Raw genomic sequence first — 144,179 nt, forward strand, 5'->3', positions numbered from 1 at the left:
ATGGAAATGAATAAACCTAAGGAAGTGGGATCGATGGTGAAATAAAGTTAACGATTTGCCATTTACAATTTAATCATACCAGTGTCGTTAAAGAATAGCGCGTTCCCGCAAATGTACTTAACTTTAACAATGCCAGTTTTAAAAACCGAAGAAACTATATCGTAAGAGTGATGTTATAAATTAAACAGTGCTCCGCTGCTTCTTTAATGACAGTCTAATTTGTGTAATTAGCTTAACTGCATTTGTGACTCGTACCATAGAAAGATTGAAAGTTAAGGGAACTCTGATACCTGCTGTAGGTTGAAAGCCGCGCAGTTTGGCATTATGAACAATGCATGTTACCAACTTTAGAACAGTAGTTCACAAACTCCTCACTCATTGTACTGTTTAGTATTTCGCGTTGGAGCATTAGGCGGCTGCTGTGAGACGCAGTGGGTGACAAACAACCGGTGCGTTTTTAGTTGAAATGTTTTACTTTTAGAAGGTCATAACTGCGTGCTGTAGGAATCAAAGCCCAAATTTTGGCGCGGGATTGATTGCTGGGGCTGATATCTTGCAGAGCCTGCCTTTTGTTTGTCAAATCTTTCATGGTTTAAATTTATTTAGCTTATATTTGAAAAGTAAAAGGTCAAAACCTGTCTTCCTTTGCGATAAACAATAAACCTTCACTACCAAAAATGTTTTAAGCGTATCGATTTTGAAATGGGACGCATGTGTCCCATGAACGTACATGGATCCATGTTTTCATGTAAACATATGAATTTCAGAGATAAATGTCTGATTTTATCAGGATGTCAGTAATGGAAAGCTATAACAAAGTACCAAAACACATTTGTCCTCCTGACAATGAAAAAGATGTAATATCGCTCACAAGCTTTCAACATAACATTTAAAAATGGCTTTGAGATACCAAACACTAATGTTTTCCACACTCTATGAAGGTTTCTGGCGCATGTATGTCCCACTACACACAAATTATGTACTGTACAAGCCAGGTATGTAGTAACGTTTCAAACCAAAGTGTATGATGTATAAGAAAATACAATTAGCTACTTAATACATCCTTTGAATGGAGAAAACGGTGATCTGATATGATTTTCTTGAAACGGACACGTTATAAACACACGCCACCCCATTTGATCGCTCACAGTCCTCTACATATTCACCCCATGGTCCGTAGCAAGGTTCGAAAGCATCTCGTTACATGCTAACACAGGACAGATACGAGATGCAGACATTCACATGCTCAAAACTGCATATCACTTTAGTGAGACATATAAATTACATGAACAAGAGAGGGTTAAAATATCAGATCATGCTGTTGATGTTACCTTGTAAGAGAAAAATTTATGCGAGTAGTAGCGAAAAGGGGCACAACAATGTGCACATAGCGCTCTCAACCACTACAAATCGAGACCAAGCGGAATGCGAGATTGAAGATCTAACAATGACTGACTCGGATGGGGTATCTCGTGCCTGCCAAATATCTGTGGAAAATCGTAAAGGCAAAAAGAAAATAAATAATCTGGGGATTGTAGGGTCACTTACAGACAAGGTAAAAATGTGAGGAAAAAGAGGCGAGGGATAATGTCTGTCCATAATCCACACACAGTTATAATAAGAACAGGAACAATAAGTATAGACACAGAAACTGAAAATAATGAAGTCACGACCTTAAAGGCAATAATGACTTACAGAAATTATATAATTTGTGCATTAAATAAAATTTAAATTAACATGTCTCCAGCATTTTTATACGCGTTCGGAATCGATATAACCTTACTGCAAGAAGTTGATTCTAACAAACTGTATGAAATTGCAGGATACAGTGCAGCTGAAAGGACATCTGTAAGTAGAGGTAGGGCTATATTAACAAAAGACTGCATTCAAGTGGCACGAACTGGAAAACTTATAAGCGATGGAGCATTATCAGTAAATACAGAAGATAAAGTGTTTGTAAACGTGTTTGGTCCTTAGGGAAGCAGTCGTAGAGGGCACAGGACCGAGTTTTTAAAACAGGACATTACGTGTGTTTCGCCAACGACAACGCGCAAAGTCGTATCTAAACTGGGAATACTGGTCACAAATTAAAGTACGACTGACTCGTTGTACGTGACATACGCAGACTCATTACTATACATATACGTTCAGCGAACAGAATTAATCGTGTTTACATCTCATAAGACTTATTACGTAGTTTCACTATGTCAGAAACGGGCCTGTAAATTTCTGCTATAATTGTGTTTTAATATCAGAGTCTTCACTGGATGTCTGAAACCGACGCCAACAGACAAGCTCTACCATCTTACTGGGATTGCACCTCCTGCAGTGCAAAGAGAAGCTGCAGCCTATAGTGAAAGAGCGAGGGCTGATATGGCAGAGAGCCACCTCCTCCACAAAACTCAGTCAGCCACCAAACGCTTGAAATCTAGATGCAGTTTTCTCAGAGCAACCGAAGATTTTAGCAACCAACCTGGATCTATGGTGGAGAGATGGAAGCGGTCGGGAGAAGGGCACTGGATGACACCAAAGGAAGATTTGTCACCAGGTTACGATGAGGACTGGGTGGTCTGGAGATCACTAAACAGGCTACGCACCAACACTGCACGGTCAAGAGATAACCTTCTGAAGTGGGGGTATTCTACTACATCTAATCTCTGCGACTGTGGAGAGGTGCAGACGACCCAGCACATGTATAACTGCCCTGAATGTCCTTCACACTGCACTTTAGAGGATCTGACGTTGGCAACCCCAAAAGCTGTCGACGTAGCCCGCTTATGAGCCAAATGCCTATAACATTTTGTTTCTGTGCACACATATTTGTATATACACTCCTAGAAATTGAAATAAGAACACCGTGAATTCATTGTCAAAGGAAGGGGAAACTCTATAGACACATTCCTGGGGTCAGATACATCACATAATCACACTGACAGAACCACAGGCACATAGACACAGGCAACAGAGCATACACAATGTCGGCACTTGTACAGTGTATATCCACCTTTCGCAGCAATGCAGGCTGCTATTCTCCCACCGGATGTGTTCTTTTTTCCATTTCCAGGAGTGTATATTTATATATATTTTCATATGCCTGTAATTAAATTTTCTGTGTGCTATTCATTTTTTTTATATTCCTGTATCCATCGAGCTTCTGACACGAATAAAAAAAATACCAGAGTCAATTTACAGAAGTAAGCGACTTATTGGAAGTTGAATGCTACCTTAATTATAAATTAAGAATTTTGGTGCTGGAGACACGGAAGGCGTGTGTCACTAGCGTAAGAAAATAATCCAGTATATTAAACTGGAGTTTGGAGCAGGCGAAACCAAACTAAAGTCGAGTTGGGTTGATTTGGGGAAAGAGACCAAACTGCGAGGTCATCGGTCTCATCGGATTATGGAAAGAGGGGGAAGGAAGTCGGCCGTGCCCTTTCAAAGGAACCATCCCGGCATTTGGCTGAAGCGATTTAGGAAAATCACGGAAAACCTAAATCAGGATCAGAGGTAACATTTTCACAACATAAATGACAGGCAGAAGAAGTACTGAAAAAAAAATTTATTTCGCTTGTCTCTGAGACGTGTACCAAAATACTATTCTGCAATGTCTATGAGAACGCCACAGCAACAATAATTTTCTCCGTCTGCGGGAATCACAGCAGCCTTGCGAGTGCTCTACGTGGACATAGAGTGAAATATGGGAGTTTGGGTCAGCTGACGCTCAGATAGCCGCATAGGTTAAGGCAACTGCTCGCATGAAGCGGGAACTCCGGATTAGAATCCCAGTCTGGCACAGCTTTTCATATATTACTAGTAAATCAGATAGCTCTTGTATAATTATTTTCGTAATCTTCGAATAAATTTCATAATGTTACACAGTTGTCAATCGTCAGCAGTGATCGTAACTTCAGAATACATTCGAGTCCGAACGAACATTACATCGAACTACACAGACACGGTAAAATTCAGACACGGTCCTACTGTGACTCTCAGGTCAGTTGGCCTGAAGTATGGAAGAACGTTCATAACAACCAGCTTATATCAGATGTTGGGATAGTATGGTATAGATTTCTCAGCGAAATTATTCCAGGGCGCACACCGCTGTATTCTATCTGGCTTACGGATTCGCCAAGTGTAATAAAGGGGATACACTTCTGCAGCGATTCACATGTGAGCACGCACGCTGAATCTGGTAAAGAACGGAACAAAAACTTTCATCGCCACTGAGGACAGCAGCGCAATATGTCACAATACAAGAAGTTGTGATACCAGACCAAATTCGGTACCCCAGCTACGAAAACAATACGGTTCTCTGGCTGTCGGGACAATTCTTACACTACGTGACAACTACAGAAATACCGAGTTTATCGGAATTTAAGTGTATACATACAACATGAATTGCATAGAAAACGGTCAAAACAATAATGAACATTTCACAAGAGCGTGATGTCAGTGCGTCCCAGATAATACCAGTGTATAGATTGCCTACACGTTTATTCTCTATATAAGATTAATACTTTCAACCGCTACGTTACTTGTATTTCAGACACAACTTCTCGGAGTAGGACAAAGGTAGAAATAAGAAAAAATTACTACAGCGAAGGAATGGTTCAAATGGCTCTGAGCACTATGGGATATAACATCTGAGGTCATCAGTCCCCTAGAACTTAGAACTACTTAAACCTTACTAACCTAAGGACATCACACACATCCATGCCCGAGGCAGGATTCGAACCTGCACTCGTAACGGTCGGGCGGTTCCAGACTGTAGCGCCTAGAACCGCTCGGCCATTCCGGCCGGCACAGCGAAGGAGAAGGAGGAAAAGGAGATTAACGTCCCGTTTACATCGAGGTCATTGGAGCACAAGCTCGGATTATGGAAGGATGGGGAAGGAGATCGCCGTGCCCTTTCACAGGAACCATCCCGGTATTTGCCTGAAGCGATTTAGGGAAATCTAGGAAAACCTAAATCAAGATGCCCGGACGCGGTTTGAACCTCCCGAATTCGAGTCCAATAACAGCGAAGGAGAAGATTTTCATTTATTTTATATTATCCTTAACAAGAAACAAGAACAGTTTCTGTAGATGACCAAGTGACTGTATTTAAATAAAACATCAGAATTCTTTGCACTGATAAAGAAACAAAACTTTCTTTTTTAGAACAAAGAGGGACAGAAAGAATTTCAAAAGAAACGGGAAATCCTTCTACATTTCAATAATGAAGGAATTGTTGGTCATCAAAGTGGACTTTTCTGTATTGTTACTTTTTCAGTTCCTTGAAATATAAGAATTTCCTTATTACTCAGTTTACAAATAAGAAGACATTTATTTTAAATTGGTGATGAGCTGTCTACGATGCTTTTGAACTCCGTTCTTTAAAAAATCATTAGCATCCTTCGAAAGAGAATGAGGGAACCGACTAAAGCCGGATTATGATTGGAACTACATCCAAGTGAATACGGTAGGCCGTTTAGCTTTTGTTTGCGACATTGCCATTCTGTCAATCGACACATAAACTGCTAGGATTCTAGCCGAACTATTGAAGGAAAGCATCGAACAAAGTAAGCAGCAGATATAGTTTGAAAGAAACAGAAATAATGACTAACAACAAATATGGCCACCAAAAGAGCGGACGGTATCAGCACAGCAGAGAAACTGAAGTACCTGAATGATAACATTATGAGAAACTGACTTGACAAGAAAGAACGCAACGAACCAATGCATGAAATGGTCTACCAAACGCTGCCTATGGTCTAAAAAAAATGAGTCTCACAAAGCACTAAAGTGCAACAGTACGAAATTCTCTGAAGCCAGTAGGTATAAGCAGGAAAGACCGAAACCCTAAATGCAAATAACAGCTTCCTTTAATAAATGGCGAATCATTAGGGAAAGCAAGGGGTTCACTTATCAGAATGGCATCTACAAAAGAAAGATACAAAAAGCAAGTCTATGGAATAATAGAAAATTACTAACTCAATCTGCAAAAGAGATGTACGATTTTACGGTCTTTATCGATGGCACCTTAAATGATGGTAAATATCAAGATATTCTTGGAAGACGATCTTCCAGTATTGCTTACAGATCTTCCCTTGGATTTGCGTAAAACAACGTGGATTCAACACGAGCAGCACGTGATTTATTAGAACACACGTACAATAGTTGGCGCATCGAAAGAGACGTTCCCGTGCTTTAGAATCTGAATCCGTTTTCACTATTTTTCCACTATACTGTCTCAAAAATATGTAAAGGTTTTAACTACCGCTACCAGTTGTAAGGTGTGAGGCAAATCTCACACCTTCCATGAAATCCCTGACATGATAAGTAAATCCAGTAGTATGTCACATAGCTCCGAATAAATCGTGACATTAAATCAACCAAAGTAATATGAATAACGAGTGAGCAAATGGAATACCACAGACTAACAAAGAATGCCTAAATGCATGTCATACCTTCCCACCGTGAGACCGACGCAGTTCCGAGGGGAGAAACGAGAACAGAAGCCGAGAGCAGAACTGTGTTAAGCTGAAAGGCCTTACGATAACGGACGGACTGGACACCCACGCCGCCAGCTAACCACTAGCACAACGCCAGCTGCAAGTTTTAGAGTGAGACTTTTTCGCGTCTCTGTTACGTTGCAAACTTTAAAAACTTTGCCCCACCACGAAAAGTATATCGTTTCTCATTGGATAGACAGAATTTTTGTAGGAGGAGCTTAAGGTTAACACTAAGACCCTGATTGATCAGATCAAAACACAGCCAGATAGTGTTTTTTAAACCAACTTCGGTAAATTGTTGTAAGGAGAAGTTAGGAGAGAGTTAGTTATGCGATGGCGAGGTCAGCGGAGCTGCACCGGCCGCTCTCCCCCTGAAGCTGCCTAACCAACGACAAGGTAATGAACGCACGCGATGCCGCTTAACAGCGCATAAAGCTTCACTCAGAACTGCAGAAGTCTAATCTTTTACACCCCCTTTTTGCGTAATACTAGTGTCGATCGCAAATTAAAGCTCATGGTGTTCACATTTGCCACTTGAAGTAAAAATCTGAAACGCGATGGTTTTCTGTTACATAGTTATTGAGAAGCCACATCACCCACTGTAATGTACGACAAGTTAGATAAGTAATTAAAGATAATTGAGGGTAACTGTAGACCTTTTTGATAGTTTTCTCTTTTGTGAAACTTAATTTAAACCTAGATTATAGATGTGATATGGCATAGGTCATCCTTCGATCCATTGTAGAACTTGGAAACCCATTCAGGGAATATTCGTTCACATTTTTGTTGGACGCAGTTGGTTTTTACCATCCTGTATTAAAACATTTCCTTTTATCAATAGTGCAATTTATAAACAATGTTTTGTGAGTAGAATAAAATTTCCAATGGTAAACTTAACTGCTTTTTCTACGTTATTTTATTAGCTAACTAAAAATAGGAAAGCCTTGAACCCTTTCCACTAAATTTAGTTATTATTAAGATTCTTTTACAGGGAGTGTAGTGTAGCTGACGCAGAAATAATTAAGTATTTGATTATATCATCGCTAGTCTCACTGAACCCTTCTGAATTCTACATGTCATGTGTGGTCTGGAGTCTCCTTACCAGCAACAGGTCCCAGGTTCAAACTAATCAATTCCCTAAAAAACACGCTCAGAGCGTCTTTTTGCGAAAGTGGTAGGGAGACGCGGTATAGAACAAACAGACACCACCCAGAATGTTAGACAGTCACAAATTTTGTTAACTAGTGTATTATTTATTTAATGTGCAACATGTTTCGAGGGGATACCTCATCATGAGGCTATATGGCATTACAAAAACAATTTCACGTTAGGATCATTGAGATGTTAAACAGTCTTTTCATAAATGCCGTGCTTATCTTCCTTCTTATGGCGTTAGTAGCGGTAGTTAAAAAACCTTTACATACCCGTGTCTTAGCCTGTAAAATCGCCAGATCTTACTTAGCCTGATTGTTGTTTGTGGGGTTACTTGCAGAGTGAAGTTTGTATTGAAGGGCCAACAAGGCGCAATACCTAATAACAATCAGTATATATTACCAATGCATGTCAGCAGATAAAATCGGATACAGTTTTCACTTGAGTTGAATCTTTCCATGTGCATCGAAGTGGGTGCAGACGTTTTTGATTACTTGCCGTGAATTAATTAAAAAAAAAAAAACACCCCGTTGGTTAGAGGTGAGGTGGCACACCTCAAACGAACACCTCGTTGGCGAGTGGTCTGGTTTTCTTATTTTGACGCAATGCATTTTTCTTGAGATAATACGGTTGTTTAACCCAATTACGTTATCTGTCGATTACAGTTCCATTAATCGCTCAACGACAAAAGTGTTACATAACAAACTTAGGTATTTTTACCCATAGAATCCGAATCTACTATATAAACAAGACGTTCCGATCCAAGATTTCAAATTTGCCCCCATGCTCCGTCACCTGGCAATAGTGCAGGTTGGGTGTCAATATTGGTATCGCCAGAGAGCATTTTTCAAAATAATGAAGACATATTTTTCCGTTTTCCAATCTGATGCGCAGTTTTATGAGATATATTGTTGATCAAGATAAAAAACTCACCCCGTATTCATCGAATACCTACACCGACTGCATGAGGGCACATGCTGATAACTAGGAGTTCGTTTATTAAAATGTTGTGGGGTCATTAGCTGAAATACCGAATACTGTGTCAGGTGGGCACCGGCCATGGGCTCGTGAATTACTTTGTCACGAGTTATTTAGGGAGAAACTGAAGAGGGATAGACTGGATAATGGTATACAGTGGCAAACAGTCTGTAGTAGTAGCAGTTCTCGAATGCTCAGTTAATTCCGTAAAACTACATGAACTTACTGGATAGTTCGCACGGTTAACAGAAATCTACTGAAGGGTGTCAGGGATATGCTTAAAGAGATGGTTCAAATGGCCCTGAGCACTATGGGACTTAACATCTGAGGTCATCAGTCCCCTTGAGCTTAGAACTACTTAAACATAACTAACCTAAGGACATCACACACATCCATGCCCGAGGCAGGATTCGAACCTGTGACTGTAGCGGTCGCGCGGTTGAAGAGAGATCGCTTCTCTGCACGCAAACTGTGTGAAACGAACTGATATGACGATTGTTTGTTCTGCAAACTGCGAAAGTCACGGGTAACATAACTTAAGCAGCGGTGCATCGAGGATGCAGAGCATAGGAGACGTGGAAAATGGAGTGGGCGTAGAGGGCTGCTCTTGTTGTAAACTTTTTTTGTGTTAACGCAGTGATGTGACGCACAGTAGCAGGTGATAAAAAAATCTGCCGTAACCATCAGGACACAGAAGTAATTATTTACCACTGTGGTGTCATTTATAAATAAGATTAAAACTAAGTACACGGGTCATTTGTGGTTATATAGCGTATTGTCTTTTTTTTTTTCTTTTTTTGCTTCGGGGAAGCTGTGTTAGACTATGTGGTTGTATGGAGTTATTGAATTGTGACTGCTCTGAACGTGTGCATCAGAGTCTGCTGATACCAGGACGCATTAGAGATAACGAGGGTAACTACAAATTAAATGTAGTTCTAACTTAATATCATATTGAAGTTTATAATGATCATATTAAAATAGATCAGTAACATATTATGCAGCATTTGACATCGGAACAGGAACTGTATGATGATTTTATGGTATACGTTTCTTTTTTACGTAATAGTTAATACTTTTTGCCACAGTGACTGGACGGCAAACTTTACGTTTTATGTGGTGGAAAGTAAATAATAACAATTTCTGTATAAATTTGATGAATTTTACTGCTGACTGGACAAATTGCATTAGTTCGCCTGAGGAAGTGAGTATACCTAAAGAACACAATAAAAACGTTATTTATAACGGTGTCGCCTGTGTGTTTGTTTACTGAAATCAAGCCGCGAGGCGGCAGCGCCTCGTTATTTGATGTTCTTCCGGAAGTGTGAAGATTCCGCCAGCTCCGGGCGAGTTGTTCCTCTGGTGAGCGTGTAAACAAGAGTCGACCGGCGGCTGTTAACAGCTCCGCCGCCGCCGCCCCCACAGCCTCCGCCCCCGCCGCCACCGCCGCAGCCGCCGGCTGCCTAAGTTAAAAAATCGGGAGCCGCCCGGCGGCTGCTACGTAATCCCCGGGGCACACTCATTAAGCCGGTGAAATACGGCGGGGCCGGGCGGGCTTCTTACAGTTTGTTGCGGAAACACGGCCTTCATTAGCTGCCGGTCCGGAGGCCGGCTCCCGCTAAGTCTCTCCGGCGAGTCACCGGCGCGACTCTCCGGCGCCCGCTTCTTGTTCGCCGAGGCTCCCACCCCACTCCTCCCACGCACAAATATTGGCCGAGTGTGACCCGACGCCTCCCTACTGGACTAGCGCGTCCCGTCCTCACAACAGGTGAGCATTAACGCACCACAGTTTACACAGCCATCGATATGTACTACCAACAAAGACATTCTTTACTTTGATTCACTTGTGTTGAGAAATTATAAGGATAGATGTTTTACTTGGTAAGAACTTTCTAAAACCAAGTTTCAACTTTCACTTGCAACGTATTGAGATCATTGCACCCGAGCAACCTACGGGCTTTGCTAGCATGTTCATTTACAGTGATCAGCCAGAACATTATGACCTCCGACCTACTATCGATATAAACCGGTCTAGGCTATAGCAGCGTCACCTGGCAAGGACAACTATCCAAGGATTTTCACCCAATAATATTCAAACAGCAGACTCTGTACACAATTGCCAGTACTAAACTATTTTAAATAACAACAAATTCATGTAACTGACAGGACTTAACAAATGATTAAAAGAAAGCGCTTGCCACCATAAAATCAAAGAACCTTTTACAATAGTACTTTTAGAGTTTATCCAAAAGACAAAATACAGTAATATATAAACTTGGTATTACAATTTAAAATGATTTATATAAAAAAATTTTGAGAAAGATGATGGCGCTTGGCACCATACAATGAAAGAAGCGCAACACACAATCAATAAATGTAATAACAAAGTAATAATTTGATACAACCAATGGGCGAGGGCAACTCCCAACGCAATCACAGACGAGCGAGCTCTCAACACTTGGGAGCCTTCCCACTACAAACGGTCCCCGAAATAAACCGCTGAGAGCTCCCCGACATGCCTCCCACAACTGCCCATCACTTACGCACCTTGGTTATGTTCTGCAACACACGACAGATAATATCAACACAAGATAAAATTCAAAAATACAGTATAACATCCCGACAGCACATGACAACCACGGCACCGTTAACTCGGGCGCTCTTAATAAGTGCCAGAAGCCAACACACACAAATCTCAATAAACAATTCTCGCTTCTTAAAACGAAACAATAAAAGCCAACCGCACTGAATAGTCAAACCACAGTCTTAGAAGTACCTTAACGACACCAAACGCGGCTATTCCACACAGTTAATAATAACACAGTGAGAAGTAGAAAAATACTTAACATACCACTAAATGCTATTACACAACCATATTGACGAAATTGTGTTGTCCAGATCCCAGAAGACCACATATACCAAGCAGCAGTAACTCACTATGTGTATACTGTACAAAATCGCCCTTCTTAGGCAGTCTTAATCTAACACATCGTCATGGACTGTGTCGCTGGTCCCAGCGGAGATTCAAGTCCTCCCTCGGACATAGGTGTGTGTGTTGGTCCTTACGTTAATTTAGGTTAAGTAGTGTCTAAGCTTGGGGACTGATGACCTTAGCAGTTACGTCCCATAAGATTTCACACACATTTGAACACTTTTTCTAACACATCGAATGCCAAACATACCATACATGAACGCAACTCCCGGCAGGACTCCAGTTGAGCAAATAAATTAGTACCAACAAATATCGTAATGAGCCACACACACATAGCAAGAAGTTCCAACAACTCCGTCCCATGTCAGAATGAAGTTCAGAAACCGCTGCTGCAGCTTCCGGGGGAAAATCTGACTAGGCAACCGAGCCCACACCCTAACCTGGCAGACGACTCCTAAATTCAGCAACTAATTGTCTCCGGACCAGAGTATCACATGACCTCACATCAGACAGGCAGGCAGAACAAGTACGCCGACTCCAGTTAATCACCACCGCATGGCCAGCACAGCTGTGAGTCGCCTCCGCCCCAGACCACTCTGCTCATATTGCGAGGCACAACAACCTTAGCGCTAGTCACTAACAGGTCAGGCAGAGCGAAATTCACGTCCCGTGCAATACCCGGAAAACCAACAACCCTCTCGCCTTCCGCCGGCCACCGCAAACACCCGCCAGCGACGTTGTAGCAAATCGCCACCGGAGCGCCACCTGCACCAGGACAGCGAACTATTACAGTGCCCGCTGTGAACAAGATCACAGGATAGCGTCGCGCGCCATGTCAATGATGATGATGATATTTGGATTGTAGGGCGCTCTACTGCGTGGTTACCAGCGCCCGCACAAATTCCGAACCTTTGCGTGGTTACCAGCGCCCGTACAAACTCCGAACCTTTGCTCAGCCCAATCTCGCCACTTTCATGAATGATGATGAAATGATGAGGACAACAGAAACACCCAATCACATCGAGGCAGGTGAAAATCACTGACCCCATCGGGAATCGAAATCGGGACTCTGTGCTCGGGGAGCAAGAACGCGACCGCGAGAGCACGAACTGGGGACGACTCCTAGGGAGACACACTCACCGTGCATTAGTACCAGTGAGCGTGCTGTTGATGTGAAGATCGTGATGGCTCCGAAGCTCGGAACGAGCACTCCGGCAACTGGACAACTGGTGTTCGATGAATGCCTTGGTGAGTGTCCCACATCCAGACGTCGTAGGGTTGGTGGGTCATCCCTCAATACAAACATAGCACGTCGTAGGCTGGACAGACCGGTAACACAGGACAGGCGGTGAACTGTGGCAGAACTAACATCAGACTTCGATTCTGGGAGGAAGACAAGCGTGTCTGTCCTGATGGTTAAGGCAGATTATTTTATCTAAAATTGCTCTGAGCACTATGGGACTTAATTTCTGAGGTCATCAGTCCCCTACAACATAGAACTACTTAAACATAACTAACCTAAGGACATCACACACATCCATGCCCGAGGAAGGATTCCAACCTGCGACGGTAGCGGTCGTGCGGTTTCAGGCTGCAGCGCCTAGAATCGGTCGGCCACTTCGGCCGGCGATTATTTGTATCAACTGCTACTTTGCGTCACATCACTGCAGCAGACTACCCATGCATGTTCCAATGTTAATACCACGACATCGGCAACTACGACTGAAATGAGCAGACGACCGTCAGCACTGGACGGTGGGGCAGTGGCATGAAACCTAACACCGTTTTCATCACGAAGATGCGAGGGCGCGAATCCGCCATCTTTAAAGGGAACAGTTCCTCGATCCCTGTACTACCGGACGGGGATAAGATGGTGGCGGCTGTATTGTACACTGAGGAACTGTAACGTGGGCGTCAATGAGTCCAGTGGTGCTCGTACAAGGCATCATGTCGACCAAGGAGAGTCGTATACTGGTTGCAGACTACGTACACTCCGTACTGCAGTCGCAAATTGATAATGCGCCTTGCCACAAAGTCAGGAGTGTGATGGACTGGTTCTAGGAACACAGTGACGAGTTCCAATTGATGTGCTGGCCTACCAACTCTCCATATCTGAACGCGATCGATCTGGGATGTGATCGAATGTGGCGTCAGAGCTCATCGCCCTCTCGCTGGAATTTATGGGAGTTAGGTGGCTTGTGTTTGGAGATGTGACGCCAACTCCCTCCAGTGACATACCAAGTTCCTACGGCTTCCAGGCCGCGATGTGTCACCTCTGTTATCAGCGCCAAATGTGGACATACCGGCTAAAAATAGGTAGATGGTCATAATGATCTGGCTGATCAGTGTATATCCACCTTCAACAGGGATATACTTTACTTGAATTCTCTCACGGTGAGAAATCAGAAGGAGCCATCTGTTTTACTTGCCAAAAACTTTCAAAAGCCAAGAATGAACTTGCATTGGCAATACTTGCAACGCACTGAGGACATTGCGCAGGACTACAATAAAGAAGGTGAATGGACTACAATAGTGCGTTATGTTCTAGTTGTAACATTTTCTGTCTCTGTCAGCGGAGTGTGAATAATGTCTTAGTAATAAATTTCTAAAGGCTATAACACATAAATATTTGGAAAGAGTGTGTTGTTATCTTCAAGTCTTAAAATATTTTTTTTTTCATTTTCACCCCAAATTGTCATGTTAGTAAGTAAAAAGTAGTACATTATACAAAGATTTGCCATTAATAAAACATTGAAAATCAAAAAGCACATTATGCACGTGGCCATGTCCATATATGTAGCGCTCACAGATGATTGTTTCGTCGTAAAAATCACAGTACACAGTACACATTACCACATCTGTTTACGTTGCAGAGATGTGTACTAATCAATGAAGGTCAACCTTAGAGGCAGTAAGGCACTATATATTTTATTGTGCACTGTGATTTTTGCGACGTAACTGCTATCTGCAAACGCATCATACATGGACGTCCCCATGTGCACAAGGTGCTTTTTGATTTTAAATGTTACATTTATGAGAATCTTTTGTACAATATGCTACTTTTTATTAACTGATGTGATAACTCAAAATGACACGTTTTGTAACATAATAGGACGAAGATCACAGTAAAGTCTGTCGAAAATGGTTGATGTAAATAAAGAAATAATACTTGTGTGATCTTGGTTTTGCAAATTTACTACCGAGACATTCTACACACTCCGTTTACATGTAAGATTCAAAACGTACACTGGCAGAAATGGAAACTGTTACAACACGAACGTAGTCCACCAGTATAGTCGATTCACCTTCATTTTTTGTTCATTTCCTTACGCTAACATGCAATAGCGCCCAAAACGAGAGTACGATCTGATATCTTTTCTGCTGCCCTCCATGACTGCGCAATGTTGTCTGTTGCAGCTTTAAAACATACATTACCATCTTGTGCTTGTTGTCTTAGGCCTGTAGTTCAACACTGTTCGTCATTACGTCGCTTTGTTTCTCCGAATAATTTCTATACTTTACAACTTTTATTCGAAAATGTTTATTCCTAGAGCTTCCCTTATTTACTCTCTTAAAATTTTATCTGAAAAATACATCCTTCAAGCATTCTTACGAATCTCATTTCGGCGGGATGCATCATGCTTTTATCAGCTTTAATCAACGCTCATGTTTCATATCCATAGGGAAAGGCTGACACAGTCATTACTTCGTAGAACTTCATTCATTTTTCTTTTATGGTTTTTGTTTCTAGGTCTCTACTTATACTGAGACTACAAAAGACATCGAATAGCGATACGGCAGTATCACGTAGACAAAATATGAAAGGGCACTCCATTGGTGGAGCAGTCATTTGTAATTTGGTGATACACGTGAAAAGGTTTCCAGCGGGGTTATCGCCCCACGACGGAAACTAACAAACTTCGAACGCGGAATGGTAGTTGGAGCTAACATATAGGACATTCCATTTGGTAAATCGTTAGAGAATTCAATATTCCGAGAGGCACAGTGTCAAGCGCGTGCAGAAAATACCAAATGTTAGCTATTACCTCTCACCACAGGCAACGCCGTGGCCGACGGCCTTTACTTAACGACCGAGAGCAGCAGCGTTTCGGTGGAGTTGTCATCGCTAACAGGCAAGCAATACCTCAGAAATCAATGTAGGACATACGGCGAACGTATCCATAAAGACAGTGAGGCAGAATTTGGTGTTAATGGGCTATGGCAGCAGATGACGTACGCCAGTGCCTTTGCTAACAGCACGACATCGATTGCAGCGCATCTCTTGGGCTCATGACCATATCGCTTGGACTCTAGACGACTGGAAAACCTTGCCCTGGTCAGAAGAATCTACATTTCAGCTGTTGGGAGCTGATGGTAGAGTTCGAGTGTGGCGCTCCCGAAGCCATGGGCCAAAGTTGTAAACAAGGCACTGTTCAACCTGGTGGTGAGTCCACAATGGTGTGGGCTTTGTTCACATGGACTGGACTGAACCAAATGAGATCATTTTCTGCAATAAGAGGACTGTTTTTGTCGTGTGACTGGGGCCTCCTGTCGGGTAGACCCTTCGCCGGGTGCAAGACTTTCGATCTGACGCCACTTCGGTGACTTACGCGTCAATGGGGATGAAATTATGACGATTAGAACGACACAACACCCAGTCCCTGAGTGGAGAAAATCTCCGAGCCAGCCGGGAGTCGAACCCGGGCCCTTAGTACCGACATTCTCTCGCGCTGACCACTCTGCTACCGGGGGCGGACATTCGTGGACTTGATGTTCCCGGACAACGATGAAAATTTAATGAATGACATTGCGCCGTAACCAGCCTCAAATGTTTGCGTATTGGTTTGAACAACATTCTATACATCTCGATCGAATAATTTTGCCACCTAGATCACCAGACATGAATGCCATCGAACATTTATGGGACTTAATCGAGAGGTCGGCGCCAACACTTTCGCAGTTATGGTCGGCTTTAAAAATAGCATGCCTCAATATGTCTGCAGTTGACTTCCAAAGACTTGTTGAGTCCGTGCCACGTCGAGTTGCTGAACTACACCGAGCAGAAGGAGGGTCCAGCTCAGTATCAGGAAGTATCTCAGTGTGTTACCGATGTTTTCTGGGGTAGAGGTAATTTGCGTTTAAAATTATTCCCATGTTTATGAATAATGAAAACACGTCTCTTGTTCTAATATAGTGTCACAAAAAAATGCTTCAAATGGCTCTGAGCACTATGGGACTTAACTTCTTTGGTCACCAGTCCCCTACAACTTAGAACTACTTAAACCTAAGGACTTAACAAACATACATGCCCGAGGCAGGATCAGAACCTGCGACCGTAGCGGTCACGCGGTTCCAGACTGTAGCGCCTAGAACTGCTCGGATACTCCAGCCGGCTTTGTATCACAGATCACAATTTATTTTATTTCCATCAGCATGCGTAACTTTCACAGCACTATTTTTGTCTCTTTAGGGCAATTTAAAAATGGTAATTTACACATAATGTCTGTAACGTATATAATCTTTTTTGCAGATCGTCCTAACTTCTGAAAAAAAAATGGTTCAAACGGCACAGAGCACTATGGGACTTAACTTCTGAGGTCATCAGTCTCCTAGATATAGAACTAATCAAACCTAACTCACCTAAGGACATCACACACATCCATGCCCGAGACAGGATTCGAACCTGCGACCGTAGCAGTCGCGCGGTTCCGAACTGAAGCGCCTAGAACCGTTTGGCCACCGCGGCCTCATTTATGATATGTGGATATATTTATTTTTCGTCAACACAATGTGATTCGTGGCGGCCAAGAAATAAGGACACGCACATTCCTGTCGCGTCTTTTATGGGCGGAAATGGTAGTTTCGTGTGGAAATTTCAGACTGTGACCAGAAACTGTCGGTTGGTGGCGTATTAACTCAACATAAATCAGTGAAATAAATATTACAGTTAAAATGAATTTCTCTGATGTATATATGCAGACTGAAGCGACGAATGACAAATTGTACCAAGGCTGGAATTCTAACCTAGATCTCTATTCACTAGGCGCACTCGCTAACCACCACAACACACTGGCGCAATGGCTTTGCACAACTTCACAGACTAGCATCCCTCCTTCCTCAACCCAAATTCCCATTAACGCCTCAGCCGTCTTGAAATTCCCCCAAAACTCGAACACCGTCGCAGAGGCTCTCCAACTGTATTGGAATAGCACCTCATCATCGAGCCAAATTAGTAATACGGCATGAAAGCCAGGCATAGGTGCTTTAATCAGATGAAAGTGTATGGTTCTACAGAACTTCACAACTCTCAAAGATTTGTGTGTATGCGGGAATAAACGATGAATGAAAATTTGTAACAAGACCGGGATTTGAACGCATATTTCCTGCACAATTGACAGATGTTATCCTGCCACACTAAATTTTTTCAGCTTCACGGACTACCCTAGCACACGAGCCAAGAAAAATATTTCTAGTGGAAGTGTAGTTACAGACAATTAAAAATTGTTGTGAAATCATTGTTGATTGCGAGTATCTAGTGATTTAATGTAATACGTTTGATCATTGTCTCTGATTTACATGTGGTGGCCACAATTATGGAACACTAAGAGAAATGTTCATTCGAACATAAATGCAAGCGCTGCCTTACTGACCACAAACAGTTTCTGTGCAACGTCCTCAATACGCTACTAACGTCGATCGTGGTCAGAATGGTGTTTGGTGTAGTTGTGAGAACATTATGTCGGAGCTCAGTGCATTCGAACGTGGGTACATTATTGGTGCTCGTCTGCTTGTTGCTTCCGTAACAAAGGTTTCCAAAGCGTTCGGTGTTGCAAGAGACGCCGTACTGAGGATTTAAATCACGTGCAAGGGAAGCGGAAGAAAATCATCCGTTAAGTCCCAACGCGAATCTAAGTGTGTATCGAGTGGTAGTGTCGGACGTTCATTCCGGAGGATTGTCACGAAGAATAAGAGGACGACAGCTGCAAAAGTCACTGGAGAACAATGTCGCACTCGCCGACCCTGTCAACCCCAAAAGAACACGAAGGGAACTCCATAAGCGGGAAACTGCAGGGGGAGCAGGAATTCCAAAACCACTCATCAATGGTTCCAATGCCTGTAACAGGATGGCATGGTGCCGAAGCCATTAGACCTGGACTATGGAGCAACGGAAGAAAATCATGTGGTCGGATGAGTTTTGTTTGATACTGCTTCCAACTTATCGCCAAGTTTACGTCCTATTAGTGACAGATGGGGGGCTCGATGATGATTTCGCAGTCTTACTGTTTTACATCTACATCTACATCTACATCCACACTCCGCAAGCCACCTGACGGTGTGTGGCGGAGGGTACCCTGAGTACCTCTATCGGTTCTCCCTTCTATTCCAGTCTCGTATTGTACGTGGAAAGAAGGATTGTCGGTATGCTTCTATGTGGGCTCTAATCTCTCTGCTTTATCCTCATGGTCTCTTCGCGAGATATACTTAAGAGGGAGCAATAAACTGCTTGACTCTTCGGTGAAGGTATGTTCTCGAAACTTTAAGAAAAGCACGTACCGAGCTACTGAGCGTCTCTCCTGCAGAGTCTTCCACTGGAGTTTATCTATTATCTCCGTAACGCTTTCGCGATTACTAAATGATCCTGTAACGAAGCGCGCTGCTCTCCGTTGGATCTTCTCTATCTCTTCTATCAACCCTATCTGGTAAGGATCCCACACTGCTGAGCAGTATTCAAGCAGTGGGCGAACAAGCGTACTGTACCTACTTCCTTTGTTGTCGGATTGCATTTCCTTAGGATTCTTCCAATGAATCTCAGTCTGGCATCTGCTTTACCGACGATCAACTTTATATGATCATTCCATTTTAAATCACTCCTAATGCGTACTCCCAGATAATTTATGGAATTAACTGCTTCCAGTTGCTGACCTGGTATTTTGTAGCTAAATGATAAGGGACCTATCTTTCTATGTATTCGCATCACATTACACTTGTCTACATTGAGATTCAATTGCCATTCCGTGCACCATGCGTCAATTCGCTGCAAATTCTCCTGCATTTCAGTACAATTTTCCATTGTTGCAACCTCTCCATACACCACAGCATCATCTGCAAAAAGCCTCAGTGAACTTCCGATGTCATCCACCAGGTCATCCACCAGGTCATGTCATCCACCAGGTCATTTTTATACCATGTTACTCTGCAAGTTACCATTACTGCCAAGAATTGTATGATCGTTTTGGCTGATGTGGTTCCTTCCTCTGTAAAATATTTGTTCCCCAAGGTGACGCTGTGTTCCAAGACGTCAGGCCCTGTTCATGCAGTTTGCATCGTCCACGACTGGTTTCGTAAGCACGAGGATGAACTGTCGCATCTCCCACTGGCCATCGTACTCGTCATAGATCAATATTACTTGGTCTTTGAGGTCTACTTTGGAGAGAAGGGTGTATGATCGCCATCTAACTCCATCACTGTTAGGTGCATGTGGCACTATTGTGGTAGAAGAACGGTATAAGGCTCGTTTGAAAACCAAACAGCACAAGTATTTATGCCGGGCGGATGGCCGAGCAGTTCTAGGAGCTGCAGTCTGGAACCACGCGGAAGCTACGGTCGCATGATCGAATCCTGCGTCTGGCATGGATGTGTGTGATGTCCTTAGCTTAGTTCTAGGGGACTGATGATCACAAAAGTTAAGTCCCATAGTGCTAAGAGCCAAGTATTTATAAGTTCTATTCCATCGTCTCCAATGCCCACGGATTTCCTTTACCGAGTCAGACATGACAATGTGCTATGTTTTTGTTCTTGCCACACTTTTAAAGAAAATGTACTGTGTAAGAAGTAACTCAGCACTGGGGTTTTCAGTTGAATTTACGCTTGCTTATAATTTGTATTATGCTGTTGAAGTATACAGTGCACGAAGTTGTGCAGAACTGCAATTCAGGACATACTTTCTATTATTCTCTAGCAGACATTACTTCAGAATTAATTGGGTACCTACTAGACAGGGAAAATTAAAGAGATGAATATGTTATTACATTGTGGCAGAGCTCAGTTTCCCTTCTCGTGAATGAGAGGTCTTTCGACTTCATTAGGAAACAAATGAGAGAATAACGCTCTTTTCCACAAGGCTTGTAAATTATCGATGCAACTGCAGTAAATCACTTTCCAATCAAAAACTTCTTTTCGTATTACTGACTAAAGCCGCAAACAAAAATGGATTTATTTTATTTACTCAACCATGACGTATAATCAAATATGGCCCAGAGCCGAGTAACGAATCTGACTCTGGTCTCGCACTATAATCAGATGCTATTCCTCCAGTGAAAGACAAGAGCTGTATTTACTCGCATTACTTATTCTTTCTTCCTACTGGAGCTGTCACTGAGCGCGATGTGCAGTGATCAGCCAAAACATTATAACCTCATACCCCTGTCCCTTAAGGGCGCACGAATCAGCAATGATGAGCTGTAGGAGGACGTACAAGGCAGTGGAAATAACTGCATTAAAGACACAAAACATGTATCCACAGGACTGCGAAGGAACCGTGGATAACAGAATATGAACGAAAGAGGGAAATACAAAACTGTTCAGGGAAATTCATGAATACAGAGATACAAGTTACTTAGGAATGAAATAAATATGAAGAGCAGTGAAGCGAAGGCGAAATGGGAGCATGAAAAATATGAAGACTCCAATGGGAGTTCAGAGGACAGAGCGAATAGGTGGAAGGGGTACAATGAAGGCCTACACGAGGGTGAAGACTCGTCTTTGGACGACTTAAGATCAAATAAAACAAAAGGGATAAATAACGTTCCATCGGAATTTCTGAAATCACTGGGGAAAGTGGCAACAAAACGACTACTCACGTTGGTGTGTAGAATGTATGAGACTGTCGATATATCTACAAGGTTACGAAGATAGCAAGAGCCGTTAAGTGCGTAATTTATCACATAATCTGCTTAAGAGCTGCTGCATCCAAGTTGCTGACAAGAATGATATATATAGAAGAAACGAAATGAAATTTGTGGGTCTGTTAGATGACGATCAGTTTGCCTTTAAGAAAGGTAAAGGCACCACAAACGCGGTTCTAACGTTGTGGTTGACAATGGAAGCAACCTGAAGAAAAATCAAGACACGTTCACTGGATGTATCGTCATGGAAAATGCATCCAGCCATATATAAAATGGTGCAAGATGTTCGAAGTTCTGGGAAAAATAGGGATAAGCTACAGGGAAAGACTGGTGATACATAGTATGCACAAGAACCAAAAGGGAACAATAAGACAGGAAGACCAAAACGAAGTACACAGATTAAGAAGGGTGTAATGCAGCGGTATATTCTTTCGTCCCTGGTGTTCGATCTATACACCGAAGAAGAAATGATGGATATGAAAGACAGGTTCAAGAGTGGGATTCAAATTCAGAGCGAAAGGGTATTGATAGTTCTGATGCTCTGATGACATTATTATACTCAGTTAATATGAAGAACTACTGGATGTGATAAATAGTGTAATCAGTACAGGATCTGAACTGAGAGTAAATCGAAGAAAGATGAAAATAATAAGAAGTAACAGTAGGCGACGAACGTAGCTTCAGAAATGGGGATACTCTAGAAGGACAGAGCAAGGACGATATAAAAAGTAGACTAGCATTGGCAGAAAGGGTGTTCCTGGTCAAGAGTAGTTTGGTAGTTTCAAATGTAGATCTCACCTTGAGGTAGAAATTTGTGAGAATGCACTTTAGGAGCACAGTGTAGTAGGGTAATATGAAATGGACGATGGAAAAATCGGAATAGAAGAGAATCGAAATATTTGAGATGGGGGCTGCAGACGAATGGTGAAAATTAGTTGAACTGATACGGTAAGGAAAACGGAGCTTCTCCACAGAATCTGCCAGGGAAGGAACATGTGAAAAGCACTGACAAGAAGAAGGGAGAGAACGATAGCGCTTCTGTTAAGACATCAGAGAATAACTTCCATGGTACTAGAGGGAGCCGTAGACATACAAACTGTAGGGGAAGACAAAGGGAAGAGACTAAGAAAATAATTGAGGCGCAGGTTCCAAGTGCTGCTCTGCGAAGAAAAGTTCGGCACAGGAGAGGAATTCATGGTGAGCCGCACCTAACAAGTCAAAATACTGATAAGTCAAGCTCGAACTAATCTATAATTCGTTATCACTTGGGTTACTTCAGATTGCCAGATTTGTTCATCAACGCGAAACCCTTAGCAGGACGTATTAATAATGGAAGATATAATTGTCACACAACCTATCTCTAACGGACATTCCCTACAAAATTCGGGAGGACGACGGTTCAATTCCGCGTCCGGCCATTCTGATTTAGGTTTTTCGTGATTTCCCTAAATCTCTCCAGGCAAATGCCAGGATGGTTCCTGAGAAAGGGCACGACCGACTTCCCACCCCGTCCTTCCCGAATCCTATTAGACCGATGACCTCGCAATTTGGTCTCTTCCCCCCAAAAACCCCTCCCCCAACTCCCTACAAAATTAGGCATTCAGGAGATCTGTGTTATTGTTTTTCCAAGGACCAATTTTACTGTGAAGATGGGAAAACCAGTCCAGGTTTTACAGATCTATATGTTCGACCAACTATTGCATTAAGTCGTGAAATTGAGAGATGGTCAGTAATCCTGTGCATACACTATGTGATCAAAAGTATCCGGACACCTGGCTGAAATGACTTACAAGTTCGTGGCGCCGTCCATCAGTTCTCTGAATTCTCTCGATATTATTTTCGCGAAAAAAGAATATCGTCGCCTCTAGAATGATTCCCTCTTGAGATCACAAAGCATCCACGAAGCACGCGCCTGTTGATCGAACCTACCTCTCATAAATCCTACTTTATGGCCTTATTTGACTGATTTAGAGAGTGTTTTCTACAAAGTTAGTCTGAGTGCCTAAAGTGTACCTTACAGTATTTTCAGATTTTGTCAAGTAAAATTTTATGCTACCAAATCGTTTACAAAATACAGGCTGCAGCGACGTTACGAAGCGCAAAGTAACATGAAATTTATGATAATAAGGTTATTATTATCAAGCTGTGTAACTGAAATGAATATCGAGGATATAAGCCGCTCCTGCCTCCTAGAAGATAACATTTTCATTGTTCTCCTGCAATTGCAGAGCGATGTAATGAGTAATATTATAATATGTTTCTACAGCTCTAATTTTACTCTGCTGCAGCACGCTTTAGCTGGTGGCGTAAAGCCATCGTAAGCTCCGCTTCCAGCACTCACAGGTGTCTACAGCGCATAGGCGTACGGGGTATCCTCCATTAGCCCTCTAGATTTAAGGATCCTGGAGCAACGTCTGTATTTTCTAGGTGCTGCCTCTTGGGACCAAAGAGTGGTAGTACACCACGGACAGAGTCCACTGCCGGCAGTCTGTTCTCCAGCTAGATGCTTCATCAGCACCAGACTGCGGAGCGCTATATGTTGTTTCGGGTACTTTGCAGTCATTGGAATACTTTCTGGGTAGTGCCTGTTTAACCGTGGAACATTAATAAGGAGGGGGGATTTTACATTGTTACTAAACCGTCGTAAATTTTACTGCTCCATATTTGATTCAAAGGAGGTCATCATTTATATTTTACGCAATAGTTAACTGCACTTATAAGGTCTCCATTGGTATATCACATATAAAATAAGTACAAAATTCCCTGGTTTCCAACTAATACTGGTAATACCAGACTGGCGGAAACTGTGAACTGGTACCAAATGCAATCGTAAATTTTACGAAAGTTTAGTAAACTAGGCTTCATACTGTTGGAGTTTTCATTCGCTTCATGACTTCTGTGAATTAAAACTTACCTTCAGTTATATCAATGTTTTACAAGCTAGCATTAACTTCTTCCCGCCGTCTAATCGTTGCATTCTGTTTTGGACTCATTACGGTGCTTCACGTAATTTCCTAATAGCCTCGGTTTATGACTTTGTTAGAAAATACCGTGATTACTAGTTTTAATTACCCTAAGTAAATTACGTTAAGAAATGTCTTCCATGATCATCTACGTCCGCCTGGCGTCTAGAAGTTAGCTGCACAACTAACCGAAAGATAAGTTTACTTTATTCCACTTTAAGTGTATTGTAGTGCTCTTTAATTTACTGTAAGAGTAGCGTGATGTGTGACAAATGTGGACGATGCCACGCTTTAAGTTGTGTGGGAGAAACATATAAGGATCGTGTGTTGTTATTTTACTGGCGTGAATGCAACGGAAGCACATAACGAGTCAGATGAGCCTCTTCCACACTGCTGCAGATTATGAGGTAGAGCCAACAAAATCGTGAAACAGAGAAAAATGATTGTGCCCTTCTGTTAGATTTATACTGAAGCGCCAGAGAAACTGATATAGGCAGGCGTATTCAAATACAGAGATACGTAAACAGGCAGAATACGGCGCTGCCATCGACAAACCCTATATAAGACAACAAGTGTCTGACACAGTTGTTAGAGCATTTACTGCTGCTACAATGGCATGTTATCAAGATTTCAGTGAGTCTTAACGTGGTATTATAGTCGGAGCACGAGCGATGGGACACAGCATCTCCAACGTAACGATGAAATGAGGATTTACCCGTACGACAGTTTCACAAGTCTGCAGTTAATATCAGGAACCCGTTAAAACATCAAATCTCTGACATCACTGCGGCCGGAAAATGTTCCTGACACAGAGGGACCAACGACGATTGAAGAAATTCGTTCAACGTGAGAGACGTGCAAACTTTCCGCAAACTGCTACAGATTTCAATGCTGGGCCATCAACGAGTGTGAACCATTCAAAGCAACATCATGGATATGGGCTTTCGGAACTGAAGGTCAACTCTTGTACTCTTGATGAGTGTACGACACAAAACTTTTCGCCTCGCCTAGTCCCGTCAACACCGACATTGGACTGTTGATGACTCTAAACGTGTTGCCCGGTCGGACGAGTCTCGTTTCAAACTGTAACGAGTGGATGCACGTGTACGGGTATGGAATTTATGGGCCCTGTATGTCAGCATGGGACTGTTCAAGTTCGCGGACGCTCCGTAATGGTATATGGCGTGTGCATTTGTAGCGATATGGGATCCCTGATAAGTCTGGATACGACTCTGACCGGTGACACTTAAGTAAGCGTCCTGTCTGATCACCTGCATCCATTCATGTCCATTCTACATTCCGACGGATTTGGAAATTCCGTCAGGACAATGCGACAACGAACATTTCCAGTATTACTACAGATTAGCTCCAGGAACACTCTTCTGACTTTAAACATTTCCGTTGGCCACCACTTTCCTCCAGACATGATTATTATTGAGCTTATCTGGTATGCCTGGTAACCTGCTTGTCAGAAATCTTCAGCCCCTCGTCCTCTTAGGGATTTATGAACAGCCTTGCCTGATTTATAGTCTCAGTTCCTTCCAGCACTACTTCAGACATTAGGGATTCCATTTCATGTCGTGTAGCGGCACTTCTGCGTGCTCGCGGTGTCCCTACACGATATTAGGCAGTTTGTTTGGCTCTTCAGTGTAGAAATGGAGTGTTCTGAATTACATAGGCTATAGGGGGACGAGACAGTGGAAGCTCGGAGGAATTGTCAAGTAATAGGCAAAAGGTGAAAAACCCAGAAATCTCTTTTGCAACGCCAGTTAGTAATCAGTTTGGCTTCTTATCCAAAGTACGAAATGATCCCCAACCAATTGTTAAGCTATGTAGAATGACGCAGACTCATACGAACGACCTTAAGACCATGTCGACACAAAAGGCAAGCAGAAAAGAGGCTTGCTGCTAGGTAGCAGTCATGCAAGAGGTGTAGCCCAATGTCTACAGGTAAAGCTAGGTGTAGAGCACCAGATCTCAAGCATCCTGAAACATGGCGCCAAACTTAGCCAGGTGCCAGAGGGCGTAGAAGCCCATTAAGCCGCAGAGAATTTGGTGGACAGGAGAAGGTACATGGCGGAGGAGCAGGAAACAGCCTGACTAGGAACTCAGAGTATAGGATCGAAGGTGACCAGCAGGAAATTGAACAGCAACAACATGCTCACATGTGGGGTTCGTGAAAATTTTGCAGCGGCACTACCAACTCTGGATTAACATGCCTGTTAGCCATCTTATCATAAGAGCTAAAAGATTGCTTTTCACTGAAATAACATCTGTGCCGGTCCTGTTTTCATAGATGGGGGTACAAAAATCTTGGCCTGTGCATGAATAGGAAGGGGAAGGCAAGATTAACAGAGTATATTCTAGAATTAAGATGGTCACAAGCACACAAGACAAATCCTGCGATGATCAATGGGATACATTTTTTAGGTCAGAGTCATGTTACAGGCAGACTGCATTGAAAGAAGTCAGAGCAGAAGATAACCAGAATGCAAAAGTTCCCAGAAAAATATAATCAGTTTCATCAAAACGTTAGAGACCAGCAAAACAAGGTATTATGTTACTTGTATACCTATAAGTTGTGGAAAATGCTGAAGTGACAGATGTTCTGTACGTCTCTGAACACAATGTAACAATAGTAAATCTGCAGTTAAATATCAGTGATAGTAGGCAAGGATCGTTTTCTTATAGAATCAACACGGGAAAAGGAGGAGTTGCAACAAGTGTAAAGCTTGGACACAAACTCAGAACTATTGAAACAAACAAGGTTTGTGTTGATAGGGACATAGAAGCATGTTCTTGTGAGTAGTTACTGCAGAGTATTTCTCTGATATTTGTAACAGTCTACAGACCCCCAACAGGAAACTTCTAGTTAATGAGAAATCTAGATTAATTATTGAGTTGCCTGTCAGACAAGAAGAAACAGTTAGCATTTTTTGGCGATTTCAAAGTAGATTTCTTAAAAATATGAAAAGCAAAAATAAACTAGAATCATTATTTTGGTTGTTCAGTCTAATTTCAGGGTTCAGTTTTTCATCTTGTATGTAGCCAGATTACAAGACACTCACAAAATTTTTTGATAGACAATTCTCAGACTGAAACAATTAATGGGTTCACATTAATCAATGGACTATCTAATCACGGTGCACAAGCAATGAAAAGCATGGCACATTGCAGCTCTGAGGCAGGTTCATAAAAACCTGTGAGGCTTATTAATGAGAACAGGATACTATGTTTCAAGAGTAAGTTAAGTGTTGTTGTCTGCGATTAAGTATACGTAGAATTAGTTCCTAATTATAAATTCCATAATAAAAAAGTTACTTTCCTAAAAAGTTATACAGTACATGCACTGGAAAACAAGTAAGCCATGAATAAGTAAGGGAACTAGAATCTCATGTTAAAGGTTGACCGCAGTACATGTAAACGCTAAAGTGAAACAAGATACAACTTTAAAAAATTAATATAACGCGCTCCGAGACCTTCCGCTACGATCCTAATCAATCAGTACAGCCCTTATAAAAGGATAAAATAATTTGTTTGGAGAATTCAAACGAGGATCGTTGGAAGAAATGCTGTAATCGAGACAGTTTGCTAGACCACTATGCTGCTGCCACCGTATAGCTCGTGAAAGGACAGGAGAATAAGTCAAGAGAAGTTAAAGTGCAGCATCTAAACACTTATTTTACATCACTAAATATGCTAATGGAATACGACAAAAAATCAATAATACTATTTTCCGCCTGCTGTCCTATAAAACTCTTTCCACTTTGGCCAGACCATATTTACCTTCGTCATCTATTCTCTTAATAAGATTACTCCAATATCATATGATCTAATTCGACTACACTCAGTTACCCTGGCTTTTCATGTACTGGTGTTCATGTTTCAACATACCATTCATTATCTTCAAACAGTCTTCCATGTATTTTATCATCAATGACCGAATGACAATTCATGAACAAAACTTAAAAATTTTATTTTCTCCCTGAATTAGGCGTGAAATTCCCTTCACCGTTTGCCTTACGTAAAGACTGAATACATTAACCGTTTTCTGTTCAAATACTGCCTCCGATTCGGATCCCTCCATTCTCAAAACTCCAGAATGATTTCAATGAAAGAGGTGGAAAAATTTTCGCTGCATTTATTTTATCAGTGGTAGCATTAATTCAACTAGTCTAGTCTAAATTGTCAAATAGCGTTTGTTTTCTGATTTTCAGGTGCTACAAAGCATGGTTTAGGTTTCTTAAATCCGTACAGTATGTAATAAGGTCGGCTTTGCTTCGCATTTTCCTAAATTTGTTTAGAATCATAAATGAACGTCCGACACATAGTGTTGTGAAACCACGGTGACAGTTAGTTAATACTCGCACTCATAATCACCAGCCTTCCTTGATACTGTTTTTATTAAATTTATCTTGAAGTACTGGAATCTTTTGGACTTCTCAGAATTTATTTACAGCAAACCAGATGAAATAATTTTGTTATAATTTGTTTTGCCTGCAATCTTTATGATCATAGGGGAAATTTATCTACTCCAGGTAGGGTGCCGTAGCAGAATAATAACGCTAGGGTAAGTTCGTTACTATATACCAGACGGAAATTGAGTCTTTCCGTTGGTCGTAGCGCCAAGTGTAGATAATGAATTCCATCAGATATAATCTTTACTGACATTCTTATATTTAAAATGCTGCAGACTTCTTTCATTAATATTGTGGTTCTAAACAAGTCATGTCAGGTACAAGAGATATTGTTCAACCATACTTTGTATTCACATGAATAAAGTTCAGTTTAACACGTGCGTTCTTTGCTCTTCGGGCAAAGTTTACCTTTCTGTTTCCTCGGGGTTCCTACTGCTCGACGCTCTATTCCAGAAGTTTAAACGCAAATGATTCTTTCTTCCAAATAACTTTTTGTGAGATGTTTGCCAATATACGACTAGAGATCCTCTTTTATTTCCCAAATGCTACACTCCCCAGATACTGCGATGGTTCTACCGAGGAGGTCGCTTCCGGCATTCCAGTCCCCATCGCTCCCTCTCCTTCCAATCTCCATTCTTTATGCCGCTCTCCAGAGTTTGTTTTGAAGATATCGATGGCTGCATTTTTTGTTCTTTGTATTGAGACAAGCACTGAAGCCCTTTTTAGTGAAAAGATCCCTACATACTCACCACATCTCCGTAATGCCGTAGCCACGTTTTTTTCTGATCTCTCGGTTACAGTTTATTTCATATTACATTCCTTGTCTTGGTTTTTCATTCCTACTTTCTTGGCAACATTGATACCTGACATGTTTACTTGAGAAATTAGATTTCCGCCGCTCTACGTTGCCCCTTCTCCAGTGGTCCACTGTCACCATCTCCCTGCTTCACAGGTGCTAGCCGAGCTTAAAGTTACTCTGGATAATTTATCTTCCTTGATGAAAGCATGACGATGATCAAGGAACTTTGCTACTTGTCACCATAGTGTTGAGCACCCAATGGTCCAGTGCCAGGAGTTGAGATTCTGGACTCATTTCCTCTTTTATTTGAAGTATTTTATATATCCCTTATACATTCAGTGATACGACATAAACCTGCCAAAGTACTCAGATTCCTGAAGAGTGACAGATAAAAATTACATGCCCTTTTAAGCACATCTTCACAAACGTTTCGCAAATATAGTTCGACTTTTGTTATTCACAACATTCACACATTATCATCAGCGCATACACATATTTCGTCTGTTTCACTACCTCAGCCACTATTTAATCATCAAATTGGCGACACTGGTTTGATATGCGCTGTACCTAAAATGCCCTCTGCTGGCATTAGTCTCTTGTATAATCGTATGTACGACCGCTATACGTGGCTATGAACATTTTATAATTTTATCGTTTATGTATCACCAAGACTGGTTAGCGTTAACTTATTGAACCTGTCGCTTACGAAATATTTATCTTTATAACAGCTCTGAGGATGGCAGTATACCGAAACCGTTAATAAAGAGTAAGAAATCTGTGTGATGAAGACGGACTTGTGAAAATAAAGTGCAAAGGAATAATGGAATGATTGCGGACTCATTTACAGGCTTTATGTCTTCAGTTAATATCTTTAAAATACTATTTAGGATTTGTTCCCAACCTTCATATAACTTAATGCCTTACTACTTGGATATAATTTCCCTGTGCTTCGAATAAATCTACATGTTTACCTGTTCATAAACTGTTTTTGTATTTGTTACTCCGCGTTTTTACTGAAACTGTTTTCACGTCTAAACCTGGCGTTTTCAGAGGTTGGGAAACGATTCGTCACCAGTTCAATCATGTGGTGCTTGCTATTGATGAACACATGTCCTAGATTTTTTCTCGGATATCCAGCGCCTTATCATCAGTTTTTTGTCCATAACAACACGTGTTCTCTAAATTCTAATTCTTCTTCTCCAACTGTTTCCAACTTATTATTGAAGTTTAGGCTTTATTTAAATTTTGAAGTATTTTATCGAGCGCAGTTGATGTTTGCATGAAAGAAGTTCAATTGATAACATGTTACCTTAACTAATGGAACTGGACCAGAGCGTCGGGCTAGATTTTTACGTTTCAGGCGCCTGTAAGAGGTACGTTAACACAGATTCAACCTGAGAAAAAGGCCGAATGGGTGTGTCTTGTCAACGTGGTAAAAGAATTTATTTCAGCATCCAGATGGACACACAGCTATTATCCGTTAAAATCTTTCACGAGAATTTAAGCTTCTGAAAATAATGAAAGTTGCAGGTTAGAAAAATTGGAAGGTTGTGCATAAGCCATTCTTTCATAGGAGCACTACATTTTTATCGAAGATGGAATATGTTATAAAAGGGATGTACAGGTTGTTTCAAAGGTATGCCATAATTTAGGCATATTATATCACCTAAATTAATTGAGGTTGATTCTAAGCACTATGGGACTTAACATCTGACGTCATCAGTCCCCTACACTTAGAACTACTTAAACCTAACGGCATCACAAACATCCAGGATTCGAACCTGCGACCTTAGCAGCAGCGCGGTTCCGGACTGAAGCGCCTAGAGCCACTCGGCCCACAACCGCCGGTACTAATTAATGCATTCACACGATGTTTCGCTTACGTGACATACAAACTCACGAGGTTCTGTTTGTTTTCCACACCGTCGTGATGAAGCATAATGACAACGATTCACCAAACGTCTTAAGATATAGGGAGTACCTCAACCCTCCAGCGGACCTCTATAGTCCGGTGGTACAGGAATTATACGCAGATCGGTAGCTTTGATATGGAACATCATAGTGGACGATCCGGAACAAGTGAAAACGACGCAAAACGGATGCGGATGGCTTTTCAGCGCTCATTACAAATGTTTGTTCAAAGGGCATCGCAGGAGCTGCAAATCCCTATAGCCACCGTGCACCGGTACTTCGGGAGCATTTTCAGATGCATCCATACTGCAACTATTTCACACGTTGAAACCATACAAGGCACAACGTGCACAAGTCAGTGTGGAGGTTCTTAACTGTTTAGAGGACGGAAATTTTCTAAACACCCTTGCATTTCTTTGACGAAGCAACATTCTAAGTTTAGAGAAAGACAATGCTCGCATTAGGGGCACAAAACAGTCCTTATGCTGCGACGGAAGAGGTACGAAACAGAGAGTAAGTGAACGTGTCGTATTGTTTGATGGTTGATCGCATTGTGGGGTAATTTTCTTCTCAGAAAAAAAAGTTGATACCAACAGTTACCTTGATATGCTGTAGCTTTTATCCCTACCACAACTGGCTGACGGCCTAGATGCAGTCGTTTGCCAATATGATGGTTTATCACCACATTGGGCTCAGACCGTGTGAGATGTCCTAGACCGGTTGTCTCCAGTTGCCAGGGTGGTCCAACTCCTTGGCCTCATAGATCGCCTTGCATTACACCGATGGTCTCGTTTTTATGGGGGTATGTTACGGAGAGAGTCTATCAAACGCCTGTAAACCGTGTAAATGGTTTAAAGAACCCAATTCTCGCTGTTATTTGCCACAGCCAATATGGATATGTTGCGCCGACTGTGGACAAAGCTCGAATGCTGACTCTATGTTGTTTGCGTTACCAAAGGCGCCCATGTTTAAACCGGTCGAATGGCACACAAAGTTCGTGAGATACTGTATCACATAAACGAATCATCGCATGACACATTAGACTTGATGCTATAAGGCATTAAAGTCATGCTGTGTCATTTGAGACATGTTGTACTGGTAGACAGAATTAGTGGATATGTGAAAGATGCGTAGGTAGTTGAAGACTATATAATAAAGAAATGTATAACCTCAGGTCACTGATGAAAATGCAGCGTGCTTTCATACTAAAGTACCCAACCCTACCATGCTGTAGTACATGGCAACCGTGACAATACTAATTTCATACAACAAAGAGTAAATTAATGACGATCCATTCATTTAAGGCTTCACTCTGGTCATGGATGAACTATAATCCTGCGTTGTTAGTAATACTTGTAGCTTAATATGCGTCTCTCCTACCACTTACACCTGATAAACCGTCTGCTAAAGTGACGTATGCCTCGTGTTGATTTCTAAGTAGCTAACTGACTACCATACATAAAGAAAAATTCATATAAAAATTATAGCTTATGTGAAAAAAATATTACATACCAATGTTGAATCGTAGTGGCACTGGAACAAACTGCCTTCAAGGTTACTGCACAAAAATTACAAGCGAAATCGGTTTCCATTTGTAAACAAAGAAGAATAACAAAAACAGACGAATATTAGCGTCCCTTCATGTGTACGTTCAACATTACTTGCTACGTATTGCGCGCACTTAAGTAATATTCTAGGATGTTTCGCATGACTGCTTTTAAGCAGTATCCATTTCTGAACATTTAAAGCAAGTTTTCAATCTTTATACCACTCCAAAATATTGTGAAGATCCGACTGAACATTGTGTGCAGCTCTTTTCGACAAGTACTTCGTGATAGATAACGGCATCATCCGCGAGATGTTTCAGGTTGCTAATAATGTTTTCTGCAACTAAACACCCAGACAAAGTAGCAGATTTCACTTTTTTTTATTCAGTCGATGATTAGTTTCGGGTGGGCACCCATTTTCGAATCATCGTAACAGATAGTCAAATTGGTATTTCTGAAAATGTAAAAATTATGTTAAAAATGTGGAGACGAACAGTTTACAGCACACACACGATCTGTAACACTCAACTGTTCTTTTAAAATTTTCGGAGATACAAATATGACTACTGTTACGATGATTTGAAAATTGCTCAGCGCCCAAAACTAGACACCGATTGAATAAAATGTGAAATTTGCAAACTTCATCTCGGTTTTTCCTTGTATTGATCAAAAGAAGTTGCTGACGTAGAATTATTTCAGTATGCTGGAAGTTCGTGTCAGTAATGTTGTACGCAAAGGTCACTAATATACAGCAAGACAAGCAAGGGTCTTACCAAACCTTCCTTGGAGCACACCTGAACTTAATTGTACGTCTGTCGATGTACCTCTGTCTAGGATAACGTGCTTCGTTCTCCTCAATCCACTCACAAGTTTCGCTTGATATGACATACGCTCCTACATTTCACACACTACTGGCCATTAAAATAGCTACACCAAGAACAAATGCTGATGATAAACGGGTATTGATTGGACAGATATAATATACTAGAGCTGACATGTGATTATATTTTCACTCAATCTGAGTGCATAGATCCTGAGAAATCAGTACACAGAACAACCACCTCTGGGCGTAATAACGGCCTTGATACGCCTGGACATTGAGTCAAACAGAGCTTAGATGGCTTGTACAGGAACAGCTGCCCATGTGGCTTCAACACGATACCACAGTTCATCAAGACTAGTGACTGGCGTATTGTGACGAGGCAGTTGCTCGGCCACCATTTACCAGACGTTTTCATTTGGTGAGAGATCTGCATAATGTGCTGGCCAGGGCAGCAGTCGAACATTTTCTGTATCCAGAAAGGCCCGTACAAGACATGCAACGTGCAGTCGTGCATTATCGTGCTGAAATGTAGGATTTCCCAGAGATCGAATGATGGGCATCATCACAGGTCGTAACAAGTTTGAAATGAAACGTCCACTGTTCGATATCGCCAAACACGGACGCGACCATCATGATGCTGTAAACAGAACCTTGATTCATCCGAAAAGATGACGTTTTGCCATTCGTGCACCCAGGTTCGTCGTTAAGTACACCATCTCAGGCGCTCCTGTCTGTGATACAGCGTCAAGGGTAACCGCAGCCGTGGTCTCCGAGCTGATAGTCCATGCTGCTGCAAACGTCGTCGAACTGCTCTTGCAGATGGTTGTTGTCTTGCAAACGTTTCCATGTGTTGACTCAGGGATCGAGACGTGGCTGCACGATCCGTTACAGCCATGCGGGTAAGATGCCTGTCATCTCAACTACTGGTGATACGAGGCCGTTGAGATCCAGCACTGCGTTCCGTATTACCCTCCTGAACCCACCGATTCCATATTCTGCTAACAGGCATTGAATTCTGACAAACACGAGCAGCAATGTCGCGATACGATAAAGCGCAATCGCGATAGGCTACCATCCGACCTTTATCAAAGTCGGAAACGTGGTGGTAGGCATTTCTCCTCCTTACACGAGGCATCACAACAGCGTTTCACCAGGCACCTCCGGTCAACTGCTGTTTGTGTATTCGAAATCGGTTGGAAATTTTCCTCATGTCAGCACGTTGTAGGTGTCGCCATCGACGCCACCCTTGTGTGAATGCTCTGAAAAGCTAATCATTTGCATATCACCGCATCTTCTTCCTGTCGGTTAAATTTCGCGTCTGTAGCACGTCATCTTCGTGGTGTAGCAATTTTAATGGCCAGTAGTGGATTAAGGGTTAGTGTGCAACTGAATCACAAGCTTAAAGCTTAAAAATCAGGCGGTCATAGTATAGTTGTTCTACAGTTTGTACTTTTCTCGTTATCTCTCCGTGCTATGGACGTTTCCCGGTGTAATCTCGATATACTGAGGGATTCACAGTGAAAGCCCAGGCAGTGGGATCCTGGCGCTGAGGTACTCATCGCCCCTGAGAGCTGCTACCCCACCGCCCACGACGGCCGCTAACGCGATATTTTATTCATAAACCGACGGCCGTCGAGTCGGATGTCTGACGCCGCCGCCCCCACCCGGCACCCCCTGGCCATTAGCAGGGCCGGCACGTATCGCTCATGGATTTCTCACGTAAGGCCTTTTTAATTTCCGGATCCCTTCCCGTCTGCGCAGATGGAGACGCGACGCGCCGGCCGACGGCGCCTTAAGGTGTCCGGAAGGGTGGGGGGTGGGGGGGGGGGGGGGAGCGGAGACAGAGGGGGAGGGAGCGAGCCCTTAATGGCGCCCTCAACAGCTCCATCGCACCGCCTCGACTGAAAATGAGGAATCCCGGTCCACTGGCACATTCTATTTCTTCCCTTGGGAAATCTCCCAGGGATAAATCTGAATTGAAATGTGACTTTTCAGTCAAAAAAGACGAGAATAATTTTTACGGTGTCTTCCACGCGGAACCTTCAAGAGTGAGTCTTCTTGTGTGGGAAGAATACATTCGCAGGCCCTCTGGCGATTCATTATAATTTGAAAGTCGTGGCGCTGAACGCTGTCTCCGTGAGGTCACTCTCACGCCTCTGTTGACAGTCGCCCAGTTCCCTGTTCCACTCAGCAAATCGTGCCTTTCATTTTATATTCATTCCTTGGCACCGACTGCTACCTCGTTAGGCCTACGTTGTATTATGCTCGCCCTAGTGGTATTGTGAGACTATGATTCCTACAATGTAACGAAAATTCAAGCCTGTCCTGATCTGACGATTTTCTTCTGCTGGCAGTTTTTATTATAAAATGCAGGTTCCTGTTCTACGACACAGCTTTATTCCAATTACGTTAATATAATTTTCCTGATAAACTATAGAATGCTGCCATTACTTTCAGTTAGGGGGGACGAAGGACAAAATACACAGGTACCTATATTTTACTGTTTGAGAGCCAGTGGAATAAAATTTTCTACTTGTTATCATTTTGTTATTGGATAGAATGTGGATTTTTTAAAACTTTTTGTCAAATACTTTGATCAGATCGTTCCTGGATACTTGTAGAACACATTACGCCACATGGGGAAAATTTTCTACTTGTTATCACTTTGTTATTGGATATAATCTGGATTTTCTTAAACTTTTTGCCAAATAATTTGATCAGGTCGTTGCTGAATACATTTAGAACACATTACGTAACATGAGGAACATTTTTTCAATGAAGGTTTTGCTTCCTTAGGATCCACGGCCCCTGAGTGTTTAATAACAAATACATTGTTCTTTGTAGACTGTATTGTGGTTTATTAAAATCGTGCTATCAGCTAATTTTGGCCGTGGGCCATTATCTAGAATATTTACTATTTCGTCTATTAAATATCGTGCTCATTACTTTCTTTTATGTTACATGTATAAAAACAGAATTCGTACTCCATCGTAACATACTTAAAGTGTTACAACCTGATAGCGCGATTTTAAAACAAATAAAACAGAATCCTTTCTGCAATGGACAACGTGTTCTTTATTCCACATTATTTACTTATAACTCTCAAAATGTGGTAGGTTGTTTTTAGTAATTCGAGAAACACGTCTGTGTAATAATTTCGTAATAATAGTATTAAAACAAATTTAAATAGATTTGACAGTAATGCACTCTGAAAAATTATCTTGCACAGGAAGTTGTTGTATAGTATGTACGAAGTCTGTAACAATTTTCACTTATTTATCTGCAATGGGTCAATAAATGATGTTTCCTATGCAGTCAAAAATGAAAGTTGTGGAAAATGCACGAAAAGGGCCACGAACATGCATTTGGTTTTTCTGGTCTTCATGTAGCTCTTTTCTTCTAGTCCGATCTTTGTGACATGTCATTTTGGCAACATCCTTCATTGACATTTCAGAACTAGCAATAAATGTACCATGAATCTTCTTCAGTAGGTATTCACTGAGGCAAACACAATCAAATGCTAGTCTAATAAGCGTCCACATTCTTCAATTGTTACCAACACTGAAATCTTGACAAGCCTTATAGGGGGATATGCCATGCAAATTGTGGTGAAGTTCAACGAATTAAATTGCAGCATGGAAACATGTATTCAATGAGGTGAGGTGAACTCCCGAACTGCATTTAATGTGGAACACATATAATATCCAACCACTATTGCTCCTTAGAAGTAAAATGTAATAAGTTAACGATCATCATTATTCAACAACTATTTAGATGACTAAGGAATGCAACGTGGACATGCAATTGCTCATACACCAATATTCAAATTCACAGAGTAATTGAAAACAAAGTTCATCATTTTCCAGTAATGACTTGAATTTCAGAGCTCACTAGCGACTTGCATAAAAAAAATCATGAACATTAACTGGTCGCACGATGCGCGAAGTGAAAAGTAGGAGATGGAAGAAGTTCAGTTTCACCTAAATCTTAGTGTACTCGTAATGCTAACGGAAATATCACCTGTGAAAACCCCGCACTTCGCCTATCGATAGATATAGACGATCCTAACTCTAAACTAAACTAAATCCCACCAGAACGCGCCGTTAAAGTGCCCGTAGAAGCAACATATCATACTTACGTGACAATGGAGCAGTGATTGGCTAACTCTGCGTAACATCCGAACGTCTTCTCTTCTGCGTAGCGACATCAAACTTTGGGTGCGGCGCGGGGTAGAGAGGCCCTTCAACTGCAGCTACGACCATTTCCAAACTCGCAGATGGTGCGCGCGCGCGCGCGCGTGTGTGTGTGTGTGTGTGTGTAGAAGTTATTTTGACATCCAACAATGTCTTCTGGGTGCTTCATTCGCATTGTCAGGCAGTGTTGTTGGGATTTCCTGATACAATTGTCATTACCTGACATATGGAGTACTTTGTGTGGAAAGATGGGCAGCAGTTTATTGTTGGTGTTGGAAAATGGAGATCATTTTTAAAGAAATTCCTAGGTCTCAATCATAATTATTCTATGTAATCTTATAATTTGGTGTTTCTGACAGTAGAGACTGTTACCAAATTATTGGATTAATAAGTAATGGTTGTATAATACTAGCATTAAAAATCTACAGAAGAATTAAAGGACTCGTAGAAACCGACCTCGTGGAAGTTCAGTTTCGGTTCCAAGGAAGAGCGGAAATGCGTGAAGCAATAAACAACATACGACCTATCTCAGAAAACAGACTGTTCCATTCTGTTCGATGTCTTGGGTGTGACAAAATCGTCTAGGTGTGTGGGATCGACTGGGTTGCGATTTATTGCACATAAGACAAATACAGCGTGTAACGGGTGTAAATGCAGATATTTCTGTTGGTGACTGAGGACGGCCTACTGAAAATCATTACGACAGTTTAATATTTGTAGCTGTTAGAAGTTGTATGTTTTTGGGTTTGTTAGTATCTCCAAGTACATGTGGAAAGAGCAAGGCATTAGTACATATTTCCCTTGGGCAGAATGTCAGGTGTTGCAGTATCAACTCATGGGCGCATAATGGTTAGTCTATAATGACAGCTGTGATCGACTTATTCGTGCAGTACCGACTGTGCAGAAATCATCAGGTCGTAAAGTATGTGACATATTTGTGGGAAGACTGTTTGAGCCACAGAAAAAAACTACCAGCACACTGATATGTGTACATGTTAAGGTACCACATATATAAATAGTTGCACCTATACCCGTTACATCTTGTATATCATGTGCTTTTATTTATTTATCGTCAATGCGTTTTTTAGTTTTCCTGATTTATTTAGTCGAACTTCCTCAAGTTCATTCAATCAAGTAATCAGGAATTGCGTCAGCTTGCGTTATAGCTGTCAGTCCCATTTTTAAGAGAGAGGGATAACCTACCTTACTCATTGATTATTGGGCCTCAAGTCACTTTTGTTCATAATCTCCCTAAAAATACACTTGCCATATACGTGCTTGATTTCCACGCGTTTCCTACGCAAACACAATGCCTCCACCTTTTTATCCATATTTCATTAACATTTTCTGCATGTGATGCGCTTCAAGTTCATCACAAAAAAGTCAATTACTCAGATCACATATATCACAAGTTTCACTTATTTCATCGTTTCGTGGATATGTTGAAAATATAGTGCAACACAAATACATACATAGCACATTGTAGATCACTATAAATAGTAATAGCAAAAAACAGCATGTACAAGAATCAACTTACTTGTTGAGTACTGGTGTCTATAGCTATGAAGTGATTGAGAACTTCTTATGGCAATAGAATAACCATGAGACAGCTATCAGAAGCCCACACAACTGCGTATATACAATTGTATATCTGTGAACATTGACAATAATAATTACTTAAAATTACAGGACAATGTCAATATTATGATTATTGTCTGTTTTTGCATTACTGTCGATAGATAAGATTACTCTTTCTGCTAAAGTCATTATTTTTACCACTAGGAATGAGATGCTGCTATATTGGCTTTTATGCACAGCATCATGGAGATGATAGATGCGATATTGACATCGACAAGGAGTAAAGATGGCAACATGGCGATGTCCTTAAAACGTTTATTAATGGTTCTGTCAACATTTATAGTATTCACTAGGCGATTTCAGCCTCAGTAGGTCAGGCTTGAAAATGAATCTGCAAGGGTTCGAAACCAGTCATCTAGTAAATACTGAAACTGTTGCAGAATCCTTAATAAACACTTTAAGGAATTTAAATAAAGTTGTTGTTCCCTTTCAACAAAATGTTGAAACTGAACAAAATGGTGAACTATCTATTTCTGTGCTCCAATATGCATACATTCAGCTTTAATCATACTAACAGTTGTATTACATTTGAGTCACATATGTTTCATTTACATTAATAGAGGTCACTTACATAATTGTAGAAAGCTGCAACAAAGGTACGTGATTCCATTCCTGTTCGAATACAGGCCATCCTCAGTCGGATTCCTATGTGAGTATAGCTAATATTGTGCGATATAACATCACTACCACTATTAAAGTTTCTCTTCAAAATATATGGTACTTAAAAAAAATGTCTCAGGAGATAGTGTTGATCAAATGTAGAAGGAAAATTCACAAAATTGTATTTCCACAAAACAAAACCTGTTGCAGTTCATTGCACATTTCTGAATGGTTGTAATTTGCAAGACACAAAACCAGCAGTCAGGTCCAGTGAACTGCAAGACCATGCCAATCAATATACTTGACCAACACATCGCCCTTGAAACAGTATAGTGAAGGACTGACAAATGATTTTTACGAACTGGGGTGGTGCCCCATCCTGCGTAATCCAGTCTCTGTCTTTCTGTAAGGAGAACTATGGATTTCTAACCATGAGGACATTTAAGTACAATGGAATATGCCCAACGAATCGACAAAGTGTTGTCATAATAGGACCACATTACACAGACATATGATGCAACTAAATGGAGATGGGCCTATTTGAAAGAGTGCATGAGCCACTATGAAGAAGGGATGAAGAATGGACCAAAATTTGAAGCAAGCACAGGTAGCACTGCCTTTAGCATCTACATTTACATAACAGATGGGAATGAAGGGACAGATGGGAGAGATGTCAACAGGTATTGGTCTTGAGACATATCATAACATAAAGGTATCTTCCACTTTTGACCATCTCTATCAGTTCCAGGACGAAAGGTCTTCATTTGGTCTGCTGGAAGTCCATGGGTCTCTGTTAAACAAAAGATTTCAGTGTTACACATACTATTTTTAACTGACGCCAACAGGGCTTTCTTCATAACAGTCAAACCCTGCATACTGCTTCCATTAACTCTAAGTTTGGATCTTCCCACTTTATAGTTTTAGCACTGCAATTGGAGGGAAATTATCCTTGAACAAGCCACTGCCTCTGTGCTGTCACTCATTGTGTCTGTGTACACTGTGCTGGGACAGGATGTGACAGATTGCACCAATCTTCTGTAGGGCTAGGCCACGAAAAACTGCCTCTGTAGCATCAATTGCAGCCACCTCACCACAGCCAGCCAATTCACCTGCATTTTGCTGCACAGTGCTTGTGCATTGTCCACTCCTCTGCCCTTCAGACATTTAAGTGAAGGTTTTCATATTCCTGTCGTTTTAATGAAGTGTAACTGCATCCCCACTTATGGAAAGGAGACATGCAAAATTGAAGGTATCTCTGCCTGAAGCAAAATTTCAAGTGTGAGTGCCTCCCTACTTACAGGAGAGACTTGTACAGTGCAGATCTATCTGCCTGTTGTAAAAATAGCTGAGCACTCTGTGCAGATTTGTGAATCTGGCCACAGTAAAAAATGATGAAAGGTACATGGGTCTATTCTTACAGAAAAGATATATGCAGTGCAGATGTAACTGCCCATCCCAAGCAATTATATTCCATATGTGGGTGTAGCATGTTAGAGAACAAAAGACTAGAGTTTAACAACTAGAATTATTTCGTCATAAAATAAGTTGCACATAACAAAGTTTTTTTATAGAAAATAATTTCAAATGAAGGATTATTTCATTTTTTCAAATGAAACCAAAACAATGGAAATACATTATTTCTCATATGTTGGATATTTAAGCAATATATTTCTTTTCAACAGAGTTAAAACAAGGCACAAAAACTGTCTGAATAGAATATTTACTAAAATTAATTTCATTTTAGAAGACCATTTATAAGAAATAATTCTCACATGTTTTCCTCAATATCATAGGATACTCATAGTATGGCTTACAAACAGTTGATGCACTTTCTTTCTTACAACAGCTTAGAATATTTGTAGCACAGCCGAAGAACGTACACACTTTAACTACATCAGGTAAAAAATATTGATTTACAGCTTCCCAGTTAACCAGGAAAGAGTCATAGCACTGATGATGGACTTAAACATATGACATGAAATACTAGGCTATAACACTAATCTAAAGGTGAGGTTGTGAAGTCTTTTAGTATCGCCAGTAATAGTGGAACTTTACTTATTGTACAGATGACACACACTTGGTGTAAAAAAATAACAAAAAGGTAATTTGCACACATGGTGTTCAAGGAACAAACTCATTCACTTACATATACACCATGGTACACTCAGAGAAATGCATATATACACCTACTGTACATTATGATAAGTAGGTCATACTATACCAAATTTTTTCATCATACATGCAACACACACACAGACAAAGATACACACACACACACACACACACACACACACACACACACACACACACACCATGCCTTAATGATTGAATACTGAAATGCTCCACCTTTGCAAAGTGGGGGACGGAGCATTGCCATACCACCATGCATGCACTCAAGTAGTCATCAACTGTGACATTTTTAAGTGGAGACCCACAAACTCGATAATATTAGTGTTGGCAGGTTTTACACCATAAGAACCGTCTGCTGCATATCCACACATGTCGAATGGAATGATTTGGCACCTTGCCCACCCATATATATGGCAACCTTTCACTCAATAGGTGAAGATGTTGGTAGCCATATAAAGCTACTTTGGGCCAGCAAAATGAGTTTTCTCAAAACAGTAATGAAAGTGATACAGGTAGAGTCTCAATAGGTTAATAAACACAAACCCACTTAGACAGATTTCGTGATCTCTATCGAAATCGTAGCTATCTCCAGAGCTACAAAATCTTTGTTGAAGTTTGCGGCCCATTTAAAATTAGGCCTGGCGATGACGTCGCTTTCAACAGACAATTAAGTGAATTTCACTATGTTCTGTGATATTTTGCACAATTTGCCGGAAATTGCATTAATCATAACTTTGTAAACATCTTTATCAATTGTATATCTTGCAAGAGCTCGCTTTTGGTGTTTAAATAAGTAAGTTTTTCAACCAGGAACGCTGATTGAAGGAAATAGTGCTGATAACTATATTCAGTTTGAAGCTCAACTTGAGACATTGTGGGTGATTATGCCAATGTAGTAAATACCGTGTTTCTCCGTCCAATGTTGTGTTCAGCTTGGGGTTGGGGACCACTTTTCAGATCTTGGAGCTCTGGACACAATGACAAATTGCTGTGCATGTCTTGTAGACTAACAGGGTATGTCAAATCTACCTCTAAAATACGCTAATACATGATCTATTTTACCCACTCTAATGGTTTCGTTACCAGACAACCACTGAAACACTTCATCTACATCAGAAATGAGGCGTGCAGTGCCCTCAACTACCCAGTTTTATCTACTTCACAGTGTCACCTACCCACCCAATTTCAGCTTCTTCTTAGCATAACCCTCCAAAGACATATCTAGATTATCATAAATACAATACTTTGAATGTTTACACTGTTACTGCTGCGCGTGTTGCAGGACGGGTATGACAGGAGCGTTTACTTATTGAAAGAAATACAGCTCTGAAAGGCCTCTGCCACACCTCCCATGCCACCACAGGCCCCCAAGTGCAGCCTGCATATGCCGACTGCCTACTAGAGGCCAGACCCACATCGCCTCACCAGGCTGTTGTAAAATACCGCCAGTTGTCTCGCCATGCTGAGTACCTTCAGTGTGGTGTGTATTTTTTAGGTAACATGTACAGTACTCAGACTGAAATTCCATGACTATTGCTCTGTGATGTCTGTAGGACAGAGCACGTTCTAATAATGATGGAGGGACAGTGCTAACATACTGTTCGCACAGATGCTAGGCTATTAACAGCTGCTAACCACAGCAGTGCACAAGTTCTGCCAAACAACAAACGTCCTAGAAAGTGGCACACTGTTGGCTGGAAAGCTTCTGTCATCACTCTGATATAAGATTCTTATCTTTGACTTACTATTTATTACAACACTGTTAATATTTATTTGTCTATAGGCTAACACAATAGTTATAAATCGTAGCCCAATGCTATCTCCTTCCTTAGTCAGACGGTAAATTCGGTATGTTGGCTATAAATCATTAAATGTGTTGCAGTCTGTGTACTTCTAGTTCTACCTAATTTCCATGTAAGTTAATTGCTATAGCAAACAAAATGTTGTTAAATATTTTAATCCACCAGTGTTTCAAAAACTCTGCAATCTGTTTTCCAGCTCCTAGATGCACAATGTGGTCTTCTCATAACCCAATAGACACATAGCTGAACACTATTACGCAGTATACATTACACAGAAGCAAATGCATTACAAACACTCGTTCTTAGTATGAAAATATGTAGCAGCACCTTGGAGTCACACATAGCAGTTTAGTAATATGTTTCTTTCATCATGGTGCTTTATAAATTGATCTGTCAACCGTGGCCACCTAGGTTGGAGCAAGATAACAACATGGACAAGGAACTGGATATTAATCCTCTGTGCTGGAAGGGATACAATGTAACTTTTATATCAGCTATTTCTAGCAATAAACCTCTGACTAAGCTATTTATAGTGCATAAACCTCTCACTGCCGTGACTGTTTAATCTACTTTTGCATTTGGAATACTACCCACTATTAAGAGCAGATGCCATACATGTCATTAAAATATAATCTCACCAGTAAATCTTACGTAAGTGTGAAAGAAATCTTATGGTATGGTCTGAAACGTATAAATGCGAATGTCCAAGGCTGTTCAAGCATGGAAGGATTTCAGAATCCATCCTATCTACAACATTTTACATCTTTAGTATAGAGATATTTATCGAATAGAACACCATGTTTTATACTGGGTAAGGAATGTCACACATCTCAGCACACATAAGCTATTTAGCAGAAGGATTTGTGCCGAAAAATATAGTGAAATTGATACAAATCGGAGAAATATACCGTCGAGATCTATGTGTCTCATGGAAACAACTGAGTCACCGACGACGCATGATGGCAGAGGCCAAAGTCATCCCTTATGGGTGAAAGTGGTTGATGGAGTCGTCTTCTGTCTCTGGAAGAAAGTAACAGCATAACAGACGAGAGAAAATATGCCGTAGAAGTCAGTAGAGTTTCAATATATCAGAAAAACATTACCACTTAGATTAATCAAACTCATCAAACAGAATAACTTCATGCTCGTTAGGAATGTATCCTCTAAATCCAGACTCTGAGAAAAATGGTCTATACACATACACATCTACATATAAATCTACATCTACATCTACATCCATACTTCGCAAGCCATGTGGCGATTTGTGGCGAAGGGTACTTTGAGTGCCTCTATATATTATGACTTTTGAACACTATTAAGGTAAATACATTGTTTGTTCTCTATCAAAATCTTTCATTTGCTAACTATGCTTGTCAGTAGTTAGTGCCTTCAGTAGTTTGAATCTTTTATTTAGCTGGCAGTAGTGGCTCTCGCTGTATTGCAGTAGTTCGAGTAACGAAGATTTTTGGTGAGGTAAGTGATTTGTGAAAGGTATAGGTTAATGTTACTCAGGGCCATTCTATTGTAGGGATTTTTGAAAGTCAGATTGCGTTGCGCTAAAAATACTGTGTGTCAGTTTAAGCACAGTCGTGTACAATTGTTCTAAGGGGATGTTTCATAAACCCCATCTGGTACGGATCACACACCAGTGAGCAGTATTCAAGCAATGGGCAAACTAGTGTACTGTAACCTACTTCCTTTGTTTTCGGATTGCATTTTCTTAGCATTCTTCCAATGAATCTCAGTCTGGCCTCTGCTTTCCCGAAGATTAATTTTATATGGTCATTCCATTTTAAATCACTCCTAATGCTTACTCCCAGATAATTTATGGTATTAACTGCTTCCAGTTCCTGACCTGCTATATTGTAGCTAAATGATAAAGGATCTATCTTTCTATGTATTCGCATTACATGACACTTGTCTACATTGAGTGCCATTCCCTGCACCATGCGTCAATTCGTTGAAGATCTTCCTGCATTTCAGTACAATTTCCCATTTTTACAACCTCTCGATATGCTACAGCATCATCCTTAAAAAGCCTCATTGAATTTCCGATGTTATCCACAAGGTTCAAATGGCTCTGAGCACTATGGGACTGAGCTGCTGTGGTCATCAGTCCCCTAGAACTTAGAACTAATTAAACCTAACTAACCTAAGGACATCACACACATCCATGCCCAAGGCAGGTTTCGAAGCTGCGACCGTAGCAGCAGCGCGGCTACGGACTGGAGCGCCTAGAACCTCACGACCCCCGCGGCCGGCTACTCGAACGTAATACGTGTTCCAAAATTCTGCAACTGATCGACGTTAGAGATATAGGTCTATAGTTCTGTTTGACGTGCCTTGTAGATTTCCCAATATTAGTAGGACCACCTAGGTACAACTGTTTTTTATGCAAGACTCAACGCCATCAAGGATCATTTCACCACTTCACAGCATCCCCTGCCCATCTGGGACATTGTCCATGAAATGGTCTAAATCTGCCACATTTTATGTTCTTCTTTACTGTCGAACTCCTGAATGAGACATAACATTCCCGAATATCTCCAACCAGTTTGGACACATCTAATAAGTCCTGCTTGGTAACGTACACATCACCAATTGTGACAGTAAAATACTTCATCTGCAGTCTTTTATACACTTAAGAAGGGGCCTAATTTGCATTCCTAACATTATACTCAGCAACATAATAATATGAAATGACATCATTTGGAGTGATCTGAAGCACTCAGTTACTTTGTGTGCAGTGTATGAAAGGAGTCCGAGGCACTCTGAACCATCCTATTGGAAACACGCTTGTCAGGTAACATTTAACGAATAGAATGCAATATGTAATAACAGTTCGCTATAGTCAGTCTCTTCTCTGCACTGTAATTTCAGATCATCAGTTATGCACACTCTTAATCCAGCATCTGTCAGTATATCTATTGAGGTTAACAATCCATAATATCAGAACTAAAAGACTTGAATGAAGGCAAAGTGGGAGCCAATCGCGGCAAATCAAGTAGAACCATTTAGAGGTAACATATATGGTGTTACAACAGCGTGCATAGTTCCTGGGGCAAGTAATACAGGAACAACTGAAAATTGGAAATCAACACGGCAAATGCAGCGTCTGACATACCGAAGCAGCATGCAGAACTTGTTCCAGACATGCTCCATGATACATTGGAGCAGGACACATAGAATTGTTTCAAAACTTTTCCCTGATGAAACAATCTGTCACTAAATTACATTCCCCTACATTGTCACAATTAGTTACAAGGATGGGCATGTATAAACCAAAAGCACACTCCACAAGTTATTTACAGCTGTCCTACTCCCACCTAATAACGTTTCTAGTCTAAAAACATGTTTCTCACTGTTATAGAACGTAACATATTATTACACCGACTGCTCTGCACCGATATGCAACTTTGGTGAACGTCCCCTACATGCTAGCACACTAAGGTACTCAATAAAATAGTTGTTATTTAGGCATGAGTATATTAGACAAATCCAAACTAGACATTTAACAGTTTCATTACAGTTTTGCAAAACTCAACTTGCAAACTCATAGTAACTTTATACAGATACTGACATTTTCATCTATTGGGAGAAGGGCTGCAATCCACATGAAATGGCAAGGTGCCACCACAATGCGTCAGACGCATCTTGATATGCGACCAATAATCCTTCTGTCATAGAACCTGCCAGCAATTAGGTTATACGGTTGTTAAAAGACGAGGTGAACGTGTCGGCGACAGTGTAGTTTGTAGGTCTCTGCTCAAAAATGTACACATACTGCACACACAAACACACACACACACACACACACACACACGTCAGACTTGGGCATCCTAAGGGTGTGAGAGGTACAGCATCAGTGGCGCTCCCACTTGAAGACTACTAGAACGATCTGCGTGTTGATGCTGCCAGTGCTTGACCACATTTTACATATGGTACAGCAGTTCAGTATTCACTCATGTAGACATGAGGTGCAAAATCAACCACAATGGAGAACTGAAGTGTCACGACATGATGATAAGTAAGTCATTTGTGGTAATGAGATCGAAACTCCACCTTTTGCACGCTATTTGTCTTGCTAACGCGATGGTCAATAGTATCTATGAATTTACAAAATGCATATCACATGCCGTAGGGATAATGTTATTTATTCTGCTACCGGTTTCCGTTTTAAACCATCAAAAACGGTAGCTGTACACCATGCAAAAGTGGTCCATGTGACAATGCCAGACGAAATAAGACGAAAAAAGGTAATTAATCGAAAGGCTCACAAACATTATTGTAGACATATCAAACATCATACATGCTTCAACATACGTTACCACTGACAACCTGAGTGCAAAATGATGACACTTTGACAAAAGAACAACATGTCATGTATAGCAACACAGGTCAAAGAAATTCAAAGTCTAAGATCACAGTCTTGACCCAATCCAATGAAGTTGCCATTAAACACTTCTGCGGTAATATGATTACAAAACTGAAGTATTGTTATACACCTGATTGATACTACATAAAAAATGTATAAAGTAAAGGAAGAAAAGGATTGAGAAATGTAAGAATAGACCATATTTAGGAATCCAGTCAAGAACTTAAACATATAAAATACAAGCTACTGAGCAGTCTATTAAATTACAGTCAGTCAAGACATAGCTGACAAAAATACACATTAAAGTAAATTAATATGAAGGATATACAATTTTTGGGAGTGAAGGAAAATGCAAAACGAATGTAGATTATGTAATGTTATGCATATGCCACCATCTAATGACTTTTTTGTGGAGAAACGTGTATACAACTAAACTGTTATACATTAGTTAGAAAAATATGTCATCCGATATCTAAACAATCACAAAATGTAATTAAACTTTCATTAACATACAAATCAAAGTTAATAAAGAGATATAGTATAGTAAAAGATTCAATTTATCATAAAGATAAAAACAGAGTGATGTGGTAAGATAAGAAGTCGAAGTAAATCATATAAATAAAAAACTAAATCGAAGAAAGACGAAAGCAGTAAGAAGTAGCAGAAATGAGAGCAGCAAGAAACTTCAGGAGTGATAGTACCAAAGTAGATGAAGTTAAGGAAATCTGCTACCTTAGCAGCAAAATAACCAATGATGGCCAGAACAAGAAAGACATCAAATGCAAAATAGCATATGCGGAAAGGGCAATCCTGGCCAACAAAATTCTACTGGTATCAAACATAGGCCTTAATTTTAGGACGAAGTTTCTGAGAACGTAAGTTCGGAGCACAGCATTTCATGGCAGTGAAACATGGACTGTGGGAAAAGCGGATCACAAGAGAATCGAAGCATTGGAGATGTGGTACTACAGATGAATGTTGAAAATTCTGTGGACTGACAAGGTAAGGAATCAGGGGGTTCTGTGCAGAATCGAAGGGGGAAAGGAATATGTGGAAAACATTGACAAAGAGGAGGGTGAAAGAGGAGGGACAGGATGATAGGATATCTGTTAAGATATCAGGGAATGACTGCCATATCACTAGAGGGAGCTGTAGAAAGCAAAAACTGTAGAGGAAGACTAAGAGTGGAGTATATCCAACCAATAAGTGAGAATGTAGACTGGAAGTGTTACTCTGAGACGAAGAGGTTGTCACAAGGGACGAATTCGTGGTAGGCCTCTTCAAACCTGTCAGCAGGCCAAAGACTCAAGAAACAAAAGAGCCCTATAGGTTAAAAACAAGGAAGTAGGTAATGACAAGGAGGGGAAGAGGACACAGATAAAATAAAAAGATGGGGCATAATTGAGGAGAGTTGCAGTTTAAGAAGGACCACTCAAATATTTGAAACTGTCCATGTAATTACTTTGCTTTTGAGTTCCACTTGATCATTGAGAACTTTTTATCATTGAATGGACGTATTTGCGAATATTTGTGTTCCTTCTAGAAGGTATATATTCACACCCTTTTCAGCTCTATGCAACATTTCTATCCGATCAGCAGTTCTGCCCCATGTATGATTGTGTGATCATGAGTGTGTAACTAATGCAGAGGTGCTACTGGGATAAGAATATTCATTACATTTAATTCCTCATTTCCTTTCTCTTTGGCCAATATACATGGTGTCACATTGGAACCAAATAATTTTGTAGACGCCAGACTGATTGTAAAGTGATTCCTGATAAATATTGTGGTGTAAGTTTTGCCCTAAATTATCTTCAGTTTGAAATGAAATTATAAAGTCACTTTTTTTAAAATAAATGTTTCATTTCATCACATACTATTTCACAATATAGAATTGTAGAAATCTGAAATGTGGCATCTCTTTTGTGTTTTACAAAGTGTTTTCTTGTCTACCTAAGTTCTCTTTACCTTTGATTTTCTTTAAATATAATTTCTATACTAATTATGGGTCATAACCATTTCTGGTTGCCATTATTTTGGGGAATGTAGTTGTCTATTTATGTTTCGATCAAATAATGGCAATTGTAGAACTCTGTCCAACATATTGAAGAAGATGTGTTTGAATGTGAGGGGTGGCATGACAGGTTATTAATTGTTACATCACTGGCTGTAGGCCTTCATTTTATGTTAAACTGCTTTATGCCATTATCCTTTTCACTCTTAAGCCAAAAAAATGTATTCCCAAGTTCTCTTCAGTTTCTACTGTGAACTGTAAGGATGGATGCACATCATTAAAAACACTGCATAAGCTATAAACATCACGGCAATCCCCCTGTATTAAGATGATGGTGTCATCAACACACCTTTTAGAATAGAAAATTTTATTTATTACCTCAGAGATGCTATTAAATAATTTATACTCAATATTATCAAGGAAGATATTAACACAAATGCCAGTTAAACAACAACCCATTGCTATCCCACTTTGTTACCTGTAATGTGTATCATCAGAAGAAAACTAATTGTGAAATGAAACAAGTGCTAATAGCTCAATCAATTCAATAATCTGTGGAACATTTACCCTTTTATACAGCAAAAAATTTTGTCTGGCTAACTCAGTAGATTCTTCAACTGGTACATTAGTATATAAGTTAACTGCATAAAAAGAGATAATGTGATATTTTGAGGAATTTGAATACTATTCAAAAAAGTATTAATTCACTGGTATTCTTAATACTGAATTTTTGTTCGAATACACAGTTATTGTTGATTGTCCACTGAAATATTTGAGTGGACCTTCCTAAACTACAACTCTCCTCAATTATGCCCCACCTTTCCGTTTTTTCTGCCCTCCCCTCTTCCATTCCATCCTTATCATTACCCACTTCCTTGTTTTTTAACCTACAGGGATGTTTTACATACATGTTTTACTTTGATGTTTTATCATACCATACCTCTTTATTAATTTTTGTCTCTATGATAAATAGAAATTCATTTATATTTTTTGATTGTGTAGATGTTGGATGATATATTTTTCTAACTATGTGTAAAAGTTTAGTTGTATTTTACATGTGTTGTACTTTGACTTTTTATTGTACCATATCTCTTTATTAAGTTTTATTGGTTTAATAAATGGAATTCCAATTACAATTTGTGAATGTGGTGGCATTGGACAATATTTTCTTCTAACAGACGTGTAACAGTTTTGCTCTTACCACAATTCTTCACAACAAATGAAAAAAAATTTCTTTACATTGTGGCATATGAATGAAATTTTAGATGTTTTACATTTGCATATTCTACATTCTTTTTGTATTGTCTTTCACTCCTGAAGACAGTATTTCCTTCATATTAATTTACTTCAATATATATTTTCATCAGATATGGTTTGACTGATTGTAATTCCATGCACTGCTCTGTGGCTTCTATTTTACATGCTTATATTTTTGACTGGGTTGTAAACAATGTACATTCTTTCATTTTACTTGACATTTATTTTATTTGTATAACATGTATTTTCCTTTCATCAATGTTTGATCATTTTTCAATCTAGTCAAACATTTTTATGTTTGTTGGCAGTTCTGGTTTTCTGTGGTAATGGATGTCAAAGCATGTATTACATGTGATACACTTGTGACAATTTTTGTGAGTATTTCTACTGAATTAATGGTTTTTCTTGTTTTGCTTTATTTCATCTGGCATTGTCACATGGTTCACATTTGTGTGCTGTACAGCTGCTATTGAGGATGGTTTGAAACCGAATCTGGGAGTAGATGACATAATTCAAGTGGTGTTTGAGTTTTGATTGAATAGACATGCATTTCTTATTATGTACATAATGTGTTTTGCCATAAGCTCATCAAAAAGTAAGTATAAAATTTGAAAACTGAATAAATCACGGAATAATGTAGATAGCGAGGTAAAATTGACGCACATGCTTGGAATGACATGGGGTTATATTAGAACCAAAAAAAGCAAAGTTCACAAAATGTCCGACAGGTGGTGCTCACAGCAAAACGTCAGTGACTGCGCATGACAATCGTCATGCTTGGCCTCCCAGGTCTGCAGACCTCAGTCCGTGCGATTATTGGCTTTGGGGTTACCTGAAATCGCATATGTATCATGATCGACCGACAAGCTGAAGGATAACATTGGACGCAAGTGCCTCACCATAACTCCGGACATGCTTAACAGATCTGTTCACAGCATTATTCCTCGTATACAGGGGTGGATATATTGAGCATTTCCTATAAAGAACATCATCTTTGCTTTGTCTTACTTTGTTACGCTCCTTATTGCTATTCTGATCAGATGAAGCGCCATCTGTCAGGCATTTTTTGAACTTTTGTGTTTTTTGGTTCTAATAAAACCCCATGTCATTCCAAGCATGTCTGTCAATTTGTACGTCTCTATCTACATTATTCAGTGATTTATTCAGTTTTCTAATTTATATTGACTTTTAGATCACCCAGTACATGATGTAATCGATCTGCCAATAATGCACTTTGGGCTCAGTCTCTCCTTGCCTAGCTAGTACCATGCAATTCAAGGCAAAGAATGGCATGTTTATTACATTGCAAAATGCAGCACGTCCAGGAGAACGTTGCATTGGAATTCGGAGTAACACAGCCACTGCAATATTGTACATACAGCATGTGCATTCCGAGGCGGTGTCGAGAGTCGAGTGTGGATACGGTTCACACAAGTGTGTCCTCTACTCGAAACAGCCGGCCGCTCGCGCCCTCCGGACCAGGGCTGCCACCCCTCCAGAGCTGGTTCCACCCCCCCCCCCCAACCCCCCTCCCACCACCACCGCTGTCTGCTCGAGTGGCGCGCGGCCAGGCGTGGCGCAGGGCGGCCGCTAATGTGCTTCACGTGTAGCGCTCATTAGCCGGCCGTGGCCGTGGCCGCCCCAGTTAGCGCCCTGCCATAGACTGGCTGCGATCGCTTCGCTTCCGACCCGTCAGTCACGGCGATCGCTTCCAGCGCCGCCAGATCATCGGCCGTCCTCTGCTGAAAGCGATGCAGCTGAGGCCGGCAGCTTTCTCATCAAGGAGAGCGCTCAGCCTTCACACCCCATCCATCACGATTTTCTACGACTATCGGTGCAATCGCTTAAGTATATACAGGGTATAAAAATAGGCTTCCACGGCCATTGTCACAGTTAATAAAAATGTTTTCTTGATATGTGACCTCATTCTTAATATTTAAAACTACCGACATTCTAGTCAGTGTTGTAAGTGGCCTTCAGGGTGTTTTTGTTTACTGCTGAATGAGAATATACCGGGTGATCCAAAAGTCAGTATAAATTTAAAACTTAATAAACCACAGAATAATGTAGATAGAGAGGTAAAACTTGACGCACATGCTTGGAATGACATGGAGTTTTATTAGAACAATAAAAAGTTCACAAAATGTCCGATAGATGGCACTGGCAGCAATACGTCAGTGACTGCGCATGAGAATCATGTATAACAGGAACTGTAATGAGAGAGAGAATCACCCTCGACCATCGCCTCTCCTCGACTCCCCATCTCCGGACAATCCAAGCCAAGGCACGCTCCCGACTCCGTCTCCTCAAGCTCCTTTCCGGCCGTATGAGGGGTCTGGACCCTTCCGCCATCCTCACCTATAAATCCCTCCTCTGCCCTATCCTTTGCTACGCCCATCCGGCCTGGATCTCCGCCTCCCTACGTTTTATAAATACCTCAAATCCTTGAACGCCATGCTCTCCGCCGCGCCTATCGTATCCGTCTCACCTCCCCCACGAGGATCCTGTAATATCTCATCCCCTTCTCCCACCTCCTCCTTTTCCTTGAAAGGATATGGATCCTGTACACCTCCCACAAACTCGATCCTCCTCACCCTCTTGTCTCACCCATCCTCTCCCACCCCCGCCCGCTGCTGTGCCTGTATTCCCACATCACACCTGGTCTCCATCTCTCCACCCACCTTACCCTCTCCCAAGGTGGCTTCCGCCAGCTCCCCCTCCCTAATGATGTCCTCCTCCCCTCCATCTACCTGTCCTATCAACTTTGATCCTCCCCTCCACTTCCTGTGTCCTTTCCTTTAGGCACCCTCTGTCCCTTCTCTTTCCTTTTCCCTCATCCCCTTCCTCCACCCCTCTTCCCCTGCGTTACCCCTCCCCCTTCCTCCCTCCTCCTATCTCCCCTGCCCATGGCATCTCTGCTCTCCCCCTCCCTCTCCCACTCCCCTTCCTCCTCTTCCTCTCTTGGCAGATCCCCGGACTCACACACGCTCAGTGAACATTCGTGCGCCGGAGATCATCGCCATCAGTGTCTCGTGTGTGTGCCTTCGTTTGTGATTAGTGTTATTTCGCCATCACGCCACCACTGTTTACGTGTGCCGTCGCCGTCATCCATGTTATGTGCGCCATGTCAACTAGTGTTCGTGATATTTCTCGTCCAGAGTGAACGGCTCCATGTTTTTTGTTTTTCAGTGTCTACATTTTTTGTCCGCCATTTTGATTCTATTGTCTGTGACACCTATATGTAATACTTTACTGTAAAACTCAAGGCTGAAGGTCGGCGTACTATGCTGCTAACAGCCCGCCTTTGTATAAGGTGATCAAAATTATAATAAAGAAAAATAAAAATAGAGAGAGAGAATCAAATGCGCCAGCAGTCGCAGCATGTTTACGTTACCTGAAAAGGAGCTTTTAGTGAAGCTTTATCAGTTCAGCGTTACGATCCTATCCCCGTAGGAAGGGGATTCGAACGGGTAAAGGTCCGTTGACAAATGCAGCTGTTGCAAGAATGATTTCGAAGTTCGAAGCCACGGGTTGTGTAGACGATAGACCCCGTAGTGGCCGACCGAGCACAGAGCGTAATGCTGCTGAGACAGTTCAGAAAGAAATGGAGACTAGCGGGTTCGTCTATGCACGGTGAAGTCAGCGCTCGTACAGTCGCACGTCGCACCGGCATTCCATACACTACTGTTTGGTTGGGACTTTCGTGTTCCCTCCGATGCTATCCACACAAAATCCATCGGATTCATGAGCTGTTACCTGGCGATTTAGTGAAGCGGAGGGAATTTGCGGTTTGGGTATTTCAAAAGATGGTGGAGGTTGACGATTGGATGAGTAACGTTTTGTGGACCGAAGACGCTCATTTCACGCTCCGAGGGTCTCTCAATGCCCACAACTGCAGAATTTTGGCTACCGACAATCCTGGAACTGTCGTGAAAACTCCATTGCACGACGAGAAATTCACGGTATGGGTTGGATTTACCACATCTACCGGTATCGGGCCTTTTTTCTTCGAGGAAATGGGTGATTCTCGTTTTGTAACTGCTACCGTGACGGGTGAGAGGTACGCCGATATGTTACAGAATCGCATCATCCCCAGCCTGGCTGATAAACGCCTGCTGGAACGTACGATATTTATGCAGGATGGCGCTCCACTCCATATTGCTAGACGCGTGAAAGATCTCTTGCACGCGTCGTTTGGTGATGATCGTGTGCTCAGCCACCACTTTCGTCATGCTTGGCCACCTAGGTCCCCAGTATTTTCTATAAAGAACGTCATCTTTGCTTTGTCTTATTTTGTTATGATAATTATTGATATTCTGATCAGATGAAGCACCATCTGTGAGACATTTTTTGAACTTTTGTATTTTTCGGTTCTAATAAAGCCCCATGTTATTCCAAGCATGTGTTTCAATTTGTACCTCTCTATCTACATTATTCCGTGATTTATTCAGTTTTCAAATTTATACCGACTTTTTAATCACCCTTTATATACAGAGTGGTCCACTGATCGTGGGCGGGCCAAATATCTCACGAAATAAGCGTCAAACGAATAAACTACAAAGAACGAAACTTCTCTTGCTTGAAGGGGGAAACCGGATGGCGCTATGGTTGGCCCGTTGGATGGCGCTGCCATAGTTCAAACCCCCATTTTCATTACAAATTCGTGTAGTACGTAAAGAAATATGAATGTTTTATTTTTTAGCTTTGTGATAGATGGCGCTGTAATGGTTACAAACTTATGGCTCACAATTTTAGACGAACATTTGGTAACAGGTAGGTTTTTTAAATTAAAATACAGAACGGAGGTACGTTTGAACATTTTATTTCGGTTGTTCCAATGTGATACATGTACCTTTGTGAACTTATCATTTCTGAGAACGCATGCTGTTACAGCGTGATTACCTGTAAACACCACATTAATGCAATCAATGCTCACGATGTCTGTCAACATCAGTACATTTGGCAATACGTGTAACGAGATTCCTTCCGTAATGTCCGCACATGTACTGACAAATTTGCTGACACGTGTTGTCAGGCGTTGTCGGTGGATCACGATAGCAAATATCGTTCCCCACAGAAAGAAATCCGGGGACGTCTGATCCGGTAAACGTGCGGGCCATGGTATGGTGCTTCCGCGACCAATTCACCTATCATGCAATATGCTGTTCAGTATCGCTTCAACTGTACGGAAGCTGTGCGCCGGACATCCATCATGTGGGAAGTACATCGCCATTCTGTCATGCAGTTAAACATCTTATAGTAACATCGGTATAACGTTACGTAGGAAATCAGCATACATTGCACCATTTAGATTGGCATCGATAAAAAGGGCCAATTATCCTTCCTCCCATAATGCCGCACCATACATTAACCCACCAAGGTCGATGATGGTCCACTTGTCAAAGCCATTGTGGATTTTCCGTTGCGAAATAGTGCATATTATGCCGGTTTACGTTACCGCTGTTGGTGAATGACGCTTCGTCGCTACATAGAACGCGTGCAAAAAATCTTTCATCGTCCGGTAATTTCTCTTGTACCCAGCGGCAGACCTGTACACGACGTTCAAAGTCATCGCCATGCAATTCCTGTTGCATATAAATATGGTACTGGTGCAGTCGATGTTGATGCAACATTCTCAACACCGACGTTTTTGAGATTCCCGATTCTCGCACAATTTGTCTGCTACTGATGTGCGGATTAGCAGCGACAGCAGCTAAAACACCTATTTGGGCATCATCATTTGTTGCAGGTCATGGTTGACGCTTCACATATGGCTGAACACTTCCTGTTTCCTTAAATAACGTAACTATCCGGTGAACGGTCCGGACACTTGGATGATGTCGTCCAGGATACCAAGCAACATACATAGCACACACCAGTTTGTCATTTTGATCACAATAGCCATATATCAACACGATATCGGTCTTTTCCGCAATTGGTAAACGGTCCATTTTAACACGGGTAATGTATCACGAAGCAAATACCATCCGCACTGGCTGAATGTTACGTGATACTACGTACTTATACATTTGTGACTATTAAAGCGCGATCTATGAAAAGCAAAAATGTGGTCCTACTAAGAAATTCACATTTCCTTACGTACCGGTACTACACGAATATGTAGTAAAAATGGGGGTTCGTATTGGAAAAAACGCAGTTGATACCCGTTTGACCTATGGCAGCGCCATCTGGCGGGCCAACCATAGCGCCGTCTGGTTTCCCCCTGCAAGCTAGACGAGCTTCGTTCTTTGTAGTTTTTCATTTGATGCTTATTTCGTGAGATATTTGGCCCGGTCTATTAATGGACCACCCTGTATATTCTTATGCAGGGTGTTACAAAAAGGCACGGCCAAACTTTCAGGAAATATTCCTCACACACAAATAAAGAAAAGATGTTATGTGGACATGTATCCGGAAACGCTTAATCTCCGTGTTAGAGCTCATTTTAGTTTCGTCAGTATGTAGTGTACTTCCTCGATTCACCGACAGTTGGCCCAATTGAAGGAAGATAATGTTGACTTCGGTGCTTATGTTGACATGCGACACATTGCTCTACAGTACCAGTATCAAGCACATCAGTATGTAGCATCAACATATTAGTGTTCATCACGAACGTGGTTTTGCAGTCAGTGCAATGTTTACAAATGTGCAGTTGGCAGTTGCCCATTTGATGTATGGATTAGCACGGGGCAATAGCCGTGGCGCGGTACGTTGTTATCGAGACAGATTTCCAGAACGAAGGTGTCCCGACAGGAAGACGTTCGAAGCAATTGATCGGTGCCTTATGGAGCGCGGAACATTCCAGCCTATGACTCGCGACTGGGGAAGACTTAAAACGACGAGGACACCTGCAATGGACGTGGCAACTCTTCGTGCAGTTGACAATAACCCTAACGTCAGCGTCAGAGAAGTTGCTGCTGTACAAGGTAACGTTGACCACATCACTGTATGGATAGTGCTACGGGAGAACCAGTTGTTTCCGTACCATGTACAGCGTGTGCAGGCACTATCAGCAGCTGATTGGCCCCAACTCGTACACTTGTGCGAATGGTTCATCCAACAATGTGTCAATCCTCATTTCAGTGCTGATGTTCTCTTTACGGATGAGGCTTCATTCCAACGTGATCAAATTGTAAATTTTCACAATCAACATATGTGGGCTGATGAGAATCCGCTTGCAATTGTGCAATCACGTGATAAACACAGATTTTCTGTGAACGTTTGGGTAGGCATTGTTGGTGATGTCTTGATTGGGCCCCATGTTCTTCCACTTACGCTCAATGTAGCACGTTATCATGATTTCATACGGGACACTCTACCTGTGCTGCTAGAACATGTGTCTTTACAAGTACGGCACAACATGTGGTTCATGCACGATGGAGCTCCTGCACATTTCAGTAGAAGTGTTCGTACGCTTCTCAACAACAGATTCGTTGACCGATGGATTGGTAGAGGCGGACCAATTCGATGGCCTCCACGCTCTCCTGACATCAACCCTCTTGACTTTCATTTATGGGGGCATTTGAAAGTCCTTGTCTACGCAACCCAGGTACCAAATGTAGAGACTCTTCATGCTCGTATTGTCGACGGCTGTGATACAATACGCCATTCTCCAGGGCTGCATCAGCGCATCAGGGATTCCATGCGACGGGGGGTGGATGCATGTATCCTCGCTAACGGAGGACATTTTGATCATTTCCTGTAACGGATTGTTTGAAGTCACGCTGGCACGTTCTGTTGCTGTGTGTTTCCATTCCATGATTAATGTGGTTTGAGGAGAAGTAATAAAATGAACTCTAACATGTAAAGTAAGCGTTTCCGGACACATGTCCACATAACATATTTTCATTCTTTGTGTGTGAGGAATGTTTCCTGAAAGTTTGGCCGTACCTTTTTGTAACACCCTGCATACCTGGAGACGTGGCTGTTATCTAATTCTGATATGCTGTCAAAGTATGAAGGGGAGGGTTGTTACAAGTTCTTTATTAGTGTTTTTTTTATTTCTTTTCGTTGGTGAAACCCAAATTTTTCATCGGTGTTTGCATTACTGGTTGTGACTGGTGTAAATCTGTGAATGGAAAAACCAGGCGCCAGTTCTGACGTGCTTTCTAGCGCCGGCGTATGCGCGCCAGTACCCTATGTACCTGTGATCGCCTGCAGTCTCCCGTGCTCCTGTATGCACTTCTTCACGTGAGCCGTCGTCCCATAATGGTATTATTGCTGGTTGCCAAGATGTCGGAAGACGGTACCCGTCCTCTCTGTTCATGTTGGCGGGTCGATTGCCTGTTTGTATTGCCTCACTAAACAAAGTTTTCTTATTCAGCAGTAAACAAAAGCACCCTGAAGAAGGTCACTTGCAACAGTGACCGAAACGTCGGTGGTCTCACTTATTGAGAATGCGGTCACAAACGCATAAGAATTTTATTGACTATATTCAGGGTGTCCATAATTGTGACATGTAAGTAAATATCGGGTCAGACGCCAAGAATCGAAAATTTGAGTTATTAGTGAAATTCCGCTGTGAACGCGGAGGTCAACAACTTATTCTGACACAACCGCCAGAACAGTGTTAAACAGACAGTACTCGCGTCTAACACCAATATCGAAGTTCAAATAAATGAGTCATGCTCGAAGTTTCCGCTAATCTCTTGGCGTGCACTTGTATGAACTGCTGACAACTGGAGTAGTTCTGTGGTTTATTTGCAACAATAGACCGTTTCTTAAGTAATAATTACCGATAAATAATGCACAGTATTGCAAAACGGAAAGGAAAACTGCATCAAAATGGAGATAGGGTGGTGAAGGTAAAGCTCAAAGTCAAAGGAAGAATCTGCGCAGGGAAGGAAAGGAATATACACTTATTTCATTAAGGCACAGTAAAGCGTGCTATTTATGGCAGCTCTCAAATTACAACTTTTGGATTCATGTTGATGATCATCAACTGGTCACATGTTTTTCTGGTAGGGATGCGATTGAAGTTACTTCCTGCGTATGCAAAGCCTTTACATGGAAACCTGCTTATAAAAAGAAACTGATAGCGTGGAGTCACAACTGCTGTGGGCAGAATAAAAAAATAGTGGTGTTTCTGTGGGTTTACTTAACAGCAAAGGTTTACTTTACCGAAACAGAACACAAATTTTTCGTGAATGGGTACACTTTTACGTCTTGGGATCGTGATTTTGCTCACATTGAGAATCGAAAGAGGCTGACGATGTGTGAAGTTCCGGAAGATTTAGTTTGCCTCATCAGTGAAGGTTCACACACAACACCATTCGATAAGACTGTTATACAAGAAGTAGACTTTTACGACTTTCATTTAGCTGCTGAAAAATGTAAAATTTCGGCATTGTGAATATTACAAAAACCCAGTGTATGAGACTGACTGCTCATTGGCTAGGGGTACTGCAAGTTCGGTAAGCTCTGAATGCAACCGAAGAGTTCAAGGAAAGTTACATCTTGAAGAGGAACGTGAAGCCTACTCATTTCAACAGGTGCTGTCTCAGGGAAATAGAATAGACTTATCTAAAACGATTCCTTTTGTAGAAGACAACAATAAGTGGTTTTACGGGCAGATTGTGAAATGAGTGTGAATGGGCACGATGGCTCTTATATCGTTATTTATGTTAAAGCCATTGCATACAGAAGGTTCAATTTTCTTGAAATCTTGTATCTTTAGTTCTTAAACCTACTAACAGAGAATAAAATCACATGTATGACAAGAAAAGTTTATAATTTATGTATCTGCTTTGCGAACCCCATCTCCAAATAATATTTTTGGCATTTGATCCAGTATTTACTTACATGCCACATTTTAAGTTCTGGTTTCAAAACTCTGTAGAAAGAGAACCTCTGCATAGAAAGACGTCAAATATCAACACCACATTTTGGACGCATGGCGAAGCTCTTAGAGCAAAAAAGAGTTTTATCAAAAATTTGACAAACAGATGACGCTGTAAGCGACAGAATATGCAAATATACACATCTACAGACGGGCGGCACACGGCTGTACTTCAGTTTGCAATCCGAGATCACCAATATGTGTGTCTCCATGAAAGATCGCACAATGCTGGTAAAGCTCTGTGACAAAAACGGTGACTATACACCAGTGGCCCCGCAGAAGTACCGGCCATTCGATGGTATGAAAAGAAGCATTGATTCGAAGTCTGCTAAGGGTGCAAAGAAAATATTTACAAAGTTCTAAGAGGCAGTTTCTTCTGCAGTGCAATGTGGCAGAGGGAGGAAAGCAGTTGACTTGACATATGACGAAGATGCAGCCGCAGCATTCCAGGAGGGGTCGAGAGGAGGCCTACAAACACGCAGTGCACCGGGAACCGCCCGAAGCTCGACATGCCTCAGAGCACAGTGCATAAAATCCGACATAACTTCCTGCATTGCTATTCAAACAAAATGACACATGTTCAGGACTAGCTTGCTGTTGACCTATCGCTCTGGAAGTTCTTTTTCGCATGGATGTGGACAGTGAATGGCCATGGAACATTCTGTGGACAAACGGATCCGATTTCCATCTCCTAGGACAAATCAATGTGCAGAATTTCAGAATACGGGCAACGGAAAATCCACACACGCATCAACCGGTACCACTTCATTCCGCAATGGTGACTGTAGGGTACGCTTTGATGACAGCATCGTTTATCGTAGGGGCAATTTTTTTACTGTTGGCTGTATTATCAATGGTAAATGCTTTGAGATTCTTCCGTGCACCATCGTCTTTGCAACACTCCAACAGCGCTGATGATTGGGTAGGATGATTTTAATGCAAGATGGCGCTCCTCCTTACATTACACATCCATTGAAGTGGCAGAGGCATTTCGGTAATGGTAGAATTATCAGCCGTCATTTGTTTTCATCCTGGCCGTCCAGATCACCTCATCTTAATACATCTGACTTCTGGCTGTGGTGTTATCTGAAAGATGTTGTGTTCAGTGGTCCAATTACTAACGTAGCTGAACTGAAGGCACGATGGCGCAACATATTCAGAACGTGACCCCCGAGACACTCAGATCTGTAGTGGAACTCGCTATTTCTCGATTTCAGCTTGAAGCAGACGACAGTGGACAGCTTATTGAAAATTTCTTGTGCCAATATCACGACAGTGAGAAACTGATGTGATTTTGTTTTTATTAAAAAAAAACGATTTTTCTCGACGATGTAGTACGATCTTGCCGTGATGGATGGGCATATGTGATTATCTAGTTATCACTACATACAGCTACACATTGATCTACTATTAGAACTATCGCTAAATAGCTACCACAAGGTACACACAACAGTCCACCACAATACCTATCCGTAAATAAATTTTTTCACAGTATCACAATCAATTACTAACATACAGCAATTAACAAGGTGAATTCTCAACAGAATTACGTCAACAACTAAGTCTTGTACTGTTCAGAACTCGCTTATTCCTCTCAGTGCAGCGACTGATTCCATAACCGCCAGGCCCTTACTGTCAGAAAACGTCAGTAGAACTATGAGCAGTGACTACTACAAGGAAGGGGGCAAGATTCTAGCTAAAAGCCTTCCTGCTGTTGCTCCCTGAGGGAAGTTGCAAATTTCGCAATAAATTTAAAGAAGAAGAGAGAAAAAACATATGTAATTCCTTCTGGAAACAACTTGATTACAGTCGGCGTAGTGTGTATCTTTTGGGGTTGTTGAGTTAGGTCCAAGTATGAGATCTTGGCAAAGAGTTGATTGCATATCTTCTAAAAACGTTAGCTTTATTTGTTACCGATAGGTGTGAGATCTGTAAAGGCGTGTAACCTGTACCAATAACAAAATAATCTTATACTCAGAATCTCATACGGGCCGACACAGAATCGTTAAAATGTCATTGTTTGAGATGAAGATATGTCAAGATCATATAGTGAACTTTCAGTCATTTCTCACAAATTCTTGGTTTCAGGACATTTTGCTTACCTAACGGCTTAATGGAGAAAGCTAGTAGGAGAATTCGAGTATATATGCAAGAAATATGCAAGAAATCCCCCCATGAACCATGGACCTTGCCGTTGGTGGGGAGGCTTGCGTGCCTCAGCGATACAGATGGCCGTACCGTAGGTGCAACCACAACGGAGGGGTATCTGTTGAGAGGCCAGACAAACGTGTGGTTCCTCAAGAGGGGCAGCAGCCTTTTCAGTAGTTGCAGGGGCAACAGTCTGGATGATTGACTGATCTGGCCTTGCAACATTAACCAAAACGGCCTTGCTGTGCTGGTACTGCGAACGGCTGAAAGCAAGGGGAAACTACAGCCGTAATTTTTCCCGAGGACATGCAGCTTTACTGTATGATTAAATGATGATGGCATCCTCTTGGGTAAAATATTCCGGAGGTAAAATAGTCCCCCATTCGGATCTCCGGGCGGGGACTACTCAGGAGGATGTCGTTATCAGGAGAAAGAAAACTGGCGTTCTACGGATCGGAGCGTGGAATGTCAGATCCCTTAATCGGGCAGGTAGGTTAGAAAATTTCAAAAGGGAAATGGATAGGTTAAAGTTAGATATAGTGGGAATTAGTGAAGTTCGGTGGCAGGAGGAACAAGACTTCTGGTCAGGTGACTACAGGGTTATAAACACAAAATCTAATAGGGGTAATGCAGGAGTAGGTTTAATAATGAATAGGAAAATAGGAATGCGGGTAAGCTACTACAAACAGCATAGTGAACGCATTATTGTGGCCAAGATAGATACGAAGCCCACACCTACTACAGTAGTACAAGTTTATATGCCAACTAGCTCTGCAGATGATGAAGAAATTGAAGAAATGTACGATGAAATAAAAGAAATTATTCAGATAGTGAAGGGAGACGAAAATTTAATAGTAATGGGTGACTGGAATTCGAGTGTAGGAAAAGGGAGAGAAGGAAACATAGTAGGTGAATATGGATTGGGGCTAAGAAATGAAAGAGGAAGCCGCCTAGTAGAATTTTGCACGGAGCACAACTTAATCATAGCTAACACTTGGTTTAAGAATCATGAAAGAAGGTTGTATACGTGGAAGAACCCTGGAGATACTAAAAGGTATCAGATAGATTATATAATGGTAAGACAGAGGTTTAGGAACCAGGTTTTAAGTAGTAAGACATTTCCAGGGGCAGATGTGGACTCTGACCACAATCTATTGGTTATGACCTGTAGATTAAAACTGGATAAACTGCAAAAATGTGGGAAATTAAGGAGATGGGACCTGGATAAACTGAAAGAACCAGAGGTTGTACAGAGTTTCAGGGAGAGCATAAGGGAACAATTGACAGGAATGGGGGAAAGAAATACAGTAGAAGAAGAATGGGTAGCTCTGAGGGATGTAGTAGTGAAGGCAGCAGAGGATAAAGTAGGTACAAAGACGAGGGCTGCTAGAAATCCTTGGGTAACAGAAGAAATATTGAATTTAATTGATGAAAGGAGAAAATATAAAAATGCAGTAAATGAAGCAGGCAAAAAGGAATACAAACGTCTCAAAAATGAGATCGACAGGAAGTGCAAAATGGCTAAACAGTGATGGCTAGAGGACAAATGTAAGGATGTAGAAGCTTATCTCACTAGGGGTAAGATAGATACTGCCTACAGGAAAATTAAAGAGAAATTTGGAGAGAAGAGAACCACGTGTATGAATATCAAGAGCTCAGATGGCAACCCAGTTCTAAGCAAAGAAGGGAAGGCAGAAAGGTGGAAGGAGTATATAGAAGGTTTATACAAGGGCGATGTACTTGAGGACAATATTATGGAAATGGAAGAGGATGTAGATGAAGACGAAATGGGAGATACGATACTGCGTGAAGAGTTTGACAGAGCACTGAAAGACCTGAGTCGAAACAAGGCCCCCGGAGCAGACAACATTCCATTATAACTACTGACGGCCTTGGGACAACCAGTCCTGACAAAACTCTACCAGCTGGTGAGCAAGATGTATGAGACAGGCGAAATACCCTCAGACTTCAAGAGGAATATAATAATTCCAATCCCAAAGAAAGCAGGTGCTGACAGATGTGAAAATTACCGAACTATCCGTTTAATAAGCCACGGCTGCAAAATACTAACGCGAATTCTTTACAGACGAATGGAAAAACTGGTAGATGCAGACCTCGGGGAGGATCAGTTTGGATTCCGTCGAAATGTTGGAACACGTGAGGCAATACTGACCTTACGACTTATCTTAGAAGAAAGATTACGAAAAGGCAAACCTACGTTTCTAGCATTTGTAGACTTAGAGAAAGCTTTTGACAATGTTGACTGGAATACTCTTTTTCAAATTCTAAAGGTGGCAGTGGTAAAATACAGGGAGCGAAAGGCTATTTAAAATTTGTACTGAAACCAGATGGCAGTCATAAGAGTCGAGGGGTATGAAAGGGAAGCAGTGGTTGGGAAAGGAGTGAGACAGGGTTGTGGCCTCTCCCCGATGTTATTCAATCAGTATATTGAGCAAGCAGTAAAGGAAACAAAAGAAAAATTTGGAGTAGGTATTAAAATTCATGGAGACGAAGTAAAAACTTTGAGGTTCGCCGATGACATTGTAATTCTGTCAGAGACGGCAAAGGACTTGGAAGAGCAGTTGAACGGAATGGACAGTGTCTTGAAAGGAGGATATAAGATGAACATTAACAAAAGCAAAACGAGGATAATGGAATGTAGTCAAATTAAATCGGGTGATGCTGGGGGAATTAGATTAGGAAATGAGACACTTAAAGTAGTAAAGGAGTTTTGCTATTTAGGAAGTAAAATAACTGATGATGGTCGAAGTAGAGAGGATATAAAATGTAGACTGGCAATGGCAAGGAAAGAATTTCTGAAGAAGAGAAATTTGTTAACATCGAATATAGATTTATGTATCAGGAAGTCGTTTCTGAAAGTATTTGTTTGGAGTGTAGCCATGTATGGAACTGAAACATGGACGATAACTAGTTTGGACAAGAAGAGAATAGAAGCTTTCGAAATGTGGTGCTACAGATGAATACTGAAGATAAGGTGGATAGATCACGTAACTAATGAGGAGGTATTGAATAGGATTGGGGAGAAGAGAAGTTTGTGGCACAACTTGACTAGAAGAAGGGATCGGTTGGTAGGACATGTTTTGAGGCATTAAGGGATCACAAATTTAGCATTGGAGGGCAGCGTGGAGGTAAAAATCGTAGAGGGAGACCAAGAGATGAGTACACTAAGCAGATTCAGAAGGATGTAGGTTGCATTAGGTACTGGGAGATGAAGCAGCTTGCACAGGATAGAGTAGCATGGAGAGCTGCATCAAACCAGTCTCAGGACTGAAGACAACAACAACAACATGCAAGAAATGATGCGATGGATATCGTTAGTGAAGCAAAGAAAATGTTACCCAAACTTGAGCTCATTTAAATGAAATTGTCAGTCTCCTAATCCTGCAGAAAGGCACAAAGAAAAATGTTTGATGGCTACGTCATCAGCTGGGTGACTATGAGCTGGTTACATTATTAGACAGTCTCTTTATGCTCTGATGCTTAAGCACACCCTCGCCTTTCTACTGAGATGTTGTGGCGAAAGTGTTATACCAACGTTTTCCAGTTTTGTCCATTATGTAAATACAAAAGCGGCCACTAGTATTAAGAGACGAGCTAGTTTGGCCGTAGAGAAAGCATCCGTTTTGCTCGTAGACGGTTGGATAATACACTCCTGGAAATTGAAATAAGAACACGGTGAATTCATTGTCCCAGGAAGGGGAATCTTTATTGACACATTCCTGGGGTCAGATACATCACATGATCACACTGACAGAACCACAGGCATATAGACACAGGCAACAGAGCATGCACAATGTCGGCACTAGTACAGTGTATATCCACCTTTCGCAGCAATGCAGGCTGCTATTCTCTCATGGAGACGATCGTAGAGATGCTGGATGTAGTCCTGTGGAACGGCTTGCCATGCCATTTCCACCTGGCGCCTCAGTTGGACCAGCGTTCGTGCTGGACGTGCAGACCGCGTGAGACGACGCTTCATCCAGTCCCAAACACGCTCAACGGGGGACAGATCCGGAGATCTTGCTGTCCAGGGTAGTTGACTTACACCTTCTAGAGCACGTTGGGTGGCACGGGATACATGCGGACGTGCACTGTCCTGTTGGAACAGCAAGTTCCCTTGCCGGTCTAGGAATGGTAGAACGATGGGTTCGATGACGGTTTGGATGTACCGTGCATTATTCAGTGTCCCCTCGACGATCACCAGAGGTGTACGGCCAGTGTAGGGGATCGCTTCCCACACCATGATGGCCGATGTTGGCCCTGTGTGCCTCGGTCGTATGCAGTCCTGATTGTGGCGCTCACCTGCACGGCGCCAAGCACGCATACGACCATCATTGGCACCAAGGCAGAAGCGAATCTCATCGCTGAAGACGACACGTCTCCATTCGTCCCTCCATTGACGCCTGTCGCGACACCACTGGAGGCGGGCTGCACGATGTTGGGGCGTGAGCGGAAGACGGCCTAACGGTGTGCGGGACCGTAGCCCAGCTTCAAGGAGACGGTTGCGAATGGTCCTCGCCGATACCCCAGGAGCAACAGTGTCCCTAATTTGCTGGGAAGTGGCGGTGCGGTCCCCTACGGCACTGCGTAGGATCCTACGGTCTTGGCGTGCATCCGTGCGTCGCTGCCTTCCGGTCCCAGGTCAACGGGCACGTGCACCTTCCGCCGACCACTGGCGACAACATCGATGTACTGTGGAGACCTCACGCCCCACGTGTTGAGCAATTCGGCGGTACGTCCACCCGGCCTCCCGCATGCCCACTATACGCCCTTGCTCAAAGTCCGTCAACTGCACATACGTTTCACGTCCACGCTGTCGCGGCATGCTACCAGTGTTAAAGACTGCGATGGAGCTCCGTATGCCACGGCAAACTAGCTGACACTGAGGGCGGCGGTGCACAAATGCTGCGCAGCTAGCGCCATTCGACGGCCAACACCGCGGTTCCTGGTGTGTCCGCTGTGCCGTGCGTGTGATCATTGCTTGTACAGCCCTCTCGCAGTGTCCGGAGCAAGTATGGTGGGTCTGACACACCGGTGTCAATGTGTTCATTTTTCAGTTTCCAGGAGTGTATATCCAAAGATTTATTTTATCTTGACTTGGAGATTTCTTCACTGATATCTACAATATCTTGGGAGTGGGTTGGTCTCTCTTTCTGGGCTTTATCAGATTGGGTGCACAGGAGTGCTTCTAGTTGCAGTGCTCTAAATTTCAACGCCTTGGTCGCCAACACTTGATATCGGGAAATTACACTTGTCGACGGACTGTGATTAATCTTAGAAGTAAGGATCTGGATGATGTCATGGTTTCTGTGTTGGAAAAAGGTTTAAGCTTTGACCCACGTCTAGAAGCATTCCCATGGAATACATTCCTTCTGTTGAACAAGCTGTGTTTCGTCTTCCAGAAGAACAGGCGGAAGAGATTAGACAGGAGATTTCTCCCTTTTGCGTCGGGCTCGGCCTCCAAAAAGTAACATTTTTTCAGCTGAACCAGCAGCTATTTGGTCTGTTAGTGAGGACCCTGAATAGTTAATTTTACCAGCAGACAAAGGTAATGCTACCGTTTTAATCTCAAAGGCAGATTATGTGAATAATATGTATGATTTACTTAAGGATCCGTCGTATCGTATAGTACAGAAGGATCCCACGGATCGAATAAAACGGACGATGATTTCACTTCTGAAGATTTCTTTATCTGAGGACACTATTAAAAAACTACGTCCTGATGCGGCCGTTCCACGTAGATTATGCGGTTTGCCAAAGATCCATAAGGAGGGGTCCCATTGCGCTCTATTGTTTCTAATTTGGGTGCACCAACTTACGACTTGGCAAAATATTTAGCGTCGGCTCCCAGTCCTCATGTGGGTAAATGTGAACACCACATTTCCAGTTCCATGGATTTTGTTAAGCGTTTCAAGTTGCTACGTCTTGGTCCATCTGATGTACTTGTTAGTTTTGATGTGGTGTCACTTTTTACTCGTGCCCCTCTTGAAGAATCATTGATTTTAATTAATGAAAAACTTGATTTGAAAATGACAAAGTTCTTCCGTCATGTTTTGACGCCCACCTCTTTTTATTAGATGATAAATTTTTTGAAGAAACCGACACTGTTGCTATGGGGAGTCCTTTATCCCCCATAGTCGCTATTCTTTTTATGGTCCTGAAAACATTATTTTTGAAGCCTTCTTGTTTTCTGAGATATGTTGACGATATGTTTCTTGTTTGGCCACATGGAGTAGTCTCGTAGCCCCCGTTATTGAGCGATTTTAACTGTCTTCATCCGAACATCAAATTCAGGATGGAAATTGAAAAGGAGGGAAAGTTACCTGTTTTGGATGTACTAGTTTATAGAAGAGAAGACGAAACTCTTGGACACAGTGTTTACAGGAAAGCGACTCATACCGACAGGTATTTACATTCTGCCAATTGCCATACACCTTTTCAACGTACAGGAGTCCTTCGGACCTTGGTTAAACGAGCATATGCTTTCTCGGGTGCTGAGAATTTACCACAGGAGCTGCAACACCTTAACGACGTGTTCAATAATAACGGCTATACAGACCGACAAATTCGACATGCTTTTGAGTTTGGACCTCCACCTGAACCTTCTGAAGACACCTATAGGTCTGTGACTTTTCTTCTGTTTGTTGGCAATGTGTCTTCCAAGATAGGTAGACTTTTGAAGAAATATGAGATCAGATGTGTTTTTAGTACGCCAGCTAAGATTCGAGCACTTCTTGGTTCTAAGATGATTTAGATTTGAGGAACTCTGGCGTTACAAAATACCGTATGAATGGGGGAAAATGTACATTGGCCAAACTATTCGTACCGTCAACGACAAATGTATTGATCATCATCGCCATGCGTGATTATTACAACCAGATAAATCGGCGGTGGCTGAGAAGTAGATCATATCATTAATCGTGATAATGGATACCCGTTAAGTAAAACATGGAATCCTGTTTTATCACATATGAAGAACGGCATCTGAATCGGCCGGCTATGAATAATCATTTGTAACAATATATTGTTTTTAACAGTATTCACCACCGGAGCGCTGCAACTCTTTTTGCGCCAGGGGGCAGCAGAAATGATTGAGCGTAAGCGCACTGTATTTACCGCATGCGCTGTTGTACTTCCGATGCGTATATAAGTGCAATTTTTTGCGAGTGGAATCAGTCATCGGCGATAGCAGCGTAGCTTTTCTCACCTGATAAAAGCGGACACGTGAACCGCTGAAATACTGTATTCTGATGACAGTTTGATCCGGCTGGAAACCAGACACGAATTTGATGTACTAATACGCCAGGGAAGTCTACATAGTTACACCCTCAAACATGATATGCACTTCTACGAAGATGAATAACGAAAGAAGTCCAGCTAATCTATGACGCAATTTGTAACATCGAGCAGGTCTCTCTTCATAGCGAACGTCGATCTGTAACCAAAGCATAGAGAAGGGGCATGATGGTTTTACTGCCATACATTTCACCTGTGCTCAAGATAGGTGTGGCATGTTCATCACGGCAAACATTGTTTCTGCTGCAGTGTGTCCTTTGCCAATAGCTCTAACTCCATAAAACGACCTAACATTTACTTCAAAATAATTATCTTTACACTTATCACAATTCCAAACTTAATGAGAGTATTTACAACTGTCACAATTAATGATAAGTTTCTTTCCTAGTCCATCTGATACCTCAGAGTCTTCATGCCAACTAACTGGCATATTTTACAATACATACATTCACCTAACACCCTTTTTAGGACGTCTAAATCTATCAGAATATAACCTAAACTACCATTTACATCACTTTCGTTTTGAGAAAACTGTGTATGACAACGTTTTCTTTTAATCTTCAAAACACTAATGGGTGTTTTCTAGATACTGGTGAGTTTGCCTGTACTTCATTGTCTGTAGCTCCACACGCCACGTGTTGAACACAATGTTTCCCTTTATTCGAAAATGTATTATCATAAAACCCACGTTTCTTAAACGCTTCGTTTTGGTGTCACAGTTTACGTTTTGAGAGATTTAGCAATCTATTCGTCACTTTTCCTCAGAAAATGTTATCACCTTGAAATACAACGCGTATTTATGCTATGAAACGATATGATACTATTTTTGACAGTGCTACCAATCCAAACATGTAATTTAACCTTTATAACACAGCAACCCACAGCTTTTCATACAAAAAATTAGCTATTTTATTAGATCTTGAACTAATGCGTGTAAAAATTTTAACATTTTCAACTGATTATATTTAAAAAAATATATATATCATGTGAGATTATAAGTAATACGTATATCATTTTATTTGGGAAATTGCAAATTTTATAATAAGATGAAAATCGGAAAATGTGAAAAAAAAGTTGTTCCATTCTAATCCCCCTTAAGTTATTTCATGTTAAATATTTTACATATAAAATAAATTTCAAAAATTAGTATTTCGACAACGCTTTAAGCGATTTTTACAACCAAACTGTGTATGGACAGTCCTCATTGAGCAATACTGGACTCTCATAGCAGATTTTTTATAAACATTACCTATGTCGGATTACAGGCCAGAATATAGATTCTCTTTATTCACATAAATAAGATATGAAATATTGAAAGCAGTAGACATAATTACTCAGTAGACATAATTAGGAATTTATGAATGTAGTTACATCCAATTTTTTGTGTTCATTAGTAGCATATCAACGCTAAGTAGTGTTCACTTGAAGAAACCATTATTTGTCAACAAAATATTTGCGACGGTTCGTTTGGCTGTTGGGTTTGAGATCTGGATCAGATAGTACACACGTGCTGCGGTACATCACGTTTTGAGTGTTGTGAGATTTTTGTAATGTTGAGTTAAGGACTTGTAATACTCGTATGTATCAGTAGCGGAAACTGAAATATTGTCACCTTGGCATCTAAGAATATTTTTGTGGCATGCAGATGGTTAAGTTGTGGATTTCTGATATTAATGTGTGTCGTTGACAATCACTCTAAAACGTGTTGAACTTTCAGGCTCCAAATATTTTGCATAGGCCAATCTCAACTCTAACAACTTCAATGGAGTAATTTTTATGAGTGAGCATAGGTGAAGGTCATTAGTTCACTATTGAGGAACTTGATCACTCAACTAGAGTTCAGTGAACTTTGGCGATTTTTCAAAGCTTGACGACGAAGTGAGATACTGTTCTCTTTTCTTTAGTACTTCACTCACACGATCATTATGTTAGTGATGAAGATTTATCAACTGTGATCAGTGTTATTTTATTTAATATAAACTCCGTTTTGTGAAAATTTAAAATCCTGTGAGTAGCGAAACTTAGCTTCACTGCAAATTACTCCTTGTACTTATTTGGGCTTGTGAGTATTTTTTTTTTTTAGCTTAATGCGACAAATGCCTTGGTTGTCCTATAGACTGTTGTGTAGTCCACAATTAAAAATTCAATATGTCAAATGTCCTACGAACAGTCACTTTTTGATGTACAATTTATTATCCATGAAGCTGCTTATGGCAACTTGGTAGCTATTGATAGAACAATTACTTTGTTGAGACAATACGTTTTAGCTTGTCCATTCATCATTTATTATCTATAACGATAGGTTGGTTTCATTTGAGAACAGTCATATGCAATTAACATATCAATAAAGATGCAACATGTTGATGGTAATGATAAATAAAGTACATCATCACCCAGATGATTATGGCTAAAAAACTAATCAAATTTAGCACCAATATACCTTAAACGGTAATTAAAATATCACTAAAGACACTGTTTTAAAATATTAATCAAAATAATCAAACAACCAGATTTTCTGTAGCTTTAAAGTAGTTATGATGACAAAGTTAGTAAACAGAATGTTATAAAACTCACAACAATTAATGTATTGATGATAGTGAACAAAAACATTAACATTTTGGTAATGACATTAAAATTGCTTCTAACATACATAAAATACTTACAGCAAACTACAGTGCCCCTGTGATTGCCTATTTATTTTATGATGCACAATATGTCTCTTGTTATCAGAAGTTAACAAAAGCCTTTAACCATTTTTTATAATTCCAGAACGCTCAGTTCCACCTTAAGGACACCACAAAGGCTTTACCTTTCTCACATACTATTCTCAACATCGATTCTATGTGACATTTCATCTTTTTCATTCCAAATCAAAGTCCAGGCGAACTATGTCGACCTAATAAACCAGGCATGTGATGTTAGCTGCTGTTAATGATTTCATCACTTGTCACATTTAAATGAAGGAGTCAGTCCTGCAGCAGCAGCAGCAGCAGCATGGTGAGTGATGAGTCATGTATCTCCATTCTGAGGTGTCCCCCACAATCTAGCACTCAGACACCACCAGGAGTGACTGTAAATGCTTGCAGTGTGCTTATACACAGGCCGGCTAGAGCATTATGACCACCAGTCTACTGTTGGTAGAAATCCATACTGGAGATAGCCGCGTCATCTAGCGGCCAATGACTCCAAGTAAGATAAAAACTCAGTGCGTGTTGTATCAGTGAACCTACTGTCCCTCTGTAGAATGGGTAAGGCGCGATCTGTCTCAGTTTGACCGTGTGCAGATTGTGTTGGCTCCGAGGCTTAGCAGTAGCATGTCGGGAACTGCATGTCTTGCCAGGTGTTCGAGGAGTGTTGTGGTGACTGTCAGCAACATGTGGCGAAACCAAGATGAAACCATGTCCAGACGTCGTGAGGTTGGTCGGCCACCCCTTGTTGCAGAAGTCATACACCATTAGTTGGTTATAATTGTAAAACAGGAGAGGGGGAGAACTGATACAGAACTAACCGAAGACTACAACTGCGTCTGAACACACAGTGCACCAAACACACGCAACGGTGATAGTCCACAGACGACGACCCACGCATATACCAGTCTTAACATCACTACATCACCAACTATAACTGAAATTGACATTTGATCATCTGCACTGGACGTTGGTGCTGTGGCAGAGCGTTGCATAATCTGATGATTCCCATTACCTTCTTCGTCACACCGATGGCAGGGCACGAATCAGTTGTGTTCCAGGGGAACAGTTCCTTGACCTGTACTGTGGGACAGAGACACGCTGCGACGGCTCCATTATGCTCTGGGGAACATTTATGCGGGAATCCATGGGTCCAGTGGAGCCCATAACAGGCAACATGACACCCAAGGAGTGTCGTACACTGGTTAGAACCACATGCATCTCTTCATGAGGATCATGTTTCATGGTGGGAGTATCATTTCTCAACAAGGTAATAATCCGCCATGTCGCAAGGCCTGGAGTGTGACGGAGTGGTTTGAGGAACACAGTGGAGAGTTCCAATTGATGTGCTGGCGGCCCAACTCGTCAGATCCGAACCTGATAAAACACACCTCGGATGTGATTGAACGTGATGTCAGAGCTCATCGCCCTGTCCCCAGAATTTACAGGAATTAGGTGATGTGGGTGCTCCCTTCAACGATCTACCAAGGCCTCATTGTTTCCATGCCACGACGCATCGGCGCCGTTATGTGTGCCAAAGGTGGACATACAAGTTATTAGGTAGGTGGTCATAATTTCCTGGCTGATCATAAACAAAATGTCTGAAGTCACGTAACTGCACACAAAACATATTACTTTCAACCATTGGGTCTAATTACGTAAACTGTCAGAAATGAAAAGACGGATGTTAAGAACGTTATCCTGACTGATATACACGGTTTATCAGAATATAAAGCACATGAATTTCGTCAGATTGTGCAAAGTGGTGTAGGGATGGCAATTGATTTTTTTACTGTTGCACTTGTAATACAGCTTGCATAACAAACCTGAAAGTAAAATGGAAGTGCACAACACACAATAAAATATCAATTCATGACAACAACTTTTAGAAATCAAATATTGTAACCTAATACAAAACAAAATGAATTTGTTGATTACAAGGAATCTCAGCTTAAGGCTTCTGCAGTATCCATTACTTATGATGAGTTTATCTAAGGTAATATGAATAGGTAATACATTATAAACTAATCATTTACTAACACTCTCTTCTCTTCTGAATTTGTCAAATTATGCAATGAATGTATCAATCATTTCTTGTATTTTCTGTTATATTATTGATCTATAATTAAAAATTCTCACTGAGTATTCTACACCTTGCATCACATACGATATTTTTTCCATACATAATTACATAGGAAAGTGTATTAGTTGGTACGTTATCACTGAATGTAAGCCATAGATTCATCATTGTTTCTCGTGTAGTTACTGTCTTTTTTTCTACATGTTATATCTGTAACACACACAGTACAGTTTGTTGTGAAGATATGTGGACTTATGTCGACATCTCCTTCCAGCTGTGTAACTTTTTCTTAGTGTCATGACAAGAATCGTAAGCTGTGAGACAGTTAACAGATAGTTCCACATTCATCTCTTCTGGGTATACTTCATTCCATCCATTTTTCTAGTAGAGGTTACATGAAGATCATATAAAAATGAAACAGTCACGCTGTTACTCTTACAGTTAGTCTGAAATACAACAAATAGAAACTTTGGCATATCATATTCAATTGAGTTATAGTACTAAACCCCCTAACACGAAGATGTCCTAGACTTACACTCCAAATAAAACATGCAGTACCGTCACAGTCCCACATTACTTGCTAAAAACTTCTAAATATCTCACAGGCATTTACAGTAAGTGAAGAACTTCAGTTTTGTTACTTTCTTTTTTACTATTATTAATGATATGACCTTATGAAGATATTTTATCAGAAAAAGAGGATGTCACATACACTAAACAGATGGGGAAATAAATGTATGTTCCATTATGTCCATCCTCTGGTTATGGTTACAAAGTTAAATAGCTTTGCAATGTAATTGTTAATACTTTGTTGGATTCTCATCACTAGTATGTCTATCAGAACTTCTGTACAACTGATCATGTTTAGGATGGCTCCATTTATCTTCATTATGATGTCTTTGTCCTTGCTAGGTATATTCAGGTAGTTTTTAGTCTCCTCATTCACAGGGAAAGGCTGAGATAGATGGCTTTCCGTCTTATTCAGTTACAAAGCACAGAATCAATACTACATTATAGTAATAACTATTACAATGGTGCCATTACGATCAATTAACCATTCATTTTTGTTAATTACAGTTAAAAACAGCTTTTGAATTTAATCAAGCACATGAACTAACAGTGGATGGAATGGTCCATAATATACAGGTGCACCAAACTCAGCACTGGCTTTCAATAAAGCACAGACGGTTTTCTATCTATGAAAGGGATCATTGACTTTACAAGCATACTGTCAGCCAAATTACAGCTTACATCAGCGAGTTGAACTATCATAACATAAGGAACGTCATTAGAAACAGTCTCTTTTTTAGCTGCAATAGTATCGATACTGAAACCTAACAAGCCTCCAATGCCGCTTTTATATCCATATACACTTTAAATGATCTCACCATTTAATTTATGGCAACACTCACTTTGTTTAACATGTATCGTACCTGTATTTGTATGATTTAATGTTTTTAAACCTTGCAAAGTATATTTATGAACAGGAAGTACTAAACTAAACTCCACCCAGACAGGCAATCAAAGTGTAAAGGTACCAGTCGGCCTACAGGTCATCCTCAGTAAACAGGCGTCACTGGCTGTGGATATGGAGTCGCAGGTGGTCAGCATACTGCTCTACTGGCCATATGCCATTGTACGAGGCTGGAGCCGATACTTAACAATCAAGTAGCTTCTCAGGCTCACAAGGGCTAAAGTGCACCTCGCTTGCCAATAGCGCTGGGCAGACTTGATGGTCACCCATCCAAGTGATAGCCCTGGACAATAGCGCTTAATTACTGTGGTCTGACGGGAACCAGTGTTACAACTGCAACAAGGACGTTGACAACAGTAACTACTACTTTTTCTCAATCACAACACACTTTTTAAACTTTGTTATGTATATTTATCAACAGTATTTACTAAACTAAACTAAACTCCACCCAAACAGACCATCAAGGCCCAGTGGTACCAGTCGGCCGCCGTGTCATCCTAAGCACACAGGCGTCACTGGCTGCGGGTACTGAGTGGCATGTGGTCAGCTCTCCCAGCCATATGCCACTTTACGAGACCGGAATGATAATTCTCAATCAAGTAGCTCCTCACGTTTGAATGTGTCATTTGGAATGAAATACGTTGCATAAAAACCAATCAGTCTACACTATTATAGCTATGAATCCTCAATCAACTGATGAAATCTCATTTACCTAAAGTGATCTACCCTTTAATTAGTTATTAAATGAAGGTAAATTGGAAACCGTGTTTCAGAATAGAAGTCATAGAATAAGAATGCTAAACTTCCACCTAACTTAATTCGATGTTCAGCAATAGTGTCAAGTGGATGTGGACGAACAACATTAGTAATACATAACTATATTCTAACTCCTGGTTCACTGAACTGGAGTAAAATAAATCATGCATACATTTTCCGAAACTAATATAAATCGAAACACCAAAAGCTTATAAAGCAACGTAAAAAGACTGAAGAAGCCCCAGGTGTGTCATTATTATCGTTTATTAGGGCCCATGTAGACATTTCATCTGTGGATGAAGTCAAGGTAACTGAATTGGGTTGTTCTCTGATTTATATTTGAGATTCAAGATAATGTAAGAAAGTATTTTATTAGATGTAGATTTTAAGCGGTAAGCTCTTTTTACTTACCCCAAACATACTCAGAGGTAGCTAAACAATTGTTCAGTGCATCCACAACTGTTTAAATATATTTCCGCAAAATGACTCAGATCTATATCGCATTTACTGTGAATTTGTTGTTGGTGATATGAAGTTCGGTACATTCAAAGAACGTAGGTGGAATGACGACTTCGCTGTACATACAGTTGATTTAACACGTCATGAACGTGATGAAAAGTATGAAAATAAAATAGCCAGTTACAAAACACACACACACACACCCACACACACACACACACACACACACACACACACACACACCAAGGGTAGTTGGCACTTAGGGTCAAGAATCTGCTACTGCAGTAGTGTAATTTATGCCCGATCCAATAATCGAGCCGTTTTCAACACAACTTTAGGCCATTTTTCGAGCTTTGTCATCGAAATTTGTCGAGATCAGTATCTTCCAATAAAAAGCGCTTGACAAGAACACACTTACATCATCTTCACAACCTGTTATCTGGTCATTAGTGTAGCTCCTCAGGTATCTGAGTTGCATGGCTGGCGGTCACGGAAAGTTGAAACAGATGCATGGAATAAAGTGGAAAACACGATCTCACCTGTCAAATGTAGTTTATGTGAAAGGAAAAACGAAACAGATAAATATTTATTTTCCTGCAAACATTAATTCCGTTAGTGTGAACAGTCACGTAATCCCACTATTCAGTCAGTTGCCACGTTTACTGATACCACATCATGTGCTAGAAATCTTAGCAATACTAAAAATTATAATACACTCCTGGAAATTGAAATAAGAACACCGTGAATTCATTGTCCCAGGAAGGGGAAACTTTATTGACACATTCCTGGGGTCAGATACATCACATGATCACACTGACAGAACCACAGGCACATAGACACAGGCAACAGAGCATGCACAATGTCGGCACTAGTACAGTGTATATCCACCTTTCGCAGCAATGCAGGCAGCTATTCTCCCATGGAGACGATCGTAGAGATGCTGGATGTAGTCCTGTGGAACGGCTTGCCATGCCATTTCCACCTGGCGCCTCAGTTGGACCAGCGTTCGTGCTGGACGTGCAGACCGCGTGAGACGACGCTTCATACAGTCCCAAACATGCTCAATGGGGGACAGATCCGGAGATCTTGCTGGCCAAGGTAGTTGACGTACACCTTCTAGAGCACGTTGGGTGGCACGGGATACATGCGGACGTGCATTGTCCTGTTGGAACAGCAAGTTCCCTTGCCGGTCTAGGAATGGTAGAACGATGGTTACGATGACGGTTTGGATGTACCATGCACTATTCAGTGTCCCCTCGACGATCACCAGAGGTGTACGGCCAGTGTAGGAGATCGCTCCCCACACCATGATGCCGGGTGTTGGCCCTGTGTGCCTCGGTCGTATGCAGTCCTGATTGTGGCGCTCACCTGCACGGCGCCAAACACGCATACGACCATCATTGGCACCAAGGCAGAAGCGACTCTCATCGCTGAAGACGACACGTCTCCATTCGTCCCTCCATCCACGCCTATCGCGACACCACTGGAGGCGGGTTGCACGATGTTGGGGCGTGAGCGGAAGACGGCCTAACGGTGTGCGGGACCGTAGCCCAGCTTCAAGGAGACGGTTGCGAATGGTCCTCGCCGATACCCCAGGAGCAACAGTGTCCCTAATTTGCTGGGAAGTGGCGGTGCGGTCCCCTACGGCACTGCGTAGGATCTTACGGTCTTGGCATGCATCCGTGCGTCGCTGCGGTCAGGTCCCAGGTCGACGGGCACGTGCACCTTCCGCCGACCACTGGCGACAACATCGATGTACTGTGGAGACCTCACGCCCCACGTGTTGAGCAATTCGGCGGTACGTCCACCCGGCCTCACGCATGTCCACTATACGCCCTCGCTCAAAGTCCGTCAACTGCACATACGGTTCACGTCCACGCTGTCGCGGCATGCTACCAGTGTTAAAGACTGCAATGGAGCTCCGTATGCCACGGCAAACAAACTGGCTGACACTGACGGCGGCGGTGCACAAATGCTGCGCAGCTAGCGCCATTCGACGGCCAACATCGGATTCCTGGTGTGTCCGCTGTGCCGTGCGTGTGATCATTGCTTGTACAGCCCTCTCGCAGTGTCCAGAGCAAGTATGGTGGGTCTGACACACCGGTGTCAATGTGTTCTTTTTTCCATTTCCAGGAGTGTATCATAACAGAAATTAGGTAGGTTATAAAGTCATATAATTAGTTCAGAACATGTTGTTTCACATAAGTGTGGCTGATCGTTCTTACCTCATTAATTAGTTGAGCATGGTGGGATGTGCTTAGAAGTAGAGTGTAACTTTATAAATTCTCCTACTGCTAGAATCATCGGTACTGATATGTCTTGCAGATTCCTGACGGGAGTGCAGTTTGCCGAGGGGTCAGAGGAACCGGCTACAAGAAGATCGAAGTTTAATAGCAGAATGACTGTATGCACTGAAATCCCTGGGCTATCAGGACAGAGCGTTTGAGTTTATATTTCTGGAAAGGGGGCAAAATAAGTTACTGCCAGTTGCACTTAACATATAAACTTTATTTCTTAAAACACAGAATCACACAAGCAAGACTCAAATCCTCTCAAGGTTTTAACGGAAGACCTCCTTTGATTTAATTTAGATCGACTGAAGACCACATCTAAAATCCAAGGCACAAGGCCTAAGCAAGGGATTGAGGTACAGGAGTTCTTCTGTAGGTTCCACATCTTTAAAAAAATTTTTTTGTCTTCATTATAAGCAGGTTGAGAGCCAAAGCTTAAATTTTTCCCATAGAACTCGGATGAAGGCCTCCCATTAATCAAGAACAGTGTTACGGCTTAAGGCCGAGATAAAGATTTTCAGACTGAAAATTGGGCTGAAGGCCGCATGTCAACAACGCAATTTAATGGTTTAAGGCCTAGGAAGAAGAGTTTTCAGTTTGAAAAGGCTAAAGGCCTTATCTTAAAATACTTCGTGTAAAACTCGGTTGAAGACCTCATGCTAGAGAATAACAATCTTTTGACTTAAGGGCAAGACAAGTTTTTAATTTACGAGAGATTTAAAACTCGGCTGAAGGCCACACACAATGCAGAAAACAATTTTAGTGCTTAAGGCTTAGAGGGAAGAGGTTCAAAATTTCAACTAAAATAGGGTAAATGCTTTATCCTAAAATGCTTCGCATAAAACTCGGCTCATGGTCACATACAAAACCCAACTACTCTCACGGCTTAAACCCCAGACAAAGAAATTCCCAATTTTTAATTTAAGCTGGGAATTTCGGTTGAAGGCCAAATACAAACAAGAAAATATTTCTTACGGCTTAAAGCCTAGACAAAAATTTTCAACTTTTCATCTGAAAAGGCTGGAAACTCGGCTGAAGGCCACATACCAACTTAAAATAAATTTACGACTTAAGGCCTATGCACAAGGAATTTTCAGTTTTAATTTTGAAAGGCTGTAGTTCTGCTGAAGGCCACATACCGAACAAGAAACAATTTTTTTATGGCTTAAGGCCTTGAAGAAAGGCTTTGCTATTTTAATAAGTTAAAACTCGGCTGAAGGCCACACACACACAGAGTACTTAAGACTAAAAAGGAAATCACTAAGTAAAACGCAAGGTGCGGTGCTCAGAAGGTTCCCAGGATCGGCCTGGGAAGGTAGCATTAACGCACGTTCAGGTAAGACCGGTAGCCAGACCTACAACTTCTTAATCGGAAGGCAACCCCAGTGAAACCAGCTGAGGAACCAACCAATCAGGTCAGTTCTGCTCCACCCGACCAGCAAAACGACAACAAGATGTTAATAGCACAACCTTCTGGACACTGGTGCCCAATCCGGCCAAGTCAGAATAAACACCCAAAACTACCAACAACTCAGCTGTTGAACTACATGCAATGCTGAAGACTGAAGACCATCAATATCACGAGGAAAATACAATGCCGAAAACAAGGTCAATTACCAGGGCAGGTAACCGGTACGCCAACCACCACAAGGCAGAAGATACCTCTGGTACACTTCATTAATGAAGGAATGAATTAAATTAAGTTAAATACCATGCAGGAAGACGGCTGCAATTCCAGCCGACTTGAAAGCACACACGTTGTTGCTCACAGGAACATCCCAGAAGGTGACAATCAGGATCAAACAGAGAGATATGATAGCAGTTGAGCCTTAATAATAGGTTAAGTGAGCACTCAACTTTAGTGTCCAGGATCGGTGGGCGACGAACTTCGTAACCCTCACAAGAAGCGCCTTGCAACTCCAACCGCGCGTGTACTCAGCCAGAGGCTCCGGCCTGTCCCCACGCCACGGAGACTTCGCCGCTGCTCTGCCCCAACCAACCGACGGCCTAGGCCTGGAAACGCTCAAAGGACCAAACACACGACCGACAAACGACCAACCTCCAGCAACCTTCCATCGGACAGTTCATGTGTGTCGCTAGCGGTCGGCGAGCACTGGCTGTCCGCATCTCACTGGTGTCTCGTCCCAGACTTCACTACTGCTGCGACTCGACCACACTTCTGGCCCGTCTCCAACTTACCCCCAGACACAAAACAGCCCGGAAGTACTATCGGTCGCTCCAGAGATGGTACAACAGTGCACTGTCGATACGCGCTGCTGCTGCCACTCACAGGCAAGTAAGGCAGGAAGTTAGTGATACCAGTAAATGGAATAAGAAAACGAGGCGCCAGTACCGTAATAGAAGAAGACAAACAAATAAATGGCATGATCATAAGCCGTGCACGGCTAATCAATCAGCAGAAGTGTCCACTTGTGGAAAATCACCTTTGAAGTGGTGTGACACTTCACTCCGGCATCTCAGCAAATGGGTAGGAACGTTCAAACGAAGATATTTTACTAAACAGTAACATTCCGATTTTGAGATAATTCTAAGAGTGGGTGCTCTACTAAAGACTTAGATACAGCAGCTGGATTAGCTACAAAAAAGTACTATTCCCAAATGTCCTGAGAAGCCTGTAAGATGCCCAGGCATTGAAACCCGCGTAGACGTGTGTCAAGACACCCCGGTCAGCTGTGGAATGACAACGTAATTGTCGGCTGCCATACGGCCACACAGCCACGAGTGACAGTCTGGCATACCATTTCTTTTCATAGCAGGACACCTTCGGCTGTCATCCGAGGCATCCTTAGAGCACAGCAGTACGTCGACGGCATTATACACCCCGTTTTATTGCTCTTCATAGCAAGCCATCCTGAGCTTATATTTCAGCAAGATAATGCCCGCCCGCACACGGCGAGAATTTCTACTGCTTGTCTTCGTGCTTGCCAAACCCTACCTTGGTCAGTAAGATCGCCGGGTCTCTCCCCAATTGAGAATGTTTCACCATCTACTGGGTGATGAAAAAGTCTTTTTGAATTTGAAAGCTTAATAAACCACGGAATAATGTAGATAGAGAGGTAAAAATTGACATACATGCTTCGAATGACATGGGGTTTTATTAGAACAATAAAAAAAAGTATTGCTAGACGCGTGAAAGATCTCTTGCGCGCGTCGTTTGTTGATGATCGTGTGCTCAGCTGCCACTTTCGTCATGCTTGGCCTCCCAGGTCCCCAGACCTCAGTCCGTGCGATTATTGGCTTTGGGGTTACCTGAAGTCGCAAGTGTATCGTGATCGACCGACATATCTAGGGATGCACAAAGACAACACCGGACTCCAATGCCCCACCATAACTCCGGACATGCTTTACAGTGCTGTTCACAACATTCCTCGACTACAGCTATTGTTGTGGAATGATGGTGGACATATTGAGCATTTCCTGTAAAGAACATCATCTTTGCTTTGTCATACTTTGTTATGCTAATTATTGCTATTCTGATTAGATGAAGCTCCATCTGTCGTAAATTTTTTGAACTTCTGTATTTTTTGGTTCTAATAAGACCCCATGTCATTCCAAGCATGTGTGATAATTTGTACCTGTCAATCTACTTCATTCCGTGATTTATTCAGGTTTCAAATTTATACTGATTTTTTTATCACCGGTACATCTACGTGATTATTATTCACAATAAAGTGCCTGGAAGATGGATCAATGAACCAAATTCAAGCCTTTTCAACCGCTCCATTCTCCAACGGCACGTGGAAAGAAACGAGCACTTACGTTTTTCTGTGCGATCCCTTATTTCTCTTATTTTATGGTGATGATCATTCCTCCCTATGTAGATGGGTTCCAACAGAACGTTTTCGCAATCGGAGGAGAAAACTAGTAATTGAAATTTCATGAGAAGGCAACGAAAAACGCCTTTGTTTTAATTATTGCCATTCTAGCTCACATATCATGTCTGTGGCACTATTTCCCCAATTTCGTGATAATGATGTGGATCCCACACTGCACAGCGATACGTACTCCAGGATAGGGCGGACAATGAACCACAGTCTTTGGTTTGATCGTTCCAGTTTAGGTAATTTGTAAGTATTTAGTTGAATTTACAGCCCTCAGATTTGTGTGATTTACCGCGTAATCGAAATTTAGCGGATTTCTTTTAGTACTCATGTGAATAACTTCACACTTTTCTTTGTTCAGGTTCAATTGCCACTTTTCACACCATACACATATCTCATGTACACCATTTCACAATTTGTTTTGGTCATGGGATGACTTTACAAGAAGGTAAATGACAGCATCATCTGCAAACAATCTAAGAGAGCAACTCAAATTGCCTCCAGTGTCGTTACTAGAACAGGAACACTAGACGGCCTGTAACACTTCCTTGGGGAAAGTCGGATGTTAGTTCTAGTTTAACTCGATGACTTTCCGTCTGTTACTATGAACTGTGACCTTCCTGACAGGAAATCACGAATCCAGTCGCACAACTGAGGCGATATTCCATAGGCACTCAGTTTGGTTAGAAGATGCTCGTGAGGAACGGTGTCGAAAGCCTTCTGGAAATCTAAAAATGTAGAATCAATTTGACATCCCCAGTCGATAGCACTCGTTACTTCATGATTATTAAGATCTAGTTGTGTTTCAAAAGAAAAATATGTTCTGAATCCGTGCTGACTATGTGTCAATAAATCGTTCTCTTCGAGGTAATTAATAATACTAGAACACAGTATATGTTGCATAACCCTACTGCAAATCGACGTTAGTGATATGGGCCTGTAATTCAGCGGAATACCCTTATTTCCCTTTTTGGGTATTGGTCTGACTTGAGCGATTTTCAAGTTCTTTGCTAAGGATCTTTCTATGAGCGAGCCGTTGTATATAACTGCTGAATATGGAGCTATTGTATCTGCATACTCTCAGAGGAATCTGACTGGTATACAATCTCGACCAAAAGCCTTGCCTTTATTAAGTGATTTAAGCTCCTTTCTATGTTTCTCGTCTTGGCAATTGTTCTTGATTGGATTTCAGGAATATTTACTTCGTCTTCATTGGCGAAGGAGTTTAGTGGGACTATCATCAGTGACTTCAGCGTTGTTATCTTTCAGTGAACATATTGGCTGCGTCTTGCCATTGGTGTGCTTTATGTATGACATGAATCACTTTCCGTTTTCTGCCAGATTCCGAGACAGAGTTTCGTTGTGGAAATTATTAAAAGCATTTCGCACTGAAGCACGCCCTATATTTCCAGCTTCTGCAAAATTTTGCCAATCTTGGGGACTTTGTGTTCTTTTAAATTTGGCGTGTTTTTTTCGTTGCTCCTACAACAGCGGTCTGGCCAGCTTTGTGTACGAGTACCACAGTACCTACCTGTATTAATTTGCTTCATTATGGCAGTTCCCTCCAACCAGCTCGGAATTTTGACGATTTGAGGCACCAGTTGGACTGAATTTGGCACGATATCCATCAGGACGACATCCACCAAATATATTAATCAATTTTAAGCCGAGTAACTACTTGTATAAGGGCAAGAGATAGACCAACGCGTTACTGACGTGGTCAATTTGTGACGCCCTTTCCCTTGGATAAATCATCAATTTTTTCCTCAAATTGTGAGCAATTGTTTGTCTGTACATGTACAATCCTTCTACCGATTTCCGTCCCATTCGGATAATATCTTCGTGGTTCGTCGACTTTTTCCCTTTTTTGCCTTAAATTGTATACTGTGCCCTACTACAAAATATTAGACATATACATACCAACGGCGCCATGCCCTGACACGTAGTTGTACATTCCAAGAGCTGAAGTCGCACACTGAGTGCCTTCCTTGTGAGCAGGCGTCAATAGGTCAACACGCTGACCACCCTCGGTGGATTCCCACGTCTCCTGATCGTAGACCCAACAGAGATACCTAAGCGTAACATTCGGTACACTATAGCAGCATCAATATCTGTATCCTTATGAGCAACAACTGCAAAGGTAAATCTCCATTGTTGACTAGGTTTTCAGACGGTTACAGAAAAACTAATGACATACAGAAAACGGGCGTTTGTCAGTGGATAGTGCGTCTCTCCATGTTTGAACTCATATTACACGTGTTCAACAGGGACACCACTTCTGAGGCAGCAAACGACAATATGTGGATGCAATTCATGGAAGTTGCTGACAGTAATTACCCATGAAGGCGCAACAGACGCCTGCCTTGTATATCTGTTCTTTGGGTTGCGTGTTTGCAGGCGTCGATTATTTGGTTGGACAATACGCGGCGGATGATATTCCCACATATTCTGACGCGCTTCTCTTGTAATGCCACTTTTTTTTTAGTCATGAGTCATGTGACTAATTTGATGCTGCCGGTCACCATCCCTGACATGTGCCAACCTCTTCATCACAGAGTAGCACTTGCGACTTACAGCCTAAATTATTTTCTTCATGTATTCCAACTTCTGTATTGCTCTACAGTTTTACCATCTCGACCTAGTCACACAGAAGATTTTCTGTAATGTTTTCAGATGTCCTACCATCCTGTCTCTTTTTCTTCTCAGTGATTTCCATGTGCGGCTTTCCTCACCGATTCTCCGGAAAATCTCTTCATTCCTTATCTTAGACTACATCCCTGCCTTACATTATTTATAATCCGTGCATTTCGTTCTTCGTCTCCAACTCTTATTGTCCCCTGTTGGTTCCTGCACATGTTGTATTTTCCTGTCTTTCTCTATAGAATAACCCTATTTTTCTCAGAATTTCGAACATCTTGTACCATTTTACATTGACCTATCCCCATGTCTACACATCCCACGAACATCTCTTGATTTTTCTTCAATGTTGCTTATTTCATCACCCACAGTGCCTGAACTGCCTCTTTGGCGCCTTTACATTTTCTAACGCCAAACCGATCGTTATCCAATACATCTTCAATTTTATTTTCCATTCTTCTGCATATTATTCTTGTTAGCAACTTGGATACCTGAGCTATTCAGCTGATTGTGCGATAATTCTCACACTTGTCGGCTCTTGAAATCCGCGGAATTGTGTGAATGATGGTTCTCCGAAAGTTAGATGGTAATCGCCAGACTCATACACGCCAAATACCGACGTGAATAGGCTTTTTGTTGGCTCTTCTCCGAATGATTTTAGAAATTCTGATGGATTATTATCTATCCTTTCTTCCTTAAAAGCTCTTTTAAATAATTATGATTTTAATAAGGGATCCCCTGTCTCTTCTATATCGACTCTATTTGTTTTCATGTCATATCATCAGACAAGTCTTCCCCCTCATACACGCTTTTAATGTGCTCTTTACACCTACTTGCTGTCTCCTCTGCGTTTAACAGTACAACTCACGTTCCACTCTAAATCTCACAACACTTGCTTTAAATTTTCTGAAGCTTGTTATTAGTTGCCTATATGCTGAGTCAGTCCTTCCCACATCCATTTCTTTTTCCATTTCCTCACTTTTTTCCTGTAGCCATTTCGCCTTAGCTTCCCTCCATTTCCTATTTTCTTTCATTTCTAAGCGAGTTGTATATCTGTTTTCTTAAATTTCCCTAAACATTTTTGTTCTTCCTTCTTTCATTGATCGAGTATTTCTTGTGTTACCCATTGTTCGTAATTACCTTCTTTGTACCTATATTTTCCTTTGTATGTTCTGTGACTACCCTTTTCAGAGATGTCTCTTCCTCTTCAATTAAATTTCCTAATGAGCTCTTCCCTATCGCAGTGTCTATAACCTCAAATGACTTCGAGAGTATTTCTTCATGCTTCAGTACTTCGGTATCTCACTTCTTGATTTTTCCAGACTGATTTCTTAAAAGCGTCCGCTTCATCACTAATAAATTGTGATCTGAGCCTATATCTGCTGCTGGGTACGCCTTACAAACCAGTATCTGATTTCGGAATCTTTGCCTGACCATGACATAATCTAAGGGAAATCTTCCCTTACATTCTCCTCCTGTGATTCTTCAGCAGAGTATTCCCTATTACAGGCTGAAATTAATTGCCCATATCCTCCCGTAACCCTTTCTTTTTCTCCTTTGCCTACAACCGCTTTACAATCCCATATGACTAACAGATTCTCACCTCCCTCTACGTAGTGAATTATCCGTTCGATATTCTCATATACTTTCTTCGTCTCTTTATCTTCGGCTTGCGACGTCGGCATGTATAACTTAACTGACGCAATCGAGGTTGGTTTGCTGTCGATTCTGATGAGAACAATCCTCTCTGTCCTACCTTGCTATTCATAACGAATCTTTATATCATACCGAATCATACCTTTTCTGCTGCTGTCGATGTTACCCTAATCCCTAATTAGATATTCACACCATGTTTGGTTTATGTGACACACTTTCTCCCGAAGTTTTTCCATCAGGTTTAAAACGTGCACCTTCGCTGGCATGAACAACATCCAGTCTCTATTCAAGATTTGTCCACGCTGGTTGCAAAATGGCGACATAAAATGTGACAGTGGCAAAAAAGACTAGGTTCTTTACATCACTGATGTGGTTGACAGGCGTTTGGTAGACTCTGCCGTTCACACAGTCCCATCGGCGAAAAACGGAACCAGCGTGTTCTGCGAAATTAGCACTCTGTTAAAAAGCTGAAACACCCACCACCTCACATTTTGCTCAGCTGTTTCTCATCATAGCAGTTAAACTGCGTTATTTAGCAGCTGTGGGCCTGTACGGACCTGTTCCAACGAGCAGACTAGGCTTTTCGTATATTTCTGTGGCAGTTGAACTCGCGTCAGTATGTGTCTGTTTTACACTAATTCATAAAGCAACTGTAAGAACTCTGTCTGCAGCACTTACTAAGGATTTTTAAGAGAAGTAGGGCATGTCGACGAAGTTATCTCTAAAAATTGATGTCATTGTCGTTTGGCTCTTTGGGGACGTACACTGAAAAATAGAAAAATTACGCTATTTTCCGGTTCCTGGCACCATGCTTGTTTCAGCCCATCTGAAAGAATCATAAAAGGAATAGGAAAATTATGCAGATTGTACTGTTACATAAAGCACACAGAATGGGACAGGTATATTCAAATCTTTCAGGACACCAGAAATTCATTACCTACTGATCCCATTTTACACATTTGGTAAAAAAAAAAAGAAGAAAACAACTACCTGATAAAATCAGACAAACTACCTTTTACAAAGTCTCAATGCTTAAGACATCATGGTGTCATTTAAATAGCTCGCAAAAACATAAAACAGGCAGCAGAGAAGAGAAAACTACTATAGAAGAGGAGATTCAACAATAAAGAATTCAAAGTAGATCAAAAGGTTTTAGTCCACTCTCAGCAATTATCATGCAACTCAAAGAACAAGTTACAAAAATTCTTCTTAATCTACAATGGACAATGTCGTATTCGCCGAATAGTTCATCTGCATACGACTGAAGTTGAAACATGGCGCACAAAACAATCTTATGGTCTACACAACATTTCCATTGCAAAACAACTCGTAGGGCAATTCTTTGGGCATTATTTTTTGTTAGTCTGTACACATTTCATAGCACAGACATATTGTGATGCAGGTGGTTTCCTCATTGACGGCCGGACCTTATCGAAAATGCCAATACAGAACCTGGGATTAGCGATCATGATGCCATTATAGCAACTATGGTTACGTAAGTTACTAAATCATGTCAGGAGAGTGTTTCTGCTAGATAAGAAATTGCTTGCATCTCAAATTTGGAAATTTATGGTAAGCCCCTATGGGACCAAACTGCTAAGGTCATCGGTCCACAGGCTTACACACTACTTAAACAAACTAACTAACACTAACGACAAGACACACACACATGCCCCAGAGAGGACTCGAACTTCCAACGGAGGCAGCCGCGCGAGCCGTACCAAGGCGCCGTAGACAGCGCGGCCGGTAGCATCTCACTTGGAGAGTGAAAAGGCATCACTTTAGTTCCATTAAAACTGACGTAGACGACTTGTGGGCACAGTCATGCAGTGGTTTGCAGCGTTATGTGCTTAGTAAGTAGATGAAGGATCGAGATACCCACCACAGTTTAATAACGAAATTCGGAAGATGCTGAGAAACCAGAGGATGCTGCGCTCTCGGAGAGAAGATAAGATGAGACAGGCAGTTGAGCTTTGGTGTTGGGTGTGAACAGTCGAGTTTTGGTTCTGTATCAGTACGCAGCAAAGAATGAAGATTTTTGGCCGGCCACGGTGGTCTCGCGGTTCTAAGCGCTCAGTCCGGACCTGCGCAACTGCTACGGTCGCAGGTTCGAATCCTGCCTCGGGCATGGATGTGTGTGATGTCCTTAGGTTTAAGTAGTTCTGAGCTCTAGGGGACTGATGACCACAGATGTTAAGTCCCATAGTGCTCAGAGCCATTTGAACCATTTGAAGATTTTTTATAATTACATTATCGATTAATTGAAGATTTATTGTGGAGAGAAAAAACCTGACTTATACATTGGTACGATTATACTCTTTGTCACGAAAGGATTACAGGTAATGATTAAGTTTGTGTTATTTGCGGCAGTGGTTGGATAATGCAGCATTCTTGGTTCGCCAGACATCCAGATCAGCAATATTTTTGCTTTTCATTTTTTAATTAGGATTTAACCATCACTGCGAAAGAAATGAGATTAAGAGTAAGATTTGGAAATGTTTGTATTTCCTGTACTATAGTGACATGGTTGCAGAGGAAGCTTAACTGTTATTGAAGTTTCATTAAATCTTATTAAGACAAATATTACGAGATGCCTATTGGGTTCATTAGCCCAGATGTAAGATTACAAACAGATCTACATTTTCTGTACAAGGACACACTTTCCTTGCAATCTTCTGAATTGAAGAATTAGATTTTGAAATTTTGTTATGGAAAGATACTACATGTGAAGCTTAATCTTTGTAATTCTAGGATTATAATTGCATAATTTCAGAGGAAGCTTAACTATTATTGAAGTTTCATTAAATATTATTAAGACAAATATTACGAGATTGCTATAGTCTTCATTTGATCATTGTCCACATCCAAAGATTCGATTAATTTAGGATTTATTTAAAACTATTTATCAAAGTTCTTGAACCAAGAATGACGCAATGCTTTTAGGGAACCCATTGCATCTTTGCGTATCTCAATAGTTAGATTTTGCAGGTCTGTTATCGAGACGCGCTGTAGCTAAGGGAGCAGTTTGCACGGCGTTATCCAGTGCGACACTGTTACGCGAAATAGCATAAAAGCAGATTCTTTATTTGATTAAATTTCACAGGATTCAACGTTAGTTTCAAAATAATCAGTTTGTCATCAAGGTTCATAATCAGAATGTGCCCTAACAATAAGTTTCTGTATGCGTTGTCGCAGTTGAATTTTGACACCAATGGTTGGTATTACGCAAGGTATCAGCCGTAAGGTTTGGTATGCGCACAATTCAAAACAGGATAGGGTGGGCAGCAATGTGCGGCTGTTTGCTGATGATGCTATGGTGTACGGGAAGGTGTCGTCGTTGAGTGACTATAGGAGGGTACAAGATGACTTGGACAGGATTTGTGATTGGTGTATAGAATGGCAGCTAACTCTAAATATAGATAAATGTAAATTAATGCAGATGAATAGGAAAAAGGATCCTGTAATGTTTGAATACTCCATTAGTAGTCTAGCGCTTGACACAGTCACCTCGATTAAATATTTGGGCGTAACATTGCAGAGCGTTATGAAGTGGGATAAGCATGTAATGGCAGTTGTGGGGAAGGCGTATTGTCGTCTTCGGTTCATTGGTAGAATTTTGGGAAGATGTGGTTCATCTGTAAAGGAGGCCGTTTATAAAACACTAATACGACGTATTCTTGAGTACTGCTCGAGCGTTTAGGATCCCTAACAGGTCGGATTGAGGGAGGACATTCAGAAGTGGGCTGCTAGATTTGTTACTGGTAGGTTTGATCATCACGCGAGTGTTACGGAAATCCTTCAGGAAATCGTCTGGGAGTCTGTAGGGGAAAGGAGGCGTTCTTTTCGTGAATCGCTACTGAGGTAATTTAGAGAACCAGCATTTGAGGCTGACTGCAGTACAATTTCACTGCCGCCAACTTAGATTTCGCGGAAAGCCCACAATATAATATAAGAGAGATTAGGGCTCTTACAGAGGCATATAGGCAGTCATTTTTCCCTCGTTCTGATTGGGAGTGGAACAGGAAGAGAAGACGCTAGTTATGGTACGAGGTACCCTCCGATACGCACCGTATGGTGGATTGCGGAGTATGTATGTAGATGTAGATGTAGACTCCCAAAGTTTAGCATGTAACAAACAATTCAACGTTAGAAACAAATCAACATTACGGATGTACTAAAACTAAAACTAATTTGAAGAGATAACTTTCAAGTTAGGACGACACATTTACCGGGAGGAGGATAAGAACAGTTTCTCCATTCAGTGAACTAAAAGACTCCAACTAAGCCATTTGGTAATCCGTAGCACGTTTTAGCAATAAGATCCCCTCCCCGTATTATCGATAAGCTCCTTCCTCTCAGCATTCGGAAACGCAGAGCTCCATACAGCACGTGGCGCACCTGGTCTGCATTATGAAGTCACAGCTTTGGCGAGACGCCGCTTACGTCCAGTTAAGCCAGCCCCGGGTCCGTACCTCGTTTCCCCGTTCCCTCTTCGCACTACTTCGACATTAGCGTAAATCAAAAGAGAGAGGGTATTATTTAAAATCCATAACGGCCTCCGCAAGGTAACACCGGAGGCTGTATTTGGTAAGCAGTTCAGGCGGCTACCTGCCGCTGGCCGGCGGGGATTAGTCCTGCGTAGCGAGTCGACGCCCGCGGTAACGAGACATTGTGTTATGACCAGATTACGGCCCGGCCGAGCCCTACTTGTTACTGTGCGAACCGCTGACCGGCAGATTAAAAGCTGTCGCTAATTTATGGCCCCGGCGGCCACGGCGTTTAGCCGGCCAGCCGCCGGCTGATAAATCCGTTTAATTGCGCAGCTGAGTCCCGCGATCGATGCGCCTCCGCGTCTGGAGCGCGCCCTGACGGAAACGTTGCATCGAGAGGATCGTGATAGGTGGTAGGAGGGGGGGGGGGGGAGGGAGAGAAGGGGCGCTGACCGGGGGTTCCCCGGAATCTGCCTTCTCGTGGCAGGCCGATCACGCATGCACCACTGTTCGCAGCCTGTGACTCGTTTGCCGAGCAATCGGGCTTTTGGCTGGCTATGCTAACGATATGCAGCCTTTGGACTGACCTAACAGACAGTTAACATTTTGTAATTGTCGTTTTTTTTCTTTTCTACAAAAATTATCAGCCTCATGGTTACGATGTAATGAAAATGGTTCAAATGGCTCTGAGCACTATGGGACTTACATCTGTGGTCATGAGTCCCTTAGAAGTTAGAAATACTTAAACCTAACGAACCTAAGGACATCACAAACATCCATGCCCGAGGCAGGATTCGAACCTGCGACCGTAGCGGTCGCGCGGTTCCCAACTGAAGCGCCTAGAACCGCTCGGCCACGCCGGCCGGCTAAGATGTAATTAAAAAGGGAGCATAGTGAAACGTCTGTTTGACAGAGTAATTCACACGTATAGGTAAGTTTTTGGGACAAGATCACTGCGATATACAAAATTCTCCGGTCGAACCTTAATCTGATTCGAAAAAAAGCATTTTGAGCCACCAGCTGTACGAGATTTGTTCAAAAAATACTAGAACTTTGTGTACAAAATTTTTCTACGCTTACCTCTTATCACCGTGTACGGTCTCCTCCGAGAAACTCTCCTCCACAGCTGATTCACCGCTCCCAATGCCATTTGCACTTCCGGAATCAACCATGTTACCCCTCTTGATGGATCGCGCGTAGTGCTGACAGAATTTTCTTTTATCTCCTCTATTGTTGTAAATTTTCGTCCTTTGAACTGGGTTTTCAACTTTGGAAATAAGAAAAAAGTCCGCAGACACCAGATCTGGAGAGTACGGACGATGAGACATCAGAGTGATTTGGTTTTTTGTGCGAAAGTCACAAACCAACAGGGATGATTGTGCAGGTGCGCTATATTGATGCAAGAGGCATGAGTTGTCTCGGCACGTTTCAGGCCGTTTCTTTCTCACATTTTCTCCCAGGCTCCACAACACGTCTCGAACGTAACATCGATTAACAATTTGTCCCTGTGGCAAGAATTCATAATGAACTAAACCTTCGAAGTCAGAGAAAACTATCAGCATGACTTTGACACTTGAGCCGATCTGTTTTCTTTTTTTATTATTATTTTTTTTAGAACATTTCCAAACCCATCGTGAAGGTTGGGCCTCGGTCTTAACGTCATAACCGAAGACCCACGTCTCATCACAATCTAAGATTCTCTTAAGGAACATCTCGTTTTCATTTGCGAAGGTCTTTTGGGCATGACTCATGCACGACGCGGCAACTCGATGCATTCCAAGATGCTGTGTCAGTATATCAGGACGTGACCCAACTGAAATGTTACGTTCCTCTGCAATCTCTCGGACAGTCAGTCTTCGATTGGCACACACGACTTCTTGACGTTCCTGGCATGAGTATAGTCGGTGGACGTCGAAGGACGTCCCGAATGAGGGTCATCTCTAACTTCCGTTCAAATGGATCAAATGGCTCTGATCACTATGGGATTTAAAATCTGAGGTCGTTAGTCTCCTAGAACTTAGAACTACTTAAACCTTACTAACCTAAGGACATAACACACATCCCTGAACGAGGCAGGATTCTAACCTGCGACCGTAGCGGTCTCGCGGTTCCAGACTGAAGCTCCTAGAACCGCACGGTTACTGCGGCCGGTATAACTTCCGTCCGGACATTTTTAAAAGGTGCGAACCACTCTAAACACTGATTACGGCTTATGAACTCATCACCGTGTGCTTCCTGCATCATTTTGTGTTTCTCTCTAGATTGAATGCAGACGCGTTGCTCCTCCGACTCAGCCATCTCTAAATTCGCAAACTGTGCGAACAAAGTTCTACTCAGTACAGCACTGAACAATAACTAACAGACATTCAACAATGAAACTTCGGACAGTTACACGTTAAACGCAGGCGTGTGCAGGTAGGTCAACTGCAATTACGAATGTCCCGGAATTTTTTGAACAGACTTCGTATGATACCTATGCAGATTTACTGTCAACCGTTTCCCTTTTTAGCAAGCGTCATCAAGGAGGAAACGCTGTACATCAATGGATCAAGACTACATTAAATTCAAACATGATATAGCTGCATGTTCAGTACAAACGTGTGCCATAATGGCATGCATAAACTCAATAACCTTCAAAAACCTTATGAGCCGTGAAAGCACAATAGCGTATACTAGTCACCTCTTAGTTGCTGACACTTTAGTATCAGGACTACTTGGTGGAAAATGAGCGGTAGTCTTACTATTTTAGCCTGCAGAATCTGATCGTTGGACATAGCCTGATAAAATTGGCTATTACTACCCTGTAGTTTTTATATTGATTGCCGTCCTCGAAATTCCGGAAAAAGTTTCGGTGAGCGTAAGATTGCATACCACTGAAAAGAAGTAGTTTCTTGTTCGTCCAGACACTGTTACCAGGTAACTACTTATCAAGCAGATAATTGCCACCGCTTTCTTTCTGACGTAGGTTTTCTCATCTACATTGGTAGCAGTCCAACAGTAAAGCTTCACATAGTCGACTCGCTGTCAGTCTCTGTACAAACAAGTACAATTCCGGCCATTAAAATTGCTACAGCACGAATATGACGTGCTATAGACGCGAAATTTAACCAACAGGAAGAAGATGCTGTGATATGCAAATGATTAGCCTTTCAGAGCATTCACACAAGGTTGGCGCCAGTGGCGACACCTACAACGTGCTCACAGGAGGAAATTTTTCAGCCGATTTCTCATACACAAACAGCAGTAGACCGGCGTTGCCCTGTGAAACGTTGTTGTGATGCCTCCTGTAAGGAGGAGAAATGCGTACCATCAAGTTTCCGACTTTGATAAAGGTCGCATTGTAGCCTACCGCGATTGCGGTTTATCGTATTGCGACGTTGCTCGTCGCGTTGGTAGAGATCGAATGACTGTGAGTAGAACATGCAACCGTTGGGTTCAGGAGGGTAATAAGGAACCCCGTGCTGGGTCCCAACGGCCTCGCATTTCTAGCAGTTGAGATGACAGCCATCTGTAACGGATCGTGCATCCACGTCTAGATCCCTGAGTCAACAGATGCGGACGTTTGCAACACAACAACCATCTGCACGAACAGTTCGACGACGTTTGCAGCAGCATGAACTATCAGCTCGGAGACCATGGCTGCGGTTACCCTTGACACTGCATGACAGACAGGAGCGCCTGCGATGGTGCACTCAAAGACGAACCTGGGTGCACGAAAGGCAAAACTTCATTTTTTCGGATGAATCCAGGCTCTGTTTACAGCATCATGATGGTCGCATCCGTGTTTGGCGACATCGCGGTAAACGCACATTGGAAGCTTGTATTGGTCATCGCCGTACTGGCGTAACCCCTAGCGTGATGGTATGAGGTACCGTTGGTTACACGTCTCGGTCACCTCTTGTTCGCATTGACGGCACTTGGAACAGTGGACGGTATATTCTTAGATGTGTTACGACCCGTAGCTCTACCCTCCATTCGATCCCTGCGAAACCCTACATTCCAGCAGGGTAATGCACGACTGCAAGTTGCAGGTCCTTTCTGGATACAGAAAATGATCGACTGCTGCCCTGGCCAGCGCGTTCTCCATATCCCTCATCAATTGAAAACGTCTTGTTAATGGTGGCCGAGCAACTAGCTCGTCACAATACACCAGTCACTGCTCTTGGTGAACTGTGGTATCGTGTTGAAGGTGCATGAGCTGTTGTACCTGTACACGCCATCCAAGCTCTGTTTGACAGAATGCCCAGGCGTATTAAGGCCGTTATTACGGTCAGACGTGGCTGCTCTGGGTACTGAATTCTCAGGATGTATGCACCAAAATTGCGTGAAAATGTAATCACATGTATATTCTAGTATAATATATTTGTCCAATGAATACCCGCTTATCATCTGCGTTTCTTCTTCTTGTAGCAATTTTAATGGCCAGTAGTGTGTATTAAGGTTCCGTCACCAGCAAAAATGATCAGAAACGCAACGACAGTTGTGTCCTTGGAATCTGGCAAGCAATTGTCCCCACGAAGTGATACAGATCTCCTTTCTTGTATCTGTTAAAGAGGAATCGAACAGTATTTTGGACATGACCGCCGAAGCAGTATGAAATAACACCATTTCCTCGAATATCAGCAGCAGCAGTTTTGCAGCCGATTTTCTGCGCTGTAGCTATCTCGCCTTCCGTCACTACAGCCTCCGGTCGCTCACATCTGTTCGTCACCTTCCAGTATAGTTGTTCCTCTTTAAAATTCGGAAAGGCATCGAAACACTGTCAAATGACAAGAGAAAGCACAGTGCATTCATCCAAGAATGTAACACTCGCTTAATCCTCATGTCTTTCTTCAGGTTGCCAAAGATGTAGGAAACACACGGAAAAAGATCCGAAGTATACGTAGGATGCTGCTGTGTTTCCCAGCCAAACTGCTGAAGCTCAGCCTTTGCCCGGTTGGCAGTGTGGGGCCAGGCGTTGTGGTGCAACAGGATTATCCATACACAGGGAACAGACAGCGTGGGTGTCACATGCTTGGGACTAATCATTCCTGCCGATAGGGAGGCACTGGACATTTTACGTACAAGCGAGTCAAAGCTATACCAAGCGTATCTTCTGCAAAACTGCTACGTCCGCCTCTGATACCAAAACCGTCCTCGACTATCTTGGACTGTACTAGCAGGTAATAATAATAGATGGGAGACGCAGCTGCACATCTCTGTTAGTACCAGCTAACCAATCTTACAACCAGAATCATCTCCCCGTTACATTCGACGTTATCTGTTACACAATGAAGTTTTACTAATGGTTTACAGCAACGGAGAGGCCACGACGATTTCAGAAGCAGCAGCTACACGGTGTCCGTGATGCGTTTCGAGGGATCGCTGATCATGAACGACAGATGGCCATGATAAGTCGCTGTGGGTTATTTGCCTCGATAGTGACGGCGCTGCAGTAGGCAACCCAGGAGAATATCAACGAGTGCTTGGGTGGGGACCGGGAAACAGCCCTTCTTCTCACTCCATTCCACACCGCGGCTGTGAACAGTCTGTGAATTTGGCCGTGCGAAAAATATTACGTTACCAGGCAGACTTCACTGCCACCTTTGCGCCTCTTTGTTCGGAGTTAATGCTCTCAAAGTTTCCTTTCTTTTTTGCGTACAGCACCAGCACCAAACGAACAAATTCTCGTGCAACGTGCCCGTATTCACCACAGCCACATTAAAAGCAAGAAACTGACCAGAAACCATATCACAGACAAAGTTTTAACTGAACAAAGCGAAACGAGTACCCTAACAGAGCAACACATCTCGAATGTAGTGATCACAGTACCAGTATCAACAAATTACTTATGCAAAAGGTATATATGTCATGTACTCGCAAAAGGAACATTTGTCCGATATAACAGTGAAACGCACTGCTTAAGTCCGCAGGACATAACAGGTAGTTGGAATTGTGGAAAGGGGCCAAAAGGGAGCTAACAGCTACACTCAAACATATATAACTGTATTTAGTTCTCCAAACAATACAGCAAAAAGTTTTGAACTTAGTTATCGGCTGAATAGACCAGAGTATCTCATGCTTTAAGGGCACAACCACTTAAATTTAAAAACAGCTGAAAGCCACTAACTTAAAATTCAGACTCAAAACAGAATATTTAGAAGGGAGAAGGCCTCACTTAAGTAAGTTCTGTAACTTGGCTGAAGGCCCAACAAATCTAACACTTGAAAAGAAAACAAGTTTAATTTAAAGAGGGCTGAAGGCCCATGATTTAGGACTGCAGGTAAAATTAATTAAAAAAAACTACAAGGCAGAAGGCCTTACCTTCAATTAGACTGAAGGCCCCACACCGTCTGATACTTGAAAGACAAGAACTTTAATTTAAAAACGGCTGAAGGCCAATCATTTAAAATAAGTAAAATAATTTTTAGTAAGCAGAAGGCCCAAGGCTTTATCTTTAAACAATATTTTACACAGACTGAAGGCCCAAACAATCCAAGATTTAACAAGCAGGAAATTAAAATTTTAAAGCGGCAGAAGGCCCATTATTGAAAAACACAACTAATATAAATTTTCGAAAGGCAGATGGTCAAAGCTTTACCCAAAAAAAATATTTTAAATGAGGCTGCAGGTCCAAACAATGCAAAACTTGACAAGTAAGTACCTTTCAATTTTAAAGCGGCTGAAGGCCCATTATTTAAAACTGAACTTAAGGCATCAAAATTCAAACTATTGGCTGTAAGCCATTAAAATACACAATCAAACACCAATAAGAAAAGGCAGTACAGCCAACGGCGCTCGGAAGTTTCCGGGGGTCGGTCTGCACTTGAAATATTTACGTTAACTTTGGGGGGACAGGTGGTCGGCCCAACTATATCTGATCCGCCGGTAACCCAACCAAGAGAAAGTCAACAGACCCACCGACAAGATGACTTGCTTTCCACCCGAACAGTGCACAAGAAACTCCAAAGCCAAAATGTAAAAGGCGTAGCGGCCCACAACCAGGTATGCATAAGCTGTCAAAACTACGCACACGTGTTGGACAGTGACAACAAGCTGAGGAAAGGACACTGCCTGAATCTTACGCCAGCGGCGAGAGCAGGTAACCGGAACGTTAACGGCCACAAGGCTGAAAATTCCGTTGGTGCACTTGGACTTCAAATAACCAAAATACAGTTAAACTCCACCAAACATCCGCCAAATCGAACACTCGCTTTTACTCACGGCAATACCTCCAACAGCCACTCATGAAAACCAACGCCACAATGTGAAGAGAGTGGTTTCAGTAATTAAATCGCAACTCAACTTTGATGTTCTGCGTCGGTGAGCCAGGAACCCCGCAGCAATCGGAGCAGCTCCCACGCACTCCGACATTGCGTAGAGATTGCCAGCGTGGCCGGCCAAATGCGCTGCGCGGAGATTTCCTGGCTGGTCCACACGCTCCCACACACTCCGACACTGCGTAGAGACTGCCAGCGTGGCCGGCCCACTGTGCTGTGCGGAGATTTCCTGGCTGGTCCACACGCTCCCACACACTCCGACACTGCGTAGAGACTGCCAGCGTGGCCGGCCCACTGTGCTGTGCGGAGATTTCCTGGCTGGTCCACACGCTCCCACACACTCCGACACTGCGTAGAGACTGCCAGAGTGGCCGGCCCACTGTGCTGTGCGGAGATTTCCTGGCTGGTCCACACGCTCCCACACACTCCGACACTGCGTAGAGACTGCCAGCGTGGCCGGCCCACTGTGCTGTGCGGAGATTTCCTGGCTGGTCCACACGCTCCCACACACTCCGACACTGCGTAGAGACTGCCAGCGTGGCCGGCCCACTGTGCTGTGCGGAGATTTCCTGGCTGGTCCACACGCTCCCACACACTCCGACACTGCGTAGAGACTGCCAGCGTGGCCGGCCCAATGCGCTGCGCGGAGATTTCCTGGCTGGTCCACACGCTCCCACACACTCCGACACTGCGTAGAGACTGCCAGAGTGGCCAGCCCAATGCGCTGCGCGGAGATTTCCTGGCTGGTCCACACGCTCCCACACACTCCGACACTGCGTAGCAACTGCCAGCGTGGCTGGCCCAATGCGCTGCGCGGAGATTTCCTGGCTGGTCCACACGCTCCCACACACTCCGACACTGCTTAGAGACTGCCAGCGTGGCCGGCCCAATGCGCTGCGCGGAGATTTCCTGGCTGGTCCACACGCTCCCACACACTCCGACACTGCGTAGAGACTGCCAGCTTGGCCGGCCCAATGCGCTGCGCGGAGATTTCCTGGCTGGTCCACACGCTCCCACACACTCCGACACTGCGTAGAGACTGCCAGCGTGGCCGGCCCAATGCGCTGCGCGGAGATTTCCTGGCTGGTCCACACGCTCCCACACACTCCGACACTGCTTAGAGACTGCCAGCGTGGCTGGCCCAATGCGCTGCGCGGAGATTTCCTGGCTGGTCCACACGCTCCCACACACTCCGACACTGCGTAGAGACTGCCTGCGTGGCCGGCCCAATGCGCTGCGCGGAGATTTCCTGGCTGGTCCACACGCTCCCACACACTCCGACACTGCGTAGAGACTGCCAGCGTGGCCGGCCCACTGTGCTGCGCGGAGATTTCCTGGCTGGTCCACACGCTCCGACACACTCCGACACTGCGTAGAGACTGCCAGCGTGGCCGGCCCAATGCGCTGCGCGGAGATTTCCTGGCTGGTCCACACGCTCCCACACACTCCGACACTGCGTAGAGACTGCCAGCGTGGCCGGCCCAATGCGCTGCGTGGAGATTTCCTGGCTGGTCCACACGCTCCCACACACTCCGACACTGCGTAGAGACTGCCAGCGTGGCCGGCCCAATAAGCTGTGCGGAGATTTCCTGGCTGGTCCACACGCTCCCACACACTCCGACACTGCGTAGAGACTGCCAGTGTGGCCAGCCCACTGTGCTGTGCGGAGATTTCCTGGCTGGTCCACACGCTCCCACACACTCTGACACTGCGTAGAGACTGCCAGCGTGGCCGGCCCAATGCACTGCGCGGAGATTTCCTGGCTGGTCCACACGCTCCCACACACTCCGACACTGCGTAGAGACTGCCAGCGTGGCCGGCCCACTGTGCTGTGCGGAGATTTCCTGGCTGGTCCACACGCTCCCACACACTCCGACACTGCGTAGAGACTGCCAGCGTGGCCGGCCCAATAAGCTGCGCGGAGATTTCCTGGCTGGTCCACACGCTCCCACACACTCCAACACTGCGTAGAGACTGCCAGCGTGTCCGGCCCAATGCGCTGCGCGGAGATTTCCTGGCTGGTCCACACGCTCCCACACACTCCGACACTGCGTAGAGACTGCCAGCGTGGCCGGCCCACTGTGCTGTGCGGAGATTTCCTGGCTGGTCCACACGCTCCCACACACTCCGACACTGCGTAGAGACTGCCAGCGTGGAAGGCCCAATAAGCTGCGAGGAGATTTCCTGGCTGGTCCACACGCTCCCAGACACTCCGACACTGCGTAGAGACTGCCAGCGTGGCCGGCCCAATGCGCTGCGCGGAGATTTCCTGGCTGGTCCACACGCTCCCACACACTCCGACACTGCGTAGAGACTGCCAGCGTGGCCGGACCAATGCGCTGCGCGGAGATTTCCTGGCTGGTCCACACGCTCCCACACACTCCGACACTGCGTAGAGAGTGCCAGCGTGGCCGGCCCAGTGCGCTGTGCGGAGATTTCCTGGCTGGTCCACACGCTCCCACACACTCCGACACTGCGTAGAGACTGCCAGTGTGGCCGGCCCAATGCGCTGCGTGGAGATTTCCTGGCTGGTCCACACGCTCCCACACACTCCGACACTGCGTAGAGACTGCCAGCGTGGCCGGCCCAATGCGCTGCGCGGAGATTTCCTGGCTGGTCCACACGCTCCCACACACTCCGACACTGCGTAGAGACTGCCAGCGTGGCCGGCACAATGCGCTGCGCGGAGATTTCCTGGCTGGTCCACACGCTCCCACACACTCCGACACTGCGTAGAGACTGCCAGCGTGGCCGGCCCAATGCGCTGCACGGAGATTTCCTGGCTGGTCCACACGCTCCCACACACTCCGACACTGCGTAGAGACTGCCAGCGTGGCCGGCCCACTGTGCTGTGCGGAGATTTCCTGGCTGGTCCTCACTCTCCCACACACTCCGACACTGCGTAGAGACTGCCAGCGTGGCCGGCCCAATAAGCTGTGCGGAGATTTCCTGGCTGGTCCACACGCTCCCACACACTCCGACACTGCGTAGAGACTGCCAGCGTGGCCGGCCCAATGCGCTGCGCGGAGATTTCCTGGCTGGTCCACACGCTCCCACACACTCCGACACTGCGTAGAGACTGCCAGCGTGGCCGGCCCAATGCGCTGCGCGGAGATTTCCTGGCTGGTCCACACGCTCCCACACACTCCGACACTGCGTAGAGACTGCCAGCGTGGCCGGCCCACTGTGCTGTGCGGAGATTTCCTGGCTGGTCCACACTCTCCCACACACTCTGACACTGCGTAGAGACTGCCAGCGTGGCCGGCCCAATGCGCTGCGCGGAGATTTCCTGGCTGGTCCACACGCTCCCACACACTCCGACACTGTGTAGAGACTGCCAGCGTGGCCGGCCCAATGTGCTGCGCGGAGATTTCCTGGCTGGTCCACACGCTCCCACACACTCCGACACTGCGTAGAGACTGCCAGCGTGGCCGGCCCACTGTGCTGTGCGGAGATTTCCTGGCTGGTCCACACGCTCCCACACACTCTCCAACACTGCGTAGAGACTGCCAGCGTGGCCGGCCCAATGCGCTGCGCGGAGATTTCCTGGCTGGTCCACACGCTCCCACACACTCCGACACTGCGTAGAGACTGCCAGCGTGGTCGGCCCACTGTGCTGTGCGGAGATTTCCTGTCTGGTCCACACGCTCCCACACACTCCGACACTGCGTAGAGACTGCCAGCGTGGCCGGCCCAATGCGCTGCGCGGAGATTTCCTGGCTGGTCCACACGCTCCCACACACTCCGACACTGCGTAGAGACTGCCAGGGTGGCCGGCCCGGTGCGCCGCGCGGAGATTTCCTGGCTGGTCCACACGCTCCCACACACTCCGACACTGCGTAGAGACTGCCAGCGTGGCCGGCCCACTGTGCTGTGCGGAGATTTCCTGGCTGGTCCACACGCTCCCACGCACTCTCCAACACTGCGTATTGACTGCCAGCGTGGCCGGCCCAATGCGCTGCGCGGAGATTTCCTGGCTGGTCCACACGCTCCCACACACTCCGACACTGCGTAGAGACTGCCAGCGTGGCCGGCCCACTGTGCTGTGCGGAGATTTCCTGGCTGGTCCACACGCTCCCACACACTCCGACACTGCGTAGAGACTTCAAGCGTGGCTGGCCCAATGCGCTGCGCGGAGATTTCCTGGCTGGTCCACACGCTCCCACACACTCCGACACTGCTTAGAGACTGCCAGCGTGGCCGGCCCAATGCGCTGCGCGGAGATTTCCTGGCTGGTCCACACGCTCCCACACACTCCGACACTGCGTAGAGACTGCCAGCGTGGCCGGCCCAAAGCGCTGCGCGGAGATTTCCTGGCTGGTCCACACACTCCCACACACTCCGACACTGCGTAGAGACTGCCAGCGTGGCCGGCCCAATGCGCTGCACGGAGATTTCCTGGCTGGTCCACACGCTCCCACACACTCCGACACTGCGTAGAGACTGCCTGCGTAGCCGGCCCAATGCGCTGCGTGGAGATTTCCTGGCTGGTCCACACGCTCCCACACACTCCGACACTGCGTAGAGACTGCCAGCGTGGCCGGCCCACTGTGCTGCGCGGAGATTTCCTGGCTGGTCCACACGCTCCCACACACTTCGACACTGCGTAGAGACTGCCAGCATGGCCGGCCCAATGCGCTGCGCGGAGATTTCCTGGCTGGTCCACACGATCCCACACACTCCGACACTGCGTAGAGACTGCCAGCGTGGCCGGCCCAATGCGCTGCGTGGAGATTTCCTGGCTGGTCCACACGCTCCCACACACTCCAACACTGCGTAGAGACTGCCAGCGTGGCCGGCCCAATAAGCTGTGCGGAGATTTCCTGGCTGGTCCACACGCTCCCACACACTCCGACACTGCGTAGAGACTGCCAGCGTGGCCGGCCCACTGTGCTGTGCGGAGATTTCCTGGCTGGTCCACACGCTCCCACACACTCCGACACTGCATAGAGACTGCCAGCGTGGCCGGCCCAATGCGCTGCGCGGAGATTTCCTGGCTGGTCCACACGCTCCCACACACTCCGACACTGCGTAGAGACTGCCAGCGTGGCCGGCCCACTGTGCTGTGCGGAGATTTCCTGGCTGGTCCACACGCTCCCACACACTCCGACACTACGTAGAGACTGCCAGCGTGGCCGGCCCAATAAGCTGCGCGGAGATTTCCTGGCTGGTCCACACGCTCCCACACACTCCGACACTGCGTAGAGACTGCCAGCGTGACCAGCCCACTGTGCTGTGCGGAGATTTCCTGGCTGGTCCACACGCTCCCACACACTCCGACACTGCGTAGAGACTGCCAGCGTGGCCGGCCCAATGCGCTGCGCGGAGATTTCCTGGCTGGTCCACACGCTCCCACACACTCCGACACTGCGTAGAGACTGCCAGCGTGGCTGGCCCACTGTGCTGTGCGGAGAATTCCTGGCTGGTCCACACGCTCCCACACACTCCGACACTGCGTAGAGACTGCCAGCGTGGCCGGCCCAATGCGCTGCGCGGAGATTTCCTGGCTGGTCCACATGCTCCCACACACTCCGACACTGCGTAGAGACTGCCAGCGTGGCCGCCCCACTGTGCTGTGCGGAGATTTCCTGGCTGGTCCACACGCTCCCACACACTCCGACACTGCGTACAGACTGCCCGCGTGGCCGGCCCAATGCGCTGCGATGAGATTTCCTGGCTGGTCCACACGCTCCCAGACACTCCGACACTGCGTAGAGACTGCCAGCGTGGCCGGCCCAATGCGCTGCGCGGAGATTTCCTGGCTGGTCCACACGCTCCCACACACTCCGACACTGCGTAGAGACTGCCAGCGTGGCCGGCCCAATGCGCTGCGCGGAGATTTCCTGGCTGGTCCACACGCTGCCACACACTCCGACACTGCGTAGAGAGTGCCAGCGTGGCCGGCCCAAAGCGCTGTGCGGAGATTTCCTGGCTGGTCCCACGCTCCCACACACTCCGACACTGCGTAGAGACTGCCAGCGTGACCGGCCCAATGCGCTGCACGGAGATTTCCTGGATGGTCCACACGTTCCCACACACTCCGACACTGCGTAGAGACTGCCAGCGTGGCCGGCCCACTGTGCTGTGCGGATATTTCCTGGCTGGTCCACACTCTCCCACACACTCCGACACTTCGTAGAGACTGCCAGCGTGGCCGGCCCAATAAGCTGTGCGGAGATTTCCTGGCGGGTCCACACGCTCCCACACACTCCGACACTGCGTAGAGACTGCCAGCGTGGCCGGCCCACTGTGCTGTGCGGAGATTTCCTGGCTGGTCCACACGCTCCCACACACTCCGACACTGCGTAGAGACTGCCAGCGTGGCCGGCCCAATGCGCTGGGCGGAGATTTCCTGGCTGGTCCACACGCTCCCACACACTCCGACACTGCATTGAGACTGCCAGCGTGGCCGGCCCAATGCGCTGCCCGGAGATTTCCTGGCTGGTCCACACGCTCCCACACACTCCGACACTGCGTAGAGACTGCCAGCGTGGCCGGCCCAATGCGCTGCGCGGAGATTTCCTGGCTGGTCCACACGCTCCCACACACTCCGACACTGCGTAGAGACTGCCAGCGTGGCCGGACCACTGTGCTGTGCGGAGATTTCCTGGCTGGTCCACACGCTCCCACACACTCCGACACTGCGTAGAGACTGCCAGCGTGGCCGGCCCAATGCGCTGCGCGGAGATTTCCTGGCTGGTCCACACGCTCCCACACACTCCGACACTGCATTGAGACTGCCAGCGTGGTCGGCCCAATGCGCTGCGCGGAGATTTCCTGGCTGGGCCACACGCTCCCACACACTCCGACACTGCGTAGAGACTGCCAGCGTGGCCGGCACAATGCGCTGCGCGGAGATTTCCTGGCTAGTCCACACGCTCCCACACACTCCGACACTGCGTAGAGACTGCCAGCGTGGCCGGCCCAATGCGCTGCACGGAGATTTCCTGGCTGGTCCACACGCTCCCACACACTCCGACACTGCGTAGAGACTGCCTGCGTAGCCGGCCCAATGCGCTGCGTGGAGATTTCCTGGCTGGTCCACACGCTCCCACACACTCCGACACTGCGTAGAGACTGCCAGCGTGGCCGGCCCACTGTGCTGCGCGGAGATTTCCTGGCTGGTCCACACGCTCCCACACACTTCGACACTGCGTAGAGACTGCCAGCATGGCCGGCCCAATGCGCTGCGCGGAGATTTCCTGGCTGGTCCACACGATCCCACACACTCCGACACTGCGTAGAGACTGCCAGCGTGGCCGGCCCAATGCGCTGCGTGGAGATTTCCTGGCTGGTCCACACGCTCCCACACACTCCAACACTGCGTAGAGACTGCCAGCGTGGCCGGCCCAATAAGCTGTGCGGAGATTTCCTGGCTGGTCCACACGCTCCCACACACTCCGACACTGCGTAGAGACTGCCAGCGTGGCCGGCCCACTGTGCTGTGCGGAGATTTCCTGGCTGGTCCACACGCTCCCACACACTCCGACACTGCATAGAGACTGCCAGCGTGGCCGGCCCAATGCGCTGCGCGGAGATTTCCTGGCTGGTCCACACGCTCCCACACACTCCGACACTGCGTAGAGACTGCCAGCGTGGCCGGCCCACTGTGCTGTGCGGAGATTTCCTGGCTGGTCCACACGCTCCCACACACTCCGACACTACGTAGAGACTGCCAGCGTGGCCGGCCCAATAAGCTGCGCGGAGATTTCCTGGCTGGTCCACACGCTCCCACACACTCCGACACTGCGTAGAGACTGCCAGCGTGACCAGCCCACTGTGCTGTGCGGAGATTTCCTGGCTGGTCCACACGCTCCCACACACTCCGACACTGCGTAGAGACTGCCAGCGTGGCCGGCCCAATGCGCTGCGCGGAGATTTCCTGGCTGGTCCACACGCTCCCACACACTCCGACACTGCGTAGAGACTGCCAGCGTGGCTGGCCCACTGTGCTGTGCGGAGAATTCCTGGCTGGTCCACACGCTCCCACACACTCCGACACTGCGTAGAGACTGCCAGCGTGGCCGGCCCAATGCGCTGCGCGGAGATTTCCTGGCTGGTCCACATGCTCCCACACACTCCGACACTGCGTAGAGACTGCCAGCGTGGCCGCCCCACTGTGCTGTGCGGAGATTTCCTGGCTGGTCCACACGCTCCCACACACTCCGACACTGCGTACAGACTGCCCGCGTGGCCGGCCCAATGCGCTGCGATGAGATTTCCTGGCTGGTCCACACGCTCCCAGACACTCCGACACTGCGTAGAGACTGCCAGCGTGGCCGGCCCAATGCGCTGCGCGGAGATTTCCTGGCTGGTCCACACGCTCCCACACACTCCGACACTGCGTAGAGACTGCCAGCGTGGCCGGCCCAATGCGCTGCGCGGAGATTTCCTGGCTGGTCCACACGCTGCCACACACTCCGACACTGCGTAGAGAGTGCCAGCGTGGCCGGCCCAAAGCGCTGTGCGGAGATTTCCTGGCTGGTCCCACGCTCCCACACACTCCGACACTGCGTAGAGACTGCCAGCGTGACCGGCCCAATGCGCTGCACGGAGATTTCCTGGCTGGTCCACACGTTCCCACACACTCCGACACTGCGTAGAGACTGCCAGCGTGGCCGGCCCACTGTGCTGTGCGGATATTTCCTGGCTGGTCCACACTCTCCCACACACTCCGACACTTCGTAGAGACTGCCAGCGTGGCCGGCCCAATAAGCTGTGCGGAGATTTCCTGGCGGGTCCACACGCTCCCACACACTCCGACACTGCGTAGAGACTGCCAGCGTGGCCGGCCCACTGTGCTGTGCGGAGATTTCCTGGCTGGTCCACACGCTCCCACACACTCCGACACTGCGTAGAGACTGCCAGCGTGGCCGGCCCAATGCGCTGGGCGGAGATTTCCTGGCTGGTCCACACGCTCCCACACACTCCGACACTGCATTGAGACTGCCAGCGTGGCCGGCCCAATGCGCTGCCCGGAGATTTCCTGGCTGGTCCACACGCTCCCACACACTCCGACACTGCGTAGAGACTGCCAGCGTGGCCGGCCCAATGCGCTGCGCGGAGATTTCCTGGCTGGTCCACACGCTCCCACACACTCCGACACTGCGTAGAGACTGCCAGCGTGGCCGGACCACTGTGCTGTGCGGAGATTTCCTGGCTGGTCCACACGCTCCCACACACTCCGACACTGCGTAGAGACTGCCAGCGTGGCCGGCCCAATGCGCTGCGCGGAGATTTCCTGGCTGGTCCACACGCTCCCACACACTCCGACACTGCATTGAGACTGCCAGCGTGGTCGGCCCAATGCGCTGCGCGGAGATTTCCTGGCTGGGCCACACGCTCCCACACACTCCGACACTGCGTAGAGACTGCCAGCGTGGCCGGCACAATGCGCTGCGCGGAGATTTCCTGGCTAGTCCACACGCTCCCACACACTCCGACACTGCGTAGAGACTGCCAGCGTGGCCGGCCCAATAAGCTGTGCGGAGATTTCCTGGCTGGTCCACACGCTCCCACACACTCCGACACTGCGTAGAGACTGCCAGCGTGGCCGGCACAATACGCTGCGCGGAGATTTCCTGGCTGGTCCACACGCTCCCACACACTCCGACACTGCGTAGAGACTGCCAGCGTGGCCGGCCCACTGGGCTGTGCGGAGATTTCCTGGCTGCTCCACACGCTCCCACACACTGCGACACTGCGTAGAGACTGCCAGCGTGGCCGGCCCATTGCGGTGCGCGGAGATTTCCTGGCTGGTCCACACGCTCCCACACACTCCGACACTGCATTGACACTGCCAGCGTGGCCGGCCCAATGCGCTGCGCGGGGATTTCATGGCTGGTCCACACGCTCCCACACACTCCGACACTGCGTAGAGACTGCCAGCGTGGCCGGCTAAATGCGCTGCGTGGAGATTTCCTGGCTAGTCCACACGCTCCTACACACTCCGACACTGCATAGAGACTGCCAGCGTGGCCGGCCCAATAAGCTGTGCGGAGATTTCCTGGCTGGTCCACACGCTCCCACACACTCCGACACTGCGTAGAGACTGCCAGCGTGGCCGGCACAATGCGCTGCGCGGAGATTTCCTGGCTGGTCCACACGCTCCCACACACTCCGACACTGCGTAGAGACTGCCAGCGTGGCCGGCCCAATGCGCTGCACGGAGATTTCCTGGCTGGTCCACACGCTCCCACACACTCCGACACTGCGTAGAGACTGCCAGCGTGGCCGGCCCACTGTGCTGTGCGGAGATTTCCTGGCTGGTCCACACTCTCCCACACACTCCTACACTGCGTAGAGACTGCCAGCGTGGCCGGCCCAATAAGCTGTGCGGAGATTTCCTGGCTGGTCCACACGCTCCCACACACTCCGACACTGCGTAGAGACTGCCAGCGTGGCCGGCCCAATAAGCTGTGCGGAGATTTCCTGGCTGGTCCACACGCTCCCACACACTCCGACACTGCGTAGAGACTGCCAGCGTGGCCGGCCCACTGTGCTGTGCGGAGATTTCCTTGCTGGTCCACACTCTCCCACACACTCCGACACTGCGTAGAGACTGCCAGCGTGGCCGGCCCAATGCGCTGGGCGGAGATTTCCTGGCTGGTCCACACGCTCCCACACACTCCGACACTGCATTGAGACTGCCAGCGTGGCCGGCCCAATGCGCTGCGCGGAGATTTCCTGGCTGGTCCACACGCTCCCACACACTCCGACACTGCGTAGAGACTGCCAGCGTGGCCGGCCCAATGCGCTGCGCGGAGATTTCCTGGCTGGTCCACACGCTCCCACACACTCCGACACTGCGTAGAGACTGCCAACGTGGCCGGCCCACTGTGCTGTGCGGAGATTTCCTGGCTGGTCCACACGCTCCCACACACTCCGACACTGCATAGAGACTGCCAGCGTGGCCGGCCCAATGCGCTGCGCGGAGATTTCCTGGCTGGTCCACACACTCCCACACACTCCGACACTGCGTAGAGACTGCCAGCGTGGCCGGCCCAATGCGCTGCGCGGAGATTTCCTGGCTGCTCCACACGCTCCCACACACTCCGACACTGCGTAGAGACTGCCAGCGTGGCCGGCCCACTGTGCTGTGCGGAGATATCCTGGCTGGTCCACACGCTCCCACACACTCCGACACTGCGTAGAGACTGCCAGCGTGGCCTGCACAATGCGCTGCGCGGAGATTTCCTGGCTGGTCCACACGCTCCCACACACTCCGACACTGCGTAGAGACTGCCAGCGTGGCCGGCACACTGTGCTGTGCGGAGATTTCCTGGCCGCTCCACACGCTCCCACACACTCCGACACTGCGTAGAGACTGCCAGCGTTGCCGGCCCAATGCGGTGCGCGGAGATTTCCTGGCTGGTCCACACGCTCCCACACACTCCGACACTGCATTGAGACTGCCAGCGTGGCCGGCCCAATGCGCTGCGCGGAGATTTCATGGCTGGTCCACACGCTCCCACACACTCCGACACTGCGTAGAGACTGCCAGCGTGGCCGGCACAATGCGCTGCGCGGAGATTTCCTGGCTGGTCCACACGCTCCCACACACTCCGACACTGCGTAGAGACTGCCAGCGTGGCCGGCCCAATGCACTGCACGGAGATTTCCTGGCTGGTCCACACGCTCCCACACACTCCGACACTGCGTAGAGACTGCCAGCGTGGCCGGCCCACTGTGCTGTGCGGAGATTTCCTGGCTGGTCCACACTCTCCCACACACTCCGACACTGCGTAGAGACTGCCAGCGTGGCCGGCCCAATAAGCTGTGCGGAGATTTCCTGGCTGGTCCACACGCTCCCACACACTCCGACACTGCGTAGAGACTGCCAGCGTGGCCAGCCCAATAAGCTGTGCGGAGATTTCCTGGCTGGTCCACACGCTCCCACACACTCCGACACTGCGTAGAGACTGCCAGCGTGGCCGGCCCACTGTGCTGTGCGGAGATTTCCTGGCTGGTCCACACTCTCCCACACACTCCGACACTGCGTAGAGACTGCCAGCGTGGCCGGCACAATGCGCTGCGCGGAGATTTCCTGGCTGGTCCACACGCTCCCACACACTCCGACACTGCGTAGAGACTGCCAGCGTGGCCGGCCCAATGCACTGCACGGAGATTTCCTGGCTGGTCCACACGCTCCCACACACTCCGACACTGCGTAGAGACTGCCAGCGTGGCCGGCCCACTGTGCTGTGCGGAGATTTCCTGGCTGGTCCACACTCTCCCACACACTCCGACACTGCGTAGAGACTGCCAGCGTGGCCGGCCCAATAAGCTGTGCGGAGATTTCCTGGCTGGTCCACACGCTCCCACACACTCCGACACTGCGTAGAGACTGCCAGCGTGGCCAGCCCAATAAGCTGTGCGGAGATTTCCTGGCTGGTCCACACGCTCCCACACACTCCGACACTGCGTAGAGACTGCCAGCGTGGCCGGCCCACTGTGCTGTGCGGAGATTTCCTGGCTGGTCCACACTCTCCCACACACTCCGACACTGCGTAGAGACTGCCAGCGTGGCCGGCCCAATGCGCTGGGCGGAGATTTCCTGGCTGGTCCACACGCTCCCACACACTCCGACACTGCATTGAGACTGCCAGCGTGGCCGGCCCAATGCGCTGCGCGGAGATTTCCTGGCTGGTCCACACGCTCCCACACACTCCGACACTGCGTAGAGACTGCCAGCGTGGCCGGCCCAATGCGCTGCGCGGAGATTTCCTGGCTGGTCCACACGCTCCCACACACTCCGACACTGCGTAGAGACTGCCAACGTGGCCGGCCCACTGTGCTGTGCGGAGATTTCCTGGCTGGTCCACACGCTCCCACACACTCCGACACTGCATAGAGACTGCCAGCGTGGCCGGCCCAATGCGCTGCGCGGAGATTTCCTGGCTGGTCCACACACTCCCACACACTCCGACACTGCGTAGAGACTGCCAGCGTGGCCGGCCCAATGCGCTGCGCGGAGATTTCCTGGCTGCTCCACACGCTCCCACACACTCCGACACTGCGTAGAGACTGCCAGCGTGGCCGGCCCACTGTGCTGTGCGGAGATATCCTGGCTGGTCCACACGCTCCCACACACTCCGACACTGCGTAGAGACTGCCAGCGTGGCCTGCACAATGCGCTGCGCGGAGATTTCCTGGCTGGTCCACACGCTCCCACACACTCCGACACTGCGTAGAGACTGCCAGCGTGGCCGGCACACTGTGCTGTGCGGAGATTTCCTGGCCGCTCCACACGCTCCCACACACTCCGACACTGCGTAGAGACTGCCAGCGTTGCCGGCCCAATGCGGTGCGCGGAGATTTCCTGGCTGGTCCACACGCTCCCACACACTCCGACACTGCATTGAGACTGCCAGCGTGGCCGGCCCAATGCGCTGCGCGGAGATTTCATGGCTGGTCCACACGCTCCCACACACTCCGACACTGCGTAGAGACTGCCAGCGTGGCCGGCACAATGCGCTGCGCGGAGATTTCCTGGCTGGTCCACACGCTCCCACACACTCCGACACTGCGTAGAGACTGCCAGCGTGGCCGGCCCAATGCACTGCACGGAGATTTCCTGGCTGGTCCACACGCTCCCACACACTCCGACACTGCGTAGAGACTGCCAGCGTGGCCGGCCCACTGTGCTGTGCGGAGATTTCCTGGCTGGTCCACACTCTCCCACACACTCCGACACTGCGTAGAGACTGCCAGCGTGGCCGGCCCAATAAGCTGTGCGGAGATTTCCTGTCTGGTCCACACGCTCCCACACACTCCGACACTGCGTAGAGACTGCCAGCGTGGCCAGCCCAATAAGCTGTGCGGAGATTTCCTGGCTGGTCCACACGCTCCCACACACTCCGACACTGCGTAGAGACTGCCAGCGTGGCCGGCCCACTGTGCTGTGCGGAGATTTCCTGGCTGGTCCACACTCTCCCACACACTCCGACACTGCGTAGAGACTGCCAGCGTGGCCGGCCCAATGCGCTGGGCGGAGATTTCCTGGCTGGTCCACACGCTCCCACACACTCCGACACTGCATTGAGACGGCCAGCGTGGCCGGCCCAATGCGCTGCGCGGAGATTTCCTGGCTGATCCACACGCTCCCACACACTCCGACACTGCGTAGAGACTGCCAGCGTGGCCGGCCCAATGCGCTGCGCGGAGATTTCCTGGCTGGTCCACACGCTCCCACACACTCCGACACTGCGTAGAGACTGCCAGCGTGGCCGGCCCACTGTGCTGTGCGGAGATTTCCTGGCTGGTCCACACTCTCCCACACACTCCGACACTGCGTAGAGACTGCCAGCGTGGCCGGCCCAATGCGCTGGGCGGAGATTTCCTGGCTGGTCCACACGCTCCCACACACTCCGACACTGCATTGAGACGGCCAGCGTGGCCGGCCCAATGCGCTGCGCGGAGATTTCCTGGCTGGTCCACACGCTCCCAGACACTCCGACACTGCGTAGAGACTGCCAGCGTGGCCGGCCCACTGTGCTGTGCGGAGATTTCCTGGCTGGTCCACACGCTCCCACACACTCCGACACTGCATAGAGACTGCCAGCATGGCCGGCCCAATGCGCTGCGCGGAGATTTCCTGGCTGGTCCACACACTCCCACACACTCCGACACTGCGTAGAGACTGCCAGCGTGGCCGGCCCAATGCGCTGCGCGGAGATTTCCTGGCTGGTCCACACGCTCCCACACACTCCGACACTGCGTAGAGAATGCCAGCGTGGCCGGCCCACTGTGCTGTGCGGAGATTTCCTGGCTGGTCCACACGCTTCCACACACTCTCTAACACTGCGTAGAGACTGCCAGCGTGGCCGGCCCAATGCGCTGCGCGGAGATTTCCTGGCTGGTCCACACGCACCCACACACTCCGAAACTGCGTAGAGACTGCCAGCGTGGCCGGCCCACTGTGCTGTGCGGAGATATCCTGGCTGGTCCACACGCTCCCACACACTCCGACACTGCGTAGAGACTGCCAGCGTGGCGGGCCCAATGCGCTGCGCGGAGATTTCCTGGCTGGTCCACACGCTCCCACACACTCCGACACTGCGTAGAGACTGCCAGCGTGGCCGGCCCAATGCGCTGCGCGGAGATTTCCTGGCTGGTCCACACGCTCCCACACACTCCGACACTGCGTAGAGACTGCCAGCGTGGCCGGCCCACTGTGCTGTGCAGAGATTTCCTGGCTGGTCCACACGCTCCCACACACTCTCCAACACTGCGTAGAGACTGCCAGCGTGGCCGGCCCAATGCGCTGCGCGGAGATTTCCTGGCTGGTCCACACGCTCCCACACACTCCAATACTGCGTAGAGACTGCCAGCGTGGCCGGCCCACTGTGCTGTGCGGAGATTTCCTGGCTGGTCCACACGCTCCCACACACTCCGACACTGCCTTGAGACTGCCAGGGTTGCCGGCCCACTGTGCTGTTCGGAGATTTCCTGGCTGGTCCACACGCTCCCACACACTCCGACACTGCGTAGAGACTGCCAGCGTGGCCGGCCCACTGTGCGGTGCGGAGATTTCCTGGCTGGTCCACACGCTCCCACACACTCCGACACTGCGTAGAGACTGCCAGCGTGGCCGGCCCAAAGTGCTGTGCGGAGATTTCCTGGCTGGTCCACACGCTCCAACACACTCCGACACTGCGTAGAGACTGCCAGCGTGGCCGGCCCACTGTGCTGTGCGGAGATTTCCTGGCTGGTCCACACGCTCCCACACACTCCGACACTGCGTAGAGACTGCCAGCGTGGCCGGCCCAATGCGCTGCGCGGAGATTTCCTGGCTGGTCCACACGCTCCCACACACTCCGACACTGCGTAGAGACTGCCAGCGTGGCCGGCCCAATGCGCTGCGCGGAGATTTCCTGGCTGGTCCACACGCTCCCACACACTCCGACACTGCATTGAGACTGCCAGCGTGGCCGGCCCAATGCGCTGCGCGGAGATTTCCTGGCTGGTCCACACGCTCCCACACACTCCGACACTGCATAGAGACTGCCAGCGTGGCCGGCCCAATGCGCTGCGCGGAGATTTCCTGGCTGGTCAACACGCTCCCACACACTCCGACACTGCGTAGAGACTGCCAGCGTGGCCGGCCCCATGCGCTGCGTGGAGATTTCCTGGCTGGTCCACACGTTCCCACACACTCCGACACTGCGTTGAGACTGCCAGCGTGGCCGGCCCAATGCGCTGCGCGGAGATTTCCTGGCTGGTCCACACGCTCCCACACACTCCGACACTGCGTAGAGACTGCCAGTGTGGCCGGCCCACTGTGCTGTGCGGAGATTTCCTGGCTGGTCCACACGCTCCCACACACTCCGACACTGCGTAGAGACTGCCAGCGTGGCCGGCCCAATGCGCTGCGCGGAGATTTCCTGGCTGGTCCACACGCTCCCAAACACTCTGACACTGCGTAGAGACTGCCAGCGTGGCCGGCCCAATGCGCTGCGCGGAGATTTCCTGGCTGGTCCACACGCTCCCACACACTCCGACACTGCGTAGAGACTGCCAGCGTGGCCGGCCCAATGCGCTGCGTGGAGATTTCCAGCCTGGTCCACACGCTCCCACACACTCCGACACTGCGTAGAGACTGCCAGCGTGGCCGGCCCAATGCGCTGCGCGGAGATTTCCTGGCTGGTCCACACGCTCCCACACACTCCGACACTGCGTAGAGACTGCCAGCGTGGCCGGCACAATGCGCTGCGCGGAGATTCCCTGGCTGGTCCACACGCTCCCACACACTCCGACACTGCGTAGAGACTGCCAGCGTGGCCGACCCAATGCGCTGCGCGGAGATTTCCTGGCTGGTCCACACGCTCCCACACACTCCGACACTGCGTAGAGACTGCCAGCGTGGCCGGCCCACTGTGCTGTGCGGAGATTTCCTGGATGGTCCACACGCTCCCACACACTCCGACACTGCGTAGAGACTGCCAGCGTGGCCGGCCCAATGCGCTGCGCGGAGATTTCCTGGCTGGTCCACACGCTCCACACACTCCGACACTGCGTAGAGACTGCCAGCGTGGCCGGCCCAATGCGCTGCGCGGAGATTTCCTGGCTGGTCCACACGCTCCCACACACTCCGACACTGCATTGAGACTGCCAGCGTGGCCGGCCCAATGCGCTGCGCGGAGATGTCCTGGCTGGTCCACACGCTCCCACACACTCCGACACTGCATAGAGACTGCCAGCGTGGCCGGCCCAATGCGCTGCGCGGAGATTTCCTGGCTGGTCAACACGCTCCCACACACTCCGACACTGCGTAGAGACTGCCAGCGTGGCCGGCCCAATGCGCTGCGTGGAGATTTCCTGGCTGGTCCACACGTTCCAACACACTCCGACACTGCGTTGAGACTGCCAGCGTGGCCGGCCCAATGCGCTGCGCGGAGATTTCCTGGCTGGTCCACACGCTCCCACACACTCCGACACTGCGTAGAGACTGCCAGTGTGGCCGGCCCACTGTGCTGTGCGGAGATTTCCTGGCTGGTCCACACACTCCCACACACTCCGACACTGCGTAGAGACTGCCAGCGTGGCCGGCCCAATGCGCTGCGCGGAGATTTCCTGGCTGGTCCACACGCTCCCAAACACTCTGACACTGCGTAGAGACTGCCAGCGTGGCCGGCCCAATGCGCTGCGCGGAGATTTCCTGGCTGGTCCACACGCTCCCACACACTCCGACACTGCGTAGAGACTGCCAGCGTGGCCGGCCCAATGCGCTGCGTGGAGATTTCCAGCCTGGTCCACACGCTCCCACACACTCCGACACTGCGTAGAGACTGCCAGCGTGGCCGGCCCAATGCGCTGCGCGGAGATTTCCTGGCTGGTCCACACGCTCCCACACACTCCGACACTGCGTAGAGACTGCCAGCGTGGCCGGCACAATGCGCTGCGCGGAGATTCCCTGGCTGGTCCACACGCTCCCACACACTCCGACACTGCGTAGAGACTGCCAGCGTGGCCGACCCAATGCGCTGCGCGGAGATTTCCTGGCTGGTCCACACGCTCCCACACACTCCGACACTGCGTAGAGACTGCCAGCGTGGCCGGCCCACTGTGCTGTGCGGAGATTTCCTGGCTGGTCCACACGCTCCCACACACTCCGACACTGCGTAGAGACTGCCAGCGTCGCCGGCCCAATGCGCTGCGCGGAGATTTCCTGGCTGGTCCACACGCTCCCACACGCTCCGACACTGCGTAGAGACTGCCAGCGTGGCCGGCCCACTGTGCTGTGCGGAGATTTCCTGGCTGGTCCACACGCTCCCACACACTCCGACACTGCGTAGAGACTGCCAGCGTGGCCGGCCCAATGCGCTGCGTGGAGATTTCCTGGCTGGTCCACACGCTCCCACACACTCCGACACTGCGTAGAGACTGCCAGCGTGGCCGGCCCAATGCGCTGCGCGGAGATTTCCTGGCTGCTCCACACGCTCCCACACACTCCGACACTGCGTAGAGACTACCAGCGTGGCCGGCCCAATGCGCTGCGCGCAGATTTCCTGGCTGGTCCACACGCTCCCACACACTCCGACACTGCATAGAGACTGCCAGCGTGGCCGGCCCAATGCGCTGCGCGGAGATTTCCTGGCTAATCCACACGCTCCCACACACTCCGACACTGCGTCGAGACTGCCAGCGTGGCCGGTCCACTGTGCTGTGCGGAGATTTCCTGGCTGGTCCACACGCTCCCACACACTCCGACACTGCGTAGAGACTGCCAGCGTGGCCGACCCAATGCGCTGCGCGGAGATTTCCTGGCTGGTCCACACGCTCCCACACACTCCGACACTGCGTAGAGACTGCCAGCGTGGCCGGCCCAATGCGCTGCGCGGAGATTTCCTGGCTGGTCCACACGCTCCCACACACTCCGACACTGCGTAGAGACTGCCAGCGTGGCCGGCCCAATGCGCTGCACGGAGATTTCCTGGCTGGTCCACACGCTCCCACACACTCCGACACTGCGTAAAGACTGCCAGCGTGGCCGGCCCAATGCGCTGCGCGGAGATTTCCTGGCTGGTCCACACGCTCCCACACACTCCGACACTGCGTAGAGACTACCAGCGTGGCCGGCCCAATGCGCTGCGCGGAGATTTCCTGGCTGGTCCACACGCTCCCACACACTCCGACACTGCGTAGAGACTGCCAGCGTGGCCGGCCCAATGCGGTGCGCGAAGATTTCCTGGCTGGTCCACAAGCTCCCACACACTCCGACACTGCGTAGAGACTGCCAGCGTGGCCGGCCCAATGCGCTGCGCGGAGATTTCCTGGCTGGTCCACACGCTCCCACACACTCCGACACTGCGTAGAGACTGCCAGCATGGCCGGCCCAATGCGCTGCGCGGAGATTTCCTGGCTGGTCCACACGCTCCCACACACTCCGACACTGCGTAGAGACTGCCAGCGTGGCCGGCCCAATGCGCTGCGCGGAGATTTCCTGGCTGGTCCACACGCTCCCACACACTCCGACACTGCGTAAAGACTGCCAGCGTGGCCGGCCCAATGCGCTGCGCGGAGATTTCCTGGCTGGTCCACACGCTCCCACACACTCCGACACTGCGTAGAGACTACCAGCGTGGCCGGCCCAATGCGCTGCGCGGAGATTTCCTGGCTGGTCCACACGCTCCCACACACTCCGACACTGCGTAGAGACTGCCAGCGTGGCCGGCCCAATGCGGTGCGCGAAGATTTCCTGGCTGGTCCACAAGCTCCCACACACTCCGACACTGCGTAGAGACTGCCAGCGTGGCCGGCCCAATGCGCTGCGCGGAGATTTCCTGGCTGGTCCACACGCTCCCACACACTCCGACACTGCGTAGAGACTGCCAGCGTGGCCGGCCCAATGCGCTGCGCGGAGATTTCCTGGCTGGTCCACACGCTCCCACACACTCCGACACTGCGTAGAGACTGCCAGCGTGGCCGGCCCACTGTGCTGTGCGGAGATTTCCTGGCTGGTCCACACGCTGCCACACACTCCGACACTGCGTAGAGACTGCCAGCGTGGCCGACCCAATGCGCTGCGCGGAGATTTGCTGGCTGGTCCACACGCTCCCACACACTCCGACACTGCGTAGAGACTGCCAGCGTGGCCGGCCCAATGCGCTGCGCGGAGATTTCCTGGCTGGTCCACACGCTCCCACACACTCCGACACTGCGTAGAGACTGCCAGCGTGGCCGGCCCAAAGCGCTGCACGGAGATTTCCTGGCTGGTCCACACGCTCCCACACACTCCGACACTGCGTAGAGACTGCCAGCGTGGCCGGCCCAATGCGCTGCGCGGAGATTTCCTGGCTGGTCCACACGCTCCCACACACTCCGACACTGCGTAGAGACTACCAGCGTGGCCGGCCCAATGCGCTGCGCGGAGATTTCCTGGCTGGTCCACACGCTCCCACACACTCCGACACTGCGTAGAGACTGCCAGCGTGGCCGGCCCAATGCGCTGCGCGGAGATTTCCTGGCTGGTCCACACGCTCCCACACACTCCGACACTGCGTAGAGACTGCCAGCGTGGCCGGCCCAATGCGCTGCACGGAGATTTCCTGGCTGGTCCACACGCTCCCACACACTCCGACACTGCGTAAAGACTGCCAGCGTGGCCGGCCCAATGCGCTGCGCGGAGATTTCCTGGCTGGTCCACACGCTCCCACACACTCCGACACTGCGTAGAGACTACCAGCGTGGCCGGCCCAATGCGCTGCGCGGAGATTTCCTGGCTGGTCCACACGCTCCCACACACTCCGACACTGCGTAGAGACTGCCAGCGTGGCCGGCCCAATGCGGTGCGCGAAGATTTCCTGGCTGGTCCACAAGCTCCCACACACTCCGACACTGCGTAGAGACTGCCAGCGTGGCCGGCCCAATGCGCTGCGCGGAGATTTCCTGGCTGGTCCACACGCTCCCACACACTCCGACACTGCGTAGAGACTGCCAGCATGGCCGGCCCAATGCGCTGCGCGGAGATTTCCTGGCTGGTCCACACGCTCCCACACACTCCGACACTGCGTAGAGACTGCCAGCGTGGCCGGCCCAATGCGCTGCGCGGAGATTTCCTGGCTGGTCCACACGCTCCCACACACTCCGACACTGCGTAAAGACTGCCAGCGTGGCCGGCCCAATGCGCTGCGCGGAGATTTCCTGGCTGGTCCACACGCTCCCACACACTCCGACACTGCGTAGAGACTACCAGCGTGGCCGGCCCAATGCGCTGCGCGGAGATTTCCTGGCTGGTCCACACGCTCCCACACACTCCGACACTGCGTAGAGACTGCCAGCGTGGCCGGCCCAATGCGGTGCGCGAAGATTTCCTGGCTGGTCCACAAGCTCCCACACACTCCGACACTGCGTAGAGACTGCCAGCGTGGCCGGCCCAATGCGCTGCGCGGAGATTTCCTGGCTGGTCCACACGCTCCCACACACTCCGACACTGCGTAGAGACTGCCAGCGTGGCCGGCCCAATGCGCTGCGCGGAGATTTCCTGGCTGGTCCACACGCTCCCACACACTCCGACACTGCGTAGAGACTGCCAGCGTGGCCGGCCCACTGTGCTGTGCGGAGATTTCCTGGCTGGTCCACACGCTGCCACACACTCCGACACTGCGTAGAGACTGCCAGCGTGGCCGACCCAATGCGCTGCGCGGAGATTTGCTGGCTGGTCCACACGCTCCCACACACTCCGACACTGCGTAGAGACTGCCAGCGTGGCCGGCCCAATGCGCTGCGCGGAGATTTCCTGGCTGGTCCACACGCTCCCACACACTCCGACACTGCGTAGAGACTGCCAGCGTGGCCGGCCCAAAGCGCTGCACGGAGATTTCCTGGCTGGTCCACACGCTCCCACACACTCCGACACTGCGTAGAGACTGCCAGCGTGGCCGGCCCAATGCGCTGCGCGGAGATTTCCTGGCTGGTCCACACGCTCCCACACACTCCGACACTGCGTAGAGACTACCAGCGTGGCCGGCCCAATGCGCTGCGCGGAGATTTCCTGGCTGGTCCACACGCTCCCACACACTCCGACACTGCGTAGAGACTGCCAGCGTGGCCGGCCCAATGCGCTGCGCGGAGATTTCCTGGCTGGTCCACAAGCTCCCACACACTCCGACACTGCGTAGAGACTGCCAGCGTGGCCGGCCCAATGCGCTGCGCGGAGATTTCCTGGCTGGTCCACACGCTCCCACACACTCCGACACTGCGTAGAGACTGCCAGCGTGGCCGGCCCAATGCGCTGTGCGGAGATTTCCTGGCTTGTCCACACGCTCCCACACACTCCGACACTGCGTAGAGACTGCCAGCGTGGCCGGCCCAATGCGCTGCGCGGAGATTTCCTGGCTGGTCCACACGCTCCCACACACTCCGACACTGCGTAGAGACTGCCAGTGTGGCCGGCCCAATGCGCTGCGCGGAGATTTCCTGGATGGTCCACACGCTCCCACACACTCCGACACTGCGTAGAGACTGCCAGCGTGGCCGGCCCAATGCGCTGCGCGGAGATTTCCTGGCTGGTCCACACGCTCCCACACACTCCGACACTGCGTAGAGACTGCCAGCGTGGCCGGCCCAATGCGCTGCGCGGAGATTTCCTGGCTGGTCCACACGCTCCCACACATTCCGACTCTGCGTAGAGACTACCAGCGTGGCCGGCCCAATGCGCTGCGCGGATATTTCCTGGCTGGTCCACACGCTCCCACACACTCCGACACTGCGTAGAGACTGCCAGCGTGGCCGGCCCAATGCGCTGCGCGGAGATTTCCTGGCTGGTCCACACGCTCCCACACACTCCGACACTGCGTAGAGACTGCCAGCGTGGCCGGCCCACTGTGCTGTGCGGAGATTTCCTGGCTGGTCCACACGCTCCCACACACTCCGACACTGCGTAGAGACTGCCAGCGTGGCCGGCCCAATGCGCTGCGCGGAGATTTCCTGGCTGGTCCACACGCTCCCACACACTCCGACACTGCGTAGAGACTGCCAGCGTGGCCGGCCCAATGCGCTGCGCGGAGATTTCCTGGCTGGTCCACACGCTCCCACACACTCCGACACTGCGTAGAGACTGCCAGCGTGGCCGGCCCAATGCGCTGCGCGGAGATTTCCTGGCTGGTCCACACGCTCCCACACACTCCGACACTGCGTAGAGACTGCCAGCGTGGCCGGCCCGATGCGCTGCGCGGAGATTTCCTGGCTGGTCCACACGCTCCCACACACTCCGACACTGCGTAGAGACTGCCAGCGTGGCCGGCCCGATGCGCTGCGCGGAGATTTCCTGGCTGGTCCACACGCTCCCACACACTCCGACACTGCGTAGAGACTGCCAGCGTGGCCGGCCCAATGCGCTGCGCGGAGATTTCCTGGCTGGTCCACACGCTCCCACACACTCCGACACTGCGTAGAGACTGCCAGCGTGGCCGGCCCAAAGTGCTGCGCGGAGATTTCCTGGCTGGTCCACACCAACCGACCGACTGGTGCACGCCGGCTAGCCGGAAAGTATAAGCACCAGACTAAAGATAGTACTGAACCGTATCATCTTCATCTTTACCTAGGTGTTGTGTGTCGTCTTCCGGAGCCTTGGCTTTGCTCTGCCGCGAATGGTCGCTGCGTTCTGGCGAGAGACCTGCTGACGACGAAAGTATCGAGTGCTGCTGCCGGAGTGGGAAAGGGAGTTTAGTTTCCGGTTGTGTGGCAGCGCAATGTTGCGGGAAAGGTGGTATAACTTCCTGTGAACGCACGTGATTGCTACGAGCTTGTGTACTCGGGACTGCGGCAGTCGTCCTGGACGGGCTGTGTGATAAGGAAGCTCGGCGTGTCAACTATTGACGCTATGTTGCTATGGCGGAACTGGGGCGATTGACATAACTCGAGTTGGTGCTGGTTGCAACCTGTCGCCGAATGCTTGTCTGCCTTCTGGACTAACGATGAGAATTTCTCGACTTGATGTGTCTCACTCAATTTCTGCCCGTGTCGTCGGGTATGTTGTGCTCTAAGGTCGTGTGCCATGGTGTTTCGCAATTTTAGTAGGCTCAGGCGTGCCCGAAATCCCGATTCAATGATCTGCTGTTATATTGTCAAGTGTAACTATCACTAGAAAGGAGTGTTAACTCTCTGTGCCTTAATAACTGTACCTAAAATATTATCTGTGGTTGAAATTTTGTTCTGACCCAAGTGCAATAACGATCTTGTATTTTACAATTTGTTGAGTGGTGTTATTATTTAGTACTGGTCGTCACAGTTCCTAAGTCTAAGATTTACGAAGGCCAGTGGCCGTCATTAACATTTCCTGCCTAGATACGCGTTATATTCTGAACCCTTTGTTTCAATGTTTAGTAATTTTTATTTTATGTGTTATTGAGAGTTGCTGTCATGCCCTATGTGGACGATTCGCCACGTTGGTGAAGTTTCTAGTTGTTCTGCTGGTCTGTGCCATATTGCTAAAGCAGGCGATCCTAGCACAGCTGACAGTAAATTTTTACTAGTGGTGAGGAGCTCGGGCTCAAATATTTATTACTACAGATATTCAGGCCCTACAGGCTGAGTCGCGGAATCTACCCATTTTTGGTTATTAATTTTATCTTGTTAGCTTGTTTTATTTAAAAAAAAGGATCTTTGCTATATGAATTTGTCTTTTGGTCTTGATTGCTCCTTTGGAAGAAGTAAATTAACTGTTGGTTTTGCATTCTTGTAGCATTATCAAAGCAGCATTTGTGGTGATATTTGATTGGCCCTTCTGGGCGAATGGTTAAAGTCATTCCTTTCAGTAACTTATTGTATTGGTCAATAATTAATCAAAGGTGTTGGGTCCTTCAGGCCGTGATTATCTCCTTATGTTGAATCTTAAGGTTGTCATTCTGACATTGTTTAATAAAATTAAATTGTGTTTGAAACTGGAACCTCATTTGGGTCTACGCTTTCACTCCCTGCAGCCTTTGAGCTCTGCTTACATAACGTTTTGGTTAAGTTTTCCGGTACCACGACATATCAAGTACAAGGTGCGAATATCGATACATAGCGCTGCTGTCGCACGTAGGAAGAGCAAGAACCACGGCATACCCGCAATAACCGCGGGAAACCAAACGCAGAGTAACAGTCAAGGTTTAAACCAACGCATAAGCCGGGGCCAGCACGGCTCAAACAGTGCCTCACAAAAAGAAAAATAGTGAAGCACCCATATGGAGAGGAGGAAAAATACGAAACTTCACTGGTTGAGAGTGTGTGTGATATTCTGCCAGTGATAACAAAACCAAGTAACTATGGCTATGAAGTTTATCACTAGAGAGTCCTTGCATAAAAATTTCTCAGTTCACTTGACGAGCCAAATTCGGGTAAAATTCCAAGCTTTAACGGATATCCACCATCTTATGCGCCAGAGACCAAACCTGACTCGTGAACTGGCAAGATTCCCTCTTTTTACCCACAACAGCATACGATTGGCTCGATTGCGTCATGATGGCACGGACAGAGGTGGCGCGCTCTTCGTCCATAGATTTTGCTCGCGCTCTCTATCTAGCGTTGCTTGCTGCGCCATCCTTCGAATCAGGCCGTGAACTGTGAGAAATATTTCTCTGTGTTTTTTCCTTTACTAGCGCACGATTCCACGCATAGCTAAGTACAATAACCCGTGTTTCTGTTGAAGTTGTTTTCGCAAAGCCTAAAAATGTTCAAATGTGTGTTAAATCTTATGGGTCTTGACTGCTAAGGTCATCAGTTCCTAAGCTTACACACTACTTAATCTAAAGTATCCTAAGGACGAACACACACCCATGCCCGAGGCATGGGACTAGACGCACAGTCCACGACTGCAGCGCCCTAGACCGCTCGGCTAACACCGCGCGGCTCGCAAAGTCTGATTTCAACAGCTTCACATAGTCCCAATAGTTTGAAGTGTGAGCAGTTACTCTTGTTCGTTCAAACAAAATCTGTTGTTTGAACAAACGAGAATAAGTGGTCACAGTTTGCATTATCTGGACACTGTGCTCAAATAAGCTGTTGAAATCAGAAGCTTGGAATTTCATTCGTATGTGACACGGCGAGTGACCCGAGTAATTTTTATTCAAAATCGATTCAAATTTACGACTTGACAACATTAGTCCACTTATCGGTTAGACGTAGCACACTCTCTGACCTGTGTCGGAAACTGTGTCATAAAGTCCTGTAGAAAGCTAACCAGCAGCTGTTGTAACTGGTCCTTGACATCCTGAATATCAACACTGGGACAGAGTTCACGTATGAGCTGGTCCCACTGCTCTATTGGGAGCAGATCTGGGATACTGACAGTCACAGTGTCATAGTGACACATTTTATGTGTGTCCGCGCATTGTCCTGTTGAAAAATGTATACTGTCGCATGAAGGTGCAGGATGTCCGTGACGTACTGTTCTGTCGTCAGAGGCTTGAAGACATCTCCAACGGCTCCCCACATCATGACGCCATGAACAACTCTGCTGCGACTCTCCATACCATTGCAAAACCCAGAGCTCTCCCCAGGTCGCCGCCCTGCACGCTGACGGTAACCACTCGGATAGTGCAAAACGCGATTCGTCACTAAATACAATGCGATGCCATTCATCAGCTTTCATGTTTCCTTCTCGCGCCACCATCCAAATTCAAATGTGTACATGGAGGTGTTCACGGCAGCCTACGCACGGGACGATAATTCCAGAGTCCGGCTGCTCCTAGTCTCCTACCAATGAGGTTGCGTGACGCAGGATGTTGCAGGGGAGTCCATGGCGGGCGCAGATGTCAAAGGGTTACAATGGCTTTGAGTCAGAGACGGTCGAATGGAACTATGACGAGGAGTATACCTGCCTTCACTTTCCTATGCAGTCCAACGCCGGCCATCGGACCAGTGTCCCATGTTAACGCCTCTCAAAGATGGATACTCCATGACTCGACCAGCCCACCAGTGAGAGATCCACAACCAGGTTGCTTTCAAACTCCGCCGAATACTGATAATGCTGTTTCACATACGTACGCGGCACCTCCGTGTGCTTCTCAGTGATCTTTTCAACATTTGACGTTCTTCACGCTCCTTCTGTACCCTATGAGTCCAAGTAACAACACTAAACGAAAACAACACTAACGCCATCTAGTGGATTACCTCTTGCAATGAATTGCAACTGTAATCCTTTACATACCCACCGATGCTGTGACCATTTAAGAAGTAACTATGACATCCAACAATATAGGATATAGTGTGTGCGCCAAAACTAGCTGCAATAAAGTTATATATATATATATATATATATATATATATATATATATATATATATATATATATATATATATATATATACTCCGGCACTGCCGGTCCAAGGCCCAGTTGAGAAAAGAGGAGGGGAAGGAATGACACCTCGTAACCTTATTTCATATGTCCCAGATGACAGTACCGTGTGTGGGCCCCTTGCCAGCGTAACCGTAAAGACCTCAACGGCGGTGAAGACGGAGATGAAGATCATCAGTACGCTGGAGTGGCGGTCGTCCTTTTAGGGTTAATATAAAAGCTAACGATAGCAAACCCAGACACGTGTTTACCCACAATGGTCAGTGTCTGCTTCCCATGTTAGAGGCGACTGCAATAATTGTTCCAAGAACTAACAATCCCTGGTTCTAATAACACAATGGAAACATTGGACATACAATTATAAGCTACCATGATTCGGGAAAGTAATAACAATATTACCCCAGGTGGTACTCAGTCGACCCACTAACAGGCGGTAAACGGGTCTTCGGAGTCTGGGGGACCTGGGCCCCGAAAGTCGGATTTCTCTGGCAGACTTCCATCCAAACCTATCACTAATATAGGCACGTTTAATATCAACAGTCTAATTCAACCGGGAAAATAACACAGCCTAGTACAGGAGTTAGACCGACAAAGAAAATCCAGATTTTAGCCCTTCAAGAAGCACGATTTACAGTTGAAGCCACAGTAGAGTATGGAAATCACCGCATCTTTAAATGTAAAACAGGAAAACGTGTCCCTAAAGGTGTTCCGCATCTGGGAATGGCTGCTGCCATACATAAAAATATAACAGCCCTCATAAGAGATGTGTGCCCCAGAAGTAACCACCATCTTACAATGTGCATGCAGTGCGCTAACAAGAAGTATATCTTCTTTAATGTTCATGCCCCCACCAACATAGCTAACAAAAAGGATCCATAGACTGTGGAGACATTCTGGACCGATCTTGAGAATGTGATGGCTAAAATTCCAAAGCAGGACATCAAAATCGTATTGGGTGATATCAGTGCTCAGATAGGCAAAGAAAAACATTACTGGAAAACTGTATGAAAATAAATTTACCAACAAAAAGGCTTATCTAACTATGTCAACAAAATAATCTTAAAATCATGTCAACATCATTGAGGAAGAATCCCCGAAAACTAAAGACCTGGAGATCCCCAATAAAAGATCTCGGTGAATATCAGATTGATCATGTTGCCATCTCGTATCCTCTACAGAAGGAAGTTCATGACATGCAAGTCCGTAGAGGTGCAAACGTAGACCACTATCTAATACGGATAAAAATGAAATTTACCGCAAAGAGAGCCCACTGCAAGGAAGTGCACCAGCATAAATTTGACACCAGAAGACTAAAATAAACTAAGTTTGTAGAAGAACCGTAAAGTGTCCAGGTAGGTATTAAATTAAAAGACAATAGAACAGCTGGTGAAGATGGGATAATTGCTGAACACTAGAACGAAATTCTCTCGTAGAGCTAACCCAAATCATTGCAGACATTCAGGAGACACAAAAAGTATCCTCGGAATGGAAATCTGCGCTTATTCATCCTTTACACAAAAAAGAGACAAATCTGATGTAAATAATTATCGAGACATATCCATACTTCAGGTCGCATACAAAGTTCTATAAGGCTGTCTTCTTCAAAGAGCACAAAAGCAACTGGAAAACAAAATTGATGAATACCAAGGTGGCTTTCGACCCAGTAGATCCTGCACAGAACAAATTTTCAAGATAAAGACCGTGCTAAAATACAAAGCAGTCAGAAACAGCACAACAATTTGCACGTTTCTTGACTTTAAAAAGGCATACGATTCAGTTGACCGACAAGCACTTTTTGATATCCTTGAAGGACAAGGGTTACATCCAAAAATCCTTAACTTCACCAAAGAAATGTTGACTGATACTACCTCCAAGGGGAAAATCATGGGTAAAATATCCGAGATCTTCCTGATCAAAACTGGCGTCTGACAAGCTGATGGTCTGTCTCCTCTCCTATTCATCCTTGTGTAGGACAAAGTCATCCGCGAATGGGAAAAGGAGCTGAAGAATAAAAACTGCTGGATACCCATACAGATGAGACGAGTCAAGGACGACATAAAAATTCCACGTTTAGCATTCGCTGACGAGTTACCCTTAGTAGCGGATGATGAGATAACAGCAATCGAAGAAGTTGAAGCCCTTAAAGAAGTTGCGGAGAAAGGTGGTCTGAAAATATCTTTCCTAAAGTCTAAGTTCATCGTCACGAAAGCTGACATCCAAACGGTTATATCAATAGAGTCCTATATTTTAAATATTTAGGTGAAACCCTTGAACCTACGGGGCGGGAGAAAATAACACATTCGCCTCCAAAAACTAAAGAGAGCCTATGGAAGAACCTACAATGTGTACAATTAAAAATCCTTGTCCAAAACCACTAAAATTAGCACTATAATACAGAAGTAAAATCTGAAATACTGTATGTCAGACCCTGACGGTACACAAAAAGGTGACCTAGAAACGTTATTAAAGGAAGAACGCAAAATCATCAGAAAGATACTAGGGCCAAAGGAAACATAAGAGGGCAGTACACTACAATCTCGTCAAATAACTGAGAAATTGTCCAACCTTGGAGCAGACATTAGAAAAAAACGATAAAAATTTTATGGGCACATGTCTAGGCTTTGCAAACTTTCCTTCTTCGCTGACGCAATGTGAAACTTTCTGTCGCAAAAGGGCTCCGAAGTTTAGCTGGTAAAGTGTTAGTGTGCAACATAACTATAAAAGAGTGAAAGCTGGGTACGGTGACGATTTTATAGTCATGAGTAATGTGCGTCGTTATGCTGTTAGTGGCCTTAATCAAGGAAACGGTGATGCTAACCTCAAGGTGTGTGACAGAGATCGGACTGGACGACCGCGTACAACAACCGACGAGGCTCATGGGAATCGGATTGATGAACGTGACAGAAGGCTGTCTCGAATGCTCGCTCCTGACATATCAATAATCAGGAAAGGCATTGGGAGAAATCCACTAAATTACGGACCCATATCATTAACGTCGATATACAGCAGTATTTTGGAACATATATTGTGTACGAACATTTGAATAACCTCGAAGTGATCAGTCTATTACACAAAGTCAACAATGATACAGAAAACATCGTTCCTGTGAAACACAACTAGCCATATACTGACACGGCATGTTGAGTGCTATTGACAAGGGATTTCAAATTGATTGCACATTTCTAGATTTCCAGATGGTTTTTAGGACTGTACCTCACAAGCGGCTTGTCATCAAATTGCGTTATTATGGAGTATCCTCTCAGTTATGCCACTGGAATCGCGTCTGAGAGATGACAGTTCATAGTAATTGATGGAAACGTATCGAGTAAAACAGCATTGATTTCTGGCGTTCCCCAAGGTCGTGTTAAAGGCCCTCTGTTGATCTTTATTTATAAAAACGATTTAGGAGACAATCAGAGCAGCCATCTTAGATTGTTTGCAGATGATTCTGTCGTTTATCATCTTGTAAAGTCATCAGAATATGAAAACCAATTGCTAAATGATTTATATAAGATGCCCGATACAGTGCAATATTTAACCACATGGAATGAAAAGTGTGAGGTCATCCACAAGAGTGCTAAAAAGAATCCTTTAAACTTTGGTTACACGATAAATTAATCAAATATAAAGGCCGTAAATTTAGCTAAATACCTAGTAATTACAATTAAAAATAACTTAAACTGAAAATAACACACTGAAAATGTTGTGTGGAAGCCGAACCAAAGAATGCAATTTATTGGCAGAACACTTAGAAGACGCCACAGATCTACTAAATATACTGCCTGTACTATCCTTGTTCGTCCTCTTTTTGAGTACTACTGCGCTCTGCGGGATCCTTAACAGATACGACTAACGGAGCACATCGGGAAATTTCAAAGAAAAGTAACACGTTTGGTATTACCGAATAATAGGGGAGAGAGTGTCACGGACGTGATACCGGATTTGGGGAGGACGTAATTAACACAAAGACGTTTCTCGTTGCGAGGGGATCTTCTCACCAAATTTCAGTCACCAATTTTCTCTTTCGAATGCGAAAATGTATTGTTGACACCAATCTACACAGAGAGAAAGTATCATTATAATAAAACAAGAAAAATCATAGCTCACTCGGAAATAAGAGGGTGTTCGTTTTTTCCGCCCTCTATACTAGACTGGAGTAACAAAGAATTATTGTGAAGTGGTTCAATGAACCCTCTACCAGGCACTTAAGGAGCATGCTACTAGATGTAGATGTAGACATGAAACAGGGAAGACTGGACGTCTGCTGATAATTTATTTTGCATTTCAAGCATGAAAGTGATGAGTTTCCCTCATAACATTATGACAGGAACATCATGCGACGGGAACGGCTTTGGGAGAAGCGTGATTTGTCCCAGAATAACACGTGCCATTATAAACACATTTTCATGAAGGGCGTGGTAAAAAGTAATGCCTCTGATGTGAAAACTCGCAAGGCTTTTTAAATAAAATAATTTTTTAGCTTCCTGCATCTTTATTCTTCATATCTACATATTTAGTTCTAAACGTATTAATTATGGCGATGAACACATTTCTCCAAATGAGAGACCAGTTTGTTGATAACGTCACTGTAGAATGTGTGACTTTGTTGATGCGGTGACAACTTCACCTCTGGTCACACCGTGTTATCAGTGAGCTCCTTGCCTCCGTTGGATAAGCAGCAGCCAGCAGCAAGTCTTACTCTGAGTTCATTTATCTTACTTTCTTTGCCAGTTTTTGGGTACTTTCATAGATTCATTCATAAATTTCAAGCCTATTATAGTATTTGAGAGTTGTGGCATCGCGTTTTAGTACCCGTATAGTGTATCCACAGGACATGTGGCCTGTAGTTGAAGAAGTGTCATGATGATCTCTCCATTGGCAAAAGATTCCGGAATAGTCCCCCATTCGGATCTCCGGGAGGGGACTGCCAAGGGGGAGGTTACCATGAGCTCAAAGTAGAATAATCAAAGAAAGGATAATGTTCTACGAGTCGGGGCGTGGAATGTCAGAAGCTTGAACGTGATAGGGAAACTAGAAAATCTGAAAAGGGAAATGCAAAGGCTCAATCTAGATATAGTAGGGGTCAGTGAAGTGAAGTGGAAGGAAGACAAGGATTTCTGGTCAGATGAGTATCGGGTAATATCAACAGCAGCAGAAAATGGTATAACAGGTGTAGGATTCGTTATGAATAGGAAGGTAGGGCAGAGGGTGTGTTACTGTGAACAGTTCAGTGACCGGGTTGTTCTACTCAGAATCGACAGCAGACCATCACCGACAACGGTAGTTCAGGTATACATGCCGACGTCGCAAGCTGAAGATGAACAGATACCGAAAGTGTATGAAGATATTGTAATAGCGAATACTCTGTTCAAGAATCACAAGAGGAGGAGGTATACTTTGAAAAGGCCGGGAGATACGGGAAGATTTCAATTAGATTACATCATGGTCAGACAGAGATTCCGAAATCAGATACTGGATTGTAAGGCGTACCCAGGAGCAGATATAGACTCAGATCACAATATAGTAGTGATGAAGAGTAGGCTTAAGTTCAAGACATTAGTCAGGAAGAATCAATACGCTAAGAAGTGGAATACGGAAGTTCTAAGGAATGACGAGATACGTTTGAAGTTCTCTAACGCTATAGATACAGCGATAAGGAATAGCGCAGTAGGCAGTACAGTTGAAGAGGAATGGACGTCTCTAAAAAGGGCCATCACAGAAGTTGGGAAGGAAAACATAGGTACAAAGAAGGTAGCTGCGAAGAAGCCATGGGTAACAGAAGAAATACTTCAGTTGATTGATGAAAGGAGGAAGTACAAACATGTTCCGGGAAAATCAGGAATACAGAAATACAAGTCGCTGAGGAATGAAATAAATAGGAAGTGCAGGGAAGCTAAGACGAAATGGCTGCAGGAAAAATGTGAAGACATTTAAAAAGATATGACTGTCGGAAGGACAGTCCCAGCATACAGGAAATTTAAACAACCTTTGGTGACATTAAAAGCAAAGGTGGTAACATTAAGAGTGCAACGGGAATTTCACTGTTAAATGCAGAGGAGAGACCAGATAGGTGGAAAGAATACATAAGCCTCTATGAGGGTGAAGATTTGTCTGATGTGATAGAAGAAGAAACAGGAGTCGATTTAGAAGAGATATGGGATCCAGTATTAGAATCGGAATTTAAAAGAGCTTTGGAGGACTTACCGTCAAATAAGGCAGAAGGGATAGATAACATTTCATCAGAATTTCTAATATCATTAGGGGAAGTGGCAACAAAACGACTATTCACGTTGGTGTGTAGAATATATGAGTCTGGCGACATACCATCTGACTTTCGGAAAAGCATCATCCACACAATTCCTAAGACGGCAAAAGCTGACAATTGCGAGAATTATCACACAATCAGCTAAACAGCTCATGCATCGAAGCTGCTTACCAGAATAATATACAGGAGAATGGAAAAGAAAATTGAGAGTGCGCTAGGTGACGATCAGTTTGGCTTTAGGAAAAGTAAAGGCACGAGAGAGGCAATTCTGACGTTACGGCTAATAATGGAAGCAAGGCTGAAGAATAATCAAGACACGATCATGGGATTTGTCGACCTGGAAAAAGCGTTCGACAATATAAAATTGAGCAAGCTGTTCAAGATTCTGAAAAAACTAGGGGTAAGCTATAGGGAGAGACGGGTCATATACAATATGTACAACAACCAAGAGGGAATAATAAAAGTGGACGATCAAGAACGAAGTGCTCGTATTAAGAAGGGAGTAAGACAAGGCTGTAGCCTTTCGCCCTACTCTTCAATCTGTACATCGAGGAAGCAATGAGGGAAATAAAAGAAAGGTTCAGGAGTGGAATTAAAATACAAGGTGAAAGGATATCAATGATTCGATTCGCTGATGACATTGTTTTCCTGAGTGAAAGTGAAGAAGAATTAAATGATATACTGAAAGGAATGAACAGTCTATTGAGTACACAGTATGGTTTGAGAGTAAATCGGAGAAAGACGAAGGTAATGAGAAGTAGTAGAAATGAGAACAGCGAGAAACTTAACATCAGGATTAATGGTCACGAAGTCAATGAAGTTAAGGAATTCTGCTACCTAGGCAGTAAAATAACCAATGACGGACGGAGCAAGGAAGACATCAAAAGCAGACTCGCTGTGGCAAAAAAAGGCATTTCTGGCCAAGAGAAGTTTACTAATATCAAATACCGGCCTTAATTTGAGGATGAAATTTCTGAGGATGTACGTCTGGAGTACAGTATTGCATGGTAGTGAAACATGGACTGTGGGAATACCGGAACAGAAGAGAATCGAAGCATTTGAGATGTGGTGCTATAGACGAATGTTGAAAATTATGTGCACTGATAAGGTAAGGAATGAGGAGGTTCTACGCAGAATCGGAGAGGAGAGGAATATGTGGAAAACACTGATAAGGAAAAGGGACAAGATGGTAGGACATCTGTTAAGACATGAGGGAATGACTTCCGTGGTACTAGAGGGACCTGTAGAGGGCAAAAACTGTAGAGGAAGACAGAGATTGGAATACGTCAAGCAAATAATTGAGGACGTAGGTTGCAAGTGCTACTCTGAGATGAAGAGGTTAGCACAGGAAAAGAATTCGTGGCGGGCCACATCAAACCAGTCAATAGACTGATGACAGAAAAAAGTGTAAATTCGCATAGTCATCAGTCATCTGTTTGCTTTCAACGGCTTGTGAGATAAAAGAGAGGAAAAAATTGTTAGAGATGGATAGGGACTGCGCCTGTTGTGTACTGATTCAGGCGGAATTGGCCACCGTCCGTGAACAGCTGGAAGCTGTGTTGGCCGTGGTCGACAGAATCTAGTCTGTTGCCCTGGGCCGCGGTGACACTGGACAGCCGAGGCGAGCGCTTTGGGGCCTCTGGAACCTGTAGCATCGCCTGGTATCTCTGATGCCACTGCGCCGTCTGATTCGGATGTTCTTGCCGGTCGACACTTGCCTGACAGTGATTGGCGAACCGTGGCGGGGCCGCGATTCCCTGGGCGGAAGGCGGAAGTTAGTGCTGGCCGCAAACCTTTACCCTTACGCCTCCGTAACTGGATTGAGGTACTGCCCCTGCTGAAAGTACTTCTGAGCCAGCAAGGGCCGCCCCCCCTGTTGCGGCAGTGGCCGGTCTTCCTGAGAGGTCCGAACGAGTGCAGAGGGTGGGTTTGCTTGTCATTGGGAGCTCCAATGTTTGGCGGGTGATGGAGCCCCTTAGGGATATGACAGCTAAGAACGGGAAGAAAGCCAATGTGCACTCACCGTGCATACCGTGGGGAGTCATCCAAGATGTGGGATGGGTCCTTCTGGATGCCATGAAGGGTACAGGATGCAGCCAACTGCAGGTGGTGGCCCATATCGGCAATAATAATGCGTGTCGGTATGGATCGGAAGAGATTCTCTGTTTCCGGCGACTACCTGATTTGGTGAAGACTGCCAGTCTTGCTAGCGAGATGAAGGCAGGGCTCACCACCTGCAGCATTGTGGACAGGACCGATTGCGGACCTTTGGTACAGAGCCGAGTGGAGGGTCTGAATCAGAGGCTCAGACGTTTCTGCGACCATGTAGGCTGTACATTCCTCAAATTGCGCCATAGGGTGGTGCGGTTTTTGGTTCCACTAAATAGGTGAGGTGTTCACTACACAAGCGGCGGCTACACGGGTAGCAGGAGCTGTGTGGCGTGGACTGGGCGGTTTTTGGAACAGGATTGCAGTCTCAAAGGGTACAGGGCAAAGAAATGACGAGAATTGACCAAGTAACAGTCGATACTGTAGTTGTAAACTGTTGTGGCTGTGTTCGAAAAGTACCAGAACTTCAAGCGCTGATAGAAAATACTGAATCTGAGATCGTTATAGGAAAACAAAGCTGGCTAAAGCCGGAGATAAATTCTGCCGAAATTTTTGCAGAGGCGCAATCCGTGTTCAGGAAGGATAGATTAAATAAAGTAGGTGGTAGTGTGTTTGTGTCTGTTGATAGTAATTTATCATGGAGTGAAGCTGAAATATATAGTTCCTGCGAATTAATATGGGTGGAGGTTATACTCAACAGCCGTACCAAACAAATAATGGGCTCCTTCTAACGACCCCCTGACTCAGATGAGATGGTATAATAGCTGAATGGTTCCAAGAAAACTTGAATCTCATTTAACTCATAAAAGCCGGCCGGAGTGGCCGAGCGGTCCTAGGCGCTACATCTGGAACCGCGCGACCGCTACGGTCGCAGTTTCGAATCCTGCCTCGGGCATGGATGTGTGTGATGTCCTTAGGTTAGTTAGGTTCAAGTAGTTCTAATTTCTAGGGGACTGACGACCTTAGAAGTTAAGTCCCATAGTGCTCAGAGCCATTTTTGAACCCACTCATAAAGTTATAATTGGTGTAGTCTTCAATCTATCCCCGATTTGTTGCCGAAAATACATATTCAAAGCCGGTGGTAGACGAAAACATCTTCCGAAATTGTACTAAAAGCGTTCTCTGAGAATTACTTTGAACAATTAGTTCATGAGCCCACACGAATTGTAAATGGTTGCGAAAACACACTTGACCTCTTAGCCACAAATAATCCTGATCTGATAGAGAGTGTCATAACGGGCACAAGGTCATTTTGCGGGGCTCAGAACCATATCAACTAAAAATAAACGCCAAAGATATCTATTTAAAGCAGCAGATAAAAATTCGCTTGATGCCGTTCTAAGACAGAGTCTCCATTCCTTCCAAGCAAATTACGTAAATCTAGACCATGGCTCAAATTCAAGGTACAGAATCGACAGCAGTAGATAGATTCATACCGCACAAGTTAATAAAAGACGGAAATGATTCACCATGGTACACAAAACACGTCAGAACACTGTTGCAGAAGCAACGAAAAAAGCATGCCAAATTCACAAAAACGCAAAATCCCCAATATTGGCTAAGTTTCACGGAAGCTCGAAATTTAGTGCGGACGTCAATGCGAGATGCCCTTAATAGTTTCCATAATGAAATATTGTATCAAAATGTGGTGAAAAAACCCAAAGAGATTCTGGACGTATGTAAAGAACACCAGTGGCAAAAAACAGTCAATACCGTCACTGCGCGATAGCGATGGAAATATTATCAATGATGGCGTCACTAAAGCGGAGTTATTAAATACAGTTTTTCGTAATTCCTTCATGAAAGAAGACGAAGTAAATATTCCAGAATTCGAAACCAAAACAGCTGTTAGCATGAGTGACATAAAAGTAGGTATCTTAGGTGTTGCGAAACAACTCAAATCGCTTAAGAAAGGCAAGTCTTCCGATCCAGACGGTATACCAATCAGGTTCCTCTTAGAGTATGCAGACACAATAGCACCTTTCTTAGCAAAACAAATACAACAACCCTCTTGACGAAAGGTCTATTCCTAAGGAATGGAAAGTAGCATAGGTCACACCAATATTCAAGAAAGGAAATAGGAGTAACCCCTTGAATTACAGACCCATAACACTGACCTCAATTTTCAGTAGGATTTTGAAGCGTACATTGTACTCGAACATTATGTATCACCTTGAAGAAAATGACTTATTGATACAAAACCAAGAGGAATTCAGAAAACATCGTTTTTGTGCAACACAGCTAGCTCTTTATTCCCATTAAGTAATGAGTGCTGTCGACAAGGGATTTCAGATCGATTCCATATTTCTAGATTTCCAGCAGGCTTTTGGTACTGTTCCTCACAAGCGACTATTTATCAAATTGCGTACATATGGAACATCGTCTCAGTTGTGTGACCGGATTCGTGATTTCTTCTCAGAGAGGTCACAGTTCGTAGTGATAGACGGTAAATCATCGAGTAGAATAGAAGTGATATCTGTCTCTCAGCAAGGTAGTGTCATAGGCCCTCTGCAGTTCCTGATTTATATAAATGATCTAGGTGATAACCTGAGCAGCCCCCTTAGATTGTTTGCAGATGACGCTGTAATTTACCGTCTAGTAAAATCATCACACGATCAATTCCAATTACAAAATAATCTAGAGAGAATTTCTGTATGGTGCGAAAAGTCGAAGTTGGCACTAAACAAAGAAAAGTGCGAGGTCATTCACATGGGTAGTAAAAGAAAACCGATAAATTTTGGGTATACGATAAACCACACAAATCTAAGGGCTGTCAATCCGACTAAATACCCAGGAATTATAATTACGAGCAACTTAAATTGGAAACACCACACAGATAATATTGTGGGGAAGGCGGAACAAAGACTGCGCTTTGTTGGCAGAAGACTTAGAAGATGTGACAAACACACCAACGAGTCAGCCTACATTAAACTTGTCCGTCCTCTGCCTGAATATTGTGCGCAGTATGGGATCCTTACCAAGTAGGATTGACGGAGGACATCGAGAAAGTGCAAAGAAGGGCAGTTCGTTTCGTGTAATCGCGTAATAGTGGTAAGAGTGTCACTGATATGATACACAAGTTGGAGTGGCAGCCACTTGAACAAAGGCGGTTTTCTTTGCGGCGTGATCTATTTACGAAATTTCAATCACCAACTTTCTCTTCAGAATGGGTAAATATTTTGTTGACACCCACCTACGTAGGGAGAAATGAAAACCATAATAAAATGAGAGAAATCAGAGCTCGAGCGGAAAGATGTTCCTTTTTCTTATGCGCCATTACAGAGTGGAATGGCAGAGAAGTGGTATGAAAATAGTTCGATGAACCCTCTTGCAGACACTTAAGTGTGAATTGTAGAGTAACCGTGTAGATGTAGATGTAGATAGACCAGTTGGGACACAGATGTATGATGCAGTTAAGACCAGTGTGGTGCCCGATAAAGCCATTGTGGGCCTTACCCCTACATTTAAATTATTAAGAATTTGTAAAAATATTACAAAGACTCTCGAGACAATACATACCACGAGGCTGCAGACAAACAGTTCATGCTAGGCCTCTTATACGGATCAACGCAACTCCGTCCTCAGTTTTATGAACTATGTAAGAAAGAACATCTTAACGACGAGACCATAGTGTGCGGCACAGTACTGAAAGAAATGCTAAATAAAGTGAGGCAAATGTGATGACTCGAGAATTTGCAGAAGATGGACATATCACACAGCAGCAAAATAGCCTGGAATCTTGTCAAAAACTTCGGCGGTGATCCAACAGGCACCAGACAGCCTACTGAGGTAACACCAAACCAAATGGCTCACCACCTCCTGTTGACTGGAAAGTCCAATGCAAAACACCAAAAAGTAAAAATCGAAAGGGTCCTCCAATCGGCAACTCGTAATTTCTCAGTGCGTTTCACAGTTAAAGAATACAGCCAGGGGCTGAATATTATGAACAACGGTAAAACGGCTGGTGTGGATGTTTCGTGAACGGAGTAGATCAAACATTTTGACCCGAGCGCCAAAATGTGGATCCTGCGGCACTTCAATCATTGACGCGAAACTAATTAGGTCCCCAAAGATGTGAAGAAAGGGAAGGATAGCAACGCTGCTGAAGACTAGGAAGGAACCAGATTCGCCATCGAACTTTTGGCCTAGATCACTTCTTTGTCACTTGTACAAGTTGTACGAGACACTTATTTTGACCGTTATGTCAGTTTCTATCGATCTGAAACTTACACCGCGACCAGGTGATTTTACATCTGGCAAATCATGCACCAGTCAAATTCTGTACCTGTCAGAACACACAGAGAAATGGTACGGAAATAAAAATATTCTATTACAGGGCTAGAAGTAGTCGACCTGAGCTCTTCCAGAAACTCTCTTACGAAGTGAGAGGTTACCATGTTCTTACGCTCATTGAGTCTCTCTTACAAAATAGACAATTTTACGTCATTATCGATGGAAAGAAGGGTTGATGGACAACCAAAGAAATGGACTGGCCCAGGGCGGCGTTCCAATCGCCTCTACGTTCGAGCTACACACTAACGACCAGCCAACAAGTATTTCCTATATTTAGATGACTTTGCAGTCAAATCTCATGTGAGGTCTTTTGAGGAAGTAGAGCAAAAACTGGAGAAAGTCCCCAGGGACTTGTCAGAATGCTATCAAGACTAAAAAAAAAACAAAAAAAAAACGGAAAAGCGCTTTCCAACTTGGATCTCAGCAAGCAAAGCGAATGCTCACTGCTTCCTGGAGTAATAGCAAAATGGAACACACAGATAAACTAACCGGTCAGGATGTGACGTTGAATAGATCTTTTACATAGTCATCACTATGAAAAGATACGTCAGTAGGTGGCTTCCAGAAATAATATTTTGCGGAAACATGTAAACAGCAAATTGAGAGCAAAAGATCCTGAAAACCACCAGTATGCTTCTCTACCACTAAATACACGTGCCAGACCATTATGGACCAGATCGACCCACACGAAGACTCTCAACAGCGTGTATGAAACTCACGTCCTATCAAAGCTGGTCCTGCGAATCCCGGCGCCCGAAGGCTATCTCACGAATTCACAGAGACGCTCAGACAAACCGTCGATGGTCGACATCCTCTCTTCGACACTGAGTGCAGGCCTGGATGATTGACAACCAAAGACATTGAAGAACAACCACCTGACAATCCACCAGCAAGGGTATGCCTTGCAGCTCCGCACAAACTGGAAAACATGAAGATCCCTGAAACGCGTAAGAACAGGGGTGACCTCAGTGAAAGTAAACATGATCAGGTGCCATCATGGTTAAATGGATGACACGGTTGTGACTGGACAAGAATGAAAACCTAGACATGAACCAACACGGGTCTGAAAGATTATGATTGGTTTTCGGACACGAAAAAATTAAGTAAGTACGCTGCAGACGATATTGAAGCTGAGAATGAGGTGCACAGCACACCCATCCAAGGAACGGCGTTACGGAAGTAATGAAAGTAATGCGATAACATTATTTATTTTAAATGCAAATCCTATTGCACAGAGAAAATATTCTTGTAGGGATTACTTTATCTTGCTCTACAGCTCTGCAATTGTTCCAGTTCATTTAACAAAATAAAATAATAAGTACATTAATCGTTAAGAGCGCCACATAGGCAAGAAAAAGAAAAGTGTTTGGAATTTGCTGCTTATTATCACCGTGGATCAAAAGACACATCAAAATGTGGCGCCGGGTGGTTAGATCTGTATCAGCTTATAATACAATTTCAAAGAACGATTGGTTTTTAGTGTAAAGCGTTCAGATTATAATTACTGTTTTGCAAACTATAAATAATTCGCAAGGGTAACCTATCCGTTGAAAAAGTTTTGGTTTTGGTGCCTGTTAATTTATAAAGAAGTACGGAAATAAGAAATATATTTTCTTTTGGTAGCACTGACCCACTGCCATCTCCGAGTGTTCATTCTCGATTCTAGATGCAATTGCCTGGCTTAATCTGTGTGACAGGACACCGAACTACGAGACTACATATTGAAGCTAGTAGGCTAAACCTAGTCCTCCAGTAGCTGTTGAGGATCATTACTGTAGCTACAACGATCGTTGGCCACATCACAGTTAAAACCTGCTTGTACCACTGCAGTTAATGTATAAGAGACTAGCTTCAGTACAGCATTGTCACCGGTATATACTAGAAGCACGGAACAAGGTTGCCGGCACTGATGTATCGCACTACACGTTGGAGCATCCGAAAGGCAGAATACGGCAATATATTACCCTTGCCAACAGAGCTTCGTTTATTCAGATGGTGGAGGCAGACTCATGTTGGGGACGTTTACTTATAAGGTGGTAACACCTCTACATGGCAGCTGCTGCGTAGGAAAACCTCTCATTAGAAGTGAATTATCTTTGAAATGACAGCATAAAACACTCCTTCTACGACAGGTATATCGCATTGTATCCATCGTCGAATTTTCGCACATCGTGTGGAGTATGTACGTAGCAACATGCTATACATTTTTTTAACAAGTGAATGTTTATTTTGTTGTTGCTGAAAATAATCACACTGCAAATTTGTTATTAACTAATATCTTGGAAGGTAGCGTTTGAAGAGCGAGATGCCAAGGGAAGGTTGGTAGCTCGCAACGACAGCAAAGAAAAGTATTGGTGCTTCGTGCCGCACTGACGAATGAGAAAAGCCGGCGTAGCCACGCCTCCTAGAGCTTCGCTACCCCACCGCAGCTCATGGTCTGGTTTTACGGCTGAAAAGTGGAACAGTTCGCAGTCAGCGATCGAGACGACAGCATCGCCTTAGTTGGGCACCACTGTGTTAAGCGTCTTATGCAGAACCTCATGTGAACATGATGTCAGTTGCTTTTCAAATGAAGAATCTTGTAGTAAACTTGTCTGTTGCAAGTGGTACTTCAGTGTTCAGAGACGGTTGTAAATACTCAGAACTTTCCACTGGAAACGGATTGAACAGAATTCAGTAAATATTCATATCTGCACAATAAAGTGAACTAATATATTATATATTATAATTGCTCAGCCGGCCTCGGTGGTCTCGCGGGTCTAGACGCGCAGTCCGGAACGGCGCGACTGCTACGGTCGCAGGTTCGGATCCTGCCTCGGGCATGGATGTGTGCGATGTCCTTAGGTTAGTTAGGTTTAAGTAGTTCTAAGTGATAGGGACTGATGACCACAGCTGTTAAGTCCCATAGTGCTCAGAGCCATTTGAACCATAATTACGCAGCAAACAAAAGAACCCACAGTTATGTCCGACAGTGTACTTTAGTACGCCACACCAACGTCAAAGGTCATGAAATACAGAAATGACATTTGCTAAGACTAGAAGATTTTTAAGTAGGTTGTTTATCTGTTAGAATGTTGGCAGCGCTACGTTGCGCTCTGCATTAATAACTCTGACAGCGCCATGCGTACTGTGTGAACGACTCTGTGGCTGGTCGGTGTAGCAGTTGGAGGTGAATAGCCAGATGATGGGAGTTGGGAGTGAGTAGCCAACGGTGATGAAGGTTAGAGGTTTGAAGCGTTAGCGGGAGCGGACGATCTGGACGTGTGTCGTTTATGGAATTGTAATTTGTCGAGAATTAGAAAATTTCTGGAACTGGATCTCATGGACGATTATATAATTTTTGATTGTTTCACTGTCTATAGCGTTGTTTA

Source organism: Schistocerca gregaria, chromosome 4, assembly GCF_023897955.1.
Source record: "Schistocerca gregaria isolate iqSchGreg1 chromosome 4, iqSchGreg1.2, whole genome shotgun sequence".
NCBI lineage: Eukaryota > Metazoa > Arthropoda > Insecta > Orthoptera > Acrididae > Schistocerca > Schistocerca gregaria.